The following is a 144,179-nucleotide window of genomic DNA, read 5'->3' on the forward strand; positions in this document are numbered from 1 at the left end:
TTCTGAGTTTCACGTTAAATCCTATAGAAGTATGATGTGTTCTTTGACGACAGAAAGATAAAATACTTCATAAAATGCTTTGTTTTTGATATAAATCATAGGATAAAACCATAGATGCGTTTCAATTATGGCCAAGAAATAGCAATAAAATTAAAAATGCATAAGAAAAGTTTTCTTGACGTTTTAGTTAGAAAACGCTTATTACATAAGAGTGCCGTTTGCCTCTATACCTATAGTTTTGAGCAGTAGCACGTAGCTATATACTGCCACCTAGTGGCAACATCTGTAAGTACAGTCTGGTTTTGGCAACTGCAAAGAAACTCTTCGTATTTAAGCCAAAAAAAGCTATATCCATCCTTCTATCCATCCGTCCGTCCAGCCCTTCTTTCTCAATTCATTAACTGAATCCTGAACAGGAGTATAAATACGGAGGAATAACAGGCAGTAAAGCTAAAGTATTTTATTAATAATTTATTGTCAGTAAGAAAGACTGGCTAATGGTAGTTTTCAGTAAAAACCTTTACAAGACCATTGCATCACAAATATACAGACACTATAAAAACTGTGTCATGGTGGTTTTGGTTCTAAACAGTCTGCAGAAGGTCCCCATTACACTTTCCAATAATGAAAAATCTTTATAATTCTAAAATACAGCAACCCATTTAAGACATGTCCATGTATGGGATCTGTCCTCATCCTATGTACAGATAGAAATGAATGACTATACTGAAATGTATTAACGAAACGTCATACTTCAGTTGAAAAGGATACAGAGTGAAACCCTGGTTATATTAAAAAATCAGGGTGCTAGGTAATGACACTAACACCACCAAAATTCGGTCAAAAACAAATGCACAAAGTATCTTGAAATTCTAGTTAAAACTGAAAAAAATCAAATCTGTACATAAAATTTACAAAAAAAGACAGGAAAATTAAAATAATCAAATCTATATAAATACATGAATCATGCTAACAAGATAGTAGGACTGATTTTCATTTTATTATTTTAACACAGACAAATGTAAATACAAAAAAGATGCTCAGAAATGGCACAGCCGACGTAAACCTCACCCAAAGACAGAAGGTTAGGACGCTGGAAATGGCTAACAGGTCACAAGGTGCGGGATTCAGTGCAGCCATGCCCGTTTCAGCTCACCGAAAAAAGCGCTTAAGCACTGCTGCAAAGATCAATGCAGGAGATCACTGACAGAATCTCTAGGTTCATTACGGTTCAGGCACTTTGCGGGGAGTCTGAGCGTCAGACCTCTGTATGCTGTTGAGAATCGAGTGGAGGGATCGTCACCTCTTCGAAGTGGCCATCATCTCCACTCTCGTAGTCACTCATCATGACCTCAGACTCGACTTCACAGCACGCAGACACGTCAGAGCAGGAAGCTGTGGAGGCGTACATGGACACGGGCATGTTCTCTACAGTGGAGGCTTCAAAGCTCCTTTGATACCCTGGAGGGTAAGGGGCGTAGGGTTCTCTGCGAGCACTGTTCTCACCAGGGCCTCCTTTCTGAGGTTCAGACATATCGGCAGGATAGAAACTGGGCAGATACTGATTCAAGTTGAACCTCTGCCGGCTTCTCGATGAAGAGCCCAGGCTCCCTGCAGCGGGCATGTCTCTGGGAGGGTGTATGGATTCAAACTGGTCACTGAATTCTGGAGGCAAGGGTGGCAGCTCGTCAGGCACGGGGAAGTCCTCTGGCGGGGGTGGAAAGTCACTCTCAATGTCGTAGCCTCCAGGGTAATAGTCTGTATCGATGGCGTTTGGATCTGCTGAGTACAGGGGCGTCTGCTCATCAATCACCTCATAATTGGGGAACTCTTGTATATCTGGCAGAGGAACACTTGGCATCCAATCTGATGTATCCCAGTGATACCCTTGGTAGAAAAGAAAACAGACTTCAACGTGTTTTCCTCCCAAGAGTGCGTACCACGGAAAAAGGGCTCAGTGTATGCAACACACACAGGTGCAAAGGCATTCCCACGCACAGAGGATCAACATTCTGGAAACCCTTGGTCTCTGCTTTGAAGACGTCCTCCCATCCCGAACCACTTTTGAGAACCTCTATGAATGAGGCTCTGGCTCCTAAAATGTGGACTTACAGTTTTATGTAAGCACCTAACACTCAAGTGTCAGGTGCTTACAGAAAGAAATGGAAGTTTTAACAGGAGCAGTATGCTAGCATCTAGATACATGCACTTTTCTTCAAATGATTCCAATCATCCTTTCAGCTTTCCTCTTGTAATTTAGAACCCACTGCTCTTTAGAAAGAAGAGTATTAGTTCAGTCTTAGGACATGGGTAAAGAAATTTTGTCCTTTCAGAAAGAAGTCTCTATTTAGTAAAATATTAAATGTCACTTGATCTGCACTACTTGTCGTTAAAAAAAAAAAAACAGTAATTAATGTGAGTCTTTAAATAAAAGCAATCTTTAGCATGCTAAAATTTAAAAAATAAATTTCCTTTATAACATTACAAGTTTAATATTAAAAATTGTACTACTTTTCATTAGCCCTAAGAAAAACAATGAACTGTATTAATACAGTGACATATCAAAGCATGCCTCCAAATCAAAAATGCAATTGAACATTGAAAACTGTAACGCAATCTTTGATAAACTACAATTTTTGTTACTTTAGAAAGGACTAAGGATCATTTTCAACTCTATATTATAAAAGTATAATTATTAAAAAAACCCTCCCCCCACCCCGGGATTTTTGAAACCCTTTGGCAGACGGGCGAAGGTGAGGCAGTCGCGTTTAGAATGCAGGGCACGAACAACTATGCACTAGTTACTGCGCAAACACATGAAGCAAGTCAGCACTGGGTAGAACCTCCGCCAATTTGTTTTAGTGAATTATCAGTGAACAACTGGCATGCATAAGTCACCTCTTGATTTGCTGAGGTCAGGAGCAGCAAAAGACTCTTTTGGTTGCAGAGTAGAGAGAAAAGAAAACATTTGTAATTAAAAGAGAAGGACGGCTGAAAAGGCAATAAAGATAAGTACATAACACAATATAAACTGTTTATAAAGGCCCAGTCAGCCATGTACTATGCCTCTAAGCCATTATCTATGAAAATTCCAAATGGTGAGAAATTTGTGTAGCACAAATAAAATGGGACGTGGGAGTGCAGGGAAAAGACGAGTGATGATGAAGTAGGGACTGTGTCTGGAAACTCAGGATTTTACTTTCTTTTCCTTGTTTCTGGCAAGCTAATCCTGAAAACACAAAATTTTGTTAGGAGTAACTGAAAGTCTATAGGCTCTAATAAAATGTAAACTGGTAAGGAATTTAAATGACACCCTCATGTTACTGAGAAATATTATGAAAGGCTCGGTCACATCAGGTCCCTTAGGTGATAACCCAAATACAAAAGCCACAGTGACACAAGAGACACATACTTTCCAGCACAGCAAGGCCTGCACATGGCCATTAAATTCAGAGAAACCATGAATGCACTTAGACACTTATGAACAGCCAAGAGAAAATCTCTCCAAACCTTGCCCGGTTTGAATACGATTTTATACCTACGTTGTCCACCTTTCCTTGGAGACACCATTAGCTGCCTGTAGCCCAGAGCCCACCCATCCACTTGCTCTTTCAGGGTCCTCGTTTTGCATGTGGAACTCCAGCATGGAGCAGAGACAGTCAGTGTGAATCACATGACCCTGGGCAGGTTGCTTACCCTGGCTAAGCTTCAGGCTCTTATCTTTGAAATGGGGGTGGAAATCCCTTAGTTATTTGGAGGATTAAATCAGATAATGTAGGTCAAGCACTAACTGTTGGCGACCATCATGATTCTTATTATTGTGGAAGTAAGAATCATGGTGATTAGTGACTTTCTCAACAAGGCCAATGCCTTCTGTGCATTCAATGATGTTCTTGAAAATCCTTGTGATGAAATAATTTGGAACAAAGAAGATTTGACGGTTCTCTTCTAGGAATTTAAATCAAAAACTGTGGTGATTCTAAAACATGAATAAGCCAGTATTTAGCTAACTGTATCTATAGAATTATTCTAAAAAGCCTGCTAAAAATGTGGTAGTTTCTTTTTAAAAAGAGGATTGACAATTTTTGTTACTAAATAGGCACTCAATAATTCTTAAATTTAAACTAGCTTTCAATTTTAAACTCAATAAATATTTAATATGCCGAAAATATTTTTCAATGAAAGAGACTGCAATGAAAGAACCACTCAAATTTTGCTTCTTTAAACTCTGTCAATATTTAAAACATTAGAATTTCATCACGGGAAAACTAAAATTCAGTCGACAAAATATAGATCACCTTCTGACTCACCAAGCAAAGACATGGTACTTCTTAGGAAAGTAAGTGTAAGGCTCATTGGTAACTGTAATTAGTAAACACGGAAACCTCACCCCTGCCCCATCCCATCAAACTTGGCCTGAAACCATCCTTCTCTCACCTAAATCTTGGTGACACATATGTCCTAGCAAAAAGGATCCCCTAAGCTTTATGTACTCTTGGTGGTCTACGCCAGTAGTTCTGAAAGTGCGATCCTTAGACCAGTAACACCAGAATTAACTGGGGGCTGGTTGGGAATGCAAATTCTCAGGGCCCCATCCAGACCTCCTCAATCCTTGAAACCTTGGTGCTGGGGCCTAACAATTAGGGTGTTCACAAGCTCTACGGTGATCTGACTTACAGTTTGAAAATGCCTGTGCAGTCTGCATGGGATTACTTGAATTTCAGTGTATAATAAAGGGCTAATTTAATTTAAGGCAGGTATTTCCTATAATTTTGACCAGATAAACCTTCCTATTCAATGATTTTCACTCAACCAAATATAAAAATATACCTTATCATGTTCTATAATTTTCCTTGACCATACCTCAGGGAAAATCCAAAAAGGAAGAGTCAGTTAGAGTTAATTATAAAAGCTGTGTGTTATTTAGTTTTACTCCTATTCATATGAAGATAATTTTTTATATTAAAATTTTTTTAGATAGAATTACTTCTAACTTCTTACTATTGTGCCATGTAAAGGCAGCTGTCAAGACCCTATAGGTGACTTCTGGCGTCTGTGTAAATTCACTGTGAACGGCAAAAAGTAACAGAGACTACAGACACACGTATATAACAATATTCTGCAATGTATCTGGATTATTAATGTACACGCCTGCACAAAATAAAAGTATTCAACCTCCTCAGAACCATAACATAAGGACTTTGTACAACACTACAGTAGGCAAAAGCACACAACTCCAGGGACAGTCACTGTGAACACAAACACAGAGCACAGGCATGACTATACCTTCTTTAGTCACCGTGTCAACTACAGCATTGACATGGTGTATTACAGTCACTATGGAAGCTTGTAAAAAGGTACAAAAGGAGTAAATTAGGAAAATCTTCAGTTAGTCAGGAGACAGTGCATTAAACAGCATTTCTTTATATAACTTCTACCTCATAATTTTAAAAACGTGACTACTTTAACATAGCTATATAATTATGTATGACCCTTGCACTCTCTTCCTTATATGTCTCAGAGATTTTTCTAATCAAGCTATATATTTGCATTATTAATCAAAGGAACAGAGTAACCACATGATACTGTAATTTAGGAAAAAAATTTTTAGCCATAAATTTGTGTCACAATGACAATTATGAATCAAGTCATGACGAAACAATCCTCATTTTAACATCCCATGGGCAAAAGATTTCATATTCGAAGAGTCAAATACTTGCTAAGCCAATTTTCTGGGACCATTTAATAAACTCATTCTTCCCAGGAAAAAAAATTAAGAGCTATACAATAAGGTAAACTATGCAACATAAAAATAAAAATGGCTTTGTCGCTGTTCTATGCACTCCCACCCCAATTTTCTTGTCTTTCTGCAGATGAGTTAACAGCTGGTGAGCTAACATCCAGCAGAGAAATGCAGACTGTCTGCCTGGCTGTTTCCTGTGTAAATTCCCTTTCATTTGTTTTCCCTTTCAGTTGTTTTAAAGCATCTATGCCAAAATAAATAAGTATGCATGTAATAGGCAGAAGGATGGCCCTCAAAGATGTACACAACCTAATCCTGGGAACCTGTGAATATGTTACTATCCTCGTCAAAAGGGACTTTGCTAATATGATTAAGTTAAAGGTCCTGAGATGAAGGGATTTTCCGCTATTATCTGTGCAGGCCCAATGTAATCACAAGGGTTCTTAAACGGGGAGCAACTTTCCCAGCCTTGGCTGGAGGGAGCTGTGACTAGAGCAGAACGGCCAGGAGGTGCACTGTTGCTGTCTTTGAGGGATGGAAGAGTAAGCCATGAGCCAAGGAGCGGGGCAGCCTCTAGAAGCTGGAAAAGGTGCAGGAAAGGGATTCTCCCCTGGAGTCTCCAGAAACAACCTTACTGACATCTTAAATTTAGCCTCCTGAGACAAGCATCAAATTTCTAAACTACAGAACTGTCACAAATTTATCTTGTCTCAAGCCACTATGTAATCTATTATAACAGCCTTAGAAAACTAAAAAATAGAATTTAAATACACTCTTAATACAGACTTTATGACTGATAATGATTAAAATTATGATAAAGATTAAAATAGACACTCCTGGAAAATGTATTTTTTCTCACATTGTATTATCTGGCAATTAATTTTCATAACTAATTTGACCATAGCTTATTAAAGCTATTTAAGAGTATTACGAATGATGTTTCAGTGAAAAAAACTAGGAAAAGAAAGAAAATGCTGACAAAATTCTGTGGTTTACGAAGAGCATTTAAGGACAAAGATATAAATTATTACATAAATCAGCAACTCTAATGTTTTAGAATTAAACCTACTGAAAGAAAAGAATTCTATTTTGTTGTTGGTTTAATAAGCAGTTATGTCCATATACTTCATCACTAGATAATAAACACAGGTGTACCTTGATATCATACAAAAACATGCTTAAAGTGATTCAGGAATGAATGGAACGTACTTATGGCCATCCTTAGTTTAGAAAGGTCTCTTCAGTGTATTATGGGCTATTTACTCTGGATTCACAAACAATTCAGTTTACACATGGCATTTTTACGCAAAAAATTTACTAATTCTGACATTCAAAAATTTCCATTAAAAACTCACTTTTTTGTATTTCTGAATATTGACAGTTTTCTCTACTGGTATGTGCTAATGTGGTAAAGCTGGTTATCAATGCGATTTACCCTCAGATAAACAAAACTGGCATCAATGATCCCACCGTCAAACCTTCTTCATTAGAAATATAATCAAACTTACTAGCAATCTCTTAAACTGTGCTCTCAGTCAGTATGCTCTGATCCAAATGGGAGCTGAGGCCGCAGGGGAGTTGGGGGAAGAGACAAATAAAACCTTGTAATACCGCAGGTGCCGCTGAGGTTGCATGTTTCAGACTATGGCTCCTCCTCTTAGGGCTGTGAGGGTGTAAGTGTGTGTGCGCGGGGTATGCTCAAGGAAGCTGTTACAAGGGTTTTTAAAAAATTCACGTAACTTCTATAATATTCACTGTTGTAGAAAAAAGGTCAAAGTGAAATTAACCAATCAGACAGACATTACCTTTCAATTAATTAGATTTTCTTCCTTATTACTGACCAGTTGCTACAGTTCCAATACCTAAGCACTAAGAACATTTTAAACATTTTCCCTCGTTGGAAGTTCATGCAAGGCTGTCCAAGGTATTGTCTAACTGTGGTCCGAAGTGAAACGTGAAGACCATGTGAAACCAAAACAGGGGCACCGGGCGCGTCTACCTGACTGCGCTGCATCACGTGCGCAGGGCTGTGGACAGCCAGCAGGGGACCAGGGCATTTCAGGTGTGCGTTTACTCACCGTTGTCGTCACACGGCTCCGACTGGAAGGAGCTCAGGGACTGCACTTCACACAGGCTCTCCCGGGCACTGTACGGCTGAGAAGGCTTTTCCTCCAGTGGCTTTTTGGAGAGACAAGGATCAAGATCCACTACTTTAGCTAAAAGGAGGAGATGACAGACAAACCAGTTACACTCCATGAAGGCAGAGACTCTGTTTTCTTCCCTGCTGTATCCTGACGCAGGGCAAGCGTGACCCACAGACTGCCTGGCATTTGTTTAGTGAAAGAACATCAAAGAAAAAAACCAGAAACACCTGAAAAACAAAACCAAAAACCTACAAATATGGCTTGCAGACTCACACAGAATAGAAATTCGCAATAAACCTGCCTGTGGACACCATTAGACAACCTGGGGAATTAATTTGAAAATGGTACCTATAGCTTTTTTCAAAGCATCAAATATATGTCAGGCCACTTAAATACCGCCACTTTCTCTGGCCACGTTAGGAAAAAAATCCTATTACGCAAATGCCCTCCCAACTGTTTTGTCATAAAAGTCCCTCCACATTATAGTTGAGAACCCACATCAATTACAAAGATAAAATGATCTTTCCAGATTAACTGGAACACGACTGGATTCAATTCGTAAATTAAAATAACATCGCAGCCACAGTGCTCAGCCAGGGCTGGGGCATCAGGAAAAGCTTTCCAGTCGTCCCAGAGCTCTACAGGGTCTGAGCACATTCACCACTCACAAAGACTCCACAGTTTGATCTGAACCACCAGAAGCTCTGGCAGAACTTGTCACCTCACTGTCCATTGCTCAGCGACATTGTATAAAGATTTAGAAAGTTGTTCTTACTATCATAGTCGAAGTCCCAGTTCGGCTTCTGGATTGAGTCACTGTCAGAAGGAGAGTTTGAAGGAGGCGGCGGAGGCAGGTTTGGGGCCACGCTGCAGACGGCCACGGCCTTCCGGTGTCCGTGCACAGACTCGGGGTTAAAGGTGCTGAATTCGGGGTGCTCGGGTATAGCCGATCCTTCGAAGGAGTTTCGGTCAAGGTTGTTTCTAGAGTCGCTTGGAATGCTTGGAGTGTAGGAGATAGGACGGACAGGCACCTGGGGTGGTACGTCGGAGTACATGTTCTTATTTAGCTTTGAGTCAAAATACGGTCTTTGCAAGAAAGCTGCGCTGGGTCCCAAGTGTTTGTCCTCAGCTTTGGGCTGGTGTTTCTTCTTTCGACTAATCATCTTGCGGCAGAAGATGAACAGCAGCACCAGTAGAAAGATGCCCGTTATGAAAACCACGATGCCGATGCCCTCAGCCAGGCCGATGTCCCAGGGGGTCGACACGTATTGGTTTGGGGTGACGTCCTCACAGTGTCTTCCTCTGTACTCATGGCTGCAGTTACAGTGGTAGGAGCCGTGTGTGTTCTCGCAAAGGGCTCCATTTCGGCAGGGGTTGCCAGCACATTCGTCAATGTCACTCTGACACCTGCCAAGACAGCCCAGATTGAGAAGAGAGGCCTTTGCAACATGAGCCAGAACGTGCCAGGCCTATGACTCTTAGAAACTAACGGCTAAGTCCTCCTGAATAAGATCCACCCGAAAATACACTACTGACAACAATAACTACACAAAAAACCTTCCGTGGAGTAATGAATCATTTGATTCCATACTCTGTACATTTGGGAGATAAACATTATGCCAAGTCAATCTTTAACTGCCACTTTTCTAAGGATTCAACAGATTACTAAATCAAACTCATAGGCTAAACCTCAGTTTGTCTTGATTTCTGATCCAGAAATTTAGAATGTGCATGATAAATGTACTTCAAGAGACTAGGTTAAATTTCTCAGAAAGTGTTCCTGTTTGGAAAAATGACAGTTCCATAAAGCATGTAAAAAGGCTAGAAAACTCTGTCTTCCGTTTTTATATGCTTCTCCCTGTTGAAAATCTCCCTCAGACCCTCACCCTTACGGACTCGTCCGCATGCGATCTCCTCACCCCCGCCGCCCAGCCTCCCGCCTTCCCAAATGGGCATATTTTGCACCTGCGCAGATCCACCTGACACTTGGAACCCTTCCTCCTTTAACAAAATGTATCTGCTTAACATCCCCTATACTCACCTAGCATTACAATTTTGATTACTGAGACATTTTTGTTAAATACATTGAGTATTGTCTAGAATTAAAGTAGACTCACAAATGAAAACCATGTGACTGATGACAAAGTTCAAGACCACAACCACTACTTAGAGCAAAACCTTATGTGAATCTCTGCAGGCAGGTCGCGCTTCAAGCCTTCTAACAAGACTGATATGATGGTGAAGGCTTTTCTAGATGTACAGCACTAGGCACTTACAAGTAACAAGCACCGAGTAAGACTTCACCTATTTGGTTTAAAAACTAAGGTGAAATGGCATCTGGAACTAAAAGCCACTTCTTTCAAGGTCAACAACAGGCACCTTAGTGCCTCATTTTCTTCACCTGGAAAATAATTATCACCTCTCAGGATTATGGAAGGCTCACAGAAGATACTGACAGAGTGGAAAAAGATTTTAGATGCTACATAAATGATGAAAAAATGTCATCACTCTCACAGACAGGTAACAACTCCTTGGGAGTCTGCTTTAAAAAACACAATCTTACTCTTCCTTTAACAGTTACTTCCTGCAAGCACCCATACATTCTTTGTTCATAAATAATGTTTTTAAAGTATAGAAGCATTATATATTGAAAGCATATAATATTTCAAGCACTATAATATTACATTCATTTGGCTCAGTATTTTTTTATTTTAAAGAATGAAAAGATAAATTATGCAAGGAGCCATTATGAGCTCGGAATTCCAATCCTGAAGCAACACAGTCCAAATTAATGAAGTTTTGTTGCATCTACTGATCACTGTGAAACTATAGAGAGGTGCAGATACAAATCTTGAAAGAAGCCAGTTACCTTTCTCCCCTAAAACCCGAGTCACACTGACAGACAGCACCATCCAAACTGTCAAAACATGTTCCACCATTTTTACAGGGTTCATCTTTGCAGTAGGGACTAAGCTGGCACCTAAAGAACAGGGAAAAAATAAACATAAACCGAATACTTAAATGGTAACAAGTGAATGTAGTTTACAAACATGATGACATTAGAAACGCTAATGTTAAAATTAACTATGAAAGCTAAGAAAACTCTACATACCTCTGACCAGTATATAATCCTCTACATTGACAAAGGAAGTCTCCATTGTCCAAAATGCAGGTGCCACCGTACAGGCAGGGGTTGGAGGAACACGGATTGATGCCCACCTCACAATAGGTCCCTATGTACAAGGCACTGCATTTGCAGTAATAACCTATATCAGCAAAAGGGAACAAAAAGTCCTATCATTCAGTAGCTCAAAAAATAAGTCTCAGTATATTCGTTTTTACTTTTAAGTTCAGGTGAAGATTTAGCTCTCCAAGACCTGTAAAAAACCTAGTAAAATTCCCATTCCCTCTGAGTAAAAAGTTGTCTAGTGCTGGTATCACCAAAACACAAAGAACTGAAGAGAAAACTCATAACCAGCTCTAGCTCACCATAATTTACGAGGGGTCCAAGGCCTTCTGGAAAACCACTTCTACTCCCACCTAGAGCGAGCAAGGCTAGCAGTCCCCTTGCTGGGCCACTGGATAAAAGGAGGCCTCAAGAAGAGCTACGTGGAACCAGTTCTAACCCCCAGGTCAGTGTCCGTGTGGCCGGAGAGGAGTTCAGGGTCAGCTGTGGTTTCCTGTGGCTGCTGGTGTAGAATGAGACGTGTTTGGAAACACGAAGCAGCGCGGCCGCAGCTCAGCGGGAGAGAAACTGTCCCCTCCAGCCTCTGCTGGGATGCATTCAAAATCTCACTCCGCTAGAGCATCATGTATGCTACTCAGATCCCATGCTGGCTGCAGGATCTGACAAAACTGATTGAATAAAAAGAGGAAGAGCAGAAATACAGGGGGAACTTCCCCTCAGGCGCATATGCGTGTAACGTTTAAAGAAGGCTCACGTGTGAAGCTTACCTCCAGTGGGTGAGGGGTGGCAGGCGCCTCCGTTCTGGCATGGGCTGCTCGAGCAGTCTTCCGTAGCTGTTAACAAGCACCCAGGAGACACGTCCACCGATTCTTCAATGTGTGCGTAGCTCCTTGGTTTGTTATTTAAAGGGAGTTCCTGCCCATTCAGATAAATGGAGTCCATACAACCCCTGAAACCACTGCCGATCTGGGGGCTTCTTCCATGCCGTGAGCCCTGCTGACGGATGTGGCCACCAAAAAACACATGGCTATCCAGGTTGAGGGTTTTCAGTGTCCCCGGGGCTGTGCCTGATGCGGTGTGGACTTGGTCTAGAACCAACCTGGCATAGTTTCCATTCACTTCAAGAGACACCGCGTGCCACAGCCCATCGTTGACCTGGATGCTCTGGACAGAGACGATGCCTGGGCCGCTTCCACAGTCGAATTTGTACTGCAGCCTTCCGTTGTGGATCTATGACAGAAACAATCACTGTTCACGTTACTCTCATGGAGTCTTCATGCACAGTCTCAGATCATGTTTGGTGACGGAAGGAAGAAAGTAAGCCCTCGCGTTTAAGTACTACAGAACACACTCTCATTCATCGTACAGATAATAAAAATGGACCTTTCAGGGATATCAAATTTCAACCACGTATCCTAAAGGCATCGTGTAATAATGAACTGTACCAAACAACAACCAAAAATAGCATCAGGTTTTATCAGAAGTCAAAAATGAATCATGCTAAAAAAAAAAAAGTAGGCAAGCTAATTATCACTTCAAGCATATGTACGACCTTTCTATAAACTCCCTATAATATTACTAAGGTGTAATATCACTTAGAGTTTGAATGTTAACAGTCACAGGTACCTAAATATGTTTGTAAAAAACAGAAGTAAATGTCTATGTCACCGCAGAGCAAAAAGAGCTTTTCATTCTACAAAACTTATGTGTAAGTATCAATGAACCATTTAAATGAATAACTCAACCATTTCATTTTGCTTATCTTATTCTTTTAAAAAAAATGGACAATCTGAACATAATATGGAATTTATATTTTTAAAGTCTCCCACAATCTGAGGTACAAATATGCAAAAACGCTCACCTCCAAGATGCTGTAGTCAGTCCCGCGAGCATACATGACAACTGCGTGGGTAGAGTATGTTCGCAGCCTCATGGTCAGTTTCATCTCTAACTTGTTTTCATTTTCCATTAGACGATATTTCACAAAGCTGTTTCCAGTAAATGTTACGGATGAACTCCCTGTGAATCACAAAGAGGAAAAAATAAATCAGAATCAAGTTTAAATATTTTTATAAGTGTGTCCCCACACTCCCGCCCTGACTAATTCAAGTTTTGGATCTATGATTATAACATTATAAAATGCAATGCAATGGGAAATGTCTACTTGTTTAATAAACAGCACAGCATAACTGGATTTCTATTTGGAGAGAATAAGTTAGACTACTGTATCACAGAGAAATGAATTCTAAGAGAATAAAAGACCTAAATATGAAATGTCCATTATAAAATTATTAGAAAGCAGTTTAGGAAAATAGCCTGAAGGTGGTTTGGGAAACCTTCTCAAGCAAGACATAAAACAATTCCCATTCTACAAAAATGATGAAAATAGTATCAATCCAGAGATGAAAATTGTTTTGTAAAATTATGCAGAAGTGACAAAATAAAAATTAGACAAATCAAAAGATCAATAACATACAGACAGCGTTATGCAGATGTTTTCTGATCAAAATACACAAAGAGCTCCAGAGCTCCAGACATGAAAGATAAGAAACAGACAAATAATCCAGATAATCACGCACATAATAGGAACGGGCCAGTCACAGAAGAGGAAGCGCTAACAGGCAATGAACAAATGAAAAGACTGCTTTCACAAGTAGCCAGAGAAATGGCAATTAAAATAATTAGATACCATTTCATGCTTATTAGATGGGGGCGATTTGTTTTTTAATTGAAAACCTTCAATATTAGCAAAAGAACGGGGAATGAGACCTTCACACATGACTGGAAGAAATAGGCACTGGCACAACTTTTGGGAAACTAACATAATGGTATACCTAAAAATTAAAAGTGTAGTTCACCTTTGACACAGGTAAGTCCCAGTTTTACAATCTACTGTACAGAAATGAAAGCACCAATATGTAAGGATACACGTTTAAGGATTCTTCTTGTAACACAGGAGAACATAAACTGAATCTCTACACGTAAGCACCATGTTGCATAAATGATGGTACAGCCGTGCTACAAAATGCTGTACAACTATTAACAAGCATTAGGACTTGGCAAGATGCTCATCACAGAGGAAAAGGGGACTGTGTTAGATGTAACCACTCCTCAGTTTCTTTAACAAAAAAAAGATGTGAAAGGAAAAGGAAAATAAATCTGTACGTATGGGACTGTACGTTCATATGAGCTCTGATGAGAGAGGAAGAGCATCCTTCCTCCTCAGGAGGAGTTCAAGAGGAAGGAAAAGCTACTACTTTATTCGCCTCTATGTCTGACCTGTTATAATAAACATACTTTACAATACTTTTCAACTCCAACAAAGAAGAAAATAAGAAACTCTGAAAGTTACTTTTTTAAATACAAGTACTCTTAATTATTGAACCTCTCACCTGGGCACTGGCCAAACTTGCCACCTGGACAGACGCAGCTGTATGTCTCCTCTCTGGGATCAGTGACACATTCAGATCCTTCAGGGCACGGACTGTCTTCACATCCATGATGGACAAGTGGGCATTTTCCCCCTTTGTTTAAAAAAAAAAAAAAAAAGGGCAGGGGGGACAGCTAATTAATAGGAATTTCAAGAGAACGATCTTTAACGTATAGCCTTCAAAGGTCGTACATGAAATGACCTGCACTGCCTACTTCCACGTGCGTATGTGTGTTACCTGTGCAGAGACACACAGCTGTCCTACGGTGGCGCGGGGTCACAAAGCTCAGTCTGGCCGTGCTATGCGTTGACATCGCACTTTCATCCACGGACACCTTTTCATCGCAGAATCTCCAGGGGCAATCCAGCCCTGCACAGAGCTTCTGGAACACATCCAATATCCTCACACCACTGATCTCCTCAATATCCGTCACGGAAGAATTAATCTTGTGCAGAAGTTGTTTTGGTGAGACCTGGGCACTACCTGATCTCTCTACAAAAAGCAAGATGTCCAGGTGCGGATGAGGCTCCGAGGGCTGCAAGCTAACGATCTGAATGTCACTCCTCCTCACACCCAGGATGTTCCGCAAAGCTCGCTGGAAGTTGCGCCAATAGTCCCCAACGAACTCTTCCGGGGTGAGGTTGGCAAAGCGGACGGCCACGGTCTGGTTCAACATCTCCTGCGTCACTTGTCTGATGTGCACCGTGACATCAGCCGCGGTGGTAAATTTCCCATCCGTTACGCTGACGTTGAGGAGGTACTGCCCTACGTCCAGCTTCTTGTGGGCTATCAGCTTGCCCCCTGTGCTGGAGACAGAGAAGAGGCTGCCCATTTGGGGATCGAGGCTGTAGGTTAACGTGTCATACACGTCTTGGTCCGTCGCGTGGATCTTCCCGATGACACCACCTGAGTACTCCTCTCCAAAAGCAGTAATGAAAATCTCTAGCGGCAAAATTGCAGGAGGATAGATGCTCTCTTCAATGACTCTGATGTCAATGTATGTCAAAGATGACAACTGAGGCTTTCCGTTATCTGCCACCTACGAGAAAAGGGAAAAAAAAAAAAATCACCTTCATCTATGTCGTCGTTTACAACTTAATAAAAATATATTTACATTGTTCAAGTTCTAAAATATTACCGATTGTTAGATATTAGTTCTCCACATGAGAAGTATTATCAAGGGACAGGATAAATACTTCTTTCTAGCCCTTTCACTAATTTACGTTGAAATTTAGCTCTACCAACGTCTATGACAAAGTAACCAAATGAATAAACAAGCCCCCACGAAGTGCCATGGGATAAAAATGAAATAAAAATTAAATAAATAATTTAAATAAATAAATTAAATAAAATAAATAAATAAAATAAATTAGATAAATAAAATAATAAATTAAATAAAATTTATTTAATAAATTAAATAAATAAAATTAAAATTAAATAAATAAATAATAAAAATGAAATAAAAATTCTAATTCAGTTTTGTCTTCTCATGCAATGTAAGCTGTTTACACAGGACAAGATAACCACCAAAGCAGCTCTTCTCCATGAGTCCACAACAAAATCAGAAAGACAGACTTCAATACCTTAATGTGCAGTAAGTAATGATCGTTCACTTTCCTATTTATGGCAGCTGCCGTCAGGAGGGCTCCCTGCTGGTTGACTTCAAATGCCCCCTCCTTGTTTCCACTCACAATGCTGAAGAAGAAGGGAGGGCCATTGTGGGAGGAGTCCCTGTCTGTCACTGCCAGCTGCAGCACGCTGAACCCCACGGGCTTATTTTCCTGCAAGAGTAAGAGAACCACACAACTTTCAACAAAACCCCGTATCATATGCATGTTTTCTATAATATGAAATTTACAGAAAAGAGAGACACTGCCGCTCCATTTGGAAGGAGGAGAGAGGAGGGGTGGTGGTGATGGGAAGGAGGGGGCTGGAGGGGAGGGGCACGTGAGGAGAAAGGTGTGGGGGGAGTGAGGGAGGGGTGCCGGGAGGGGTGAGGGAGGGGAGGCGTTTGGACGAGGAGTGGCAGGGAGGAGGGAGTGTAAGGGGCAAGGAGGAAACGCAAGGGCAGAAGGTAAGGTTAACAATCAAGCTAGCGAGAATATCTTAAAAATCAAAGCACAGGAAGAGATGACAGCATCTTGGAAATGCTCATCTTTTAGTATTGGTGGAGACCCCTGTAATGTCACTGTTCCCATTTTTCTCAAAAGTAGTCTTTGGAAAAGGAAGATATTTCAAACGAATCACTGAGGCCAGAAAAGAGCTTATTTCAACAGGGGTGCATTCAGTGAGGCTTGGGCCCGGGATCACCTGGATGATCAGGCTGTAGTTTCCCCTGGAGAAGACGGGAGCGTTGTCGTTGACATCAGACACGTCTATGTTCACAGTGGTCGTGGTGACTCTGGGTGGACTGCCGTTGTCCGAGGCCTGCACGGTGAGCGTGTAACCCGAAATCTTTTCGGGGAAAAGATAAAGAGAATCATGTCCATTTCCACAAGGCCCAAGCGCAGGGTTCAGCCTGAAGCGTACTTCTGATTACTGGAGGGGCGGATCCGAGGGCCTGCCATTCCCCGTGTCCTGCAGGCGGGCAGTTCCCTAGCTTACAAATAACTGATCTGAAAAATGTAATGTATCTGCTCGACAGAAAAAGTTACTAATAGGGATGAGAATCTCCAACGCTTCTCAGGAACGTACTTGTTCCGTTAAACTGTTCTAACTTTGAAAACCTGCAGATCTATTAACAGAAATTAAGACAGAAAAGTAATACAAATGATGAGAGAAAACATCACATATGTCGAAGGCTGTTGCTTTACTAGTGGCGGGGAAGGCAACTTTCCCTCCGGCCCCAGTGTGACTCTGAGCCAGAAGCAGGCAGACAGCAAGCTGCCTCCCACCCTCGAGGGCTCACTCGTTCTCAACACTCCGCTCACCCTCCCCGCATCCATGTCACTCTTGGATTGTAGTCAACTGTCTAAATCTCCCAAGATCCTCTCTTCGGGAACTTCCTACAAAAGAAGGTGAATTAAGTGAGGTGGCCTCCCTTCCAGGACAGTTTCTTTAAAGCTCTCTCTTCCAGAATGAGCAGTGAAGAGGCCAAGAAGCTGGCTAACCCCAGAGGACGTGCTGCAGAGTGTCAGTCCTGAAAGACGCTCCAACAAAAAGAGGACGACGTAGCTTGGGAGACTCTCTTTTGCCATCTCCCAATGGACATGAGTACACTAAAGGATCCGAGAAGTGTTTCAGTCAAAAATACTAAGTTTTGTTCTGCCCAGCAGTACTGCAATCCTAAGCATAACAGTCATGCGTCCTAAACTCTGGGAAAGTCCCCACTCAAAAATAACAGGTCAGAAAAGGAATTAAAGAATGGACTTTGATGAAATATCTCAGCACTATCTCCCCAAATTCCTCTAATCTTGGATTTACCCACTACTCTTCTGAAACTGCAGTCATTATTATCATCGATGCCCTTCCAATTCCCCAAACCAAGGCTCTTTCACTTCTCCTTCACTTCATTACCTCTGAGGCAGCTCCCCTCCTGTCTGTGAGAGCACATGACTAAGTGGATGGATGGATGGATGGACGGATGGATGAAGGGAGGGAGGGCTTGCCTCTCTCCTTATTCACTCACTTTTATCTCAATACCTCAGATCACTTCCATAATCATCTTCAGAGGCATGTACCATAGCTGTATTTCCAGCTTTCAAGTCTCTTAAGTTTGACTAAAATCTCTAAATGCTGGCTGAATAATTTTACTTGAATACGCCACTTTCCTCTACAAATCAGCATCTTGAAAACCACGTTCAAGCACCTCTCCCAGTGCTGAGTTTACGCCCTGTGACCTCCTACTCGCCTTTAATGGCACCACCCAGTCACAGCAAGACTGAAACGCATCGAGTCCTCTGCCACCTCTGCTTTCTCTGGAGGGCCATAGCTGAGCTCCGTGGACCCTAATTTTTCCTCTACAAAGTTTCTGCACTTGTCTCGTCATTGCTACTTTCCCAGTTTGGGCTCTTGTTGTTTCATAACTGATGAACTGTCACTGTCCCTCCCACCTCTGGGATAACACTTAGACCAGCTGTAGGACTGGTCTTCAGCAACCACCTCCTGTGCTGTTACACCTGCGCTCACAGCATCGGTAACCACCTAATGCCTGCAGTGCCAGCCTGAACCTACGATCCTGGTTTTGCCTGTGGCCTGTCATCTGTTCCTAAAACTCTTCATCTATCTCTCCTCCCTCACCTGTTTGTACGATCACTCTACTCCAACACAACTAAACAGAATCACCTAAAGACACCCCACGTCTCTTCCTTCCTCCATCCTTATTCCCCCCGGTTCCTCACAGGGAATTCCCTCCTCTCAACACTATGTTTTCCTGAATCTCTGCTATTATTTAAAACCCAGCTTCTAGCTCCATGAAGCGTCTCAAAACACTGGTGCCAACAGTAACTTGGTCCTGAATACAAACTCTTATTATCCAACCTTCACATTACTACGAAACACATCACATATTCTGGAGATCTTCATACCACAACTGCTTTTCAAGTATTTATATCTTGCTTGTCACTTACTGAGAACAAGGCTGGTTCTACCCTTTTAACACTTCCCAAAATGTCGGCAGAGGCGAACACAAGGCACTTCCATCTACCGATCTGATAATCTGTAAACAATCTACGTCAGATTTTTCCACTTACTGTTTCCCGGTCTAGAAGTTTGGTCACTTTCACTTCTCCCCTGGCAGGGTCGATTGTAAATGGACTTCCCTGATTGCCGTCTATAATTGAATAGCGGATGTGGCTGTTTGAAGGTCCGTCGGCATCATCTGCCATAACCTAGAAAATATCACACTCCGGTTTAGGAGACAGATGAGGGAGGGACAGAAGTCGACTAAGCAAATGTCTGATATCAACAGCTAGTTTGTGTTAAGGCAATCACTTATAATAGAGTCAGTAACTAAAGAGGCTAGCAAAAGACATTGCCCTATCTTCAAATTATCAATATTTTCAAGTAAGGCCACTACAAAAACTGGATCAATCTCACTAAAAATTCTTGCACAGACCCAGAAGAAGGCTGTAGGGGAAGAGGTACGCACTGTAATGACAGACTGTTCAAAAACAGCATCTTCACTGATCACTGCCGTGTAGGTGTCTTGGCTGAACACTGGGGTGTTGTCATTGATGTCTGTTACGTTGATGTTCACAGTGGCAACATCACTCAGTGAAGGTGTGCCCCCATCAGTGGCTTCTACCGTCAGGTAATACTCATGAGAGCTTTCATAGTCCAGATTCTCAATGATAAATATGGCCCCTGAACAGAAAATCAAAATTACTTTCCAGTGCTTTAAAATGCCACCACATTCTCCTCCTATGGCTAAAATTTTCAGTTCAATAGTTTACTTACCATTTATGTATGGTTTCTAATTTCTTAATTCAACAATTAAAACATGAATTTGCCCATCCTTGGAACCTTATTTATTTCTCTTAATTACTTTCCTGACACTCTTTGTGATATGTGAATTGCTTTCCTAGTCAGTACTCCTTATGTCTCCCTGCTATAAAAATGATAACATTTCTTATCTCTTTTCAATGATAGTTTACTACAGACTTTAATGAAACAGAAAACACAAAAATTCTGTTCTTTGGCTTTTCATTTCCTTTTCCTTCTCATACTTTTTCTTTTACAGAAATGTACATCCTTTTAAAAAATCTCCAGAATAACTATTTATATCCCGTCACTTTTTGATTTAATAATTCCTTTAACGTTTTTCCTTTTAACTTCCTTATAGTCTACCCTACATAAAGAGCCCTAAAAATAACAATTTTATGATATGCTAAAATTTTATGTATGCTAAAAATACATTTTAAAACAGCATCATCACACACCTACCCTTCAGTTGAAAGCCACATACAATTAAATACAGTTGGAATGGAGCAATTTTTTACAGAGCAATTTACTTACACCTATTTTAGATGACAGATTAACAAGACTACAAAAAGTATTTATGCAGCCAGAGTCAATAGCGCCAATGACTTCTGACCTTGTCGGCGGTCACTCAGTAAGTGACTCGGTCCAAGTACTTCGACGGTTGTCTGTAACTAGCGTAATGAAGAGATCAATTTAATGAATTATCAGATGTCCCCTACTGAAACTAAGGTCAAAGAGGTCGAAACTGCTGTTTCACCTGGGAAGCTACTTCGCATGAGATCTACGTGGGCCATAAAAAGGAGTCGTTCTGCAAAATCTTCTACCATCTTCAATTCTTTACCTTTACTGATTTATGACACCTTATATTTTTACTAAATTACTAGAGTATGATGTTTTAATTTTCTATTTAAAGTTAATTTGCTTATAGTTATAATGGATAAGCCAGAAATGTATTTTATTATGTAGAACTATAGTTTAAAGTCTTCTAAACCACTCTGAATCCCACTGATGATAACAATACAAAGAAAACTTGGGTCTTCTCTTTTAGAGTATCTATTGACAAGGTATGACCTGTTTTTGTACCAGGTGAAGTGCTGAGCAATCTAGCCGTTTTTTGCAGAATAAAGGGCTTCCTCTCATTTGCATGGTAGGTTACCTGATTTAGAATCTATGCTGAATTTCCCATGTTCGTTTCCACTTATTATCGAGTAGGTGATTTCTGCATTTGCTTCAATGTCCCTACTTGCTGCATACACTTGAAGAACTTCTGTTCCAATGAGAACATCCTCAGACACTGTGGCACCATATTCACGGTATTCAAACACGGGTGGGTTGTCATTTATATCCAAAACGGATACAACAACAGTGCCGGTAGCTGTCAACCTTCTTGGCAAACCATGATCTACAGCTTTCAAAGTTAGAGTGTATACTGCCTGTAGTTCTCTATCCAAAGGCTTTTCTAACTGAATGATTCCAGATAATTCATTAATGGAGAACTGTCCATCAGCAGAGTTAATCAGTGAGTAGGATACCTTCCGATTCAGTCCTGTCAAGACATGACATCACGTCAGAATGTTTTACTTCAAGAAACGTAAACAAATTATTTTTTTTTAAATCCAGCACACATATGAAAAAGGGAAAATGCCAATATACAGTATTTAAAAATTCTTATGACTATGACCTTAAAAATGTAAACTTTAAAATGAGCAATTTGTTGAGTTAAAACAAATATAATTTCATAGTCATCTGGCTTTTTCAGACTACGTTATACAGGAACTTATGCTCTAACAGCCAGCAGATCTTTAAAAATAAAGCCTATTTGTTATTTAGCTTCAGTAACAAAAATTTATTTGAAAAGTAACATTTTTGGTATTCTTCTGATTCTTCAGTGTTAGAATGACTGAAGAAGTTATTTTTATTCTCTGCTATCAAAATGCTATGAATATATACCTTAGAGTCTTATTTTCTCTATAAAAAATTGGAAAGGTCTGTAAAACTATAACAATATATCGTTTTCTTCTGTTATGTTCCTATGATACTAAATCTCTTTGTCACTAATGCTTTATTCACAAAAAATAACACTTCACTAATTAATTCAATGGGACATAAAGATCAGTTTATCTCATCACTAAGCAGAATTTTAGGGGTACCACAGATACTTTACAACAGTAAGTTCACCGGGCACAATTTTGAGACTTCAAATATTCATTAAAAATGAGTTCATTGGGCTTCCCTGGTGGCGCGGTGGTTGAGAGTCCGCCTGCCAATGCAGGGGACATGGGTTCGTGCCCCGGTCCGGGAGGATCCCACATGCCGCGGAGCGGCTGGGCCCGTGAGTCATGGCCGCTGGGCCTGCGCTCCGCAACGGGAGAGGCCACATCAGTGAAAGGCCCGCGTATCGCAAAAAAAAAAAAAAAAAAAAAAGAGTTTCTTATTCTGAAGATTTCATTCCATTTTTAATGCTAACACGATTTTTAACGGTAGCATGACAATGGTGAGTTATTCAACATGCATGAGGTAGGGGTCATCAGAGGGGCTGAATGTGGAACAGTGCTCTAAAATAGGCTCCTCCTCAGGTAACAGTGCACAGTTTGAAGGCAAAAGCATCACTTGGGCGATACCTGCATCCACATCCGTGGCCTGTACCCTTGTCAGGAGCGTGCCAGGCTCTGTGTTTTCAAACACGGTGATGGTGTAAGGATCGGCAGAGAATTCGGGGGCGTTATCATTCACATCCTCTAACGTGAGCACAATATCAGCTTGACAGAATCTTCCCCCTCCATCCGTGGCCTTGACCAGCAGATTATAGGTTGCCTGGTCCTCGCGGTCAAGGGGGGCTAATGTTTTCAGTTCACCTAAAAACAAAAATAAATGGGCTCACTTGAAATTTAAGATGTGACTGCAAGAGCACATCTTTCTTCCCCTTTTCTCTTACATTGAGAAAATCTGAATAACAGTCTTCCTCTGGAGAACAATTTTATTAGTGACAGAGTCAGCAGCTGTGGGAGCCCTCAGAGCTGGAGGGTTTCAAACCCTGCCAGGTGCTAGCTCTAAGCCTTAAAGCTCTCCAGGTCAGGACCTCTCGCATTATATATGATGCCCAAAAGCAAAAGAGCTGCCAATTTACCAAATTGAAAACATTTTAAAATTGACTCAAAAATTAGATTCACATGTTTATCATTAATTTGGGGGGAGCTTAATAGAAAACTGTTACTTGACCCCCAATTTTAACAAAATACAAATTGAAAGAGAAAGTCCTAGAGGTTTAAAGTAAAACACCACTCATCATTTTAATGAATACACTAAATTATAAATTTATGGTCACAAATTCAAGCAAACAAACTATATGTAAAATGGATAAAGCAGAAAGTTTGAGATACACTTTAACTTCTGAGTTTTTTTTTTTTAAAAAGGTGATATAAAAAAACATAAATTTTAAATCCTCGGTTCAAGTAGGTGATTGTTGCTGTTTTTTATCTCACCCCAAATTTTACACATTGAATTGCTGTTTGCATTTCTAAAAGATGCCATTTTTGTAGCAGGAGAGTAAATTTTACAAGAACAAACTGTCATTTCAAATTTTCCGTGTGATCCAAAACCACCCACGCGTGACTTTGCTGGAACACAATTAGTTTTGCCCCAAACTCTACCTTTACCTGTGTCTGGATTTAGTTTGAATTTTTCTGCACCTGGACCAAATAATGTGTAAGTAATTTCGGCATTGGAACGGATATCTGCATCTGTAGCAGAGACCTGCGTGATCAATTTCCCAGGAAAGGCATCTTCTGGAATCGTGTCGGAATATAAAGTCTACAAAGATTTTAAACAATACTGTTAACATAAAACATTAAAAGGTAACATGACTGCCAAGGGAGTAACAGAAATCATTTACCTTTGGTCACAGAACACATGGGAAATGACTAAAACTAAAATCCAAGGAGCTTTCAAAACTATTTTTCTTACAAAACATTTAAAACAGAGATGATTCATATAACAGTTAACAACCCCATATGCTGAAAGAGTCTGACCTGACATTTAACCTACAGAATTCTGAATACTTTGCCTTTGATTTGGTTTCATATTTAATTTAATTTAAATTCTTATGAGAAAATACACATAACACTCCATTTTTACCTAAAAATGAGAGAGAATACAAGCCTGATACATTACGTCTAATTTCCAACACAGGAATTTATTGTTTGCAATCACTGTTAAAACACCACCAAGTAACTGCATTTGGGAGAGAAGTGAGCCTCATGACACGGGAGAAAACAAAGGTTATCCAAGGCCTCCTGGGAGGGGGGCAAGTGATGCTCAGGCCAGGGCTCTCTTCTGCCCTGCTCCACCCCGTCTCTCTTCAAATCTGACCTGATTCTCAAACACAGTGAACGGTTGTTTTCCAGTTCCAAATATTTAGAAATCCATGTCGTACACCAAAACATAAGACAAACAGATAAGACGTTGTTAAATATATTTTCTTAATATGAGCTCAATTTTAGGTGAACTATGACTCATGAAACAGGATATTTTGTAATACTGATGATTCCGAATGATCTAGTGTCCTAATTAATACCAAAGGTGAAAGGAAAAGTGTTGAAAAACACACACATTTAGTTTCTATAAGATACATACACACGCACGCACACACAGAATCCTCCTTCCATAAACCACTGTCACCAAAACCATGGATTGGAATGAACTCCTCACCCCTCAGAAGTCCCGCTCTCCCCCCAGCTGAATTATTCGTATCCATTTCCCGGAGAGCTCTGCCCCTCTGCCCGTCCAGCTACACACAGCTCATGCCCACTGCGGCGCTCTCCACCTCCCCGCCCCCTTCCAAGTCACCTGCTCCCTGACCCAGCCTTCCCTTTACCTACCACACTCTTCTTCCTACTTTTTACTCCCAACTTTCGTCACTGGCCAGATCTATCTCCTTGTTAACACCCTTTAATCTCCTGAAACCAGGCGTCCACCCACATCACTGCACTGGGACCACCATCTCCAAGCCAGTCACAGAACCCAATGGTCTGTTTCACTCAGTCCGCTTTTTATCTCTGTCACACCTCTGCTGGCCATCCCGCCTCCTAAAAGTTCTCCCCTCCTTTGCTCTCAACTACACTGTGCTGGTATCTGCGCTCTCTTCCTTCCGCCTTCTTTCTCTCTAGGGGGATACCTGTCTCTACTCTTTCCCTCCTTGCTATTATCCTCTCAAGCGAATGCAGTCAGCAGTTATCCACCCAAGCTGCCAAGTTCACACACCCATCCTCCATCTCGCTAACTCTAAATGACTATAAAAACACATTCAACTGAACGTCCCGTGATCTTAAACTGAACAAATCTAAAGTGGAATTCAGCATGCTTCCTCTAAAACCAATTCCCGCTCCAGGCTCATCTGTGGTCTTTCTCCCAAACACTCCTGTAGGAAACCTAAAATCAACCTTGACTTAACTAACATGCTTGTCGCGATGTCACGGCCAGGCAGGACCAAGTGCCACTGCTTTTCCCGTCACAGCATCTTTCATCCTTCCGTTCCCTGTGCCTCAGTCCACTGCCTGTTATCCCCACTTTCACACTTCCTCAGCTAAATGGAAACAATGCTACCAGACTCAGCTTCTCTCAGGAACTCCTGGAGTACGCCATCTCCACCTTTCACGTAAGGAAGGATTCGTGGAGTCCCAGCTCCCTGGAACGCCCTCCATAGCCCCTCTCACCCAGTTTACCCTCCGGCCCCAATGCCCTTCCGTTTCCACTCTTGGTGATCTCATCACCACCTCCCAAAGGCTGAGCTTTTCCTCATCCTCCAGTTCCGGGGACAACTCCCGCCCTCACTGAGCAACCTCAGGTGGCGCAGCTCTTCCCTGGCGTGCATTTTGTCCTCCTGTTAAACGGTGGGCTCCACAGGGGCAGAAGCCACACGCTTCACCTCTGGGTTCCCCTAGCGTGTACAAGAGCAAGGGCCCAAAATACGGTCTCTTGGTGCAGAACAGAGCTACCTCACCCCCAAATGAAGGGAATCTTTCATGAAAACGTAACAGAGCAACGCTTATATACAACTGTAATCCTGTCAGCAATTCACAGTATTTTGAACTAGGTTTTTAAGCTATTTAGCATCCCCCAAAAGTAGTTCTGAAGCTAATGCAACTCTTGCCCCATTTAACCCTCACCTCGACTTAAACATTAAGAGATTACAACATGAAACACATTTGAACTACTCTACAGCACCACGTGACAGTCCTTCTGAAAGGTTTAAGAAAGAAATCTGAATTCATAATATATAGACTTAAAGAGCATCCTACCTTTTCACAAATGGGACTGTTGTCATTTGCATCAAGGACTTTGACTTCAACTATAGCTTTTGATGAGAAGGTCCCATCAGTTGCTGTGATAGTCAGAAGATAATTGTCCCTTTTTTCCCTATCTAGAGGTTTCTTCACATAGACCTTCCATTCATTCTGTATATTTTCAATAGCAAACTGCCCCAAAGGATCCCCTCCTATTAAATCAATGGAAGGAGATGACAGTCAAATTTGTTGAAATAATAAAAGGAATAACAGGAGAAATAAATTGTACAAAAGATATATAATACTATGATTCAAAAGAATTAAGTTTTAAAGAAAGTAATTACACTTAAATTAATTTTATTAGCTTTCCCATTCACTAACCCCTCCCACCCAAAACCCTCAAAAAACCCAAAAACCAAAGAAAGCAGCACTAAAATGTGTATTTAAACGCAGCATTAAGCCAAATAAAATTTCAAGACGATCAGTAAACATTTTAGCCTATACTGAAACTATAGATTTTTAAAATTATAATATCTTTTTTATACAGTGTATAAAGATCAACAGAATGAATCATCAAAATCAGCCTAATGAAACAACTACTGGCTTTGCTCAGGCAAAAAACTTGAAACATAGCTTAAGAGATGTTATTTCTACTTATTTTAGATATACTAAAATCGTCCCTTCAACTCTCAATTTCGATAAAATACATATCTCAGAATTTATACTTCTAATACAACTTAATTTTAAATTAAACCATTCACTTTAAACACGTTACCTGTTATGTAATATGTAACTTGTCTGTTGATCTCTTCAGAATCAGCATCCGTGGTACTCAGGATGGCAATTACGCCCCCTGGTGGATCATCTTCACTCACAGTCCCTTTATAAATCTCTGCTGTGAACCGTGGGGGACTATCGTTGACATCGGCGACAGTAACATCCACAATGGCTGTGGAGGAGAGCTGAACCTTTTCACCATGGTCTGATGCAACCACCTTAATCTGATAACTGTCTCTCTCTTCGTGGTCAAGTTCCTTTAGGGTTGTAATCCATCCTGTTTCCATGTTAATGGTGAAAGATTCGATGACTTCTACACTTTGTGACTGATCTAGACTATACATAACTTGGCCATTGGTTCCTGAATCTAGATCAGACGCCCTGATCTGGATGACTCTGCTTCCCCCTGGCAGGTTTTCAACAGTAAATGCCTCATATGGACTAGACTCCAAGACAGGGCTGTTATCATTTGCATCTTTCACTTGGATACTAACATCTACAGAAGCCACCACCTCATAGTCATCGTGAGTGCACCTGGCAAGTACGGAAAACTGGTACCACTTAGTTGTCTCATGGTCCAGACCCTTCTCCAGTTTCAGTCTCCCACTCTGTCTGTCGATCACAAAGAACTCATCTCTGTTGCTCTCTGGAGTATTCCCTTTGACTAGGCTGTAAAGGACAGTCTCGCTATGCTCTGCTCGAATGAGATCTATTTCTGTTCCAATAGGAACGTCTTCTGAAACTGTATAGGTGTAAAATGGTTCTGAAAACCTTGGAAGCCGCATTTCTGGTGGAAGTACTTTAACGTAGACGGGAACAACAGATTCTTTGGGTGGAGACCCATTATCCACAGCTCTGACAAAGAAAGTGAAGACCTCGTTTTCTAAGCCAATTAAGCTTTCTTTTGTAGTTATTATGCCAGACAGTCTGTTAATTTCCAAATTCTCTTTAACGCCTTCAGAATCTGCTTCAATGGCATAGGTGATGTCGGCATTGGATCCCTCATCAGCGTCACTGGCAAGGACTTTGATGACCGACGTCCCTTTGGGAGCATTGGATCCAATATTCACCTCAAACTTGGTTGCTCGAAACTGTGGTGCATTGTCGTTGTCATCTGTAAGGATGACGTTAATGGTGCAGAAAGCAACTTTTCCACCAGTGTCCTTGGCCATGAAACGGACTGGGATTACTTTTTCCACTGGGGTTTCTCGATCAAGTTTTTCTAAAGTAAAGATCTGTCCTCTCTCATTTGTGTAAAACCTGTCTTTGGCAAAGTCATTTACAATATGGTAGGTAACATGACCGTAAATACCCGAATCCCCATCAGTTGCTTTAACCTCGGTCACCAGGGTGTGCAAGGGAGCATTTTCAGCAAGCTCCACTTCATATTCGTTCTGAAGAAAAATGGGACTGTGCAAATTGCCTCCAATCACACTCACATGAACCTGAGCTGAACTCCTAAAAACTCCGTCAGACACAGAAACCTGAAGGGTGTACGATGGCTTCAGGGCGTGCCGGCGCAAGTTGGAGAGCGTGATGATCCCCGTCCTGCTGTCAATGACAAAATTCTTATGATCATTGCCAGACAGAATGGAATATTCCAACTTGTCTATGTCTGAACTGTCCGCATCATAGGCTTTGACACAGCTCACAAAATGCCCATGGGCAGCGTGCTCGCTAATTCTGGCTTCATAAACCTGTTGGTCAAATAGGGGTGGGTGATCGTTGAGGTCGGTGACATCCACTGTGACAACCACTTCGCTGCTCAGAGGAGGCATGCCGCCATCAACAGCCCTTACAAAAATCTTGTGCTGCTGGAACTGCTCAAAATCCAAAGTCCTAACCAGGGAAATGAGGCCAGTGCTGCTGTCTATGTGAAAATGATCATGACTCTTGCTATGATTCCCAAACATATGGTATGAAATCCCTCTGTTTGGTTCTGAGTCAGAATCTGTTGCTCTGACTTGAACCACGGATGTGCCAATTACAGATGCCTCGGACAGGGTGGTGGCATAGGACTGCTGGGCAAACACGGGAGGGTTGTCGTTGACGTCTTCCACGATTACGTCCACAAAGACCTCGGCGTGAGCACCGGTCAAGGAGTCAGTCGCTCGGATGCTCAGTTTATATGCTGGGTGGGACTCAAAGTCCAGAGGCGCTATGACATTGATAACTCCGGTGTTGAAGTTAATAGTAAACTGGCTGAAAGGATCGCCATCTGTGATGCTATAGAACACTTTCAAGCCCTCTGGACTGTTGGCTTGTACGTGGACAACGGGGCTGTGCACCTGGACGTTCTCTGGAATCTCGGTGCTGTAGAAAGGCTTTTCAAACACAGGCATGGCTTTGTTCATAACGGTGATGGGAACCATGACTTCAGCCGAAAAAGCCGGGTTTCCTCCATCTTTTGCAACCACCGTGACAAGATATTCTTTATTTAAGGTGTCAGGTTCAAACTGTTTTTTCAGTGAAATTTCCCCTGAGGCTCCAATTTGGAAGTGTTCGTGGTGTTCCTTGAGGTAGTAGTGCACTTCCCCGTTCCTGCCGCCATCTCTGTCGATGGCTGTCACGTAGCGAATAACATGGCCCACGGCGGTATCCACTTTAACGACGGCGTAGTAAGGCAGGTTGACAAACACCGGTGCATTATCATTCTGGTCTTCGACGATGACCTTTACAATGACACGGGCCACTGCTGAAGGCTTGCGTTCTTGTGTCACTTCCACTACCACGTCAAAGGTCTCCTGCTGTTCCCGATCAAACGGTATGCCAGTGGTCGACAGAACTCCAGACGTGCGGCTGATTTTGAATCTGCGATCTGGGTTGAGGATGTGATAAAACAGGGGCTCGTTGATTGGATTACCGATAGCAGTTATGACAGCTAATCTTCTGGCTTCAGTAGAATTCTCTTTCACTACCACAGAGTAGAAATCTTGGGTAAACTTCAGCTGACTTTCTTTGCTTTCTTTCACGTTAATTTTCACAGAGGTTAAGCTTGCAAATCTGCCATCAGAGGCCCTGACAGTTAACTCATAGCGGCTCCTCAACTGAGTTGTGTTTTGTACAGTTATAGTACCAGTCTTGTGGTCCATTAAGAACTTCTCCCCGATGTTGCCTTCGGTGATGGAGTACATTAACTGTGACAGTGCGCTTGAATCAGCATCTGTAGCATTTACTGTAATGACCTTGACTCCTTTGTATGTTGGCAACAAAAGAGATGCTTCATACAATGATGTGGAGAACACAGGAGGGCAGTCATTAATGTCAATAACATGGATAGTCACGTTGGCTGCATATTCAGCAAATAAACATGGTGTTCCCATGTCATGAACTTGTACAGTGAAGTGAAAAGTACTTGTTTGTTCATAGTCCAAACTTAGTACTGTGTGAATAGCACCAGTGCTGGAATCAACAGTAAAATATTTGTGTATAGCTGGTTCAACAATGTGATAAACAAGCAAAGCATTTGATTCTTTATCAGCATCAGTGGCTCGAATAACTAATGGGACATTCCTGTCTGTTAGGACCACACTGTGAATTGAAGCTGATTCGCTAATGAGCCCCGTATATTCTGCCTGCGTAAAAACTGGCAAGTTGTCATTTTCATCCTGCAGATGCACTAGAACGGTTGTATTCGTAGACAAACCAGCCATGTTAGTTCCTTGTATTGTCAATGTATAAATGGGCAAAGTTTCAAAATCCAAAGCTTTCTGAGTGATGATACTTCCGGAATGTGGATTAATATCAAAGGCATCAGCTATATTTCCATCTTTTATTTCATATACCACTGATGACTGACTATGGGCTGTAACCATTCCGACGAAACTCCCAATGCTGATAGTTTCACTAATTTCAACAGAATACTCTTTTGATGTAAACTTGGGAGAGGCGTTGTCAGCGATGGTGACAAAGATACACACAGAAGTGATTTCACTCATTGGTGGGCTGCCTTTATCTATAGCTTTTACCATTAAGTCATATTCCACTTGGTTACTTCGATCTAATTCTTTGGCAGTTTTTATACAGCCCAAGATGGGATCAATTGTAAAAGAATTTCCAATGTTTCCTGGGAGGAGAGAAAAAAGCATGTTAGAGAAAAATACAAGGGCCTATCAATATTCGAATGGAACTTGTTTTATTCAATTTGTCTCATTTTTTCGATTTGTTTCATTTTTATCTACTCTAAGGGCAAACTTTTCTGTTTTGTCTATAGATTATGAAAAGAAACAGAAGTAATATCACTCTGTACCTAAAGCCAAACGTCACTCTCTCTGGTTCAATCAGGAATGTGTTGTGGAAGGATCTGGTTATCCTTCCATAAAAGAGTTTAGTTAATCATCTCCAAGAGTCCCTCAAAACCCCTTTGGAATATATTTATTTATCACTTGCAAACTCTCAAGAATCTTACCCACTATGAAAAGGGAAGACTTCAATTAAATTTAACAATCTTAAATAGAGTTGGCCCTTATTTTACGCATTCGGGGACTTGATGAGTAAGCCTGTGTGTACTCTGCCCCACTTTATGGGTTTTTTCCAAGATTTCAGTAATATCCCCTGAATTTTTTCAGGTCAATTTAATTTCTAGGTGAGTGGTTCTCAACTGGAGGTGCTTTCACCCAGAGGGACATTCAGCCGTGTCTGGACCCCTTTTTGGTGACCACTACTTGTGGGGAGAGGGTGCTCCTAACCTCTAGTGAGTAGAGGCCAGGGATGCTGCTAAACATACTACACTGCACAGGACAGCCCCACAGCAAAGAACTTTCTGGTGCAAAATGTCAATATTGCTGAGGCTGAAAACTCTTAAGATTGTTTTACTTGCTTTTCTTTAGACATTTTCCAGCTACGTTATGTACATGTATTTAGCTGCAAATGCAACTCCACAATATTCCATAGTTTTGTGCCACTTGAGCTCTTCCTGAAACCAGGAGTTTACTACAGTTCTGCAGTTTACTCTCTTTCTGGGTAGATCAAGGCAGTGTGAGGGTCCTCAGATTCGATCCAACCACGAACCCTTCATCCCTTTTCTGTTTTATAAACAAAGAGTCCAGAATCATTTATTCTAGTCATAGAACTGAATTGATCTAGTCTGAGGAGCTGCCGCAGAACTTGCTGAGGCAGAAGATCATGAAGCTCCCCATGCCTGAGTCTTTAAAAGCTTACTTGACATATTTTAGGGGAAAACAACTTCGAACAAGAAAGAATGCCTACTGATAATTCCTTTAATCTTGAAAATGTAGCATCTGTTAGGAGTTAAAAATTCTTTCTTTCATCAGAGGGAATTTATAGTGGAAAAACGTATAACTTGTTTCTTAGTAATAAAAATGATGTATTCAGTGATTAAAAAGAATCCCTTTTATAAAATATACTTTTCTTTAAATCTTGGAAAATTTGAACTATTACACTTTACCCAAAACAAAGTCCACTGGCCACTTAACCGCCTTCTCAAATTCTGTGTTCCTCGAGGTCTGCAGTCGAGCACGGCCCTTCATAGACCAGAATTACTTGCTGTGACTTGCAAACCAGGGGTTCAACCAAGCACTCCTTCCTCCACATCATTGCTAGTAAACACTTCCTCTACAGCTTTCATTTCCTTCCTTTAATACATTTTCCAAAAATCCATGATAGTTCTTTCTGAGGCCAGACCCAGTCTGGTTTTCATTAAGTCTGCCTGGCTCTGCGTCCAGGCCCCAAGGCCGTGCCTCAACCTGCAACAGGACAGAGGTCCAGAATGTCTCCAGGCCACGAAGCTCTGAGCCGAACCCTGGCCCACGAACGAGGTCATGCTGCCTCTGCCAGGCCTCGCAGACACTAATTTCCGGCCTGTGTGTACCTACGAGCGCCAGTGACCCCAGTTCTCCCCCACTATGTTTTAGTTGGTTATTGGGATTCCAAGGTCCTTTCTCAGCTACCTTTGCATCATCCCCACTTCCAAAGCTGTGACTGGTTGACTGCTTGGGGGGCTGTGAAAACCTCTGGACAACTGTCTTCATCCCCACTCTTTACTACCCTATGTCTGTACTAATAAAGTAGCTGACCTACCGTATTTTATATTCAGTCATCTAGATGCATTTCTCTTTTACTTTGTACAGTGAAAATCTTAAAGCTTCAAATACACAAGGCCTCACATGGAGGAATAAATGGATTTTATCTGCAATGAGAAGGCTCCTCAATCAAGTGAGCACATCCTCATCTCGGAACCACTGGGCTTGGTGGGTCCCTGCCTGGAACAGTCTTCCGCCAGCTATTCTCACTGCCTCTCCATGCACGCGTTCATTCATTCAGGTTTTGCCCAAATGCCTCCTTCTTAGAGAATGTGGTGGTGAGGCCTTCCTTGACCTCCCCATTCAGCATGGCTGTTTCTGTCCCATTACTCTGTTTTTTCTTTACAGCACGTATTGTCACTTGTTCTCATCTGTTCTCCCACTAGGATGTAAGCTCCACTTAAGCATGGCTTGTTTGATTCATTATATTATCATCTCTGCCTAGAAAAATGCCTGACACATAGGAGACACTCAGCAAATGTTTGTTGAATGAAACAACTTTTACACATGTATGGAAAGAAAACAAATTAAATACCAAACAGGTTGATCAGCAGCTTGAAAAAAATTAATACATTCATTAAAGTACCATATTTATATTTCTACTTGGTTTTGTTTCCCTGCATTTATGCTATACTTCAATCACTACCAACAACCACTTGTTAGATGCGGCACTTCATTTAAAAGTATTAGCAAAAGGAACGTGTCATGACTATTTGGAAATCTCTGATAAAAAATTTTTATTAGCAATGTGACATTCAAAACATTCTTTATTACTTGCAGTATCTCGACTTTGATAAAGACAGCTCTGAGCTTGTCAACGGTAACAAGAAGGTTACACAGGAACACAGCTAGTTAATCAGTGTATGGATCCTACCTGTATCAATACATATACTACGGCAGAAACCATCCGATTTGCAGATGGAAAGCAACACCATATTTATGTGGCAACACTGAGGGCTGCTGAGTGGCTTGAATGTGTCCTTGTCTGATCTAGTAATAGCCACATTCACCAAATATTGAAATATACATATGGCATTTGTGAACAAACTAATAGGGCAGTGACAGAAGTCTGTACTAGGTTGGGGCCTTAGTCATTCACTGTAGGAGAGATACTGGTTATTTCTAAATAGTTTTAAATTGTTCTTTCCATATGAACAAGGCAGTTATCTGGACAAACATGCAAATGTGTGCTCGTCAGCTATGACTGTATTACACATGTACACCCCAAAGGGCACGTCAGAAAGCTGTGCGCAGGACCTGCCTCTTCCCACGGTGGACATGCCGTGGATGCTGACTGCCCCACAGAATGGCAACCTCTGTAAAGCTTCAACTGCAATTACATTTTACATAAGTTTGGGGAAGAAAACCAATTCTAATCAATAAGTATATTTACGGAGTGTCTTCTATTTCCAGAGGTTATGACAGTTTTGAATTAACAATCATCTACTTTAAAAAAATAAATAAAACGCTACAGCCCAGAGTATGGCACCGATGTGTCTCTTAACCCCTAACTCAATTATTACTGAAAATATTCTTTAATTACTTCCTTTTTTCCCTAAAGACTCCTCATCAGACCAAACCTTTTGCTCCATAAATTGCTGCTAATTAATCATGCAGTGTTATAGCCTGAATTTGTAACTACTCTTTTGAACTTTATTAGATGCAATCTGACACAAGTCAGAAGCAGGTGACTATGAATACACTGTTGAATGAAGGCTGTGTGACCATTTTATAGTGCCTACTATTCAACAGATTTACACACATACAATTCTACTGCATTTTAATGGTAGCTGTTTCCTATAAAGTAACCTGTATAGCATGATTTTTACATTACCAAATCTATGCAATTATCTTCTTTGAAGCCCAGAGTTTATATCAGAATAGGCCCTTGGTATTATCTATTCTTTGAGTGGAGACACAGTTCCATTCTTGGAATACCGAATTACTAATCCCATCAGTCATTACAAGCATTTAAAGAATGTGCATGCCTTCAGTCAGGCACCAACAATCATATTTTAAACGCCCAATTGCTGAAAACTATGTGAAAGCTAAGGGAAAGTTTAACATTTTCTCCTACACAAATCCAGTAAGTTTGTCTCAGGGGGGAAAACTATTTTACTGAAGTGCTCAGGCACGTACAAATGGAATGCGCTTTTTTAATGGTTAAATTTCTGAACCAGTGGAAAAATCAGTTTTATTCAGGGCACTAACTACACTATAACACATTTTAACACTGCAACCTCGGGCAGTATATGAGGTCTTATTTGTGAGGGATGGCTTACGCTTGGTCATTTTCAGGGAAATAAATGAAACTTCCAATATATTAAGATGAAAATAGTTTAACCACATAAAACACATTGATAAAGCAAAGAAGTACTCTCCACTTGCTCAGCTTTGGATTATATGATCTTCAGTTAATTGTACCTCTATCAATTCTAATGCCTAGAAAAGATACATAATTTCTAAATATGCAGCGGTATGGACTTACAGAAAAAAAGTTAAGTGTATGATCTCAATATTCTAAAATCACTATAGAGAAAGAATGAAAGAGTCTAACCTTTGTACTGACAATGGCACTGAGAAAGATGGAAAACTGGAAGCTGCCTTCTTGATATTTAATCACTTACTCACAGTATTTGGCACGAGTCGGGCAAGTCCCAAAGCTAGATGATTTCTGACTGAATAAATCACATGCTCTAAAGCAGATCCCTGTTTCAATCAGGGGCAGAATTCTTTTGCAAGCACATACATTTGTGGACCGATAGTAACCCCTACCTATCAAGCACAAGTACAAATGCTCCTAGCAGGGCACCGGGCATATAAAATGAGAGTCCACGGAATAAAGAAATGAATGAGTGAATAGCAGCATCAAACAGAAAACAGAACAACATTTCACTTTGTCACCACCGTTTCCTGGTGATCCTCCTTCTTGGAATCACCAGCAAGGCTCTGGACCTCTTGCCCTATCACACCCAGAGCTGTCCAGGCGCACAGTTCCAGCTGGTCTCCCTGCTTTGCTGTCTCCTGCCCAACTCCAGCAAGCCCCTTAGCCTTTTCAACATTTCTTCAAGCCCTCGTCCCAACCCTGGGACCTACTGTACCAACCCAATTCCACGAACGAAATGCAACTGTGAAAGATGCATGGGGGTGAAAGTGGCAGAAAAGCAAAGCCTGGAAGGGGTAGGAGAGGCATGGACACCCTTTATGAGACGTGACCCAATTAGAACTGGATGAGTTGGCACTCTGTCACAGAGTTTCCTGCTCTGCCCAAGAGAAGATATGCTCTGACTAAAAGAAAAATGTTAAATCACTAGGCCAGCCTTACCCTAACAGTACTTCATAGTTTATGGAGGAAAACGATTGTGTGGTTAAAACCATTTTGGAAATCCTGAATCGGTCAAATAAAGTTTTCTTTACTGCAGGACTTCTCAGAGCCTTGAATTATGCTAATATTATGAATCTCCAAGAACATTACCCAAACATAGTTAGGACTCTCTAGCTTTGCTTTCCAATGAATTAAAAGTTAATTTTTTTTCTTTCTCCTAACATGTAAAATGGTAGCTATCAATTTAAGCAGTTTTGATACACAGAAATGTTTCAACGTCTAGAACTAATTTTAGAAAAAACATACTTTCTAACAAGTGCAAAGTTATAAACCTATAAAAAAAGTACAGTTATAAAAAAAAAAGCAGTTATAAAAGCAGTGCTCCAAAAATACCTGATTCGATAGAGTACAGCACTTCAGCATTTTTCCCTTTGTCCTTGTCCAGAGCTGTAACCTGCAACACAACTGAGCCGACAGCTGCTGATTCATAAACCCGCCCTTTGTAGGAGGAGCTCGTGAACCAGGGGGCGTGGTCATTGGTGTCGCTGACATTGACAACAATCCGTGCAAAGTTGCGCTTTACAGGGACATCTTGATCTCGTACCTAAAAGAATCAGCATATTATTGATCCTGTTAAAGCTTTCCTTAAAATTGATTAAAGATCACTCTCAATCACATGGAACCCTGCAGGAACCACACAGTGTGTCAGAAGGATGAGCAGAAAGCCCTACCATGACTGTGAGAACATGCTGCTGAATGGCTTCATGATCAAGTTTTTCTGCCGTATAGAGAGAGCCAGTTGCAGGATCAAGGCGAAATTTCTTGAGACTCAAAGGATCGATACTGCTCTGCAGAGTGTAGATTAGTTTGTTTTTTTCATCTTTATCCACAGCACTGATTTGCAAAATTTCTGTTTCTGGTGCTGTGTCTTCAGGAATAACAACTTCATATTTTGATGTAGAAAACTGAGGACGATGGTCATTTGTGTCTATTACTTTGATGAATACCTGTGATGACAAAATTACTCACATAACAATAATATTCCTAATCATGATGTTTTAGTATTTAAAGAATCAGGGGAAAAAAAATCAAATGCACACTGAAAAAAAAACACCCTAATTTTTGAGCAAAATGAAATTCGAACATGAGAAATAAAAGCAACCAAAATCCAGAATAAAAAACATCTTTCAAATTTTTCATTGACATATTACCTATATAAATATGAATAAGATAATAAAAACATTTCTAAATTCCTGAGACTAATTTTCGAGAGAAAAATGTAACACACACACAAATGTAACACACATTTCTTTCTGAAATGCAGGCTTAATTTCTCTTAGGTCTCCACAGAAATTTCTAGATTGCTCATGTAAAGATAAAGAATTTACTTAACAGGATTCACAGAAGACTGATTTCCTATATCAGATTTGCACCTGTAACTACCAAGCTACTGAGGTGCGTGTGCTGCTTAATGGTCACAGTATCTGAAGTTCTTGTTCTAATCTTTGAGATTCCAAATCCCTACCAATATTATGAATAAAAAGGAAAATGAGAAATGTGCTTTAAAATCCTTATATTTTTGTGATCACAAAACTGCACAGATAGTAAATACATTTATTTCTTAAAAGCAATTTAAATACACTCAAGAGAGAGAATTCTCTTAAGTAGGTCATAAAATAAATATTAAATAAAAACCTTAAAGGAAAAAAAAAGATATTTAAAAACTCAGTCCCAAGTTAAATTAAAAAAAAAATTTAACTTGACAGTAAGAAGATTAATTTTCAGATTGAAAAGACACATGTGGATAAGGCATAATGGAAATCACTACAATTGTAAAAGATGGTCACAGTTATAAACAAGAAACATGAGCTTCACTAGCTCATATGGAACAAACCTCACTAGTCCGAATGGCACAGGAGGCCAAAGTCCTAGTACCGCATGGGGGAGGGTGGCGTGTTAACCACACGGGGCCAAGAACACGGACTAGAGGCCTTTCCATGAAGACAATACCACCGTTCTCCTAGAATACTGAGACCTCAGCGGTGGATCTGTAACATTAAACTATATGAACACTAAATGTATCCACCAAACCACAGAAAGGGTTTATGTGAAAGTTATGTAAACATTTAAAACTACAGATGCCTCACTTTGAAAGGTCAATGATGATCCAGAAGCAAAGGCTATAAAGATAATTTCTATAAATTAAATCACTACATATTCATTTCCACTACACAATTTTGTTTTTTTTAAATTTTTGTCTGCGTTTGGTCTCCATTGAGGTGCATGGGCTTCTCATTGCAGCGGCCTCCCCTGCTGCAGAGCACGGGCTCTAGGCGTGCGGGCTTCAGCAGTTGTGGCACGTGGGCTTCGCAGTTGTGGTGCACAGGCTCAGTTGCTCCGCAGCATGTGGGATCTTCCCAGACCAGGGCTCGAACACACGTCCCCTGCGTCGGCAGGCGGACTCCCAACCACTGTGCCACCAGGAAAGTCCCTCCACTACACATTTAAAATTTATTTTCTCATGGAAGGAGTGTTGGGCAAACGCAGTTTAATCCTGCTCCAAGATCAACTGACCCCACCTAAATGTGAACAGCTGAAGTAAGAACAACCCTCTTTGATAAAGCAGTTCAACTGACACATATTTCCCGGGCACGTCCATGCTCGGCACTTGCTGCATTTAAGGAGGGTGTAAAGAAGTATGGAGCACCCCTGCCCCCTGAAGCTTTCAACCTCACTGGGCAATGCCTTGTACATACAGGTTTCCTATGTTATCAAGGAAGTTTTCAGGAGTCCAGAGGTGGTGCAGGCCATTTAGGAAGCTTTCGAGGAGGAGACAAGCTCTGCTTGCACAGGTTTTAGGTTGGCAGATGAACGTATACTGGGGTAGGAGGAAAAGCTCAGTCAGAGATGTGAAGGCGAGGGTGGAAGGGAACATCCTGTCTCTCAGACACCTCAGAGGAGGACCCTAAACCGGGGGTGACAAAGAAAAGGAACAGGGAGAAGGTGGGGTCCGAGAGCAGAGCCTGGCTCCCAAGCAGAGGCTGAGAACTGTGTGGCCTGTGTGCTCTGAACTGTCTGATGGGAGCAAATCACCTTCCGTCCTCCTCCCAGTCAGGAAGACCGTGCTAGTTGGCAGGCAGTGCAGGATGAATCGCAGAGACAGAGAATGGAGACAGGAAGGTGACTCAGTGCCAAGCAGGGGGACAGGAGCCCAAACCAGTGCTGATGTGCAACGGGGAGCACGCAGGGAGCGCTCACGGGGGACGGGCCTGAGGGCCTGAGGGGCCAGCACCCGAGTGTCGTCTCACTTTGTCCTATGAGGGCCAAGTCGCTGTGCCCATTTTCCAGAGGAGAAATGGAAGCACAGAGGGCCATGGCCACCTGCCCATGCATAGGAGTAAGAGGCAGAGCCCCGATTCAAACAAAGTGGCCTGCTCCAGAGTATGCAATGCTGATGTTCCAGAGAAACTGAAAGAAAACAGGAAAGCAACGCTGTTTCAAAGAAAGGGAAAAAATGTGAACTGGATTTGGTAAGTTACCTTGAGATAACAGATAAAGCAAAGTGACGTGATTTAATATTGGGCAACATCCTCAGCGGAAACAGCAGGACAACAAAGCAAGGAAAGCTGCTTCAACAGAGCACTGGCAGTTACATCACCATCCTCCGCTACTACTCCCCTCTGGGAGGATGCTCTCTGGCTTAACGGAAAACACTCTCCAAACCTCAGATCTGACACCTGCTGCTACCGACCGTGATGCGGCAAAACCTGTTCCGCTGGTTCCTGAGTTTCACCTACAAACAGGAATCTACCTGCTGTGTTCCAGTGCCTGTCAGCTGGGTTCTGATCTCTGTGTCCCTCTTCAGCTGGTATTTGCTGCTCTCCTCCCACTCAGATTCCTATCTCCCTGTTCTCAGCCCCAGACTGGAAATCAAAACCTAATTACTGGTCATTGTTCCCTAATGACCCACACCTGGACAGGTCAGCCTGGGATCTGGACCGCTCTCTGATACTCTACCTCTCCCTGCCAGCAATTCACTAGGATATTATCAAGACCCTCTGAAAATGACTCAAACTAAGTTACAGAAGTATGCCCGAAGCATTGAAATTGAAGAAATTCTGTGTCCCTGAGAGAATATATTTACTGGGTTTTATGGGAATTTTAGTCACCGTATTTCATACTAAGCTCTTAACTATACTAATGAAAACTACACTTACTGTGAGTTATGTAGTAAGTGATAAATGCTACAGGTAGATATATCATCTTTAGTAATGAGAAGGCTTGGCACAGAGGGTCATTTCTACTGGTTATTAAGTTTCCTTTGCTAGACTTCTGGTTAGTCAATTACTTGAACTGATCTACATACAGTTACACTCTTTAACCTTTCAGAATTACCCTGTTCAATTTATTACAATTCTTGATGCTTTTCTTCTCATTTTCATGCTCTAAAGTCTAGTTTCTACAATGAGAACAGTTACTGACAAGGCTGAAATTTTAATACTGTGCTGGTACTTTTACGTGACAACCTCAAAATGACCCCAAAGCATGATTCATATTATCAATTTTAAATACATTAAAAATCACAAGCATTTGGACAAAGAAATAAGGTCATTTCACAACTGACTTTAAATTATCTATTCATTTATTAATTGAAAAGGCATCACAGACTAATTTTTATTCTTCAATGCAACTAAATGATTTAGTAAATGATCTGTCTTAAGATTTAAAATAGTATAATCTAAAGATAGGAAATTGGAATTCAGAAGCATTTTATCCTCTAACATTTAATTTCTTCCTTTTACTTTTCACACACAGCACATTAAACACAAGGCTTTGGCTTTATCATTGTAATGTAAACTCCAAGAGGGCAGGATTTTGTTTCTTACTACTCAGCTTCTAGAACAATACCTGGCACACAGCAAGTATTTAAGAAGTTCTCAAACAGCCCCCACTCTGAATCAGAGAAGCTGATAAGAAAGAACAGAACTTAAATGTAATTTATAGGGTTCTGACATTTCAATTTGAAATGCCAGTAATCGGACCATGTCTTAATCATCAGATAGGAATAAAGATATTTAAAGGAATAGAACAGTTTTATCAGTTATTTTACACAGCCTAAGGCAGTCAAGGGGGGAAAAAACCTGAAAAAGTGTTTTAAAAGATAATTAATCACTTTAACCAGTTTTAATGCAAATGACTTGGACAAGTCACCCTTGACAGTGATATACTTTATACTAGTACAATTCAAAATGAGCGTAAAAATAAACGATTTTGATGGCATAACGTGTTTTTTTTTTTTTGTCTTCTTTCAAAGTTTTCAAAACTGGTTAATTACATTCAAAACCTGAAACAGGATTTGCAGTGATATTTCATTCCCTAAATAAAAATCCTTGCTGTGTACATGTGCATAAACTATATCAAAATAGTAACTTCTGATCTGAGAACCTCAGAGGGCAGAATCAATTGCTCATATTGCCTGTGGACACTTAGATCAGAACACTGTATCATCAGCAATTTGCCTACCTGAGTCAGTATAGTGGTGGTTCCATCTGTAGCCTCGACTGTGAGATTGTAGTTTGATTTTTGTTCTGCATCAAGAGGTTTGGCAATAATGATGGTTCCAGTGCCCTTGTCCACATCAAAGTGACTATCATAGTTGCCACCTAGTTTAAGTTAGGACAAACGTTAAAGTAAAAACAGGTCACGGGATGAAAATTTGTCATTTATTTTGTGGCTTTCTAGTTTTTAATGGCAGTTTTAAAAATAAACGAAGAAAGAAAGAAAAATTTCTGATATATTGGTCAAAGTGATTCCAAAGAGCTTTCATTTTGAAAGACCAGAAAAGAAGGACCAACTGGAAAGACAATGCTGGCTTACTAGAAAGAAAAAAAAGCTGAGCCATAACTGCCGAGGAAGCTACTAAATGAGAGGAAGCAAGGAAGCAACTCTGCAAACAACAACAAAAACGTTTCTAATACTACCAATGAATTACTTTCAGTTTGTTTTTTCAAGGGTTCTGAATACCTCTTTAACTTATATCTCAGTAGCTACATTTCATATCATTTAGTAACCAAAAAGTTGGCCATTTAAAAATTTACTAAAAAAAAAATTGTGTGACGATTTGAGCATATTGCTCTAATGAAATAGCTATTAAAAACAAATGTTAACTCTGGAAAAAAAAAATTGTGGTAGTTATCACTGGTTAGTCCGGACTCTTACTAGTTGAGAATTTTCACTATTTGAAAATTTTTCCCATTGCTGTCATACACAAAGCTTAATGAAAAAAGGTTTCTGTGCTACTAACGTTATCCAAATGCATTCCCCATCATATTCCAGATAAACTCTCTTCAAAGCCACTGAATGTGAGATACTTATATCAATGAAATGGAATGGAATGAAAATAAAGTCTAAACATCATGATGAAGTTCTATTACTAAATCCAACCAAAAAGCAAAACAGCACACACACAAAACAGTCTTCAGTTAAATCTAAAAATAAGGATCTAGGGATATATGGAAAGTCAGAATGTTTGCAGTTGGAACAGACGACCATGGGCCCACTATGAAAAGAAAAAGCAATGAAAGATGGTCACTGGAAAGAAAAAAGTTTGAAAAATGGATGCTTTTCTTTAGATCTCATAATCTGAGGCAAATTATGTGATCTCAGCAGATACCTTCTGCTGTACAGTTCAGGTCACAAGTCATCTGAAAGACGTAAAACACTTCTCTAGCAAATGTGTCTCCTGGCACAGCCAAAAAGAAGCAAGCATGGAAGGCAAGCACAGAACAAGGAGAGCAATCAATCAAAGTGGTTCCAAAGGCAGTCAGTCTACACGTGAGGTTAGATGCTGCGCAGCCGCAGTCTGCCCATCTGGAAATGCGATAGGAGTTACTGGACAGCAAGCAAACTATTCTGACTGCAGTTAACTATGAAAAGAATCTTTTTTTGTTCATTTAAAACTAAACTGTAATGGTTTCGTAGGTGTTTATAACATAAACAATTTCATACAAAGACCAAAGTAGGGAAAACAGCCCAGCTGTCTAGAAAGTTCAAGAGGTAGAGCCCGAACCCCTGCGCCCTGTGGTCCCTGCGGCTTCAACCCGCTGAGACAGCAACTGGGGCAGGAGGGCTCCGGGGTGAAGAGGGAAAAGGGATATTGGGTTCCAACCAAAGATAACCCGAACACGTACTTTTGATTTTAAATATACTTGTAATTAAAATACTGTGAAGAAATAAGAATTATAAAACTAAGACGCCAAAGTCTAATGTGAAATTGTTTTAAGTACGTTGTATTACATTCAATATCTAGCTAAATTCAATGACAGAAAAAAAAGAATTGGCTTAGGCATATAATTTTTATCACAGGGTGATTTAATCTAGTGAAGCCTGCTTTCTACTGAAAATGAGGTAAATCAAACTTAAAAAGCCACAGTTGACACTATCCTTTATAACTTATAAATTTTAAGCATATTCCCTATAAAATACTGACATGCGACAATCACGTAGGCATAGTTATTTTAAACATTCAAATCATAATCACTAAAAATAGTTATGTGCTATATGTTATGTATCAAGAGGAAAAATTAAGAAGCTGTGCTTTTAGACCAAACATTCAGATTTCTCTGTATCTCTTTGGTACACTTTTAAAAACTTTATTTTTATATTAATAAGGTACATACAGAGCACCTATTTTAAACAAGTTTAATATATGTTGGATATAGTGAAAAATTATGCAAGCAAAATACTGCAGTTTAAAACAAATTCTCCACTTATAGGTCTTACTCCCAATTTTAAATTCTGAGATATGCCCCCAAATCAGAAAACCAGAGGCGGGTTCCCCTCAGTGTGATCTATACAAGGATGATGAAAACCGTCATGCAGCTTACCAATGATGTCAAACCAAAGAGGTATGCCTGGAGGCTCAACAGCTATTACTCCAATCATGTGAGCAACTGGATCGCTTTCCATTACAGTAAAGGTAAAAAATGATTCTTCAAATGAAATTGGCTCCAGGGACGGTTTGGGTTTGGAGATCCATTCAATATGGAGTCGAGTGGTTGATGACTTTTGGGGGCGACCATTATCAACTGCCTTAATCTATAAAATATGGGCAGAGGGGATAAAAAACAGCAAATGAAAAGTTGCATCCCATAAATGAAGCATTGATTGGTTTGGTCTGAAACTGAACCAATTTCAAACATTTAATATCTGTGCGGTATATATTCCATGTTAATTCCATATTCCATTTAATGCCTGATAAAAAGGGCAACCTTTTTATGCCATACTCAACATAGATAACGAGAATGACAACTAAAAAAGGGAAAAGCAAACCCATACTTCCCATTGTCAGGTACAGCACTGAGGCCATTTTACTGAATAGAGAGAAAGTTATGAGAGACATAAGACTAGATTAACGGTCAAATTATGGAAGAAATTCAAAGACTAGATCTTCACTCACTGAAAGAATATCATATTCTCCAGCTCCAGAAAACTTCTTGGACAAAACCACTCCAGTTTTTGGCTCAATAAAAAATTTGCCATGTTCATCTCCCTCTTCAATGCTATAGGAGATTTCTGCATTGGGACCTTCATCTTTGTCTGTAGCTATAACACGATATAAAGGCTCGCGCTTGGTATTTCTTTCTCGTTCTGGTTTTTCCCGCTCTGGGAGTCTGATTTTGTAGAACTTCTGCAGGAACTGAGGCTTGTTGTCATTTTCATCAAGGATCTTCACAATTACTCTTGCAATGGTTGACTTGGGGGGACTACCATTGTCTGTCACTGTAACCTGTTTTTTTTAAAAAAAAAAAAAATAACATCAAGAAATGTTTTTAAAATATACTGTATAAAAAGTGAATGTCTTCTTCCTAATGACAATCACCTTTTCTATAAACCTCTGCAATTCACACAGCACTATGGACACGTACCGATTCCTCACTCCGACCACAGCCCTGTGAGGGGGCAGGGCAACCTCTCCATTTTCACAAAGGGACTGGGGGCAGGCCGGGGGGAGGCCAGGGGCTAGGAAAGCACCGGCTCTGAGCCCTCGCTCTCTCCTTACCCGTCACCCCTCTTCCTCACACGCCCTAACTGTAAACGTTAAGCTCTCAAAAACTCAGTATTTTTAAGCGAAGGAAGAGATACATGAAGATTTTGCTTTTAAATATTTAGAGTCCTCTTGTACATGCTTAAAAATAAAATCTTCACATACTGCATTTAAAAACTGTCATTTTTAAGCTTCGTCAATAAAATAAGTTAAATCATCCGATTAAAATACATGCTAAGTAGCAGGCCTTTTAATACTAGCAATCATCATTTTATTTTGCCTGGCTCTCTCTTTTCTTGTACAGAAGATTCCCATGTTTGGTAGGGTGAACATAAACATTTAAATTTAAGACCAACTTATTAAATGAGATTTTCAGTAAAAGAAATGTAAAGTAACTTTTATTCTAAGTAGATTATTCATGTATTCATTTTAGGAATGAAGATCTGAGATTCTTGAGGGTTATGCTGGTGAATGCTTCTGAATGCATGAGAAACCATTTCACCCTCAGATCCAATGTTCATTTTCAGTTCAGTGTGCACATTAAAAGGGACGGCCAGAGTTACTCCCCTCACCACGTCATCCCAAGTGAATTAATGAAATGCTAAAAACATTAAAGTAGACTTAAGTTTTCTGTGGAACTATGTTCTTTCTGAAGCTTGGCAGGTGCAAATTCTGTTGTTTATAAAAGTGGGAATGAATGTATCTTCATGGTACTTGTCAAGAGTACTTAAGTAAAGTAGCCGCTTTAATTAAAGCACGTGATTTGCCTTCCCAAACTCTCAAAATTATAATTACTATTTTAATTTTAACCTCTCAAAACATTTCCTTTTGATCAGTTTTCATGTGATCGTTAGAAAAAAGAAAAATTAAAGAGAAATACAACCAAGTACTACGCTTTGTAGCATTCGTCAAATCGTTTCCTCCGTTTGGGTTCCATAAGTAGCAGCCGGGCGACAGAGCTTTTAACATTATACTAAAAATACTCTCTTCTTTAAGACAGTCAAATCAATGCCAACACGGGCCCTCAAATAAATTACCACAAAAGGGCTACAGAGAAACATACATGATATGTAAACGAATCTTATTTCCTATCAATATCTTAATATCATCTTCCAAGTCCTAAGTATCTTATACCTGCTCCCACCCAGCCTTTGATATTCATTGAGAAGAGAGGGCTCCGGAGTGAGGCGGACAATTAGCAGGTGTGTAGTAGTGCAGTTCTAATCACGGTGAGGGAGCCGCAGCAGGACGCCACTGTTCATAACCTGCTGCCTTGGATATTTTGGCATCTGTTTATCTTCTGGGGGTTGACAGGGGTGTAAAGCAGACCTGAACTACAGTCACAACGTTTTCTTTATTTTCCTTTTTATTAATGACCATAAGGTGATATAACAAAATAGCAGCAGCTCTGAATTACTAGATAATATGAGTAAGATTGCTCTTTCCCAAATTATTTATGATTACGAGATTTTTAAAATTATCAAAAATTAAGAAATGCTTACTTCTAATATGTGTTCACCTTGCTGCTCGCGGTCTAGTTTCCTGGATGTAGTCGTGATGAGACCTATAAAATGATAGCAGTTCATGAATCCTCAAAAAATAAAGGTAATTACAAACTACTGTAACTGAAACCACACACTGAGTGTAGAAGTTTGAGCAAATGCCTAACTTATTCTGAAGAGGAAAAAATTATTAATCCAGGTAGGGTTAATTATACCTTCTCATTTTAATGATGCTTAAAAACATTAGATAAATGACAGAAGTATTAAGAAAACGGAAAAACTCAAATCAGTTACATTTAAAAAATTTGTTTAGTAGTTTCAACATACATTTTGTCAGAAAAGATTTTTAAAAAGTGGGATGAAGTTATCCAAGATTTCAACCTCATCCATATCCGCTGTGACTGCTGCAGAGATGATTAAGAATTTTCAGAAAAAACTTCTGTAACTGTATTAAAAAGGACCACTGGAAAATATAATGTTGACTATGATTTATTATCTTTGGGTCGTCTACCCTCAAAAATAAAGAACTGTTATAAAAAGTATTGTGATTTTCCAGGTAATACTGCTCAAATAACAATCATTTAATTTCCCCAAAAAGGAAGAAATGATCCTCAAAGAAACCCCATATTCTTTATTTCCTTGATTTTTCTATCAAACTAGAATAGCTATAGTTTAAATCTCTCTCTAGAGCTTCAACAACTGCTAAACTACCAACATATGTTGGAACCCAGAAGGCCATTAAAACTGATGAAATATATTCTTGTACTTCACAGAAATTAAAAACAAAATTCCCCCAACCACTAAAATAACCTCTGCAACCTGTGTTGATAACGGACAGGTGCAAACTGAGTGATTCTGAGGCCTTTATGTGGCAAATCACCGCTAGGACTAATCCTTCTCCTGCCCAGCTTTCTGTGGTTTTCCACAGAGAAATACCTCAAATAACTCATATTTAAGAACAGATTTTATCATTCTAATTGATTTTCTATTAGCCTAACTAATTTCACAAAACTACCAATTAAAGGCTATTCAAAATGTTTCCCTAAATTTGGACATGAAAGACTTATGTTTTCATTTAATTCAAAGTTTTTCTTTTCTTAAATAGTCACTAAGAATCTACATTAACATTATCTTCCCCACCATTCAATGAAGCAACACTCTCTTTGTAATAAGGACAACAGAAGACTATATTGTAAGCTAGAATCTGGGGTTTTTCCAAAACCGTACTTATAGATTAAAAGAGGTTCAAGGAAAATGCTTCACAATGCTTAATGGTGTGAAAATGTGGCTTACTGTGGCACAAGCTTGATTTTCATTAGTCGAAAACCTTTTAAAGTTAATCTCTTTTTTTTTTTCCCTGTCAAAAGTTTACCACCCTTTCTGATTGTCGTTTTAAGCAGTTCAAGAATGACAGGAAATTGCTGTGATTAGTCCCATCTAATTGTCCTCATATACCCATCAAAAACTTGCTGTTAGGCCACAGCTTGGCATGTTCACAGCAAGATAGGGTTCTGCTCTGCAGAACATAATCATTCATTGCAGGGATATCTGTTAGCAAATAAGTATCTGTAGCAAATAAATAAATACCCGTTAGCAAATACAATTTCCTCACTTTACAGTTTCCTTATAGCACACCAGACTGCTAAAAAGGATGGACTTACATCTGTATTATCAATTCAATATAAAGACAAAAAGTAAACCTGACCATCTCCTAGGTTTGGAGTTATTTGCATGCTCTCTATACTTAAAATTAATTCTCTCTTAACTCAAATGGAATATTAATTCCATTCAAATGCAATGAATCCTAATGTTCCTTTTTATCCATTTTTTTTTTGTGCCCAGCTACTCCTACACACTCCTCCACCTCTCAGCTTAAACATCACTTCTGAGGGTTCCCATGACAGGCCTAGCCTGGGGTTCTGCTGCGGGGCCTCCCAAGCTCTTTCATTTGCTTTATCATAACATCACCCCACAGCACTCCTTTAAAAGTCTTTTTTTGTATCCTTCAAAGTCCATGAGACTCTGCCTTTCCTGTATATCTTGGTTATATTGTTATATCTCTGTTATCCTAAAGAAACACTTAAATGTGTGAACACATGAATTTCTTAAAACCATAAAAGAACAGAATTTTAAATATGCATTGGAGGAAGAGAGGCACGTAAACTACACTGAACTTGGAAATGATACAAATTTATAGCTTATATAGGAGCTAACAGAAAACCATTTAACATATATTTACAGGTAAGATGTGTCAAGCACTGTGACAGATGGTCCAGGTGATGGTGACGTCCAACAGACATTTAGAGGCACAGATGTGACGTGCAGGGAAGTCAACAGAGGCAGAGACAGACTTAGTTATACCCCAAGTACAGAAGAGAGTATGAAGAATGGTGAATGGTGGGCCTACCAAAAAATAAAGGGTGGGCCAATCTTATCAAAGTAGGGGCCATGAGTGTTTAGAAAGCCATGAGGAAGCCTAAGGAGCAAAGGCTGGAAGGGAAGCAGGTGTCCCAGAGGCCACAGGCAGAGAAATTTAAGGAGAAAGTCTCTCCTCCAAGTACTTCAGAGAAGCTTGGAAGAGAAGATCAAGTGAGAGCCAGGGGGGGCAGGAAGCAGACCAGGAAAGGAATTTCTTTTACGAGGAGGAGACCATTCCGCAGGCTAACAGGGTGTATGTAATGAGTGACTGTAACCACGAGGGAAGATAAAGATCCAGATGTGAACTAACCAGTACAGCAGCCACGAGCCTCACGTGGCTACTGCAATTTAAGTTACAGGTAAGATCTCATGAACATGAAAGATAATTCAGACTGAAAAAAAAAAAAGACCTTTCTTCCTAGATTCGCACACTTGTACCAAAAGGAATCCTGTCACAAGTGTCACAGTTTTCTGGTCCTGAACACCATCACCAGGGAGGGGCAGTGCACGTATGTCCTATGGGGATGGCGTGAGGTGGTACAGCTCCTAAGAGAAGGGGAAAACAAGTGCTTCCTGTGGAATTTCCATACAAAATGAACCCCAAAGAGAAAACAAAATGTCCTAATGAAGCAGGCACATACTAGGAAAACCGTGGATGTGCTCTGGAGGTACAGTCAACTGCACCGGGAGGGGAACACAGTGGAAATGCTACCCAAGTACCGCATAGTACAAGCTCTAGAATTCATGATGCATTTCACAGCCACTTTCACCTCTGTAATTTCTGCACATCTCCATCCTGCTAATCCTTCCACCGTGCCTGCCTCACAAACACCTATTTTCAAAAATGAATCCAAAGGGTACCTTTTCTATATACATGTTATTGACCCTGTAGGTACTGAATATCTAATTAGTGTATCCACTTCTTTCATTTTAAACACTGGTGCTCACCTGTAATGTTTATTACTAAGTTCCAGAAGGAGCTATACTTAACTGAAACAGCACAGTATTTCAGAAATGGAGAGAAACCTTTAAGATTACCAAACTCAGCTACCTGAGCCAAAGATAAATTAACTTGTTCCAATTCACCAGTAAGTCACTGTCCGAGCCAGGATTCGAATTTAGTTTTCCTGAGGCCCAGATGAGAGGACTGGGGAATTCTTCCCCACTCCCCATCACACCACACTGCATAATTTACTGCATCATGATATTTCAACTCTCCAAAAACTCTCCACTGTGACTTACACGAAGTTTAAGAAAAAAGAAAGCTGGCAATGTTCATCATTAGTCATTTAATAGGTCCAAAAAAGCAAGTTAGAGAGTAAAATAGAGTGGGCGAAGGCAGAAAAAAGCATATGCAAGTGCTGCCTCTTGTAACAACTTTATCTTTCTTTTCTCCTGAGCTCTGTTAAATTAAAAACAGAAATGAAGACAAAAAACTTCCTTGCCCTAAAAAAACAATCCTTTCTGTAGACCAATACCATTATAAATGTAAGTGGACTGAGTGAGCAAATACGGCTTCTTCTCACCAATTCACAATTACAAGTTTGCCCCATAAATGTATGTAGAACTAAGAAATCAAACTTTCCTGTTTTTATGAACATCATTAAAAAACTATTTACAGCTTTTCAATGCCACTATAGCACTTAGAGAAGACTCCATTTAAGACAGAATGTTAGATTAACTATAATGCTTTAATGTAAGATTTTAATATTCGACATTTCTTATAAATCAATACCAAAAACCACCTCCAAACTTCCCAAAGTTCAAGAGATCAAATGGACTTCACGAGGTAGGCGGCACGTAAAGGTGAACTTACGGGATTAGTAGGTGAAGATAACGAAATAGTCCACATCGGCAAAACTGTATTTATGCATTCATTCAACTATTTTGTGCTGTCCACTCAGAACGCAGAGATGATTAAGACTGACTCTTGTTTTCAAGAAACAAGGTCCAGAAGGCAAAGACTACATTCAAGAAACAGTGAGGTAGATGAGAATGTAGAGCACATATAGAAAAGAGCACAGGTCCTTGCTGAGGGCTCTGGATTCCAAGGAAGTTTGAACTTGCTTGGATGATGTCTGATCATCTCTGTTGTTCCAAGGGACAACCAACCCACCAGCCAATATGTGAGTGGGGCCACCCGGGACCAGCCAACCTCAAGCCAACCAGCCAAGTGAGACCAGCACTACATGAAAGGGCAGCCAAGCCTGGCCAAGATCAGAACTGCCCAGCAGAATCTTCAACTAAATCATGGTGGTTGCTTTAAGCCGCTGAGTATTAGGACGGTTTGCTCTAAAGCAAAAGTCAACTAATGCCTCAGATGAGCTCATCTCTAATTGTTATTTGGCTTACTAAATGCTCAGGTATTGTGCTATGAGATTTAAATGTATTATCTCATTCAATCCATATGTGTATATATATATATATATATATATATATGGCAATATCTGTACCATAATAAATGAATTAATATTTTTACAGGCTCAGAGATTAAGTTGCTTACTCAACGTCATCGAGCAAAGGGGTGAGACGGGAGTTCAGTAAACACAGAGCACGGGAGCCTGAAAGCCACATGAAGAATGAGAGAAGCCAAGGAGGGACGGAAGGCTTTGGTTCTGGAAGAAAGGGTTTGAAACGTCAGCACTATGAATGAAACTAGATGGCAGCTGGAGAAGAAAAAAAAAAAAAGGATTTCTGAGTAGGATTAAGGTCCAACTGCACTGAGAGAGAACATAACTTGCAATCTGCAGTTTCTGAAGAAACAAAACTGTGAAAGAAAAGGTCCTGGCTCTAAAAAAAAAAAAGTTGCGTGGTCATGTGTTCACCTTGCTTGGCAGGAAATTTACTTTGAATCATTTTCCAACTATTCTACTTGAAAATAAGCAGAGGAAGGGGAAAGATCAAGGAAGAAAACAAAAGTTTGCTCACCTAATTAACATTTCCCATTACTCTGATTATTTTTGTCTAATCCCTGCAACACCTTTGGCCTTCTTATCCTTTTGCTTATTTTATAGTAATGCATGAACTACAGCATCATATGTGCCAGAGAAGCACCATCCCACAGAGCTTTCTGTAATGATGGACAAGTTCTACAATTGGCACTGTCTGATATGGTAGCCCCCAGCATACGTGGCCACCGAGCACTGGAAATGTAGCTAGTGTGTCCGAAAGGCTGAATTTTTAAATTAATTTAAATAATTCAAATTGTCACAAATCATCTCTACTCCTTTGGAGAGTCTCCAATTTCAAATTATATATGTCAAACCCCCAAACTTTAACAACTACAATAGTCAAAATCTTTTCCTGTAGTTAAAATTTGAAGCAATATTTCAATAGCAAATGTATTTGTTACCAAAATCCAAATTTTGTAAGCATCTAACAATGAGAAAAGCAAAAATTTCCAAGATTTTGACACACTGATACTGCTCCAACAAAGCCCCCTTCCTCCTGCCCCCTCCCTCTTACTAGTCTCCTCACTGGGCTCAGCTGGTGATGAGGAAGCCTGGTTTGCTTTTATCAGTTTACAGATGCATGTGAACACCTAAAAATCAAGAGTCTCTGTGTTTAACAATGACTTTTCAAGAATCATGATTTTACCAATGTACATTTTTGCTTTTGGTGAACTCTTGCTAAAACCAAAAATTAATGAAATGTATGTTTATAAGCAATAATAATGTCATAAAGTTCGCTAGCTCAAAATCACCCACTTGTTCAGTCTGAACTATGCTATTCAACTTATTTTATAGAATGTCTTCCCCAAATATGTCCTTCTGAGACACACATATAAAAGCCAAGACAAGGCCCTTGTCCTCAAAAGCATACAATTTCCTTAAGGAAACAGCCCTTGTACCTCTGTATCTTTTTCACAATGTTTTATTAATCACAGCCCTATTCTGACTAAGCCTTGACTGTAAGCATGCACTTTGGGTGTATTATTTTCAACTGTTTTCCCCACTGATTTTTCTGAAACACTTGAATCTATTCTGTTCTTCACTAAGTTTAAGAACTTTCATGGTGGCACAGTTGGTGGTAAAGGGAGTATTTAAAGTCTTAGGTGTCTTCAGTGTGGACAGCGTAATTTCTTCAATAGTTGTTACTACCGTGATCTGGAAATTCCATTTCCATCTTTCTACGTTCAAGCCTTACTTTAGCAGGGCTTGTCCCCAGGACATTGAGTGTGCTTTAGTAATCAGCAACACCAAAGACCATTACAAAACACCTGTTAACATCCCAGTGAGGACACTGTGAAACATATTGCTCAAGCAACTTTTAGACAAGTACTATAAAACCCCCAAAGACTATACATACATACACATATATGATGTGTAGTATGCGTACACACCTTCATAAAAGGTTAAACCCCAAATTATTACCTGTAGTTACTCCTGGAAGCAGGTGGGCCAAAGAAGAAAGGTAAAGAGGAGGGCACCTTCACTTTTTATGTCATACACTTCTATATTAACAAGTATATTATTTAAAAAAATTTAAACATTAAAATATTTTAAAGGTCAGCGTGAAAGGATACAGAAACATTTACTGGTTGAACACTAATCTCAAGCTGGAAAGTCTCAAATGATTTTCTAAAAACTCTGAAGCATCCGGCCGTGTATGTAAAAAATAAAACTTCTTAGAAACGTTACAGTGGCATATCTCTTATAATTTTTTCTAAAATGTTTTTGAAACTAAATTTTAATGAAATGTACCATACATTCTAAAGTGTCCTCTCACTGTAAAAACTAAGTTTGCTAGAGCCAGAAGGTCTTTTAAAATCTTCTAGCCCAAAACCTGAACTTTTTTTTAAAAAACAAGGGGGGTTTCCTTGGTGGTGCAGTGGTTAAGAATCCACCTGCCAGTGCAGGGGACACGGGGTCAATTGGTCTGGGAAGATCCCATATGCCACGAAGCAACTAAGCCCGTGCACCACAACTACTGAGCCTGTGCTCTAGAGCCCATGAGCCACAACTACTGAGCCCACGTGCCACAACTACTGAAGCCCACATGCCTAGAGCCCATGCTCCGCAACAAGAGAAGCCCACGCACCGCAACGAAGAGTAGTCCCTCTCGCCACAACTAGAGAAAGCCCGCATGCAGCAACGAAGACCCAGCGCAGCCATACATACATACATACATAAATATTTTTTTAAAAACAAGGAAATATGGTCCAGGAATGTTAAATTAATTCCTGAAGGTCAGAGTCAGCCGCACAATTGGAACTAGAGTTGAATTCTTACCAAAGAAAGTGTTCAGAAGTCTCTGTGGCTGCAGCCATTTACAACCAGAAGTGAGCACCAGAATCACGAGGAATGATAGCTAAACCCACGTTCCCACCCCCACATTAGAGCCACTGCATCAGGACCTCCATCCGTGAGGACCCAGCTCACACAATTTCAGAGGTTTCCAGGTGATGTGGCAATCCATCCCACGCCAACCACCTTGGGCCAAGAGCTCACAAAAATAGAAAAAAAAAAAATCCATGCCCAATTAATTAATTAAATTTTAATTTAATTTAAATTACTAAATATTTTAATAATTTCCTAAACACAGAATTGCTTTTAGTCACTGTAATTATCACCACTGGCCATATTCTGGAACAAAGTATATTATTCATTTCTCAAAAACACCACTTGAGATACAGAAAAACGTTAACAAGACTAGGGATTTAGGAGAGAGAAACAGTACTTAAGAACCATAATTGACGTTGCAGAAATGCTACTTCAAAGAAATGGCCATGAGAGTCCACGTGAAGATTCCAACTGCTCTGAAGTTACTTAAGCCTAAAACATCTCCCAGAATTTTCCTGAAAAATCTGCAACTACTGACCCAAATCATTAAATCCCCCTAGACCGGAAGTGAAATGTAGCCTTTCCAACGTAAAACAAAATGATCTAAACGGCAGTTTCCATTTAACAGCATATTTCCCTTCTTTTTGGAAATGCCTTTTGTAGTATGTTGAATGGTGGCCTCTCTCTAAAAGATACGTCCAACCTGAAACCTGTGACTAGGACCTTATTTGGAAAAACAGCCTCTCAAGATCTCAAGATGAGATCACCCTAAATTTATGATGGGCCCTAAAATCAGTAAGTATCCTTTTAAGAGAAAAACACAGAGAGAGGTTTGAAATACCCAGAAGTAGGGAAGGTGGAGGCAGAGACTGGAGCAATGCTGCCACAAGCCAAGAAATGCCAGGAGGCACCAGAAGGATTCTTCATTAGAGACTCTAAAGGGATTGTGGCCCTGCCGACACTTTGATTTTGATCTTACGGCCTCTAGAACAGTGAGAGAATAAATTTCTTTTCTTTTTTTTTTAAGCCACCCAATGTGTGGAAATTTGTTACAATAGCCTTAGAAAATTAATACACCTTTTTATTTGAATAGCAAACAAAAGTACTGAAAAAATACCAAAAAAAGAAGAATTAGGTAAGAATGGCAAATAATTAATTACATAATCTAAAGATAACCACTCATCTTATTTTCTATGTTTTATTACTGTCTTCATTTGAAATGTCTTATGACTTTATATAGGGTATCATTCTATATACAAGACAAATTAAAAGGCAGAGGATTAAAAAAATGTCTGCCCAAAGATAATTTGGGGTAGGAAAGTGCCAAATGCTCCAGATTATCCAAGTTCATTATATGCTTTTCCTCAAAAGGAAGGAGAAACAGGCTGTCTCACCTCTGGGAGGACCTCTTGAACATCTCTGGCTGAGAACCACAAATGAACTAAATCTTATTTTTATATAATACATAAAATATGCCCCAAATTGTACCACAGTTGTATTTTTAAATATATTATCTCTCATACTCTTTCCTCTTCCATAATAGAATGAAGAAAAAATATTTTTAGTAATCTGATGAATAAGTATAAATACTAGTTTAATGTCTATAAAATACAAAGTCACAATTAGTCACAAGTTGTTTCCATAACAGAATGAAGTAAGAAAAAAATATTTTTTAGTAATCTGATGAACAATAAGTATAAATACTAGTTTAATACCTATAAAATACAAAGTCACAATTAGTCACAAGTTGTTTCAACTAATGACCAAGATAGAAAAGACCCTTCTATTCTGAACAAACCTAAACAATTTCTCTCTGTTCTTTTAAGAGTTTATTCAACAAGCAACATGGGCCTCAGGGTACAATAACAATAATTAAAAAAATAGTTTTCAAGAAATAATTTACTCAATAAAATATTCTCTTTAGTCAGAATAATTTACCTGTGTTCACCCTACACTGGCCAAAACAATCCTTTATTTTAGCCATGATAACCTCTCATTCCTCTTACATACAAGCTTAAAACAAAAAATAAACCAAAAAAAAGCAAAATGCCTACTATCAAAAATTAACATAAACTATATAAAATAAATATAAAAGCTGTAAGAGGTCAGAAGTTAAAAATGTTTTAGAGGGCTTCCCTGATGGCGCAGTGGTTGAGAGTCTGCCTACCGATGCAGGGGACACGGGTTTGTGCCCCGGGTCCGGGAAGATCCCACATGCCGCGGAGCGGCTGGGCCCGTGAGCCATGGCTGCTGAGCCTGCGTGTCCGGAGCCTGTGCTCCACAACGGGAGAGGCCACAACAGAGAGAGGCCCGCGTACCGCAAAAAAAAAAAAAGTTTTAGAAATTTATGGGATATGTATTCTAAACTTCAGACTCCTGAGTAATTTTTTTAAAAATTTCCATGATGCACTATTGAAATACAGCCTGCTTTGAGTTGGTGAAGCTATCACAGAACTACAGAGACTCATCAAATGTATGGAAAATAAAGGAGGCAATATATTAGTAATTATTAGTAGTAACTGTTAATTATTCTAATTTTTAAAATAAAGTATTAAAGCAAGCAAAAGACAGTGAGACAGGAAAGCAGGAGGCATTAACTGTTGAATTCCATGTAGCACATGACAAATACTTTTTCATGGGACATTCTATTCTACAGATCTGTACCTAACCGGCTTTAATAAAGTGAAAATGTTCTCAGAACAAGCCTGTTTACTGTAATTTACAAAGAGCACAGCTGAAGTCCTGAGGTCTGGACAGTGGCTAGATAGAGGATACCACAGGAGGAGGAGGGACAGAAACTAAACCAAGGACATTGTTTTCCTGTTCAAACTTCTAAGACTCCTCTTCCAACAGGTGAAACGGAAATCATATGAATTTCGCTGATTTTTAAAATCAGTCAACTGGAGAATACATATTAAGCAGTAATCACATACTCTGTATCATGCTTGGTTCTGTCCTGACCCTCCAGGACCTGAGCCAGGATTGAGCCAGGACTGAATGTCCACAGAACAGGCAAGACGAGCGCCGCAGTGAAAAGGCAGAGCAGACCTGGAAAGACAGGCAGGGAGGTGGGCCCTGCTACCCACCGGCTCGCATCTAAAAATACAGATTGCCTTGTAGGCCAAGAGCAAACTTCCAATTTTTCCTGTAGTTATCACTCAACGGCCATCCCCTTGGAGCTTTAGACCATGAGCTCAGCGATCCTCTGCAGTACTGCGCTGTCTTTATTTAGGTGGTGTTCCAAGACTGCATTTAACTACAGCCTGTCTGGAGTTCTCTGGGCAGCTGCCGCCATTTGAACAGCTATTGTTTGTCACTGCAGTCCTGGTGCCGGCAGGATTAGGCTTGGAGCCAAAAATGGAATTCTATTCATACACTGTCAAGGCTGGAAGGGCGCTCAGAACTCATTTAGTTCAAACTTTCAGAGTCCCACGGAAAACCCTAAAAGAATGAATCAAATGACCAGTCTAAAGTCACACAAGCAGTGGCTGAGAAAGAATCTGCACCCTGAAATCTCCAGACTTCTCTTCTGGTTTTAATTCTGTCTTAACTAGCTGTTTCTCATTGAAAATGGATGGCACTGAAACATAAGATAAACATAAGAGCAAAAGCCAAATGCAATTTACCAGGAATTGCCTTCAACAAAATTGCCTTCAACATTCCTATAAATGTCAGATATAGCAGAGATAGGGAGGGGAAGAAACCCAACCCATTTTATAAAGTTAACATCACGTTGACAAAAAAGGCTAATCTCACTTCGGCACTTAAATGCAAAATCTTAAAATACTGGTACTTAAAATAATTTTAGCAAATGATATTCAGCAACATTAAAAAAAACAGAATACCCCTTGAAAGAATTTAACCTAAGGATTCAAGGTTAACAGATTTTCGGAGAAAAAGCATATCATCTATTTTAACGTGTGCAGAAAAAGCAGTGCATAAAACTTGACTTCTTTTAGACTTTAAGGATAACATACTTCACGGTAAAATAAAAAATAAGCAGGAGGAACAGGTAGAAAGATCTATAGAGTCTTCCTTAATATTTGCATATATTTGGGAAAAGACTACAAATGAGTAAACTTTTTTTTTTTAAAATGAATTCCTGCCATTGTAAAGCGACTGGCCCTTCATTTCCTTCCTGTGCAGCTATCAAATGTTACCGGAAACCCTTGGAAGTTGTTTGCAGCTATAGCTATTTCCTATTGCACTTTGTTCAGCCTCCGTTCCAGCCACAATAAAATGCCATTTACTTTGATTGAGAAAAAAGTAGTTGTAATGTGATAGTGGACTAGAAGATGGATGGTTACCCAGTATACCTATTAGCTACTACAGCATTTTATGACTTTCCCATGCTTTAGGGATTACTACATACATATGTATATGTATGTATGTATGTATATATTTTATATATATATACACATATATATCACTCTATCTGCAATTAAAAAACATTTCTTATGCTGAACATAAAATAATCCTACATGTAAACAAATGAAAGAAAATAAATCTTTTCTCATATTTCAACCTTGGTAACTAATGTTCTACTACTATTCTTTAAAGAATAATTTTAATAACCTGGAGAAGCAAAACACAGCTCTCATCTTTTTTAAGTATTCACTGCTTAGAGCAATGGGAAATAAATTTAATTTTTACTTCAGGAATATTAAATAGTCTACCACCTCAGAAATAAATCAACAATTGAACCAGCCCAACTAGTAAATACATCACTATATCAGGGGTGAGAAAACTACTGCCAACCTGATTTTGTATGGCTTACAAGCTAAGAACAGCTTTTATATTCTTAAATGACCAGAAAAAAAACAAAATATATTGTGACACATGAAAAGTGTATGAAATTCAAATTACAACGTCCATAAATAAAGTTTTATTGGCACACAGCCATACTCATTCATTTCCATGTTGTCTAGGGCTGCTTTCGCTCTACAGTGACAGAGCTGAGTGGCTGTGACAGAGGCTGTATGACCTGCAAAGGCTAAAATATTTCATACCTGGCCCTTCACAGAAAACGTTTAATGATCCTTGCAGTACACGGTTAATAAGACTAAGTTTAAACACTTAGTGTTACTTACAAGCTTCGTGCTTTTTGGTCTGAAAATATCACTAGAAATAAGATTAGCCTAAAAAGCAACCATCATATAATTCAGAAATTCCTTAACACAAAAAACAGAGAAGGTAAGAAAAACCAGATCCCAAACCACATTTACATCACAAACCCAAAAGCAAATCAAGTGAATGTGGGATCCTGCACCCAGAAGTAGCAGTTATGAAACCCGCGTCCTTCTGGCTCTGACCTCGGGTGGCCTTCACCTCTCTCTGAAGTCATATAATTACTTGAAAAATGGGGAAGACAGCAGACTCTTGGCATTTGTAATCTCTACTCGTCTCACAGGGTTTCTTGTAAAGACTAAGTATGTGAGGTTGCTTTAATACATAAAGTGCAACGTGCATAATAAGCTAGATGTGTCACTGCCCTTCTGGCTCTGAGAGAAAGTTTTATTCCAACCTGATCTAAAAGTGAGGTCAAGACTGGAAGAGTGGTAAAAGAAAGACCAGAAATGGCACAGAAGAGTAGCAAAAGAGGGAAAGCCAAGGTTTGCTGGTTCCCTCTTTGGCTGTCTCCTTCAAACTCAACTCTCAAAGGTGACAGGCATGAGACAGCCTTTGGAAATCAGCCCAAAGAGAGAGAACCAGTGTGGCTTACAAGATTCCAACAGTGCAACATGCTCCAGATCCGATAACGAGAAGAGATTTAGAGTAAAGATCAGCCTCCAAAATATATGAAATTTTAACTCTACAGAATTGATAAAGGAAAAGCTAAGAAAACAGTAAGCTGAAACAGCCTCAATAAAGTTTTTAAACCATTTAAAATTTCAAGTAGATGGAAACAGATTCAACAGTTGTCGAAAGAAGCTAAACCCTTTGAAGATGCTCACGCAGACACACGGAAATCACATCCACAAACATACTCATATATTCAAAAAGCATGCCTCTACTTAATACACATTTCTGATGAATTTATTTTTACCCATAAAAATTTCTCAGAGTATTTGTTCCCACACAGGAAGATCTACCTCAATGAATGAGAAGATAAAAAAAAAAATTTACTAGACAATATAAAATCAGTGGATCGGTGAAATGGGTGGTGACAGGTACATGGATATGTACCTATATTCTTATAATAATGTGGTAATTTTTCTAAGGCACAGCCTCTAATACTAATAATACTGCTAAGGGAAAAACCCAAGATGTTTATCACTGTATACAGTATGCTACTACCCATGTAAAAAGAAAAAATAATGTATTCTTGTTTGGATATGAGTAAAAGAAATGACAAATAGTAGTTTCCCCAAAGTGTTTTAAAATGTAGGTTTTATTATTAAAGAATGGTGAGGCCACCAGATCAGGAGACCACTGTCACTGAAAAGACAGTTTCTTATTCACAACACCCGAGATAAGAGGGCATGCCACGCGCACCGCACAGGGCCACACGAGCCTGCACTGGGGTCGGTCAGGAGGCTGAAGGAGCAAGGAGAAAGCATGCACCAGAGCCTTTCCTGTGGTTTCCACAGAAAGGACAAGGTGACTCAGCACGAGCAGGTTTAGAATTGGCTGGTATGAATTATTTCAATGGGCTCTGGTACTCACTTCGTACATGAATCTCAGAGTAAATATGCTGAGTGTAAGAATCTTTACCAAAAAAAAAAAAATAGTATACACTCTGTGAGTCTAATTGTAGAAAATTTTAGGGAGCACAAACTAATACACAGTGACCGAAAGCAGATGCGTGGTTGCCTGGGGGTGGGAGCAGAGGGCAGTATCGGGGAGGGGATACAGAGAGGCATGGCAAAACTTTGGGGAGCAACAGGTAGGTTCACTGCTTGACTGTGGTGATGGTTTCAGTGTTGGATAGCTATGTGAAAACTCATTAAATTGCAGCCTTTAACTATGTGCAATTTATTATATGTCAATTACACTTCAATAAAACTTTTAAAATAAAGAGCAATACTTGCTTCGTGTCCAAAACCTGGAAAATACCAACACAGAGGTAAGGGAATAAAAGTGTGGTCTTTTCTAAAGCACATACAAGCCCCAAGTGAACACTTGAAAATTATATGCCAGTTTTAAGTTACATATCAGGCCTCAAAAGTTCAAATTGATAACAATGACTAAAAAGACACTTTGCTGAGGTTGCTCCACTTTGCTGAGGTTACTCGTGGAGAATGAAGCCTGTGAGTGCACACTGGTCCCCATTGTTTGGGGCCCTCCTTCTTCTCTGTCCTTGACACTCTGCAAAGGAAGCTGCGACGTATGTGTCTGCAGGAGCTGGGCAGTCAGGGCTCGGACAGCCCAACACTCTAGGCTCTTGTCTCTCTCCCACCTCGAGCAACCGCACAATTTTTGTTAAAAGAAGCAAATTTACCCTGATACTGAACATAATCAAACAAACGATGTTATAAGAATTTCTGGTGTCAACAAAAGTGTGTGTGTCAGGAAAGGAAAATGAATCAAGTCTCTTTTGCTTGTACCCTCTGTAAAAGGAAACACCCTGCCACCCACCACCCCTTAGAAACAACACCGGAGGAACCATCTGAGATGCAGACAGAAAGGCAGTTCCAGGCACAAAAACTTTGATCAGAACACAAAATACATTTAAAAATGTTCATCCAAACTTGTCGTTGAGAATCCCCCATTCAGATTATCAAACCCAGTCCTAGCAAGGTTTTCTGTTCTGTTTTTTAAATTACGCGTCATACTATGACAAAAGGAGAGAAAGGTCGGGAGGGATGTTTCCTCCTCTCCAAAAGGACTTAGTGAGGTCATCTGATTTAAGTTTATACAAAACATGCCAAGGGACTGTATGCAGACTCTCCAAATTAGGTCATTATTTATAAAAATAGTGTAAATATTATCCTTTAACCCTTCTTCTGGTATTTATGCTTTTCCACCAAGCATAGCCCTTCTCTCACACACTCATCTAACTCGATCTCTTGGCCTCACCACTCCTTCAAACTGTCCCAACTTGAAGAACATCCCCTACCCTCTTGTCCACCCATCCACTTTACTACTTTCAGAATCAGCACACTAACTTTTCCAGGGGGCCTCATCCTCCTAACTACACCACCACATGAGTCATCATCAGTTCCACAGTTCCTCCAGAGGCACTGACTAGCACCTGGGCACACATCTCACACCCACCTGTCTCTCTTTGCTATTTCACTTACGTAGACTACATACTCTCAAAGCATCTCTTAACATGCTGGATACACAGCAGAAGCTCAATAAACGCTCGATGTGTAAACAAACAATTTGAATGGCAATGAATTCCGGCTTTCTTCAGTCTGCTGGATGTTGTGATCATCACCAGGGTCCTAAATTTCTCTTTACCACTAAGGGGCAGGCAGATGCATTTTACCTTGTCAAATTTGTTTATCCAGAGGAGAGGCACAGATTTGTCAATCTACTAAGACCTTGGTTATCTCATGTAGAGTTAACAGAGCAAAGGTAACTAACACCTGCAAGTGGGAGAGGCCGTGGCATCCTTCCTGGAAGTGAGGCTGAGCACGCATGCACGCACTCGCCTTAACAGGCCTGCAGAAATGCTCAGCGCTAGTCACAAGATGTGAGGACCTGGGAGCCAGTTTTCTCCAAGATCCCAGAGGTAAAGCCTCACTACTGTCCACATCTCCTGATTTCCAGCCCAGTGATTTTCTCGCTCCGCCATTAATAATCAAGTAACATGATTTAGGGTCCGCAGGTGGTCTGATGGGTCAGCGCATCACAGGAACTTTCTTCCACCAGGCTGTCTTTCACCAGCTTTCACAGTCTGGCCCCCAATAATACTGAGGCTGTATTTACTATATTCTTTTATAATGCCCATGCTAAAATATGGTTATTTCTCAGTCTTTAGAGACTTCAGGTGACTTGTGGAATGATCAAATTTCTCTATTAAACACACAGTTTATTACATACTTCATAACAAATATTCCTGAGTGCTAACTATGGTTATTTTCCACTACTATCTGCCTTCAACTCATATAAAAATAAAACCTCTCTGTAGTCTCATGGCTTTTCCCCTGCTATCCTATCAGCAGGATGCATATGCTACCCACCCAGGGGTCTGGGAGCTAGCTATGGACTCCTGAAAGGGATTTCTACTCCCTGAAGATAAGGAAGAGCTTAGAAGTCTCGGCAGACATCTCTTTTAAAGAGTTGTCAGAATAGGGCTTCCCTGGTGGTGCAGTGGTTGAGAGTCCACCTGCCGATGCAGGGGACACAGGTTCGTGCCCCGGTCTGGGAAGATCCCACATGCTGCGGAACAGCTGGGCCCGTGAGCTATGGCCGCTGAGCCTGCGCGTCCGGAGCCTGTGCTCCGCAATGGGAGATGCCACAACAGTGAGAGGCCCACGTACCGAAAAAAAAAAAAAAAAAAAAAAAAAAAGAGTTGTCAGAATAGACATGAAGAGAGTAGCAATGCCACATTAATCCCATTTCTACAAGACATAACACAACAGCAGTGTCATCATCATTTCAGAGGCCTGAGATGACCAGGGTATCAAGGCTCCCCACAGTAGCTCTAACTTATATAATTATAATGGCATAATTATCTCAAGGAAAAAGTAAAGCCTAATACAGTCAAAATAAATCTTGTTGACTTGTAGCAATCAAGAAAGACAGTCTATATGATAGGTTGGAATATGGTGACAAGAGGTTTAAAAACTAACATTTTAATGTACTTTTTAAGACACAAAATATTACATACACACATGTTCCCTTATCAGGTTATCTTTCTACAGGCATTTTGGTACAGATATTGAACTCAAGCTTCCTTCCACCTCAAGAACTGCTTCCTCTTAAGTTCAACAAAGGAAATTATGAAATAAGAATTGCACCAAAAAAAAAAAAAAACTGGCAAGGAAGCTGAGAATGCCTCCTTAACTTTGGTTTTTGTATATTATTTCTTTGACATATCAAAAAGACAACCCAGTAACTGAACAGGCCAGCTCCCTCAGAATAAGACATAATGAGCAAAGACATGATAGAGGCATGCAAATTATAAATCTACCACTTTAGAATCTGTAACTGGATCCTATGAAAAAGTACTGAATCACTGAAAATCTGGGTTCAAAGGCCAGTGATCTACTTCATGAGAAGTTTTATGTTCCTACAAATAAATTGTCCTCTCAGTGTCATGCGGTGGTTCTTGGTTTAACTCTGATCAAGAAATCAGAGTGCAACCCTCCACTTGTAAAGTTTTCATGTATAAATGATAGCTAACTTTTCACTACACAAATGATAGCTATGTTGAACCTGTGTGTGTGTGTGTGTGTGTGTGTGTGTGTGTGTGTGTGTGTGTGTGTGTGAGAAATAGTAAAAAAGAGAACCAAGACTTCAGAAAAAAGTTGATGCATTATCAAATGTAAAAAAATAAATATTTGAAGTTTATAAGGATTTTGGAAGAGGATTTTGGAGTCAAGGAGCTACCTACTTAGAAAAAGGGTTCAGACACTGAGAGGAGAAAACAGTTAGAAGGAAAACTTGAGGTATGAGTTCAAGAAAGTAACTGCTCCCAAACTGAAAATTATTTAATCCGGATCCTCTACTGCCTAAAGAGACATAGCACTGCTCTAAGGAAAAATTCCAAAACAACATTAAAAAAAAAAAAAAAAAAACTACTGTGAATTGTGAAATAAACTCTTGATGTTTTTCATAAAAAGTAGAGTTTGGAAAATTTAGCAGCAGTAGAATTTGCGGTTAAGTTTAAAATGTATCACTAATTTAGGAACTATTAATGAAACTACAATATTTGCTTTTTAACCTGCAAGTGAAACTCTACTAATGAGAAAAATAGTTTTATAAAAACAAATTCAAAGGAAAAAAAAACTGGGGATAAAATTTTCATAAGGGAATAAAGGCTTGTCTTGAGTAACTCAAAAGGGAAACGATTTATCAAAAACTAAATAAAAGTGGCAAATAAAGAAACAATTCTTAAATTTCCCCATATCAAGAGCATATAAGCATGAATATTTCATACATAATATTAACACATACCTGTCTTAGGATTTATTGAAAAAAATCCTTGTGGATTTCCGCTTGTAATTTTGTATGTCAGCTTGTCATCAGAGCTAGAATCTGGATCAAATGCCTCAATCTGGACCACAGACACATCCTTGGGAGAGTTTTCCATTATTTCCGGATAATAAACAGGCTCTGAAGTCTGCGGCGCATTGTCGTTCACATCCTCCAGCTCTATATAGACCTCTACAAAGGAGGAAAGGGGCACGACGCCCTGATCAGATGCGTAGACCGTTAGCCAGTAATGGGAGGTGGATTCGCGGTCCAGTCGACCTGATGTCTCTATAACACCTAGAGGAGGAAGAAGAGAAGCATGAAGTAGCCTGTCAACCATCACCGCCAACAGTCACTCTGAGAAAGCATCAGCCTAAATGACAACTCTTATGCCTTAAGCCTTATGGAAGGCTTCTATGTCACAGCGGTGCGATCTTAAGCCAATTGTCTAATCTCTCTGTGCCTCAGTTTCCTTTCCTATAAAATGGAATAATAAGAGTAGTGTGTTCCTAGGTTGATGAAATGAACACATATAATGATTAGAATATAGCACTTGGCACGTAATATTGGTTATAAAATATTTGTCATTATTAGTATTAGGTGCCAGGCACTATGTGGGGCACTTTACAACTATTATCTTATTTAAGTCTCAAAACAACCCAAAGAAATGAATGGGCAAATATGGTCTCTTGTGTCCTGAAACCCGTCAGTTTCTTTTAATCACCTTAAGCTAATGGCAAGACAACCAGGATGCAAAAAATATAAATTTTCCTACCACATTATAAGCTCCACAGGAGCAGAGACCACATCCTTCTAAATGCCAGTTTACCCAGCACATTACCCAAAGCCCAATAATTATTTATTAAATGAATGAACAAAAATGAATGGATATATTAACTGGAGTTGATACAGAAAAGTCCTCAAATGGGATCCAAACTAGGACACATTTCTCATTAAGTCAACTAGTAAGAGATGGAATTATAAAATTACAAAAAAGTTAGAATGTCTGTAATGTTTTGGCCCAGCCACTGAAACCACGCGAAATCTTATTTAATCTCAAGATTAACCTATTCTCAGGATGATTAACAGCGGAAATATCCATTTCTCTTGGGCAAATCCCACCTTTTTATTCAATGGTGTAAACCTGTCCTTTGGCTCTCCCAGAATACATCACTGGATTTTTTTCTTGTGCAATAATCATTCTGAATTAACGCTATTTTTAGGGTTCAACATGATCCAGGTTGAACTATGGAAATCCTACAACTTTAAAATCACTGAAGCTTCCCATTTAACGCAAAATACTATGGGAAAAATAACAAATATCAATTTAACCTGTGCTCAAAAATGAAACAGTATTTATCTCAACTAAATATATACATCTATATTTCTTGATCATGTAAATTTAAATATTTGCTTATTTGAGGTTAATATCACAGAAAAACCTCATTTATTTTGAATGTTAGATAATTATATCTAACACTCCCCAAAAGGTTTACAACTTACAAACAGCAAACCTAAATATTATAATGTGAAATAGATTATCATAAAATGAATGTGTATTGCTATTCAGAAGCATTATAACTACTGCTTCACTATTTCTTTGCAAACCCTCAAAATGGATCTCCTCCTAGAAATATGGAACAAAGCCTCAGAACTCTTAAATAAAAAAGGAGCTAGCTGGTCTCTCTATGCAGCAGACAACTCAAACACGTTTTCCTTTTTCTCTGGTCCGAACATAAGTCTATGCATACTCAATCTGTTCACCAAATTATATTTGTTTTAGCCTGAAAGAAGAGTGTGCCCTTAGTAACCAAGTGAAAATAATCTTTTCCAGTTTTTCTTTGTCTCACTCCCATCAACCGATACAAAGGACGCCAGGGAACAGTTCTAAGAGGATTACATATTAATAAATGAATGTACATATGCTTCTCTTGTTTCTGCCATGTCATTAAAATGTAACATAATTCATCTGGCAGGTGAAGTATTATTAGAAAATTTAAAGACAGGTACGTGGTACTTGTATTCACCTCTTTTGAGTTCTAATCCTCCAACAGTTCATGCTGCTATCCACTTTTAAAAACTGTGTCCCTCTCAACATCACTTGTAGGCATTTAATAACAATAATTAGGAAAAATTTTGTCAGTCTTTATGATACGTCAGGTACTATAACTGTCTTACATGCATTATTTTATTCATTCCTTATATCCAACCTGCCCATATATGTGGTGTTATTATCCCCATTTCATGAATGAAAAACTCAGGTTAAGAGTCACGAGGAACTTTCCCAGGGTCATAGTAAACGGCAGAGCTGGAGCTCAAACACTAGGAATCTCTGACTGCAGGGCCACCAAAATTCCACCTGTCTTACTGTTAGTATGACAAAAGTTCAGTCAACAAAATTTAACATGAAAACTCTGAAAAGACAAGTCAAAGCTCATACTTTGTCCATTTTTTTGCATGTCAGTATTCAGAAGGAGTTTATTAAGTGAACATTCACATACAATAGCTTCTTTTAGTGTCAGGATGGAAGGAAAGAAAGAGGTAGAAAATGCAAATACATAATAAGAATTAAATCACAGACAAAAACAGTTATTTATTTTACATCAAGTTCCACTTGGAGTCTGGTCTGTGTCCTGACTAGTGTACAGTTATGGGCTGGATGTTTCTGCTGGGAAGAGCCCCTCTCCCCCAATCAACCTAGCAACTGAGGGGGTAGCCACACCCTTCTGTGCATGACCTCTGAGCCACAGTCAGGAGGGAAAGTTTCCAAGTCCCAGGTAATCTCCAGATACTACCAACAGTTCAAAGTGAGACTCCAAAGTAGCTCTACTCAAATATGGAAGAAACTAGAATTGTATTAATTAGTAATTAAATATACATAAGTGATGTTCACATTTCATGAATTCTTAAACTGTATATTTTTATATATATTTCATATAGTGATTGCTAAGATGTTCATGTTTTGATGTACTTTATTACGTTCTTATAAAAAGAACAAAATTACTACAGCTTATAGATAACTAAGAAATAAAGTGAATTTTTAACTGCCAAAGGGAAAGGAGGACATACTGAATAACTTCTTCTAACCAAAATGCTCAAATAATAATACAAATAAATTTACTGTATTTATATATAATAATTTAATAATACAAGGACTTACTGTATGTCAAGGACTTCACTAGGTGCTTTACATGCATTAAATCGTTTAAAGAACACTGGAATCACATGATTTTCATCGTGGCTTCACAAATGAGGAGACAGAAGCTTAGATAAAGTCAGCGAACGGCCCAAGCCTTACAGTGATGAGGAAGCACAGCCATGGTCAGTCAACAATAAAGTGGTGGAATCGAGATTTGAATCAGACAGTCTGACTCCAGAACTTAGGCTCTTCACCATCAGGCTACACTGTCATCATTAGCCACAGAATCATTGTCACACACTCCACAGCAGCAAGGATGCTGGAGACCAAGGAGCGGGGTGGGGGGCTGCCATGATGAGAGGCTACAAGCAGTTTTCCACTACTGAGATAAGGGTCTTCCCCACATTTAAAGGACAATAAAGAAGAAACGATTCCAGGGCTCTACTTCATAGTGGTTCAGGGGCTAGTGCCTAAGCACTATTTTAATTGCGGATTCTAATTCTAAGCACTATTCTAAAAGCATAAAGTAGGTGGGAAAAGACCATACTTATGCAAAGGGATTTTGTGTTCTGCTTTTTAATCTGTCTGCTCAGTCACAAGATACATCCCTGCGAGACCCCCAGGCAGAAACTTTTGCAACAGGCAGAACTGAGCTCCCATTTTGAATCTAGGAAGAACTGACCACAGGTCCAGGAACAGCTAGAAACAGTCTAGATAATCTGGGAAGACAGACTAGTAGATCTAAGCCTTAGCCATTTCAAAACCAAGAATTGGAGACTGACAACCCTTTAGAAATCCTCAAGTACAACTCACTTGTTTTTAAGAAGAGCTGAAATGATTTGCTCAACTTTAAGAAGCTAAACAGGCAGAACGTTGAGAATCTAGAGCAAGGCACCTCCTTAACCAAGGGCTCATCAGAATCCCGATCGTTCCTTACGGGGGGTCCCAGTTTCTGAGATGGCCAACATACCAACTACCGAGAAGCCTGGCCAGAGCAGTGTCTATTCTTTCAGTCCTTATTCCTACACCTGTCACTCTTCTTTTCCCAGTCCTTCCTAGAGCCACAACTAGCATGTACAGATGGATTTCTTCTGTACATTCCGTTACCTTAGTTCATTAAAAAGAAACAAATTTTCAAAATTCCATTATGAAGACTTCTAACTAGTACCTTTAACACAGGAAAACAACAACTAAGGACCCCTAGGCATCACTGGAAGTGAATCGACCTACTGTGTTCACTCGCAAAACTGCATCCCACTCCCATTTCTCTCAATCCATGATCTTCTACCAACCAACTTTCAGTAACTCCGACTTTTTTGCACACTTGTTATAAATTCACTTTTCCTGAAACAATTCTCTAAGGAACCAAACAAAACTATAAATACTTAAACTTCAGTTTTAAAGCTATTTCTCTTTAATACATATCCACAATAATACTGCATCTTATTCGGCACATATACACATCCATACGCTAACTTCCTGTGGTTCTCCTCCTGTCTTCAAATAGCTCCCCCTCTCTCAGCTCCCTTTCTTTCTCTGCCATCTCTGCTCCCATTTTTAATTTCCTCTTCCACTTTCTGGGAGAGCAACAATAGCATGCAAGCAACTAGATGATCCGTAAGCCCAGGCTGTGAGGGAGAAACAAGTGATAGCCCAGGGCTACCACGGTTCCCTCCAGCCAGATGAAAAGAGTCTCAATCAATGCTGTACAAGAAAAAGCCAGTGAGATGGCTAAAGCAGAAATAACACCTTTCTTGTCAAGAGGTTTTAGCGCACAAGCAGCAGACAAGGTAAGAATGCTGCTGTGTGATTCTACGCTGTATATTTTGAACACAGAAGACAAGTTTAGACAAGTCTGTTATATATGCACCACCCAGCAATGTTATAAGAGATCATTTCTTGGCTTTAATGAAACATGACGGAAGCGAAAAATGCCTAGCTTTCCAATCTCAGGAATACAATGAAGACATTTTCAGGAAAAGTTGTTAATAGAGCTGAAAAATTTGAAAGAAGCTAGAAATCTGGAGCTATTAAATAAAAATATTTATCATTCCAAACATACTCTCTAGGATTTCAAAACTACCACCAGATGTCACTATGGAAACTGATTTTAAATGTGCATACTGTGGAAAAACTGGACTGAAAAAAATAATGCAATGTAATTGTTAAAAGAGCTTGACCAATGTGGCTGAAAATACAGCTCACAGCAAAATTTCTTTCTAGAAGGATTCATTACTGTCCGTATAATTAAACAGGTACTGATGGTGTCTTCCTGTACACGCTGATTATTCAAAGGTTGCAGGATACAGTATTAGTTGCTCAAGTAGACCGTCCAAAAGTAAATAAAGGTTTCCAAGAATAACTAATTTCTACTATGTATCCCTGCTCGCTAATGGCCTGTTAACTTGAACACTGGCCTTGGACAGGAACAGCCAGCAGTCCCTCCAACTGCCACTGGCGGGGCAAGATGCTTTCAACAGAGTAATCTTTAAGGCAGAAATAAAAGTTTTATGTAGCCACTATACTGCCAGTGTAGTCACTATACTGCCAAAAATAATTCAACTGACTCAAATTTCCATGGTCACAGAACACCTTTCTTCCTGGAATTTTCCTGTTTTCTTTGTTTAACAGGTCTTGGCCCTCTATCAAGTCCTGGTACCAAAGCTTTCAACAAAACCTTGCTCTTTCAGATTCTTCAGCTACTCCAACTCAAAAATACTTATAATCAGCAACAATCTGGCACCATAAATTTGCAAACCCTACCCTCCTTTCTGATATACCATGTCACATACACTTTTTACTTTTCTGGAACCAAGCTTAAGGCAGCAACTGTATGAAAAGCTTCTTAGTCAATCATAAGAAAAACTAGCATATTGCACAGTTCAACACGTACCTCTCTGCCCTCTCACAGCTAAACACAGAGTAAGTCATATTGTAAAACTATCCCTCCAGGTTAAAGACATGGTACTGATGTCACCAACATCCAATCTTTCAAAAGCAATAACTTGCCATGAGTGTTATTTTGTGAGAAGCCATTTGTGGTTGGGAACACGGCAAACTCAAGTGAAATGGTAATGATGATGGTGATAATATAAAACAAGAGATACATATATAGAGCTCATGATACACCAGCTGCTATTTTAAATATGTCTCAAATCTTTTAATCTTTACAGAAATCCTAAGAAATGGGTAATATGATCATCCCTATTTCAGATGAGGAAACGATGGCAACAACCTGCCCAAAGTCACACAGTTAGTTCATTACTGGTGGAACTTGGATTCAATCCCAAAGAGACTGGCTCCAGACAGTCATGCTGTAACACTTCTGAGTCTCTGGCTGTGTCCTCTGATTGGAGAGAAGCATGAGAGCAACTGAACACAGCCTGCAGTTTCCAGAGAAAGTCCTGGCTTCAAAAGAATGTAAAAATGGAGTGACCAGATGGGAAAAATTGGTTTTGTTGTTTTCCCAACATTTGGGGATCTGGGTAAAGAATCTGATGATGCAAAAACCTTGCTGTTCTGTGCCATTAAAACATTAAGCACATTCCACAGCGTCAGGATAAAAGGGGGACTTGGTTAATTTATAATGGTACATATGACACAGCTTTAAAAAATGATATGTTTAGGGCTTCCCTGGTGGCGCAGTGGTTGAGAGTCTGCCTGCCGATGCAGGGGATTAAAAAAAAAATGATATGTTTATTAATTACAAGGAACAATGTAACAATATACAAATTGATCAAAAATATAAATCTTTATAAAACTGTACAGAGTACAGCCTTGGTTTTGTTTAGTTCTGTTTCAAAATTAAAAAACACACAAACACACAATTACATGCCCATCGGGGAAAAAGAAAGGTCTAGAATAAACAAAGTGATGGAGGGACAATAAAGAAAATCAACCAACCTAGTGAACTAAAATTTTTTTTTTTTTTTTTTTTTTTTGCGGTACGCGGGCCTCTCACTGTCGTGGCCTCTCCCGTTGAGGAACACAGGCTCCGGACGCGCAGGCTCAGCAGCCATGGCTCACGGGCCCAGCCGCTCCGCGGCATGTGGGATCTTCCCGGACCGGGGCACGAACCCGTGTCCCCTGCATCGGCAGGCGCACTCTCAACCACTGCGCCACCAGGGAAGCCCTAAAATATTTTTTAACTGTAAATTTCTATAACCATGAATTTTAAGTCATATTTAAAATGCATAAGTAAAAAGCCAAATGAAATTTAAGTACCAACAGTCTTTTAAAAGTTTTGCTAGTATAACCTTCTTGCCTCATTTTCCCTTTATATCTTAGATAACACTTTCATCTGTTTCATTTAATCTGAGTCAATGGATAACAATGGATAGCCTGACAGCTTCAACAATTTAATATTCAAAATTATTTATATATGAAACTACTTATAGTGCCAGACCAAAGTTCACCTTTATGAAATAAATTACAATGAGAGCTTAAAAAAAAGAATAAAGAAACTACTTACAAAGTTTTAGGTCTAGGAAATTCTATAATTATATTGTATAGAGTTAGGTCATAAGTTAATAATTAAAGGGAAAGCTTCTTATGTAGTAACTGTCAATCTGTTTTTTCATTATTTAGACTGTCTATTTAAATCACTTTAATTAAAATGTATATCTATCAACTCTTTCAATTAAAATTGCTGCAATGACTTTAAAATCAGCTGAGGAAGCTTTCTGACTTGCAAACTTACCAAAACATATTAATTAAGTTCATAATCAGATTTTAAGCATCATGTTTCAAGTCCAGGGATTTCTTTAGCTTTGCAAAGAGCCATTCCCACGTCAAGCTCTGCTAAACCATGTTTTTACGCTTTGTGGAGAACGATTCCAAGTTCAGATTTCCATGTCAGAATCATTAATACTGTTAATGAGGGCTTTCATGGATAAGCTCTCTTAAAAAGGATCATCCTTGGGTATCAAAAATATCATCTGAACACATATTAATTGGATAAAACTATGTACACCAGACAGCCTGTGGAGGCATTAAAATCCAAAGGATACATTTCACATACCAATGGCAATGCTTCTAGCAGTTTGTTTCATATTTTAAAAGCTATTCAAATTCAATGTAGATTACTTTTCCCACCTTACGTTTACTGGATGCAACTCAGCATATGCTTTATATATGCCATTTTTTTGAATCCTCACAATTATTCTGTAAGCTCGATGGTCTCTCCTCAATTTCCATATGCGGATGTAGAGGTTTAGAGTTGAAAAGTCACTGGTCTAAGGTCATTTATTCATCATCATCATAGGAACAGATTAATCAATGAATTAATTAATGAATTCCCTTACCAGTTAGCCATCTAAGCACTTACATTTACTAACTTGTGTAAGCCTCAAAAGTTAAGTAAGTTGCCTTAAGTTACCCAACTAGTTGCAGAGAAGCAAGAATCCAAACCTGGCTGACTAGTCCACAGGCAAAACTCATAACCACCAGGGTGTTCTCTTCTGCTTTTCCTGTTCTTATGGGGTGGCAGAGTTGTGATTCAAAAGACACATCTAACTCAAGCCCTGGCTCTTTCCTTATAAGCCTGGGTAGGCGATCTTCATAAATCTATCACTATTGATGGGGGGGGGAAAAATCAACACATCAACAAGTTTACCAGCACTTGCCCTGGTGGGAGGAATGACATAAATTCAAGTATAAGCCCAACTAAATGTGGGCCAAACAGATCTCTATATAAAGTTCAAGAATCCCATGTGATTAAGTTTAGGATAAAAAAAAGGAAAAAAGGATATAAAAAAGCAGCCACACTGTTCTATATTCAGGAAGCTAGTATATTTATCCTATCATCTTGTTAGGTAAAAATGCAGACTAAGTTTATATTAAATGAAGCATAACAGTTATAAGGCATTATAGAATACTGAATATCACTGTGAGAATATCATAACCAAGTTGTGAATGTGCTTCCCGTTACTAACTTTAAAATATTGAGTGGTAGGATCCAGAGTTCTAAGTCTTAAAAATCAGTTGTAAAAGTTTTGTGTCAGATAAAAACTGATGTTTTAAGGAAAACCCCCCTTTGGAAAAGAAATCTTGGTAACTTTAATCTAGTCTCCAATACTTAAATAAAGATAATAAATACAGATTTTAAAAAACTGTACCCTACAGTATCTGCTTCATCAAAAAGGAGTTAATGTTTATAGTGGCCTGGATCTTGCTAGAAATTAATCTGGAACCTGGTATTATTGATTTATACTTTCTTTCATTCACTCAACAAACACGTGGTTCCCACTATTTGCCAGGCCTGGTATGAAGTGCTAAAGAAACCAAGAAAAGTAAAACAACATATTACAGGAAAGACAGTTAAATAAAATAGTAATTTATTCCCTCGAACTGCTTTTTGAGAAGGGCAACATAGTATTTTAATGACTAGTTACTTGAATATTATTTTGCATTATTTTATTTCTTGCACAAAAGTCAAAGAAATCCTTTTATAGGTTATGAGTCCCTGACTGAATTTTAGGATGCAACATGTAATTATGCAATTTTTAAAACTATTATAACATTAATTCTATTTTGTGAGAAAAGATAGAGGGAAGATGTGTATATACACTAAAAATGGTGGATTATAGGGATAAGTGAATTTTTTCTTCTTTGTGTTCACATTTTCTAATTTTTCCACAAGAAGTACATATGTGTTGCATAAAAATATTTCTTTAAACCCTCATGTATAAAGGATTAATCCAAAGTATATCAACAGAACTTGAGAAATTTCAGAAATGTACAAACAACCTTTAAAAGTTAAGAGTGACTTCTAGGTTTCCATAAGCCGAGTAACAACTGCCTGAAACACTTGTATTGCAAAGTGTGCTCCAGCACAGAGAAGACAAGGCACTATTCAACGATTCAAATGTCAGTTGAAACAACTATGCCTCAAGCCAAACTCCTTAACGCACTCCCTTGCTAAAGAAGGAATGGAATGAGATTCCTCTGCTACAGTCAAGTATTACACTGGTCACTGTATAAACACAGCTCTTTCCGAAAGAGACAGTTGTCTCCAGAGTCCTAGAAGGCACCAGGCTGGGAAAAGAGCAAGTTTTCCTTCTTCTAAGGTCTGTTCAAGCTTCTGTAAAACAGATTCTAAACATAGAAAAGCGCAACTATTTATTTTTCTTAAAACCTAAGACCCACATGCAATTCAGCTATGCAGAAGGAAGGTTTGGTTTACATGAACTGAACACCAGTTGAAGCAAATAAAAATCCCTGTATAAATTCCCCCCTTTCCTATCTACTCCCAAGCAGCATTTTTCTTTACTTTTGATCAAATGAATGAAGCAAACCTGTTTCTCTATTAAATTCTATTTTAACCATAAAGCAGTTTTTAACTTAAAAAAATTCATATTAGTTTACAAATTGGTATAATTTAGAGGCAATATTCAGCTACTTTTAATATCCAATTTGCTGCCAAAGCCCAGTCTCTAAAAGAACTCAGTAACTCAGGTGAAGCTAATCTAGTTATGACCTGACCCACTGACACTGATAACTTAGGATAAACTTTGGGTAAACCATGTTTTATGCTAACAAATACTTCAAATTAAATCAAACACCTATAAATAGTGATCTAAATGTATTGCAAGACTTAATTAAACCTTACTAAAATCTTTATTAGGACAAAACATCAACTTGTAAATACATATAATCCCCTAGCTTCACCTGTTTTCTAAATTCAGATTTTTTTTTTTTTTTTTTATGAAGAAAGGTATGAGGGACAGACTTGAACGTACCAGAAGATTCCTAATTTGATATATTTTTAAAAATCACCAAGACAGGGCACACCTGTCTTTACCAGTGGTTTCTAAAACTGGAGGGGAACAACCAAGACTCAACAAATCTAGAATACGTAGTACACACTCACAAAGGGAACAACTGTGACCAAGATCTCTCAGTGGTAACCGTGAGGCATAGAGGAATTATACAATCTGCCCTATGCTAAGCAAACAGGAAGCAAACTTCATGAAGTACTCCAAAATACCGAGTGAACGTTAATTCATCATCTCAGAGATGGTGGAGACATAATTCTTAATTGAGACAATAAGAGACTATATAAGAGTAGATTGGTGGGTCTCAAATAGCTGTCATGTGTCTACATTTAAAAAACTAAAGCAGAGAACTGAATTTGAGAAAAATTAACTGTACAGAATAAATAACCACAGTAGTTCTTATATCATCCTGATTCTTAATTCCCTCTGAGGTCAAAGTTGTTCTTTAAAAAAGTAATAAACACTTCATTAAAAAGTGAAATATTTTCTTCTCTAATTCTCCTAACCATTAATAAGATGAAGTGATAACAGAAGACACAGACTATGAAAATAGAGACATCATGAAGCCACAGATATTAGAAAAGTGTATATAATCAAAATTAATCATTAGAAGAAATATATTCAAAAGTGCATAACAGTTAATTACAGGATACTAGTTGTAATTAACTAGTAAAACAGTTACTGAAATGTCTCAGAGATGATATAAAAATATAAATAAAAATAAAACCTTCTTAATTAAAGGTATAACTGACCAAAAGTACAAAACACTAAAAATGTATCTTCCTTAATAGTTAAGTAAATGGCAATTTAATAAAACGGAAGTTTTGGAAATTATCTGTACTTTCCAAAATACTTTTTTTTCATAAAGCTAAATACAAAGAAAAAAAAAAGCATGAGACTTAAACATTACTGGCATTTCTAAAGAAGCTCAAATATTTCTAGCTCATGACAGGCTATTAGATAGATAAGGTCAAAGGAAAGAGGCCAGATGTTCTCTTATCAACTCTTACTGTCTTTTTAAAAATGATTTTTAAGAAACGATTCAATCCTAAACTCCTGGATAGATCTGCCTCTTCATCCAACCATTTATGAAAGAGATGGTGAAGCAATCATATTTTTTCTAGTTATTTTACTTTGGTTGGTTTGCTGTAACAGGCTATTTGTTAAAATCTGAAAAAAAGTCATCTAAATGATCACTTTATAATCTGGTAACTTCTCAACCGTAACTTACAGATCCAGTAAGCTAATCCATTTACTGCTAAATCTACCCATTGATGGAAATAATACATACATATTTCCCAAACGATCTCAGTACCAAATCAGGAAAACGAAACAATTATGTTTGTAAATTTAGTCTCAATTTAACCAAATATTGAATGAATTTTAAAAATGTTCACTTTACTAGCATATTTTGAAATAATGCTGGCATAGCCATGGCTTTAATTATTGTCTTTAAAAGAGAAATTTAACCCAACAGACTAACCCAATTATTCAAAAGAAATTTGCAAGGGGTCAGAAGTAATAAGAGGAAAAGACTGAGATACCTTTAGCAGAACTGATGTTTTCTAATAGGGAAAACTAACTAATTCAAAAATTCAAAGACGAGAATACATAAAATCTGGAATACATGAAATCTGAAAATGACTGGACTTGTATTTGTGATTATTGATACTACCATAAAACACTTAACATGCTTCTATAATGCACTGTCATTTCTGCAATGTTTCTCTCCTTATCCACCACTTTCCCCCCACCCGCCCCTCAACCCCCAACCCTCTGGAAGAAAACATAATGGGGATCCACTCTCCCAAATATCTTTACCAAGACACAGGGAGGCAGCTGACCTCCTCCGCAAACAGCATTTTATGAGGTTCCAAACTCAAGAGAAGTAAAGCATGAGACTTAGTTATTTTAAATGATCAAACCAAAGAAATAGATAAAATTAAGAATGAAAAGAGTGATAAAAATCATCTAGTCCAGCCTCTAACTTTACAGATGAGGAAGCCAAGGTCTAGACAGTAAAGACTTGTCATTAGGCCACAGAGCTGGAGTCAAAGCCATAAAAGGAACCCCACGCATCCCCTGAAACCCCAACCTACCTTCAAGTGCAGTACCTGGAAGGAAAGTGAAGAGGCTGCCTTAAACCAAATTCCAGTAGGAGTGAAATATGGTTTCTGATTTGTGGGAGAGATGACCGATACCAGGAATAGCAAGAGTCAGAGTTAACCATTTGCCATAAATTCTAAGAAAGCTTAAAAAGTACTCCTGGCCCTACCTTACCTTGCTCTCCATGACTCTGACTTAATCACACATCCCAATCACTGATGAAGAATACTACTCATTTCAGAATTAGAGAGGGAAACAGGATTTCCAGACAATGTAGGTTCTATTCTCCAAATCTGTCACTTATAAGTACTAGTCTTCAAGCAATATAATCCATCATTCTTACAGTGTTTTTGTTAACTGTCCCAAGTCTGCATTTTAATAAATGTGTAACTGCTGGTGATTTATTATTGTCAATGCCTCAGTTTCCTTCTGTATAAAATGGGGAGGATAGATGTGTCGTAAGGATTAAGTGATTAGTATTAAAAATAAAGGTAATTACTACTACTAAGTCTATTTTGATGCTTGAGAAGCTAAAGCAAAGCCAAGATTTAGAAAGATTCTTAAAGAGGTATGACACCTGGGCTTCCCTGGTGGTGCAGTGGTTGAGAGTCCGCCTGCTGATGCAGGGGATGTGGGTTCCTGCCCCGGTCCGGGAATATCCCACATGCCGCGGAGCGGCTGGGCCCGTGAGCCATGGCCGCTGGGCCTGCGCGTCTGGAGCCTGTGCTCCGCAACGGGAGAGGCCACAACAGAGAGAGGCCCGCGTACCGCAAAAAAAAAAAAAAAGAGGTATGACACCTTAATCCTTAACCTTGTACTTTACAAGGAAGTTACTACTACTCCAAAGAGAAAACTAGCTAACAGAAACCACATTATGATGAAGTAGTGTTTGAAGCAGAATTATTAGAATCACTTAAAGACCAGGTGACTGACTAAACTAACCTAAGTGCTCTGAATGGAATGCTGCAGAGCAAAAGAAACGTAGACACTTTCCACTGTGGCCACACTTTCCAAAGGGGCACATAAATAAGCTGTTTCGACTAACAGTATAAAAAATATGTTAAAATGTGCACAGCATGCATCCAGACTGCTGAAGTGGTCACTGAGGTCTAAGCTATAAAGTCTCATTTCAAATATGACATGATAATCAAAACTAGGAAAAAATCAAATTAGAAATGTCTGGAGCAAAGACAGAAAACATTATGTCCATCGCTGCCCCTGATATTATCTCCTTCTCCATTTATGTGCATCAAATTTTGATCAAGTTTCATCAAATTTCCAAGAGTCATTACAGATTTACAAGTTAAAGCTAACCAAGTTCAATCGAAGTCATTCCTAGAATATACCATACTTACTAAAAAAAAATTTAAAGACTAAACTGTATACCTATATTACAGTTAATCCCTTTGTCTCCAAAGGTACAAAATTATCAGTATCATATGGAAATAAGGAACATTAGAGATTTCCTTATCTTAGACCTGGGTACAGGAAAATGAAGCATATACCTCCCAAGATTCTTTTCAAAATATCATTAATTTACCTTCTGAACTGCTAAAAATTGTAACTGTCTCTAATTCAAGACTTTTTATGATGTGCAAGTACAAAGAAAAACTTTTTTGAAATAAAAAACTTGCTTCTCAGAGAAAACAACTTACTTTTAATGATTTTTTAAAAGCAGTTAAAACAGCAACCTTATTTCAAGGGTTTATATCTAAAAGAAAGTCTATTACCAAAGAGGAAAATTGGGGTGGCAAACCATCAAAACAGAAAGAGCATTTTCCTTCTTTTTCTCCTTGTCACCAGTGATGACCTGCTATCACAGAGGTCCCCAAGGAGCTGGGCATAAAGCCTGGACTGGGATAAAAATTCACAGTGGGACTTTCGGGAGAGTAGGGCAGTCAGCAGCAGGGAAAAAGGAGCACCTGCACGGAACTGGGAGGGCAGGCAAGCTAGACCTCTCCTTGGGTAAGACAGGGCTACACCCTTCCCTGGGTCTGACTGTCCTGCATCCCCACCAGTCGCTTCTGGTCACCGACCACAAGCCTCCAGGTGACCTGGCCCCTGCTCTCTACCCCCTTCATCGCAGACGTCCAGCCACAAAGCCTGTTCGTATTTCGGAGCTGCTATTCCCTCTGACCAAAAGTTGCCTTCAAATGGCTGGCTCTGCTTTCCTGTCATTCAAGTCCCCGCTCACATCTCCTCAGAAGTCCTCCCCTGCCCACTCCATCTAAAGAAGACCATCTACACCCTGCAGAAAACCACCGACGCACTGCACTGTTTATTTTCTCTACAGCACTGCTAAGCAGAAAGTATGTGTTTATCTTCTTCTCAACTTGTCAACGGTCTTCTCTCTTCAGAAAGAGAGCTCCGGGAAGACCACAGCACTGTGTATCTCATACAATGCAGAATCCAGAGCACCAGGAATGGGTTCCGGTAGGTAGGGGGCTGTCAATAAATAGTAATTAGCGAATCAAAGAAGGAAGGAAGGAAGGAAGGAAGGAACTCTCCATGGAGGCCTTTTTTCATCTTCTGAATCGTGCCTCAGAGAAATTCTCCCAAGGATTCACCTTCAAAGGACACGGATGATTTCTCCAAAGTCCTCATCCTTCAGGGACCCACGCAGGATTTGAGAGCGCTGAAGTGCTTTCCACCTCCTTCCCCCTCCCCACATTCTCATTTCTCCACAACCTCCTTGAAGGGTTCTTTCTAGGATGGTCCAAGCAACTGGTTCTTCTCCTTAAGGTCAAAGATCCTTCAAGGGTCAGCAGGGCTTACTGTTCGATTTTTATTCCCTTCACTCATCTTCTGGACTTAACCTTCTAGGGATCAGAGATCCCTCTGAAAATATGAAAATGGTTCAATTCCCACAGGGACTTCCAAAGCCTTCACAGAAAATTTAAAAAATAAAATCACAAGATATTGCATATAAAATTTAATAAAACTGAGTTTTCCAGTTGTTTTCAAGGGTTACAGCACAGTAAGATTACTACTTCATTAACTCCACTGAGCCAACACATATCATATACTTATGTGACTTATGCAACTAACTGAATATGCAAATTAACAGTTTACATGGAACTTTAATAGATGCTTACCTACTTAAGAAAATAAGCTAGAACTTCTAATGTTTACCATATTTAAGAATGTATTAATCTGTAAGAAATTCTTTATTCCACAGGAGCCTCATCTACCCAATTAGGTCATTATGAATTATGTGTATCTGGCGATAATAAACTTTTCAAAGAGTTTTAAGATTATACATTTTTTTTAAAGAGCTAGACTGAACCTTCCTTGCAGACGTACTATATCCAATCCCAGACCGAGGATCCACTGCACAGCGCAGTTAGTGCTTCTGTGCTTAACACCATGAAATGAGTGCTTTAGGAAGGCCAGGCCTGTGGCTGTGAGAGGGAGAAAAAGTGCTTTTGTAAATCTCCTGTTGGCTCCCATACAGGACTCAGGAGCTACTGCAAACTGTGCTTCCCACCTAGAAGAATGTGCCTGCCTTCCACACCTGAACATTCTGAGGCACAGAAAGTGGAACTGACGCTTGGCCCACTTTCAATAGAATGAAATCACTAAGAAACTTCTGTAGGAAACTTTAAATAATTACCAAGCATTTTCCAAAGCAATCAACATTCTTTCACAAGTGAATGACCATATGTTAATCATTAACTTGGGTGTGTGGGGGGGTGAAACTGGAAAAGAAAAAAAAAATCACAGGTCCCTTCACCCCATTACTATTAATGGCAGCAGAGTGAAACACTTTCAGACAAATAATGTGTACACGGTAATAAAGCTAAACAAAAACTTAACAAATTAAAAAGGGTAACCTTTGGATAGAGTACCATATTTAATAAAAGAGGCGTGGTTTTCATTTACTATTCTGAGTTCAGTTTTGACTAAGCTGAAAACGTCAATCTCTTAGTATTTTTGGCAACTTCTTTTATGTCCAAAGTCAAGTCATGAATTTTGGGAAATCAGCAGGCGAGCCCCATTTGTGCGTGAAACACTGTACCTAAGAGGATGAAAGTCAACCAGTGCCCTAATCCCTTGGGCAAGAAAGGTAAGTATAGACCCGGAGTCTCAAAGCCAGAAATGATGGAGAAATCACCAAGAAGCACATTCCTGTCTTTTCTGGCTTGACTTTGATTCACCTCACCTTACTTTCATCACAGGAAGGACAGTCCAAGGGCATTACTCTCAGATCAAACAAAGCAATCCAAACAGGCAGAGGCAGACACATGAACTCTTCTCACAGGGAAAAGATGAACAAGCCTGACATTTCATGAATGAATAAGCTGTAATGAAGCATTTCATTCTGTGTCCTTAAATAAAATTTCAAAAAGCTGCTAGAATATGGGACTGCAATAGAGAGCGTTAACCACTGCAAGAGAGGGAATCAACCGCGAAGCCAAACATCCATATTTTTTAGTAAGAACATGAGATGCATGAAGGCCTACAATTTCCTATTTCAAAGGAAAAATCTTCATTCAAAGATTTTCTTAAAATCACAGCAGATTTTGCAACCAGCAAATAGTGGCCTGGGATTGCTTTAGTGCCTTCAGCTATTCCTTAGGTAAGGATTACGCAGTCAACATTTTTTTTCACTCCAGTTAACTTTTCATTTGAACACAACTCAGGTGTTCCTTTCTTTAACTTTTTGAGGCGTTTAGCTAGCATTTAGCTAGCAACTTTCAACTTTCAAGCCAGTAACGTTAGCCTGTATAACACTGGATTCTGCGATTGTAACAGAAGTCTGCTTTTCATAAAGCCAACACATATTTGGTTACTTAAAAAGCAGTGAAGACTTCTTTGTTAACTTTTACCACAGACTATTTTATTTCCTTCAAATTAGGTAAGAAACATTCTCTCTAATAAAAAAAAGAAAACACTGGCAGACCCTGAATTCTCTGGTCCATTTGGTAGGTTTCTTGGTAACATCCAAGTTTTGCTTCTGTATTTGTAAATAAGGGTCCATTTCGAAGCACCCAGATTGTGGGAATCTGCTATAAGGAAATCTACTTCCCCTAGTGAAACAGCCAAATTTCAATGTTAAAAAAAACCCACTATTCTAAATTCTTTGACTTTCTGACTCACTTATGACAATCCCTGAAGCTAGAATTCAAATGTGTACGGGAAGTTAGCGTTGGGAAATAAAGCCCCAAAGAGCTGTAATCAACCAACTATTCCACTAAAACAGACTACTGTCTGGTTTAGAAAAATAATGGAATTTTTACTTCCAGGTGATCAAAGATGTATCCATTCAGTACTGTCGCCTTTAGAATGAGTCCCCCACGGTGCATATGGCAGAAAGTTTGTGTACTATAATTATTTGTGAATTTTCTTCTCCACCCGAATTCTAAAGAAGCCATGTAGAGATTTTCTTTCTTGCATGCCTCCTCCCATCTTTATCATTTTATTGGTAAATTAGACTTTAAAATGCACTTTTTCAGTTAATGCAATTATAAGTATGCAATAGGAAGCTAACAAAAAATAAAATACTTGTGGATTTCCAAATGAGTGTTCTTTTTTCCAAGGGCTCAATAAAATCACCTCAGCACATTTAAATCAATATTAATCTCCTAACATCTGGGTCTAATCTGTTTAAATGCAGCACATCACTCTGTCTCAATTGCAAATCTAATTTTAATATTTAATTCCTAGATCTACTGCCTAAGTCATTATCTTAAAACTTCGGATTTTTAAAAAACTGTTCTTCACGCAATTCTCTTTGAATAGAAACCTATGTCTTTTATCAGCTTCACAGTCTCTCCCAGGTACTTAATTTGAGTTAATAGCTGTGAAGGAATTGCTTATTGCCTGATAACAGATCTTGCATAATCTGTTCTCAAATCATCCCATGAATAAGATAATTTGTTTTAATTCAATCACTATGCCCCTCAGTATATATAAACTATGGACGTGGGACTATGGATGTGGGATAGTGAATTAATCTACAAGGACCACTTAGGGAAGGAAGAGAGAAGAATTTGTATTCTTGGTTTTAACAGTAATATCACACTATTTGAAAAGCCTCACAGCAGCTAACCTTAGAAATTCATACTAAACATATGCTTTTATAGAGTAAACAGTATTTAACCAAGTGAAATAAAAAGTAAACTCCCATTTTAGAGTTATTTTTTTCCACAGGACCTTTAGCACATAAGAGATATCATACATTAAAAAAAAAAACAAAGAAGCATTAAGATGCCACTGGGGACAAAGATTAAAAAAGCTAAATTAAATCAAAGAGTACAGTCTCAAAAAGTTTGTTTACAAAAATTAGAATTTTCAAACACATAACCAGAAGTACAGCCACAAAATTAACAATCACCATTTCAATTATGATAGTTCCCTGATTGAAGTTTTTTCACTAACAATATTGGTACCTTTTTGGGTTTTGTTTTTAAATCCAGATAGTCAGGGGCAGCAAGAATGCAGAGAGATGAACTTTCTTAAACTGCTGACGAGGCTTTTATTTATGGGTAAAAATGTGGCAATTTGTTTTGTAGCAAAAACTTTAAAAATTTTTATTTCCTCTGACCTAGTAATTCCACTTCCTGGAATTTATGCTAGGGCAACAGAGAAGCAGTACACGTACAAGGAAATAATTTAAGTGTTCAAAAACTTGGTATTGTTATACATATTACAATTAATCTCTGTGATGGCATACTATATTACCAAGAATCATGTTCTCTAAGAATATTTTAAAAATCACAAAAGGTCCTGGATGTGTATATTGAAAGGAAGTCAACAAAGCAATACGCACAGTGTTAAGTTTACTTTTTAAAAAATCCAGCACTTGGAGCTGTATGGGTGTGTGTGTGTGTGTGGGGGTGGGTGGGTGTGGGTGTGGGTGTGTGTGTTGTGTGTACACAAGTTAGGAAAAAATTTCAGTGGTGCTCTAGGCAGTAGAACTTTAAGAAGTTTTTTTTTTTCCTTCTTCATAATAGTCTACATTTTCCCAGAGCTCTACAATGGTTATATAGTGTTTTTTTAATTGGAAAATAAAGTTCATTTTACAAATGCAAGTGGTTCCCTGCCAACTTTGCCCAAATGCTATGGAGAGTCAACTCTTCAAAGAAAAGAATCATTATTATGTAATCATTTTCAAACTCCCCTTTTAAGACCTTAAAAGGGGACTTCTAAAGCTAACAGAAGCCCCAAGCAGGAAATAAATTTGCAACTGAACAGATGCACTCCCAGAGAGGGGTGCGATGCACCTTCGGTGGCTTTGGCAACAATTTCCTTTTATTATTCCTTCGATTCCAAGTGCTTTTCAATCCAAGAAGCCTGAAAAAGTTAATAGGTCCTTAATAGGGACTCTGCTCCCTGAACTGACTCCTGTTCATAAGGTAATCTGGAGACCCCATGTGGGCCTTTCACACCGGCTTTAGCAAATTCCCTGCAGTGAGGTGGCCCCAAGGCAACTCTGTTTTCCAAAGACCAGGCTGTGACCTAATCAATAGGGCTCAGAGCAAGACAATCCCTACATTCTACAGTCCTGAAGGGGGGAGGGGCGGGCGGGAGGAGAGTTCAAGCTTTATTGAGGAATGCTATTTACCTGTCACCGTGATGGTTCACCCGGCAGGGGTTAAAAAAAAAAATCTCCAGCTGCTTTAGCAGACTCCCGGCCAGCAGCCAGCACAAAATAAACATATTTACTTAAGCTTCATTCACAAGTTCTGATGTAAAACTGTTAAAGCCCCAAAGCAGGTAGATCTGTGAGATACCAGGGCAGCAGTGGCAGCTTGCATGGTATAGCAAGTTTTAACCGCCTGTCCATTCAAATGCCATGAAGAGTGTCATTACCAGAACATGACAGGAAAAAAATCATCCTAGTGTGCACATCCCAAAATTTACACAGAGGAGTCCCAAAATATGAACTTTTTAACTCTGAAAAGAATTAAAACTGAAGCAACACAACGGCAAGTTTACAGAAGGACTACTTTTCATCATTGCCCTTAATCCCAAAGAGAAGTATGAAAAATATAGGTTTTGGGTTACAAAGGTTAACAATTTCCCAAGCCCATAGGAACTTGTCTTTTAATTACTACAGATTTTGCTTCATTTGGAAATGGAAGACCTGGTCTAATCACATCTTTTGGAAAAATCACTTGGTAAAAACTGTCTTAAGACAACAGATACATTTACATAAAGAAGATTTAGCCCTCGAAGGTCAAATCAAATTAGAATTATGCTACCAACCCCAAATACATACCCAAAAGGCAATGTGAATGGGACTAGTTTAAAAAGAGATGTTTATCCTGAAAAAAAAAGACACTTGATTCACTCAGAATTTTACAAAAGCTATCACTAGACAATTTTTAATTGAAAACAAAGCTCTAATTTGAAATTAACTATTAGGTTGCTTTCCTACATCCACTAACACAAAGCAAGAGACAGCCCAGGTCAAATGACTGCAAAATGAGTCTCCATCCAGCTTTAACACTAGCTTAACATCACAAGAATTGCTTCACTGTAATATTTTTACACACCAGGATCTAAGCCAGCAGCACCTTTGACAAAGAAATTTTCTGCAACACCAGCATAGTGAGTTTTTAACATCCTCACCGAATACCATCCCAAGAAGGTATCTGCTCCTAACAATACTAAACTCGTCACGCAGAACTACTTAACTCTTCCCACCACCCCTTCCCAGCAAGGGTGCACCAACCAATCATGGAAGAACAGACATGGGGCCATCACCTCACTGGGTGACTGAGCCTTGCTTTGAATTGACAAATATTCCTCAGAGTCGTTGAGCTCCACACAATTCTCTCAACCTGTGCTGCGCTGGAAGTGGGGCTAGTCCACACAGAGATGTGCTGTAAGTGCAAAATACACATCAATTCAAGACTTCATGTGAACCCCAAAACATAAAAGGTCTCATTAACACTCTTTTATGTTGATTACATGCTGAAATGTATGTTAAATATATTGTCAAAACTAATTTCACTTATTTAATGTGTGTGTGTGTGTGTGTGTGTGTGTGTGTGTGGCATTTAGAATATTTAAAATTATATACATGGACGGTCCTACTGAGTAATGCTGCCTTAACTTGTAAACTAACTCTTCTTTGAAGATTCGAAGAATAAAAAATAAAAGTAAACACTGGCAGAATTTATACAATTCTGCAAATATAAGTTGTGAATATAGGCTCACTTTTTTCATAGGGGCAATTGCATCAGAATAAAATGCTTAAACAATAGGGTACTTCTAATATAGTTTACTCTGGGGCACAAATTGTTTTGTTGTGCTTTGTTTTGGTTACACAGATTGTACTGATTAGGTGTCTATCATAATGCAGATTCACCTCTAATCCCAAAATAGAGAATTTAAGACTGCTATTCTCTTAGATAAAATGATCGTCCATATACTCTATTCAAGATTCATTATCTATTAAAATATCAAATTTTAGGTCAGCATCTCTAGACTAGGTTTCTAATGAAACCTAAATTAAACTTCTGTTATAGAATCTTAATTTCATCCTATGAAAGAATTTTATTAGAAACAAGAACATTCATTTTGATATTTAATGATCACTGTACAGCAATAAACAATGAACAAACATTTATTCTTTACTAAGGTCACTTATTCTTTTCTTCTCTAAGGAGGATTATTTTTCATTGCTTGTTTTTCTAATCTCTTTGAGGAAAATAATACTAACCAGGGTTTAATTATATTTTCTTTAAAAAAAAAAAAAAAGATAGCCACAAGTTTCCTTTTCCACAGATAAGTCAATGTGTTCAAAGACATTAACTCCCCAAATTTCCATTAACTCCCCCAAATTACAGAAACATCACAAGGCTTAGTCAGTCAGTACATTTATGAGTTTGTTTCAAATTCTGAGATTTGAAATGTCATAGGGCATTTTCCTATTTATTCTGTTGCATATTTGTCACGTAACTCTAATACAAGCTAACTTTAATACAATACTAAGTGGCATTAAAATACATCTTTAAACTATTTTTAATATGTTTCCATTTAAGCTGAAACGTGAGCAGAGGTATAAGGAACGTGTACGAAGCCAAGAGATAGCAAAGCACCCTCCTATGTTCCCTCCCTCTTTCGATGTCCCCTAAATTGTCCCTGTACTTCCCATTCCATTTCCCCCAAGTCTTCCTCTAAGAAAAAGCAATAAATGAAATAATTTGTGACAAATTAATTAGCAAGAAAAGTGGTGTAAAAAACACCATCCAGAAACCAAAGGCTGTTGTGAAGACCTCCTGGCTACCTTTACCAGACACTCAGTATCTCTGCCTTTGGCATTAAAATGCTGTTCAAAAATTGGGATCCTCAAGTTCCCTGGGGACAAGCCACTTCAGAAATCTTTGTGATAAAAACTGAGAAGGAGTAAAGACTATGATGTATAGCTGAATATGTAAGGTAGAAATTTTTCAAGAAACTATAGATATTTTTTACAGACAATTTTCAAATGCCTTTAAATTCTTATGTACATTTACTATTCAAATGGAATTTCCTCGAAGGGAAAAAACCAGCTAAAGTGGCTGTGGTAGACTGAAAAATGAACACAATACTTTGCAACGCCTCCCGAGAGGTGGAGTCTATTTTTCTACCCACTGAGTCACCCTGCTCAGCCAGGAATGTGGGAGAAGTGACAACATAAGAGTTCTGAGTACAGGCCTCAAGAAGTCTTGCTGCTTCTGTTCTCTAGCTCTTAGAACCCTGAGACTATTATGTGAACAAATTCAAGCTGGTCTGCTGGATGATGACACATGTAGGGCTGTACTCCCGGCCCGCAACCAAAATCTAGCCAACTCCCAGAGGCTGAGCCATCATGCTGACAGCAAATGACCCAACACATGAGCGAGCCCAGCTGAAACTAGCAAAGGAAAAACCCAGCTGAATCCAGCCACAACTACCAACCCACAGGATTGTAACCTAAATAAACTTAGGTGGTTGTTTGAAGCCACTAAGTTTAAGGTGGTTTATTTCCCAACAAAAGGCTAAATAACATGGTTCTCTGTGACTTGCTTCACGGTATTTCACGTCGGCCAAAGATAATGAAAGTTTCAATTTGGCTTTGGATTTCTCTGCATTTACTCCACTAAATCTTCTAATCGTTCTCATTAAACCTAACTTAAGCTAGACATCATCTCTCCATTTCTCGTAACTCTCAACTGGTTCTCAGGCACCAAAATGTGCCTCTCCGAACAGATCTCTACCCAAATACACAGAGAATAACTTCCACAAAGGTTTCCTGCCCTTCCTTTAATCATCCTAAAGCGTTAGGTATAAATTAGAAAAACGAAGTGAACTGAATTAGCTACTGCTAACCGTCTATTCATATGTATGAAAGGTTTAGAATTAGATGCCCTAAGCAAGAAAAGTAGACAAAGAGCAAATAAGAATTGTTTTTAAAATTTAGATGCAGTAACTTAGATGAGGAAAATATTTTTAGTTTTTACATATATTACTCTCCTTAACATAGTCAGTCTGCTCATTGAATTTCTCCTTAATTCTACTAGGCTTTAAAAGAAGGGTTTGCTATAAGTAAATAGCACCCCATTAACAGAAATAACCAAGAGATTTACAATAAACAACAAATGGCTTTTTAGAAGAGTACATCTATATGTGCTCAATTTATCGCAGAAAACTGACAGTTTCAAAAATACTCTAGGACTCTAGAAATAATTACTTCTTTTAAGCTTTAGGAAATTCATCAATAATGATACTAGCAAGTAAAAACAGGCTCTACTAATCTGAAAGTCTTTCAAGAGTTAAATGTTTGCAAAATAACATACAATATAAATGGATGTTCATCTTCTAGTACTTAAAACAGAAGAAATATGTTTCCCAGAGAATGACACAGGCTATTCTACAGCCCAAGAAAACAACAATCCCTAAGGCAGGTATACTCACCTAGAAAGCCACAGAATTTAGGATTTCTCATTCTAGGTGTTGGTAAACCCAATCTGACAACTGAAGTTGCTTCTCGAGCCGGCAAAGTATAAACAAAAGGAATCGGCAGTGCCACTGAAGTTTTGTTGTGGCTATTACTCTAATTCTTTTGTTTTGAGCTATTTCAGAAGTATGGGAAAAAGGGCATTTTAAATGGAAGATCAGTTTTAACTGCATTAAAAGAATAGGTGGACCTATAGCACATATGACACCTTTCTACCCCTTTATCATTTTCTCTATATATTCCCAGTAGAATAAATTTAAAAGGTCTTTCCCAATGATGGTTACTTAGATATGTGTTTCCTTTTATTATTTGGTAACAATCTATTTCAAGTTCAAACTGTACCGATCCACCAAGTGTTTGCTGTGTGCCTACTACGTTCCAGGCATAGTTCTAGGCACCAGCAATACAGGCAGGAACAACACAAAGGTCCCTGCCCTCATACAGCTCCTATTGTGAGACATAAAATGACAAAAGCAGATTTTTTTAAATGTTAGAATAGTTCTTAATATACACTATGCAAAACACAGTATTTGAAAAATCATGGGCCTTAAATTATAAAGCTTTATATTCTGTAGATGTGATACTTAGTTTGACTTCTTTCTAAAACCAACAACACTGAGCTAATTAAAAACAAACATGGATATTATTCATGTTCATGCTTTCCTAATCAGCTTTCATCTTCTACATGAAGTCATCACGCTGTTAAGAAAAAAATACTTTAAAAAATTGTTTTAGATCTATCCTTTAAAAGTAACGGGTTTCCATTCTGATGCCTCAACCAGCGAACTAACTTGGTTTTTACATGGCAAACTCGTCTTTTTTCATTTAAAAATGTACACACCTTCAGCTGAGGAAAAAATCAAAAGAAAAATAGCGTCATGTGACAAACATTTATTGGCTTTATCAAAAGATGACCATCACTGAACAAGTATTTACTGACTACCAGCTGTGTGCCAAGAACTGCAACAAGATAAAGATATTTGAGACAGCTTGATGTCAACCAGTTTTAAGACTAAACAGGCAAGTAAAACAGTTAACGATGACAAGCTAAAAGCAGGGAGCTCCCTGGTGGCCTAGTGATTAGGATTCGGTGCTTTCACTGCGCTGCCAGTGCCAGGCTCAGTGCCAGGTTCAATCGCTGCTCAGGGAAACTAGCCATGAGAGGTGTGGCCAAGATTTAAAAAACAAACAAACAAACAAACAAAAACTAAAAATAAATGGATCTTAGAGAATCTTTTAACTAAGAATTTATGGTTGAACTGTTTTAAAACACTTTAAAAGTTAATTCAAATGTAAAGTCCTTTTCCAAAAAGCTGTTTTAAACTAACAAAATGTCTTCAACTTGTGATAAAGAAAACATATTACTTCACGAAAGAGTCCAAAATCACTGTTTACAAAAACTGACATAACACACTGACTGCAACTGATATGAATATCAATACCTGTAAATCACAAATCAGAAAATGTTGCCACACACAGATTAATTTCATCTTTCACTGTAAAATTATTTAATGCTCCTTTTATAATAAACAGTAGCCTTAAAAATAAGCATTACTCATCAAATTTTTTCTTTTGTACTGAATAAGGGACTATTTACAGAACTAAAACAGTATATTAAATCCCAAATGCTCTGATTTTTAAGACCATTTAAATAAAAATCCAGTCTGTCAAGAAAGTTAAGTTCAGTATTAGAAGTCTGCGCTATCTCACATTATTTTACCTTAATAAAGGCATACTAGTAGTTTGAGCTATGGAGGATTTCCACGGTAAGCTGGCAATACTAAAGATCAAATCCTGGCCCAGACAGCTGCCTACCTTAAAAACGGATATATTTTTTATTATTTTATTATAATTGTTTGTCTTTTACACCTTAATGGGGAGACAGGTTTATCTGAAGATACAGGTTTGCAAAGAACTATAGGTTATTACTTCACTTGGAAATAGCCTTGGATGACAGATTCTCTTGAATCTGTACATTTTACCCACGTGTACAAATATATAGAAAAGTGACTTCTATTTGTCCATTGTAAAGGTTTACCTTCTTCATTTATAAAGTAGAAATAAAACCCACTGTATAAGCACATATTAGACTAAGTGCCATGTAATGTACGTAGAAATACTTGCAGGCTGTGGAGCATTATAAAAATGCCTGTCATCAACCACTGTCACCATCGTTATCACTGTTCTCCTTGCCCTCTGGTCCTCCCTTATGAGAGCTTGTGAGGATTGGCCACCCTGAAACCTCTAGAACAGAGGGACTTAAAACCAGAGGTCCCAGGACACTGAGGGTCCATGAACAGAGTTAGCATTTCATGAGCCCCTGGTATTGTAACCAAACTGCTGAATCTCTGAAGAGAGAATATACAGCTTTCAACAGATTCTCAAAAGTTTCTGTGGTTCTGAAAACATGAAGAACCACTGTTTTGAAGATCTGGATGCAGGTATCTGGGAGGGCAGTAGAAGAAAGGCCTGACACCCCTTTCATGACTACCATTATTATACGTTGCAATCTGTTTGTGGAACAAAGGCTATGCAGCGCTATGTCAGCCACCGTGCTTAGGAGCGGGCAGAAAAATAAGCAAGACTGTGCTCTGTCTTTGAGTTCTGGGTGACACACATGAAAAAGACCAATAAACCAAAAGACTCTGAGTCAGACATATACCGAAAGGGGAACAAAGAGAAGCAGGCTAACGACCTGGTCTCAGGAAAGGCTTCTCAGAAGAGGCAACACTGGCTCATTAGGCCAACCTAACAAATATTTACAGAGTGCCTATTACATGAACCCAGTAGTAAAAGATTTAGAATCTACCCACACAAGGAGCTGACAGTTGAGAAAAGGACTGTAAATAAACAATTACACTAGAGTGATACTTGAAGTGAAAAAAAAATACATACAAGAAAAGAATTAGCTCCATATGAAGGAGAAAGCTTGTCAAGAAAGATTTATTAAAGCAGAGTTAGAGAAAATAAGAGGCGATCAAGTGGTCAGTGTGTTACCCAAAGGCAGGGAGATAGGAAACAATGGGGCCCAGAGGCGTGAGAGGGTGACAGGGAAGGGACTGGCCCCAACTGGCTAAAGCACCTGGATGAACAGGAGCTGATGAGGGCAGCACAGGCAAAGGACATTGGAAAAGGGAGGCAAGTTTACTAGGGCATCACAGGCTATGCTGAAGAGCTGGGACTTCATGTAATAGGGACACTAAAAAGCTTTAAGGAGGAGTCCGTGGAGATGGAACGCCCCTGCTTAAGAACCATCTCTGTATTACCAGAACACCCTCAGTGTGTCACACCTTAAACCACATCAATTCCTATGACACTACTTAATTTAAAAATATGTATGTATGGGGACTTCCCTGGTGGTGCACTGGTTAAGACTCCGCCTTAGCTCCAGGGGATGCAGGTTCCCCGACCAGGGGAACTAAGATCCCACATGCTGCGGGGCAACTAAGCCCGCGCGCTGCAATGAAGAGCCCATGCAGCCAAGTAAATAAATATTAAAATATATACGCATACAAATATTTCAAAATTCAATGAACAGAATATATTACCATCTAATTCTACTCAAGAATTACTGTGATGATCTAATGAGATAATCAAAGAGCTTAAAATAGGGTTAGTACACAGTAAGCATTCAATAAATGTTAACTATAATTATATACTGATGGTGATAAATATGAAGAAAGTAAGATAAGCGCACAATATGGCTAAACCAGCACAAATTAGAAAGAAGTCTTAAGAAACTACAGAAATAGCTGGGTAACTTTTAACAAAAAAAAGGAAAAATCAACTGGACTAAATTAAAAAGACCATATTTGGTAGACTTTCTCCAGCATAAAATAAATAGACACGTCTAAAGGTTCTCTTTCAACAGGTCAGTTTACTCAGCTACTTGGAGGACTAGCAATGAAACAGGTTCAATATGATAGCAGATATTCTGAGGGGAGAAAGAGTACTTCAATTGCCAAGGCAAGTTAGTTGATAAGACTGGCCCTTGAAGTATATATGTGAATAGTTTTGACTTTTATCACTGCCGTTAAACTGGATGACTGCCAATTCAACACGTTCATCCATGTGCCCTTGAACAGCAATCTTCCCAAGTCCATTTATTCCCAGTAACGAACGAAGACATGAAAGACCGTGCTTTGTGGCACTGTGTCCTGTACGGTGAGAATGCACTATTTACAGCAACATGGTTTGGTTTTTTAAAAACTACGTACCATGAAGGTAGCTGCAAATAAAGGAGTACACAAAATACAAACTAACAGATAATAAATACTTGACAAACCCAGACTTATGAACTAAAACAATCCAGAGTCAAAACAACAGGAACTAAATGGTTAAGAAAAAAATCCAACATGGACAAACAACTAAAGTTTAAGATCTACTCAATTTTCATAATTGGGCAAGGCAGGCAATACAGAAAGAACAGACTAGAGGTTAATGGGGTATTAAATCTCTATACACATACGCCTCTCATCAAGGTATGAACACTCAACTCTTCAACACTCTTAGAACATAAAGATGGTTCCCTGCCAAGAGGGTTGAGAAGGAGAACAGGTTCACTAAGGCTTTCATGCCACACACCACATGGTGGCGAGGACAATGGCTGAGGCCAAGGCATTGAGGACGACAATGCAAGACAACAGCTACGAGGAACTCCATGCAAAGAAGAAGTGCGGGTTAAGCCGGCTTCAGCTACTGTGTGCATTAAATTGGTTTCAAAGGTTAGCCAGGACCCTAACAACCACCTAAAACAAGGTTTCCAGGAAAAGAGGCTTCAACTAACATCCAGTACAGTTCACACAGGCAGCATTTTTATTCATGAGAGGGTCATACTTTCACAACTGAAAACACAGGTGAGACACCTGTCCATCTCCACTAGACATGGAAGCTCACCATATTACTCAACATGATTCACCCGCTACTAATCAGTTCAGTGCAATAATCTTAAATTGTTTAAGTGCTACCACTCTGTAACGCTAAAATCCTGTTCTACTAAATGTGCCGAAGAGCAATCCATCGTTCTGAGGAAAAAATGAAGGAGGAAGATTCTCAGAGTCAATACTCCTTCAAGACCAAGCCTCAAGTTTAGGATTGAAGGGTCCAGCCCAGCCCAGCCCAGCCCACCCCCATTCAGCCCAGAATCCCACTCAACTTTAAATGGGCTCCCTTGGGGCATCGCAAGACCACTCACTCTTGAGTAAGAGGCAGTCCCATGCAGTGTCTGCATGCACACGCTCCCTAGTTCTGCCACTTAGTACTCAAGTGGTTTTAGGCAACTTATTTAACCTGTGAACGTTTCCTCATCGGTAACATAGGGACAACAGTAACTATCTGGTACTTGTGAGGATTAAATAAACTAATACATATAGAGTGCTTAGAACAGCACTGGTTGTGACACTCAATAAGTCTCTGTGGTTTGTTATTACAGTGACGCCCCTCATCGTTACTGTCATTATCGCCGAAAGCATGCAGTCAGAGAGCATACTTCAAGTTGTTTCCACCGCATCCCCCCCAGGTTCTGGCCCTCACACATCATTTAGGATTGTATCGGGGCACTGCACGCCTTCACCACATGCTGCTAAACAACGTAACACCACCTGGAATCACAGGGCTTTATATCCCCACCCCTCTTCCAGCCACACTCACTCGGTACTTTAAGCATCAACTCATTAAATATCATACAAATAACTAAAGAGAAGCTGATCCTCTGTTTCCTCTTAAAACAAAATGGAATTTCCTTAGGATTTCTAATAAGATCCTATTTTCACCTTAAAATCCTCCTGCTTCAAAGGAGGGTCCCTTCCCCAGTGGGATTATTACCACGCCCTCCCTGCCCTGACTCAGATTCACAGATTCTTTACTTCCAGACACAGCAACAGCACACTATCATCACATAATTTCTGCCAAAGCCAGATTTTTCAATCTCACTGTTGGCTAGGAAATCAGTTTCTTTTCTCTTCAACTTTCTGAGGAGGAGAGCAAAAAGAAAAGAACAGGACAGCAGCTGTGGCCACTTAAGGGAGGAGATGGCAACACAAAAGCTCTTTCATCAGCAAATTTCTTCACTCCCTAACGGGCCTCCCACCAGTATCTATTTAAGTTCCTGCTGCCCGGAATTCTAGACCCAGCTCCTGGTCCCACCACACTAGACTACACTTCTAGCGGCCACCCAGCTCTCAGCCACTCTTACAGACTTTTGGGTCATGATGCTTGAGCCCATTAAGAGCCTTTCTCTACATTCTACTTTCTGTCATGAGAGAAGTGGCCCTAGGAAAAAACATAGGTCCCTGGCTGTATGCAGAATATCCTACTTTAAGTTGGGAAAAGGTTTTTTAAACTCGAGTGAATAACCAAAATAATAATTAAATACTCAGAGTTCTGCCAAACCAGACAGAATCCCCAGAAACATTTTCCCTCTCACTGAAGTCAACAATAAGGTTAGTCTGGACTGGAATTCCCTTCTGTTCCCATTAAACAGACTCATTCCTCCTGCATCCCATAAGGCAGGCCAGGAGCCAGTCTCCAAACGGGTGATCCAGGAATGGTGCAATAATGCTCCCCTGTTATGAGAATGTAGCCAGGTTCTCTCAAGAAAAATGTAGTCCTTATTCTCCCTCCCATATTTCATGAACAGTGACTTATCTTGTTGCAACAGCTGTACTTCCATATTAATTCATTCCAAGTCTTTTCATCAAAATGTAAATTTCAATTCTGAAAGCAGGACTGGGAGTCTAAGAGTAACACAGCACTAATAAGTTCAGAAATTTGCTTTTATCTTAGTGAAATACTTGGTCTCCCCGAATATGTAGAGTCACAACGGGGAAACACTCCAGCTTGGCTGCACTACACTACAACAGCCAAACTGAACCAAAGTACTCCACGCAGAAGGGAAAACATACCTAAAAGACATCCCGTTACAATACAGACATGGGTGCAACAGAGCTCAACTAATAAACACTGCTTCAATACAAGGTCCTATTAACAAATGAAAAGAAACTTTTGGCCAAGCATTTTGCTGGGTTGTTTTTTTTTTTTTTGCGGTACACGGGCCTCTCCCATTGTGGAGCGCAGGCTCAGTGGCCATGGTTCACGTGCACAGCCGCTCCGCGGCATGTGGGATCTTCCCGGACCGGGGCACGAACCCATGTCCCCTGCATCGGCAGGCGGACTCTCAACCACTGAGCCACCAGGGAAGCCCAGCATTTTGCTAGTTTTAAAGATTATTTAGTTTTAAAAATTAGCAAAAACCCGCAACATTTTACTTGGTGCTCAAGTAATAATTAACTTGGATGGGTCCTCATCATTATTCCACAGTTCTCCAGGAGGAAGCCCCAAGATTCCACTCTGCTCAACTCTGAAGCTTACAACAAGGCAACCAGGAATGTATTGGAAGTGAGAATGGGGTGAACGCTGAGAAGTATAAAGTCAGGAAAATAAAAACCTAAATGTGAAATTACACATGCTTCCAAGATACGTACTCCGCTAACATTTCTGTTAAACCTGCTTTACAACCCTCACTGTAGATTTTAAGGAGACAAAAAGGGAAGAAGATTTAATTAGAGCACTGGACATTGGCTCTCTAACAAGACTGACTTTCCAAATAGTGTTTCACCTAACACTCAACCTTTCCAAACCTCAAATGGACAAGCAATCGTGTGGGCTTGGATTTATCAGAACAGTTAACTAACAGCCAGCAGCCTCTCCAGGAAAAGCATATGACACAGTGAGAGATTATCTGATGAGTCAAATGACTGTCACCCCCATACTGCAAGTACGTGTGGCCTCCCTGCAAAGCCAATTAGCAAAAGATGCACAGAATTCAGTTGACAGGGCTGTTCATCCAACTACATATTTTAGGTAGTCCATAGAATTTCCATTTCCAAAGAAAACAACTTGTCAGGGGGTGTTTCAAATTTAAGTAGGCTTTTTTTTTTTTAAAGAAAAAGGAGGATCTTAAAAATAATAAGAACTAAATTCAGATAGCTGAATATATCCTCTGTTCTATGAGAAGCATACAAATGATATGCGTATGTGACAATGTTGAAATAGGTAAAACACCACAAAAACTCGGTTATATTATTCAACCAACACTACAGAGTTTAAAGTTAAGTCAAAGGCAGGAAGCAAACAGACCATGAGATGGGCAGGTTCGTGGGCTCCACACCCACAGCAGCTCTGTACAGGCCCACAGACATCAACCCCATACGAAACGTATCCCTAGAGAAAGGAGGCTCAGCAGAAACGGGCAAGGAGCAGAGACTGAAGTTCTTGAAAGGTGCTAATGAATCCAAACTGGGCCAGGCCAACTCCAATTCACACCGGAGTTTTACTGCTGTGTCCTACGGCGTGCCCAATGGTGTCCCTGAACTGCCCCTACGTTTCTTCATCTGACAGGAACCTCTCCACACTTCCCACCTGCCTTCAAAATCAGTGAGACAAACCCCACGTGAAAAATTAGCACATCTAATTTTAGTATTTCTGCTGCACAAACATACCGACTTTTCATGAAAGAATTCTATACTATGATACCAAGTGCCTTGCCAGGGGTCTCTGGAAAATAACTTGGGCTGATAATTCTACTGCCAAAAAGAAAATATCTTGCAATGTATAAATATTATTACATCACCTTCATTCAATTTCAAAAAGCACACGAACATAAATCTGCTGCGTGCTATGTATTTTCCTCTGTAAAGCAAGGACTGCGCAATAGATGACACCTAGAAATTGCCAATTTTTCTCTCACCTTTAAATCTCAATCTTTATACCAATGCGTAACAGTTCCTACCCCACTGCCCATAATCCCAACTCATCCCCTGGCCTCTCACTAAGTTACCACTGGAAAAGTCTGGCACTGCCGTTCAGCTTGAAAACTACTATAAATTATATATTTCAGAATAAATACTGCCTTGTTCAGTTGGTTGGTTACCCCACCTCCCTTGATAGTAAGAATATCCCAGTCTCTTAAATTTATAGACGAAAAGTATTAGTTTCTAAATAGGTCTTTAAAAAGCAACAATAAAAATACTCTTCTCACTTGAAAGAAAAAAACCCAAAAGGCTGTGCTCATATAATTTAAGACATCAAGGAAATGTAAATTAAGATTTTGTTTCTATTTTCTGTCTGAACTTTAACTTCCAACAGTTCTCTTCACAGGCTTTCAAAGCCCACCTTGGAAAAGAAAAAAATAGGAAAAATTGTCCTTATGAAATTCACAAAAACACTTCATAGTTTCAGCTTCAGTTACTAAATCCTGGGTATTTTTCTATGTTGCCATTGTACCTGAAAACTAATTCATATCAGAGAGTATGAAAAGAAAAAAGATCCATTCTACTCTTCAGATGGGTGATTACTAACTGCTGCTGGTGATGCTATTTTCTCTTGAATTGAACCATTACAGGTGTTTCAGATTAGTAGCATGTAATCTGCAGATCTGTACCACATGCTAGTGGTATAAAATTCACTAGAAAAAGAACCCCCTGAATAAACAAAAACACATTAAAAATTGTATAGTCTCTAAAATCACTTATTTCTAGGACAATAATTATTTTTCATGTGCTATACACCTATTAGATACGGGAGTATTGACTGAAGAACTTATTTGTGGTTATTACTGAATAAAAACTTAAAGGTTTAATGTAATTAGAAAAATACCCCTTTTAGAATGCACATATTCATAAAGGAAACATCAATGAGATTAATAAACAAACTGAACCCCACCTATGGCTGATTACTGCTGCGATTACCCAGTTTCCTTCTATTTCCACTAGCATTCTCAGAAAGCAGAACATTCAAAGCGAAAATAATCATTAATTTACTCATTCAGCCTTTAACCATTTAATGAGCAGCTTCTACACGCCAGGCACTTTTTGCTAGGTGCTGAGGACAGAAAATACATGAGCTAAAAGCCCATCCTTAAAGGTGGTTCTGGGCTGAACTGTGTACCCCAAGATTCATGTGCTGAAGTTCTAAATTCCCAGTACCTCAAAACATGACCGTACTTGGAGACAGGGCCTTAAAAGAGATAAAGCAGTTAAAATGAGGTCATTAGGGAGTGGTCCCCTATGACTGGTATCCTTACAAGAAGAGATGAGGACACAAACATACAGAGGGAAGATCATGTGATGTCACAGGGGGAAGATGGCCAACTACAAGCCAAGGAGAGAGGACTCAGAAGAAACCTGCTCTGCCTTGATCTTTGACTTCTAACCTCCAGAAATGGGAGAAAATAAATTTCTCTTGTTTAAGCCACCCAGTCTGTGGCAGACCTTTGTTACAGCTGCCCCAGCAAACTAATACCACAGCTCACGCCCCATCAAAGGAGACTGATATATAACTATAAACTCTGTGAAAGGCAGCTAACTTTGAGATATGTACAAAATGTAAAAAAAAAAAATACACACTCTAGCATAAATTGGCTATCCTGGATGTTCTGGTTTTTAGGACCTTATTCTAGGGGAAAGAATATCATAACAGAGCATTGTTACCATTTCCAAGAGACATTAAATAGACTCTAACACATGTTATTTCACTTTATGCCCACATAAATCTTACAGTAATTTTGAGTGTCCCCATCTTAAAGATGGAGAAAGTCAGTTTTAAAAAGGTAATCAACTTGTCCAGACCACCAAATTAACAACTGAAAAAGCCACAATTCAAAGCCAGGTCCCCTCAGTTTGACATTCTACAGCCTACATCTGCCTTTCAAACAAAACCCCAAGAAGGTACTAAGTCAAGCAGATCACAGCATGAAGTTTTAGAACAGAGTCTTCTCTCTGTGCATTGCCTAATTTGCAGGTGTGCACGAATGTCTGAATAGCATGCTAGGTAGTGGAGTAGTCTTTTAAGTCTGCAACCTTACTAGCTGGAAAAACTCTGGAAGGGCCTCTCAAAGTTACAGCAAAACCATAAGCATGCTTCTGATAATATACAGAACAAACCTGTATATTATCAGTGGTAATGATTTCAATTTTTCTGATTTTTTTCCTACTCATTTTATGCCAACTCATTCAGGTTCCTCTAGTTCCATCCTCATGGCTTACTATACAAAGACATGTGCAACAGGACAAAAAGTATGGACATGCACTGCGCCCTACCAGAAGCCAACGGGGAATTGTGAAGGAGCCAGCACAGGGCATACTTACTTTAGAAAAAAATGAAAGGGAAGAGCAAACCACAGTAATAAAAACACACCTACCTGTTTCTTCATCTATTTTGAAAACACCAACACCAGAACCATCTCGAATGGAATAGTGGATCTCCCCATCTCTTCCTGTGTCCTCATCATGAGCTGATACCTTCATCACTGATGAACCAACAGGGACATTTTCTTTCACTACACCCTTTTCCACAAAGCTAGGAAACACTGGTGGGTGTAAGTTCTCATTCACATCGATGACTTCAACTTCAATGTAGCAAGTGGAAGACAGAGAAATGGGCTTCCCTTTGTCTTTGGCCCTCACAGTGAGATTATACACTTGCTTCTTCTCAAAGTCCAACTGCTGTACGATTCTAACTGCTCCACTGAGCTTATCCACATCAAAGTTTCCTTCTCCGTGGTCCATAAGACTGTATCTCACCTGACTAGACTGACTTAAATCAGGATCATAGGTCTCTAACCACATGATTATGGTTCCTTCTGGAAGGTCCTCTCGAACTTTCACACGGTAATTAGGGGGAATAAACTTGGGTGGGTTGTCATTAACATCCTCTAATGACACCTTCAGAAGCACCGTGGAAAGCAGCTGCGGTTCTTCTCTGGCTTGATCCCTGGCTTCAATCTTTACGTAATGCACGTGCTGTTCTTCACGATCCAAGGGGTTCACGATTTTAACCACTCCAGTCATGCTGTCAATTGAAAATTTATCTGTGTCTGTAAGAATAGAGTACGTCACATGTCCATTGGGCCCCAGATCTTTATCTGTGGCTTCAACCTGGATGATTTCACTATTTATCTCTTTGTCTTCACTCACTTCAACGAAATAGTTCTCCTGTAAAAACTCAGGTGGGTTATCATTGGCATCCAGAACTCTGATCTCCAGAAGACGCCAAGCAGCCTTCTGTGGCAGACCGAGGTCAGACACCGTAACATTCAGGGTATATCTGTCTGTTGTTTCACGGTCAAGCGGAGATAAAATTTTGAGCATTCCTGTTTCCATGTCAATAATGAAGCAACTATCCTCATTTCCTCCAGAAATAGCATAGACCAGTTTTCCGTTGAAGCCAGTGTCCAGGTCAGTAGCATTCATGAAAATTATGCTGGAACCCACAGGATGATTTTCCTTCACCTCAATACCAGCTGGAAGAGTACTTCTAAACTGTGGTGTGTGAGCATTGACAGAGTGAGAATCAAAGAAGACATCCTCAACCTCTCCCTGACTGTGTAACTTATTGGCCTGCAGGAGTTTCTCTGCCAGCATCCTGGCCACACCAGTCTCCTCGCAGTGCAAGTTTACTGGCTTGCGAAGGGCAGCCACAGTTATGTTGATATATAATGGTGTGGCAAAATTCTCTCCATCTGTAGCTGTAATTCTCAGACTGTGAAATGACACCTTTGCCCCTAAACCATTCATGAGCGACTGCTTTAATGACAATACCCCGGAGCTGGGGTTTAAGCTGAACAAATCCAGTTCATTCCCAGCTTCAGTCTGATACCGCACCAACTGCAGTTCATCTGCGTCAATGGCAGAAACAGTGGTTATCTGCTCCCCTACACCTAGGTCCCTGGGAATTGTTCCTTCACAGTTTATCTTCTCAAACAGGGGTGTGTTGTCATTCAAGTTATTGAGAGTGAGAGTAGCAAGGACTTCAACCTCCCGGCGGTACGGCAAGCCCCAGTCTGATGCCCGAATCCTTAGAGTATAAACCCGTGGCATCAGCTCGTAGTCCAAGTTCTCTGAAGTACTCACAGCACCGGTGAAATGGTTAATCACAAACGGCACGTGATTCAAATTTGCAATGCTGTAAGTCACATACCCGTTCTCACCCTCATCAGGGTCCACAGCACTCACACTCATCACCGTAGTACCAATGGGCACGTTCTCGTCAAAAGATGCTTTGTAGGCTGTCTGGGTAAATTCAGGGGGATGGCTATTTGCACTCAAGACTTTAACCAAGACTTTGGTCGAGGCTTTTCTGTCACTTGTTGTTACTTCAAGTTCAAAATGGGAGGCTTGCTGTCTTTTAATTGGTTCTAAAATGGAAATGAGACCAGTGTTGTGATTTAAACTGAATTTAGCTTTTCCAGGTGTACTTTTAAAAACATACTTCAAATGAGAATAGCTAGGTGTGGCTTTCACCATGACCACGGGTGTGCTGGGAGGAGCAAATTCACTTATTTCTGCTCTGTAAACCTCCTTTTCAAACTTGACTGGCCCAGCTTTGAACCGTGGTGAAGTCACCTGAATTACTTTTACAGAAGAGAACTGGGGAGGACTTCCTTTATCTTTCGCCTGTAGTGTCAGGTTGTAGCCGAAAGGATGACTGTCCCAATCAATGTCACCGACTGCTTTGAGTTTATACTCTTTGCTCCCTGGAGAGGTCCTCACTGTTCTAAACTGCTGAAGGAGGTCTCCTGCCACAATGCTTAAAGAAGCGACTTCCCCATTGGCACCCTGATCGCAGTCATCCACGGTTATGATGGCATACGTTGGGTCCTTCTCCAATTCCGATGGTGATAACGTCACTGCTGTTATCACAGGAGCACACTCGTTGGCCTGCTCTACGTGAACTGTCAGCTTAGCCATGCTGCTGATACCACTGCTCCCGTACAATTTCATGCCACGGTCCACAGCAAGAATTTCCATCTCATAGAACTTGGTCTCTGTGTAGTCAAGTCTACCAGTTAAAACTATGGTGCCACTGGTGGGGTGGATAGCAAACATGTCTGTTCGATCTTTAAAACTGTAGTAAAATTCTCCATTGGTGCCTATGTCTGCATCCGTGGCACTGACTCTTGCAATACTGGTCCTCAGGGCTGTGTTTTCAGGTAAAGAAACACTGTACGAGGTGGGTGAGAATAATGGCCTCAAGTCATTTGTATCCAGCACTTGTACCCTGACCTTTGTTCGTGCTTCCACATTAGTATTTTTTTCAACTGCTTTGACTATCAATGTGTAATGGTCTTTCACTTCTCTATTAAGAATAGCTGTATTTCCTCCTTTGGTCCTTATTCTCAGAAAGCAAAAGTCTCCAAGAATGTACTCTTCAGCTTTGAATAGGTTTTCATTGTCTCCTGAGACAATTTTGTACCTTAACTCCCACAATGGATTTGTAATGTAAATACCCATCTTTACGGGATGCCCAACATAGGTCTTCGCTGCAGAATTTTCATGCACTGTGACATTGTACTGGAAATGTGTGAACTGTACAGGAGTTTGTTCAAGTGCTTGGCTTCCATCACTGTCTCCAAAATGCTGGAGGAGGAGCAAAAGCAGAAGCGAGGCCAAATGCCTCCCCATCGCTTAACTCCCAGGAACCTGCAACGGAAGAAAATAAGAATCATTGCTTCAGGGAAATAAACAAAAAGTGTACTTTTCTTAAGGTTTTAGACCTTTTTTTTTTTTTTGCGGTACGCGGGCCTCTCACTGCTGTGGCCTCTCCCATTGCGGAGCACAGGCTCCGGACGCGCAGGCTCAGCGGCCATGGCTCATGGGCCCAGCCGATCCACGGCATGTGGGATCTTCCCGGACCGGGGCACGAACCTGTGTCCCCTGCATCGGCACGCGGACTCTCAACCACTGTGCCACCAGGGAAGCCCAGACCTCACATTTTAATAAAGTATTTTCCATCTATACAGAATATGAATAAATGCAATAGTTTTCCAATATAAGTATCAATACTGCTAATATTTCTAGAATTACTAAGTTTAAGAACAATTTTTTTTATTTTAATGACTCAAAGAATCTTAAAGAGCATCAGATGAAGGTCTTCCAGCTGCAACAACTACACTGTATTCCTGCACTTCAATCTTCAAGGCAAGTATAAGCCACTGCTAAAAAAGGGAGTGAACATTGTTTCCATTTACTTGTATATAATAAATGAAGTGCTCAAAAGCTCACAGACTTGATGCTACTACAGTATCCTGACCATGGGACGCTTCGGACAGCTAACAACCAAAAAAACTCTCAACAGTGGTTTTATATAACCTCTCATAATGATAGCTTGTAATCTCATCTAGAAATTTATCCTGAAATTATATTATTTCTTTATAAGAATGATTAAGTTGACTCCCTACATAATATAAGGGTTTACTGTCTCATTTAGCACTGTATTAACTATTTAAAGGTATTAAAATAAATGTATCACCAAGTTTAATACTGAAGTCATTTCTGAACCAACAATCTGAGCCCCAAACAGTCAGTTTACAAAAGGCAAGAGCTTGATGTCAAACAGAACTTGCCCTCCCTAAACCAGGGACACAAATCTTGGCAACATCACTGCTGCATCACCACTGCTGCCAACAGCCAGTGCACAGAGGGTCGGCACAAAGCTAAATCATCTAAGCAAACATGCGTAGAGGGGCCCAATCAACGCAGCAAGGTGGAAGGCACTGCAGGGAGGTCCAAGGGTGAGGTGGGCGGAAAGAGGACATGTGAGAAAGGGGTACCCTGAACCAGTGGGAAGGCAGGCAGTTCACTGGGCTGAGGCCTGGCGGGGGAGGACAATCGCTTTCAGAGCAGCTGTTCCCCTAAATGCCAACGTAATTCACCTCGTAAATGAACGGAGCTTCACAAACGTCCAAGAATGGTCAGAAGAGGACAGCGCTGCAGCCCTGGCAAAGGACCCCTCAGATGAATATTCGGGAAATGGGACTGCTCCCCAAGGTAAGAGAAACAGCAGACTGAAGGGCTGGCCAAACAGCCAGGGGAAATTAGCACGGCAACTTTAATTTACAGTATCTTAACTCAGCCAACTGCCAACTTTGCCCCATTAATCATTTCATTAAGGAAAAAAAGAAAAAACCTGATATGCTGAAGGCAATGAGAAGCTTAATTGGTACTGAATCCTGTCCAAGTCGGGCACCCTAACTTGTGCTTTAGCAACCATGATTTCTCAGCAGATAAAGTCAGAAAATGAGACAGAATTTTTGGCCTCTAGAACAACAATTAAGATTTAAACAGAATAAGAAGACAATCTTCTCCCAAAACTATCTCTTAATTTGGTCAACAGTTTTAATACTCAGGGAAATTTGAGGATTATGTAACAAACCGATAATTTTATCAAAACAAGTGAAAACTCTGATTCATGACTGAATTCAACCTACAGGTATTAAGAACCTGCTAGCAGACAGACTGTGCTAGGTACATGGAGTTAAAGACTATTTTAAAAGGCAAAGATCCTGGTACTGAAGCATTTACAAACCAGGGATAAAACGTAAAGAAAATGTCTTAAAGAAGCATTGAAAAGATGATGTTGCACAAGCACTTTCTGTTTTAGGAAACATAATGTTACTAGTATCCAGTTTACAACAAAGTATTAAACCAGGATTCTATTGCAAGCAATTAAAATATTTTTGCTTAATTCTACATATAAAATATTACGCAGTAATTAAAAAAATAAGACAGCACTCTATACACTGACATGTAAAGATGTCCAGATACATTAAGTGGAAAAACTAAACTGATCCCATTTATGTTTGCAAAAAGGGAGGGGAGATAAATTATATGCATAGTTCATGGATGTGCTTAAAAATGAACCAAAAAATTCTGGACAGATAAGAAGTAAACTGTTAATGGTGGTAACTTCTGAAGGACAGGCAGCTGGGGGAATGTTCACATTTTCACTTTTCTCTACTATTTGAATTTTTAGTATATATATATATATATATATATATATATGTTATCTTTATCATTAATTCACTTCTTTGGTCATTTGATTCATTCATCACCCATTTAATGAGAGCTTACCACAGGTCAGGAACAGTTCTACATGCTGGGAATACGAAAGTGAACCAAACTACTAACAAATCCTCACGGAAGATACATTTCCTGGTGAGAGACAAGGAAACAAAGAGTCTATCAGATGCTGATGATTAGTGCTAAGGAGAAAAATAAAGCAGAAAGAAATGAAGACTGCAGCCAGAAACATGGAGGGAAAGAGAGGCCCCGAAAAAGGACAAGAGTTTCTCAACGTCAAAACTATTGACATTTGGGGCAGATGATTCTTGGCCGGGGGACGGGGTGTGTAGGCTGGAGAGCTGTCCTAGGCATCATTTAGAATTATTCCTGGTCTCCACCCAACTAAAGGCCTGCAGCCTCTCTTCCCTCCAACCCCAACTAAAAATGTCTCCAGACAGTACAAATGGCCCCTGAAGCTCAGTCATCTCCAGTAGAGAAGTACTAGTTAGAGGCGCCACAAGGAGAAAGACCGTGGTGGCCTGGCACTGTGGGTGAGCGGAGAGCAATAAAGGAGATCCTTTTTTAGATAAGCTTTTCATTTTAAAATTATTCTAGAGTTTCAGAAAAATTACAAAGACAGTTTCCCCTACTGTTAACATCTCACCTTACTATGGTACATGTGTCACAACTAATGAAATAATATAGATACACTGTAATTCACTAAGTCCCAATGCCCTTTTCCCGTCCCAGGATACCAGCCAAGACAACCGCATTACATTCAGTCATCATATTCTCTTAGGCTCCTCTGGACTGTAACAGTTTCTCTGATTTGTCTTGTTTTCAATAACCCTGACAGTTTTGAGAAGTACTGATCAGGTATTTTGCAGAATGTCCCTCCACTGGAATTTGTCTGATGTTTTTCCGCATGATTAGACTGGGGCTATGCGTTGAGGGGAGGAAGAGAACAGGGTAAAGTGCCATTTTCATCACATCACATCGATGCTGATGCTGACCCTGTTCACTGGGTTGAAGCAGCGCTTGTCGGGTTTCTCCGCAGCGGGGTACTTGCTGCCCCCTTCCCCTACTGTGCCCTTTGGAAGGAAGTCGCTACGTGCAGTCCACACTTAGGGGTGGAGAGTTATGTTACATAAATCGTTTAGAGTTCTTCTGTAAGGGAGATTTGTCTATTCTCTCCTAATGTCTTTATCATTTGTTTTCATCAGTATGGCCTCATGGATGAAGGGTGCAGGACGTCGGATGTTCCTACAAATAAAACAAGAACAGGGGAGTGACATGCTCGAACCTAAAGTGAAAGAGCTGCTCTGGTACCTGGGTGGACAAGAGAAGGGAGGGCAGCCAGGGCAAAAGCTGGAGGGAGACCAGTTAGAAGGTACTGCAACAGCACGGGTGGGAGACTGCGGTGGCTCAGCCTCAATGGTCCTCGTGGGGGTGGGGAGAAGGGTGACATTTTGGATCTACTCCAGGACCAGCTGATGAACTGCAGGGCAGAGGCGGAAGGAGAGAAAGAGAGAGGCATCAAAGAAGATTCCAGAGGTCACGTACTGAGCAAGAACTGAGCAGTCAGGTACAAGAGAGGGAAGCCTGCACTGAGGGAGGAACGGATTTTAGGGAGTATGATCGAGGGTTCAGCTTTAGACATGTTAAGGTAGAAATGCCAAGTAATGACTTCAAGCGAGCAGTTAGATGTGTGGGAAAGGTTCACCGTGGAGTGAGAAACTTGAGAGTTGTGAGAATATGGAAGACGCTACATTTAAAACCACAGAACTAAATGATCACCCACAGAGAGAGCACAGAGACAAGAAACAAAAACCAAGGACAGAGACGTGCTACTCCCCAAGATCTAGAAGACAGAAGACGAGAGGAACCAGCAAGGGAGACAAAGCAGCCACTGGAGCAGAAGCAAGTAACAGTGGTGTGACAATGACAATGGTAAGCAAACCAATCTTTCTGAACATTTGAAGCCTAACATGAGACCTTGAAAATGACCCATTAATACTGGCTGGTGCCATGCTACTCCCACCACCGCTGGTGCCCTGGGCATGCCCTTCACCCCCAGGGCACAAGGAGAAGGCTCAACATGCCAAACCACTGCAGCTGTTCCCTCCCCACGGCATCTCGAGGATCCCTCAGCAGCACCTGCAGCCTTTGCCACCACCCACTTCTCTCTCACAGCTGGATTCCCAAACACCTGGCTCACCCTTCACAACTCACCCACCACGCACGGTTCTTCTCACGGGACACATCACAGCTGGAATAAACTTTTTCGACCACATTCATAACTGAGACCTCTTAAAACCCTGAATTTACTCTGCAAACTTGGCTAACAGAATGCCGTTGTAATTAAATTATTAAATGCAAGTCTTTTGATCAGAAAAAAATTCCACTTTCTAGGAGATCCTGTTAACTTTACAGTAATTTACCCGAGAACTGTGAACTCACGTTTCACCTTAGAATGCCAGAAAAATTATGGCTGTTACTCTATGCAAAACAAACAGTAAAGCAGGGGAAACACACACACACACACACACACACACACACACACAAATCCTAAAAAGGTACTAATACCATTTCATCTAAAAAAGTACATTATTACCTAGTGCTCACGCTTATGAAAACTAAACTCTAAAAACCATTTTACCCAAAGGCTACACTTTGATATTTAGAGGGCGATCACACTACTTGAACTTACAGTAATCCAGGATTTCTTCTGTGCATTTTCCAAAGTGAAAACAAAGAATGTTTACTTAGTTCAGTCTTTAGGGAAAAGGGCCTCAGGTCCAAAGCTTAAATATCTTTAGTACAGATTTCTGAAACTCCATAAATAAGAGAGAAAGATCATTTTTCTGGTAGAAGTCAGATATTAATATGCTCATGTTTCTTCATTTGCGAGACTTTCATGTAAAGTGTTCCAATCTGTGACCGCACAGGCTTCACACAACAGAACACAGCCCCGTGCTGAGAACACAGCTGCATAAGTTCAAACATTTAGATCTAAAGCTGAAGGTTCGGATGTTTCAGATGCTTGAGACAGGGCGTTAGGTGGGACACTGCGTTACACAATGCATACATTCTGTTAAATGTATGTTTATTATTTAGAGTCGCAACTCTTACACACGCCATTAGTCATTCCAGCTCTCTACCCAAGAGGGAAACAGTATCAGACTCTCCATGCCACATATGATAATAAAAATACACAAAAATATTCAAGTATTTTGTATTTTCCCTCACCATACTCCCATTTTGTATCCACATCAGTGAGAGCGTCACTAGAATTGAACTTATTACTGAAATTTAGAGCTTAATGTTCGGTTTGAATAGCGTCACATTTTAAAAGTACTTTCTAGAGATGTCTAAATCGTGAGGGAGATGACTATGTTTCCAAAGAGAATTGTCACAAAGTTGTTAAAAGACAATATGAAATGTAAATGGCTCCTGCTTTTTAAAAATATTGTATATTAAATAAACGTTTAATGACCTCTAAAATCACTTAACAGGAGTCAAAAAAGAGTACTGTGTCTGTCTTAGAAAGCCTGCTTGTTACTCAGCTATAACCAATTCACAGCTTCCAGGTGACATTTACAACAGAAAAAACCCCTGCATTTCTCTAATAAATTATAATAGCCATAGACAGTACTTTTAAAAGCGTTCATTCTTAACACTGAAAAATTAATGGGTAGATCTTGTTTATTTCTGGGTACATACTAAATCTCTTTAAGCCATCTTAATACATTTTTTCAGTAAAAATGGGGGTGGGTGGCACTATGAACCCAGAATTGAACAGCAGGCTCAGGCTTGGTATCTATCACTTAACTGCTTCTGCTAACTCTGTATGTTGTTAGCTTTGATTGGAGCTGCAGTAAGTCTGATTACTCCAGCAATGACTTAATTTAAATACTGCCTTCAAATGATCAACAACTGATTCCAATTTAACTGAGAACAGTCTTCAAGCTATTCATACTGACAGTACACACTGCAAATCCCTCTCCTCGGCACATAATTCTTTTCCAGAACCTAAAAGCTTCAGCATTAACATGATTTAATCAATTCGAAATAATTTTTTGGAAGTTTTCTTGCCCTTAACTTAAACAGACTTCCTAATTTTTAAATAGCCTCCGTATAAACTCTAGTATGTAATTTACCTACTCAATGAACCTATATAATTTACCTACTTCAGTGGGTAGTCTGAAGAGGACTGTTTCTAGTTGTTGTTTTATTGTGACAAAAAGACAAGACCAACAAACAAGGGCTATGTGTACATTTCTGGCTAGACTAGGCATCCCTGTGCTAGTCTCTCCTCTTTCAGCGCTCCAAAACATGACCACTCTCCGTTATTACCCATCCCGCCAACCACTTTCTCCTCACCCACACTCCAGGGCAAACTTTGCCCACAGAGAAGCTCAATAAACAGACTGTTTACCCTCTTGTGATATAAGAGCATTTCACCTAATATATTTTTCTCTGCAAATAGAAATCATTTAAATGATGTTTTGGCAGTCATTAATACTGGCCACTCTTCCACTCCCAAAGTAGTACAGTTTTCATTACGGATCAAATTATGATGCTCCCTTTTGTATTTAGGTACAAACCTCGGCCTTTCACTAAATACGGGATCAGGCAAGTGAACGTTCCATGTATAGTAAGTACGTGGAAGTCGTGGTAGAGACTCCCCCCACTTCCTCTCCTTAAAATGTTCTCTTCCCCTCCTCTCTCTTCCTCCCACATCTCCGAGGAGATGCGAACCACCCAAGCTACAAATAAAGACATCCTTGATGCCATAAAACTGTGCCTCTCCTGCAGCTCTTCCCTAAATTGTCCCTCACACTCAAGTGCCCCGCCGCTGCCGCCGCTGCAGCTGCCTTCAGCACTCCACAAATACACACAGGTTCTTTCCCCCTGAAAATAGCTTTCATTCAAACCTGCACTTCCTTCAAGCCAAGAGCCTATTTCTCACCTTCTTATGTTTGCAAAGAGTAGTTTCTCAGTGCTACCTTGACTTCCTTAGAACTCCCTCCACTAAAGACATTGTTGTTTCTACCCTCAACTGTTCCACGTGACCTCAGATCCACCCAGGCAACAGAAGCAGCTTCTTCTGGTGTCAAAGGCTAACGTCAAAATTAATGCCCTTTTCTCAGTACTCATCCTCCCTGACAATCTCCGATTTGACACTACTCACCCTCCTCCCCCGTATGTGTCCTTCATACTGTCACAAACTGCCTAAAACAAAGAGGTGATCCATACAGAACGCGTAAAGGATGGACAGCACTAAACTTTCCTGATTCTCTCCAATACCCTTTTATAAGCTACACCAACCCTTTCACTTTTCAGTTCGTCACTACAAATTTCTTTCAACTCTTTTCACACACACACATATTGTTACCCTTAAAGACATCATCCCCTCTGCCCTTATCACAAAGGATCACCGCAGAAGCCTGCATTCCACCCTAACCTCCAACAAGTGCCATGGAACAACTTCCCCCACCCTGGGGATACCTTCAGACTTAAGTTATACAGTGTCTTCAGCCACTTCCCACTGCAAAATAATAGCTATTCCACTGAAAATAGAGTAATTTCCTACGTCCTTGAAGAGTTTCACCACTTTCCAAATCACCAAGTTTGCAATCTAAGAAATCAAATTAAAAAAAGCAGCTGGAAGTCGTAAAACCTGTGATCTAGCCCAGGCTTTGTCACTAATCATCTGTGTGACTTCAAGGGAGTTAATTAATCCTTGGATTCCATTTCTTTATTTGAAAAACTAGAGACTGGACTAAAATCTTTACAGCTTTCTACCCTCCACAGGTACACATTCTTTCCCCACCTCCTTTTTCTCTCTTTGTACACACACACACACACACACTCCAGAAATTCAGGATTTCTATGACTTTTTATCTTAACTGTCAAACCTCCATATCTTAAGTCATCTAGACTTGACATTTTTTTATTTCTCAATTTCTCAAAACTGTGCTTCTTCCATTTCTGCTGCTGCCACTTGGTTCATATTTGTATTTGTTCAGGCACAGCATGTGAACCGCCTTTTGGTATTCCTGCTTTCTTGCCCCCATACTATTTAGCCCACATACTGCAATGAAATTAGTCTCATTAAAACTTCTTTGTAATGTCACTCCATAGTTTGAAATATTCAGTGTTTCCCCTTATCCTTCGGATTAAGTACATCCTTCTTAATCTTGTATTAAAGATCTCTGACAATCTGACCTCTACCTACTTTCCCAATTTAATCTCCCATATTACTTGTTTCAAACCAAAAAGGTGTCCTTCCCACAGTCTTGAAACCACCAAGCTGTCCTGAGCCCATGACACCACCTAGTGGCGGAGGCTCTAAACTTGCAGCATCGCCACCTTTCTCTTCGAAAAGACAACGCAAACATGGCAATTTTATTTTTTCCTGCCCTTTACTCATCACACACAGTTTCGTTATTTCCACCTTTCTCTTCAACATTTCTTTCTTTCCTCTCTTCTTAACCTCCATAAAAGTTATCTTCTCTATCTTTATAAGCCAAGGTGAGCCCAGGTCATAGATTTTCTGTTTTCCCTACGCAAAGAAAAAAAGGCAAGCCATAACAAACATGAAAGAAGGATTAAAGAAACACTGATGATAAACCAACCAACCCTTTTCCGAAAGATAACATGGTGTGCTCAGGTCTTTTTTCTCACCATTCATCAAACCACAAATCAAGTCACAACACCAAGGGTTTCTACAACTTGCTTTACGTGTATTTCCTCTCCGTGAATCACTGCCTCCAGATTCACTCTTCCCCCAGACCTCACCCTATCCTAATATCCACCTAGCTCACTGAGGTGCTATGATGAACTACCCTGACCCAGATGGGTCTCTCTTACCACACTGGAGATAATTGTTTATTTGTCCTTCTCCCCTGCTGGACTGTAAGCTTCTTGAGAGCAGGAAGCCTGCTTTGTTCACCACTGTTTATTGCATCTGACCCAGTGTTTGGCACAGAGGAGATCCACAGTTGTTGGGTGCATGAATGGACAGATAGCTGAGGATTAGCAATGGAGAACGGAAGGCAGGACTGATGGGTGGGAGGGGGTGGGGGATAAGGAGGGATAACATGGGAAAACAATACATCCATCGTTGTAAACTTAACAAAAAATCCAGGCGCAACCACTAGGCCAGTAACAACACTGCCGATGGGTGCCCTGCAGAAGGCTCTAATTTCCAGCAGCTCAAAAAGAGGTCATCAACCACCTCAAAATACTTCCAAAGTGGCTACAGGCGATGCCAGATCAGCGTCCCTACTACAGAGCTTACTATGAAGCTTTATGCTTGAATATTCTACAAAGATAAGAATTAAATAATTACCGATTTTCCTAAGTGGTCTATAGAAGACATTTAATTATAGATTTATCTCCACATAAATAATAAACCTTTGGAATTAAGCAAGAATTTTGGCAATATATTTAAATCTGGGACTTAAGGAAAAGAAAGATCATTTTTTAAAAAAACTTTATTATGTGAAATATACAGATTCCTCATCTGACTGAATACATTTTTGAAATAAAAAGTTCCTCCCAGACCTGAGGAGAGAAAAAAATGCAACTTTCTGATCTTGGTTAAATGAATTGCCTGCATCGCTCATTTCAAAAACTCCTTACCAGTGCCTAAGGACAAACTAACACTTGCAAATTAAACAATTAGGTGAGACAAAAAGACACAGTTTGGCTTCATCAACTATATAATTTGGTCAAAAGAAAGCTTACCTGCTGCAGTTTCCCACTCATAAAGATTAAGCAGACACCTGGCCTTATGGCTTCCTGCTATTAAATCAAGTCCTTTAGGCCACAAATTAGGCCATGGAGACAACATTTAATGCAACAATAATGCATTGAATTTGATTTAGTTTACTGAGTCTATGTAAAATCTGCAAAACTTGGGTGGAAAACAGGTGGCAGTAGACTTGTTAAAGGAGTTAAAATAATCTGTAACATCCCTTTCACTTCTAGCGTTCAAAGAAATGACTACTTCGGAGACAACTTGAGAGCTAAGCCTAAAGACATACACTAGGAAGGCATGGGATCAGGGGGAAGAAAACAGTAGTAGTTTGCATATAAGTTTTAGATTCCTCTTTTGGCACCTGACCATAACATGGATTTAAATGGTCTACTAACATTGTGCAAAACCACTAGGTGTACTTCTAGTGACTAATTAAAAGATACAAATGAATAGATATGCAGGTGGCCTGAAAGATTTTTATGAAGTCCTCTAAGAATTTCACTTCCTTTCAGAGTGACAAAGAATTTAGTTCATTTAAGACATTCATTTTTCAAGTAATGGGTACACAAATGCACACTTTATTCAAATCAAACCCTACTATGAACGTGTTAAATGCCATGTTTGACATAATTGAGTTATATTCATCGTTGTTTTTAAAAATTATGTAATGTTTTAAGCACTTTTACACCCATCTTAAAGCTTAAGTATATAGAAAAGAAAGGGGGATAATAATTCCACTTGTGGAACCAGAGAGCTGTCCTAAAACACAAAGCCAAACATCAGAATTAACCTATATACCTGGAGAAACACACTCTGAGTAACTGCAGTAACTCGATGTGCTGGATAACCACAACGCTAAGAGTAATATGAAAAAAACATCACCATCACCTAGTTTTAACACGTGCAGCTATCTTAAACTATTGAAACCGATCTCTGAATGTATGACGCCTCAAGAATCTGCTTTTGTGAAAGATACATAAATAACTGAAGATCATTTGCCTTTTAAATCTTCCGATTTCAGTCACTGTAAATAGGAGTTGCTTAACAAAAGCTATTTAATGAAATCATAGTTCAGACACATGAAGGAAAAAAAAAACCTCTAACTGCACAGAAAATATTTATGAGTTTACTTTCCTAACGCATACAATTGCGTCCTTGTTTTCAAAGTCCCGCAATTCACATCAGTGGGAACAAAAAAATTCTTAGAGACAACAGAAAGTTAACTTCCTAGAGGAAAGCACTTAGAGAAAGAAAAAGCACTGAAGAACCAGAATCTCTTAAAAAAAAAAAAAAGATCTTAGAAGTTTCTCTTCCAAAAAAGAAACAAACGGATAGCACAGTTGCAAGTGTTTAGCCCCGATATTTATCACTCACCTATGCTTAACTACATTCAACCAGTTACAACTCAAACCTCAGGACAGCACTCCTTCAGGGTACAAAACATCTAAAAGAACTCGGTGACTCCATTTCAAAGATCCCATCCCTTAGCAGCTGGCCTCTCCTTTCATCACACCAACGCTGTGAATATCTCACAAATCGCAAAAAATTAGCCGCGGAGCGAGATCAGATAAGTCTTTAACAGGCACGCGTGTTACCGGAGAGAAGAAAGTGGAACGCGCGTGTGAAGTTTCCGAGCTCCGGGCGAGGCGGAAGTTCTCGCCCAGAGGCCGCCGGGAACCCCGCGCCGCGGCTGCCGCTTTGATTTCCAGCAATGGCTCCGGGGCCAGAGCCGGTGCAGCCGGGGCCGCTGCCAGCTCGCAGCAGCAGTCGGGTAGGTAATTACCATTCGGGTCACGTCGCGCCTTAACCGCTCCCGCCCATCCGCCTCCGCCCACCCACCCGAATCCAGGGCCTGCCCTGAACTTTCCAAGTGGGCAGGGGCCTCGGCACCACCACCGTCCGGCGGGTCTCTTTCTTTCCATCCCGTCCCCAGAGCGCCGGGGGGCGCTCGGTCCTGGGCTGGACAGTGAGGGGCAAGCTCCCAACGAGCCGGAAGCCCGCCACCCGGCAGCAGCAAGTTGCTCGTCCCGCGGGCACATACGGCTTCGGCTCGGCCGCGCAATGGCACCGAGTGCGCCGCTGCGCCCCTCGCCCACCGCCCTCAAGCCCCAACTGGTTTCCTTCAAACTTACAGCAAAGTTAGCCCGAAGCGGCGGCGGCGGCGGCGGCGCTCTCGGGGGCGCGCACCTCGCCGCCTCAGCGCGCCCCCGAGCGGGGTCCGGGTCGGTCCGGGGCCTCACTGGCTCCGCAGGGCCGCATGGTATCTGCGGCCCGCCCTCGCTTTCCTTGCGCCCCGCTCTGAGGCAGAGCCCCGCCACCCGCGAGCCCCACTCCGAGCCCGGCCGGTGCAACCCCGGCGTCTCACGCACCCCGCGCTTCACGCACCCGGCGCGGGACATATCCCTCCGCTCGCAGCCACGCCCGCTCGCGCCGGCGCTCTTTTCTCCCGCGCAGAAACTCGACCCGACTTTTCCTGGCAGCCGGAATCCCAGTCCGCGGGGCCGGGTTACGACGCCCCGCCAAGGGTCAGGGATCTCCCAGCAGCTACAGCAGCCAACTCCTTTCTAGGAGACCAGCGAGTGCCCAGGATGACCTAGCGACACCGCGAGGAACAGATTGGGGCTCGCTCTAGTGCCGAGGTTAGTTATGGCCAGCACACAGATTTGTGCAGGTAATTAACAGGGAATGTTCCCTACTAGGAAAGGGGGAACATTAACTTAGCTTAAAAAAAAAAAGAAAAAAAAGAGTGAAGGACTAAAGAAAAAGCTTCCCACGCCTCCTACTTTAGATTCACGGGAACCTTCAGGGAATTCCTAAATCTGAATTTGAATGCCTTGGCTGTAGGTCTGCAATTGCTTGGTGGAATAAAATCTTCCAAAAGGTCTCAAAAGGAATGCAGTTAGATCGGAACCTACTTCCTTTTTCAATCTACAGTACACTAAAATCCCGGGAAAGTGAAAACGCTTCCTTCGCGACCTCTTTGCGCAGAGCTGGTTAGACCCCGGAACCTCTCCAGCCGTGGTTACGAACCCCAACGCCGGCCTCCGCCGGCGGACACCCCCGACTCCCAGGTCTGCGGGACAAAAGGCAGCGGTGCCGTCTCGTGCGCTTTCCCACGCGGTAAGTACACCCCGCAGGCTGTGAACGCAGTCTGACGTGAAACTACAAGTTCCGCAGGGAGAAGGGGAAACCCCGGGCGTCCAGACGGCCCATTCGGGGAACTCCCCCCACACCGGAGCGCGCAGTCCGGGCATCGCGGGGCTGTGAGCCGGTCCTCAGCGCGGGCAGAGCTCCAGGCGCCGGCTCAGCGCAGCCCGGAGTGCTCCCGGGCGCTGGGAAACAGCCGGGAGAAGAGGGCGGCCTTGACCTCGGAAAGTTTGTGCAGCTCGAATACGTTAACGCTGTGAGGACAAAGAGAGATGATTTCCCTGGAACCGGTGGAGGGGGCTGCTGGAAGAACTACGAGGCAGATGGGGGTAAGGGAGTCTAGGGTTAAGGAGAGAATTTCTCTATTTCAAAGTTAATGCAGTCTCCTCTTATGCCATCTCAAAGAAGGTGATGGGGGGGGGAATGTGTCTAGAAGGTCATGGCTGGGAAGGAAAAATAATGCCTGCAGAATGAGTGTGCTGATTCGTAGCACTAAGAGTATGTGGTGTATTCCCTGCGCGTTATTTAGAATACACAGAAATTCACACACCCAGCAAACATCATCATTTAAACACTTGGCCACGGCAAAGCGCTCCTGGAGTTACAGGTCAGTTTCATACATGGAACACCTCGAAAGTAGGTTACCTGGTCTCCAAGCTCAACTCGTTTGTGCCCGTTTTCGAATTCTAACTCTAAACAAAACACAATCACACACGAACGCCAACAGTTTGTTGGGGCGGGATGCGGGGGGCGGGGGAGGAGAAGAACAGTAAAAGGTAAAAAGACACCATCCCATAACGTAAAATCACAAGATTTTTAAAATGACACAAAAGAATTCCTGGAGAAAATTACCATTCACTAATAACTAATAACCCTTACTTGGACTAAAACATCTGTTTGGGAATCCCGGTTTGCCAGGTCCACTGAAAACCTAATTGCCTGAAAGAAGTTGCACTTCGTCGCCAGAGGAACAGCCGAGAGCCAGAGATCGAGATTTCAGAGTCCGGTGCTGCCACGTTTTTACTGATCCTTTAGCCTCAACGGAACGAAACAGAGGTGCCTTTTTGCTACCAGCTAATTACCTTCACATGAACAAGAAATGTAGTACAAGCTCCACGTTTGTCCTCTCAATAGTCGATCCTCCCTAACCCAGTACCCAAAGGCTCTAGAAAATGAGGGGGATGGGTTCCCGAAAACAAAAAAAGCTTTCCGCCAGCACTGCCTCTGCATCCAGTCCACCCAAGCTGGTATTTGTATATTAGCTATAGAATGGGCCGGAGTGGGTGGTAAGTGAAGGCTAGGGTGACGGCGACGGACCTCACGTCCACGTCCCAAGAGCGCCCGGCAGGTCCAAGTTCGCGGTCCGTGCGGAGAGCGCGCGCTTTGCCGGGTGCCCGGACTAGAGGGCGCTGCGCCACTGCAGATCACGCGGCACCCAATGCGCCCTCCCTGGGCACCATTTCTATAATAAGTTACATTTGAAATAATGCACAAACAGCATAGCTTTTCAAGTTCTTTTGAACAGTGCTTTGTAAGTATTTTATGAATTCCAAAACCTATGCATACTGATCTTTCATTCCCGAGTCAAGCACAGCCAGGGCGGGTGTGCAGCTCGCCGAGCGGAAAGCCGGTAGGATGCACACGCTTCCCTATACTAGTTAAACACCCCACGCAATTTCATTAACGTTTAAACTTAAATACGGAAAGACTTGCACTCAAGAAAGAACTCACCCGTCCAGCCGAGTCCTCGGTGTTCTGCTTTAAAGTCCCGGCAGGTCCGTAATCGCCACGCGATTTGGATATTTGTTACAAGCCGTGTATGAAGTACCAACTTTGCTTCCCTCGGATCTTCAGCATGTCGCCAACGAGAGTGCGATCCGCCCGCGCCGCCCAGGTGGCCGCATCTCCGGAGGCTTCCGTCCTGGGGGAAACTTGAGCAGCAAAAGGAGGCGAAATGAGAGTGCGCGAGGGCTAGAGAGAGGGCCGAAGAGAAACCAAGTTTGTCAGGACATGTCCGGGCAGCGAGCCGCCGAGTTTAGGAGTTGCGGCCGGGAGCTGCGGCGGATCACTGCCTCTTTCCCCACTCCCTCCCGCCTGGAGGAGGTGGGGGAGGGGAGGTGACGTCAGCGCCCCGCCTAGCCCCCGGCCCCGCCGCCTGGACGGGATTCTCCCGCGGGGTCCGCCTCCTGGACAGTAGCGGCCGCGAGCTCGGAAGCTCGGCCGGCTCTCCTGCCGCAGCGGTCTCTGCGGCCGCTGCGGTCCCGACAGTGAAGCGTCTGCCCCTCTCCACCCCGCCGCGTCTCCCGGGCTCCGCCAAGCGCCGGCGTTCCTCGCACTCGGCGCCGGGGCGGCCCCGCGGCGCGCACCTCTCCGGCTGGCTTTCTCGCAAGCCCCCCTCCGGCCGCGTTTCCCACGCCTCGAACTGCAGGTGATGCTCTTCCTCTTCTGCAGCTGAAATTCGTCGCGACGTGTCGCCTGCCGGGTTGTTGCAGGGCGGAAGCACGAACAGTCTCTGCGGACTAGCCTGGACGACTTGTACTTTGTAGCCCTCCAACTTTAGGATGTGATCTATTTTAAATACTTCTCGTGCTCTAGCGCTGTTTGCGGTCTTTGTGTTGAAAATCACGGAGCCATATTTTAATGTTCAAATCCTCTCCAAAAGCGCCTACGTTTTTAGACCGTACTCTGAAGCGTACAAGGATCCAAGGGGTGGAGGGAGAGGTGGAGGAGGAGCCAGTTTCTAATGTTTCCTACAAGTCATCCGTAGTGATGGGGGCCAGTACACAAATCAGTCGGCTACTCGTGCTGTAGACTAAGACAGATGCAAACGCTGTTGAAGTGGAATTTGTAAGTGAATACGTCCTTTCTACGTAAGCGTCCGGACTCCAGGAAAAAATCTGCTCTGGAATATATATATATTTTTAACGCCGCTAAAATACCAAAATAAAATCTCCTCAACAGCGTGAAATTCCCAGGGAGCCATTTCTGTGAGTTGACACTGTCCCCAGAAGGTTAGCATTAAAATTCCCTGGAAAAGGGCAGGGGGCTGGAGCGGGTTCTGTTAATACCTTTGCAGCCGTTGATGTAAATCTAGCGGTCAGTTTAGCTGGCTGTTATCTCTGGAAGGCAAAGAGCAAAACCCCTAGGACGCAGGAAACATGGCAAGGAGTTAAACAGTTAAGAGAAAAGAAGATTGTGTTGGAGCATTGGATGTGCTTAGCCTTAAGGAAGTCATATAACTTCTCTAAATTTCAGTTTCCTCGTCTGTTTCACCTTGTAAAAATGTGTGTGTATTTCCATTCAAAAATATTTATTTGCCAGGGAGGCAATGCTCAAGGAGACACTTTTCCCCAGCATCATATACAGTGTCTAGTAAGCACATAGGAGTTCATCAATAGTCCTTGTCTTACCCTCCCTGGTTCTTTGCAGTGTCTGTTTTCTCATCTATACAATTAGGAAGAGTTACAAGGAGGTTATCCCAAATAATTTTGTTATGGAAAGGAGAGGAGGGCACCCAGAAGGTGCCAGATTCCTGAGGGAGGAGGAAATAAAAGGACAGACTGACTTGAAAGGCCAGCCTGTTAGTGCAGAGGACAGACCTCTCATGCTTCACTATCTCATCTACACAGGCTCGCTCCTTTTATGTCAATAGTTGAAATTAGAAATTGACTGCAGATTGTAAGTTTTTTATAAATAATACACATAAGTTCCCCCAGATGCTGCCGTGCAAGTCAGTCTGGTTTGCTGTACTCACCTTTAGCGTTATCATAGGTAAGTCAAATTATTTCCAATAGAAAAAGAAAAAAATACAAACAAGAGGAACTTATATATAATAATTGATGGTATTAATAGAAATAGCTGCTTTAAAAAAAAACAAAGTGAAAGGGGCAGAAAATTTTTAATAAAACCTCTAGACCTGCACCGTCCAATACCATAGGTAGCCACTAGCCACAAGTGGCTAAGTAAATTAAAAGCCAGTTCCTTGGTCTTACTAGCTACATTTGAAGTACTCGGTATCCACTTGTGACTAGTGGCTGCTATATTGTTCAGGGCCGATGAAAGAACATTTTTATCATGACAGAGTTCTGTAGGACAATGCTGTTACAGACTTTGCTATTGTTTTTGGAAGGCTACATCAAGCATTATATTACAATTTCCATGCATCCAACACTGAGTCAATTCCAAAGTTAAAAAAAAAAAACAGAATCACAGAAGGATTCACTCATTTCACAAATATTTATCAAGTACCAACAACAATATGCCAAGTGAAACTATAAAGGACTCAAAATTTAATGAGTTAGGTGTGTTTGGTGATTAAGAAATATTAACATGGCTTAACATGGCCTTTCCGTTGTTTTCAATCATTGCTGACTACGAAAACCAGGGGGAATCACTCAATTTAAAGCAGAAGAGATTTCTAAAACATTTTTAAGAATAGTCCTAGGACTAAATAATTCTAAGTAGGCTGACTGACTTCTGTCATCCCACCCTCTCTGTTCCTTTTAACTGCTTTCTCATCTCCTACATCCCCTTTTCCCCTACACTTCCTGAAGATGAGGCACTGTTCAGCTGTCTCCACTTCTCCATACTTTGGAATTATTTTATCCTTTGCATTTAAATACAGCTCTCCTTCGGGATTGCTTGTACTCACCAAGAGAGCCATTAGAACAGACAACTAGTCAATCTGGTAAGAATCAGTAGTTGTTAACTATGGGTATGAATATGTTCATTTCCCTGGTCCCTTCCAAGTGCATTGTAACAAGGGCTTTCTTAAGGCTAAACCTTAATCATAAAATTTTATTCTAATGGTGAAATTTCAGATGCCAGTGCCAATCGGGAAAATATTTGGAGGCATTATGCGGAATGGCTAACTACTAAAAAAATAAATAAATAAAAAATAAAGTTTACCTTCATTTCTGGCATACATACATAGTGAAAAAGGCTGGTTTGGACCTTCTGTCCCTACAAATGTAACATCAACATCCCCATGTGGTTTGGAAACAGATTCTGCTGGATAAGTATCATGCTTGTGATGCTTTCCCAGCTCGGGGATTGAAGGATTCCACGTCTACCTTTCTGAGCAGTAAGCGATGAATCATGCAGAATCTGTTGAAATACTTTTTCAATAAATGCAGTAAAAAGAACATTAGACTCAAGGTCAATAAATCTGGTTTGACTCTTTGCCACATAAAATCTAATGTACTTGGTTATTACTGAATTTTGGGAGTCTCACTTTCCTTTATAAATGTGCATTTCTAAAGTGATCTCAAACAAACAAGCAAACAAACTGCCTCACCTGTTGTGAGAGATATAGTAAAGAATGAAGATAACAAATACAGTATCATTATTCTCCTCAAATTTACTCACTATTTCTCACCCTACCACTCCCTCTCAGTTATGAGGCTTTGTAGAACCAACAGTAATAAATAACATGGGTTTAATGCCAATTATAACCTAGCCTCGGTTCCAACTTCTTTATATGCATCATCTCATGGATTTCTTACTAAATTCTACAGGGTATTAGCAATTATACCCTACCTCCATGTTCTAGATGAAACAGTGAGGTTGAGGTAGATTAGATAACTCATGTTGGGTCACATTTTGGACTGAAACTCAGGGCTGACTGTCTTCATAGCCAACATGCTTGTCAATATAATACACCAGCTCCTTATACCCTATACCTCATTTGCACCCTTTATGAACCAAGGCCTTTGTCAGCAGTATTGTGGTTTAAGAAGCAACCTAAGAGGAGTAGGGTATCAAAAACTATCAACTGATGGCTGGAGAAAGATGGTCCTTTCTAGCAGCTTCACCAAATATGGATAAAAAATTGTTTAAAAGTGGGTCCTTTAATCACAGAGGGAGAACACCACTGATTGTGTCTTGTAATAGATATGTAATACATTCATTACTTGTTTGGCTTACCTATTTTCCTAGGTAGATATGCGTACTCCGAAACACATTTCTTTTCAATTTGAAATCATTGTCTGACTTTTAACTTGTTTAGTCTGAACAGCAGAAAAATACACACCAATGATTCTCACTGTATTCTGACAAGGACTATCTCATAGGATTTCATGATCAGCATTTCAATTTATACTCTGTTTCCTTTTCCTGGTCTGGAACCACTAGGGTTGCTTTATCTCTCCAATTCTCCTTTCTCTCTTTAATTTATACTTTTCCATATGACAAGATGGGAAATTCCCTCTATCTATACTTTTTTTACTGTTAAGATACTATCCCTTTTCCTGGTAGAATTTTTTTGGTCATAAAAACTAATCTGATATAGAGTCTAAGAGGACCCCATTCGGGAAACAAGAATTATGATAGTCCCCCAGCCTCCTTTCTCTAACAGATGATCTATTTAAGCCCATCATGGTAGTTCTGTACCCATTTGTCATGAACATGTGGGCCAATTGTAGCCAATGAGATATTAGAGGATGTTTACTGGAGGCCTCTGGAAAAAAATTTCCTGCCTCCTAAGGAAGATCCACAAGAGACATTATGTCTCCCTATGGACACTGTCAGGTCAGGAGGTCATGCCTGGGACTGTTACCACCATCTTACTTGCGGAGGATGAGGCCTAAACCTGGGAAGGCAGGTGAGGGTTCTCAATGAGGTTGAATCAACTATCTCTGAAGGCCATCCCAACTCAACCCTTCTTTTAATGGGAGAGCATAAGTTTTCATCTTACTTAAGCTGGATCGTGTCAGGATTTGGCTTATTTGTACCTGACATCATCTCCCACAGCTAGGTCATCCTTCTTTAAATGTACAAGGAATTATTTGAAAGAAAAGATAAATGGATGTACCTCCTCAACGTATTGGTCAATAGGAATTGAGACTGACTCTACTGACAAAATGGAAGGACTCTTGGAGTTTTCCTTTAATGGTGAAAAAGAAGTTTTTAGATGCAAAATGATTCAGTCTTGCAAACTGCCCATTTGTCTACCATAATGAAGACAAAAATAAAAATTTGAAATTTTATCTGTTCAACTAAAAGATTCTTCTTCATTCCTACTGTTCTTTCCTCTCCAGTGTCCAAAAATATTTCTAGATATTGAAACTTAAAATCTTTTGCACAGCAAAGGAAAACATAAGCAAGATGAAAAGGCAACCCTCAGAATGGGAAAAAATATTTGCAAATGAAGCAACTGACAGAGGATTAATCTCCAAAATTTACAACTGGCTCATGCAGCTCAATATCAAAAAAAACAAACAACCCAATGCAAAAATGGGCAGAAGACCTAAATAGACATTTCTCCAAAGAAGGTATACAGATTGCCAACAAACACTTTAAAGGATGCTCAACATCACTAATCATTAGAGAAATGCAGATCAAAACTACAATGAGGTATCACCTCACAACAGTCAGAATGGCCATCATCAAAAAATCTACAAACAATAAAAGCTGCAGATGGTGTGGAGAAAAGGGAGCCCTCTTGCACTGTTGGTAGGAATGTAAATTGATACAGCCACCATGGAGAACAATATGGATGTTCCTTAAAAAACTAAAAATAGAACTACCATACGACCCAGCAATCCCACTACTCGGCACATACCCTGAGAAAACCGTAATTCAAAAAGAGTCATGTACCACAATGTTCATTGCAGCTCTATTTACAACAGCCAGGACATGGAAGCAACCTAAGTGTCCATTGACAGATGAATCAATAAAGAAGATGTGGCACATATACACAATGGAATATTACTCAGCCATAAAAAGAAACGAAATTGAGTTATTTGTAGTGAGGTGGATGGACCTAGAGCCTGTCATACAGAGTGAAGTAAGTCAGAAAGAGACAAACAAATACCGTATGCTAACACATATATATGGAATCTAAAAAAAAAAAAAAAGAGATGGTTCTGAAGAACCTAGGGGCAGGACAGGAATAAAGACGCAGATGTAGAGAATAGATTTGAGGGCACAGGGAGGGGGAAGGATAAGCTGGGACGAAGTGAGAGAGTGGCATGGACATATATACACTACCAAATGTAAAACCGATAGCTAGAGGGAAGCAGCCACATAGCACAGGGAGATCAGCTCGGTGCTTTGTGACCACCTAGAGGGGTGGGATAGGGAGGGTGGGAGGGAGACACAAGAGGGAGGAGATATAGGGATATATGTACATGTATAGCTGATTCACTTTGTTATACAGCAGAAACTAACACAACATTGTAAAGCAATTATACTGCAAAAAAGATGTTAAAAAAAGTGAGGATGGATCTGTAAAAAAACAAAACCAAAAACGGATGTGCTATGGTTGAAGATAAGGTGCTGTATAAGTCAGCTTTGTTGTTTTGTATGTTTAGGAAGGAAGATAGTTTGCCCCTGGCGCTTTCCTGAGCAACAATTTGTAAAGTCTCTTCTGTGTGGTTAGGTGTAGGAGAGACAAAGAACGAAGGAATCTTCCTCTTATTTCTTCCCCTCCACTTGATGTTTATTCTGGAGTAGCATTGAAAAAAATTATTCATGACACTTGTTAAACACTAAGGCAGACTTTAATCAGGACCATTATGATAGGTGTAGGGTCTGCAGAGGTGGCATTTTTGCAGCAGGAAAGAGAGACAACTTCGAATGCAGCAAGGAACAGTGAGGATTTATACAAGGAGCAAGGTGAGCGTCAATGGATAGAAAAGTACTAAGAGGAGAACATCAGGGGCAAAAGGGGAATCTGGCTAAGCCGACCTGACGGGATTCTTGCTGAAGGCAGGCCAGGGTGATCAGATGTTACCTGAGGGATGCTGAGAGAAAAGGCATTTTGTCAGATATCCAGGGTGGGGAATCCTGGTGAAACCAGCTGAACAGGGTTCTTGCTACAATTGGGCGATGAGGCCCGACAAGGATGGACACCAAGATCAAGGTCAAGGGGCTTCAAGGAGCCTGTCTAGAGTTTGGTCAAGGAGAGAGTGCTTGTCAGTAGCAGGCTCCTGTTCTTTCTACTCTTCTGTAATTGTTTTTTTTTTTTTTTTTCCCTGAGAAAGCAAAGAAAAGAAGAGGAGCAAGTGTTAGTATTAATCAAGCATCTGAGACCCTCTGAATCTCAGCTGTTAACGTTAGTCGTCATCATTAGTCTGTGTCATTGGTTTATAAAAAAGCCGAACTGTTTAAGGAGGTTGAGGTGACACATAGATGGGTGAAGGCAGGGTACTGTGGAAGAAAGGAGTTAAAAGTCAGAGGGTTTAGACGAGCTTTCTACCTCTAATGTTCTCTAATGTTTACTGGCTGTGTGAGCTTGACGAGTTACTGAGCTTCTTAAACAGCAGTGTGATTGGCTGAATTCTAAGATGGGCCCAGTGATGGCCAACTCCTGCCATTCACACCTTTGTGTTATCTCCTCCCATAGCTTAAACCAACCAGTGTCAGTTTAACAGTAGGACGAGCCAGAAGTGGTGGTATGTCACCTCTGAGATTAGGTTATACAAGACAGTGATCTCCCTTCCTGACCTCCCCCTCTCTCTCCGTCTCTGTCTCTGTCTTTCCCATTACTTGCTCTGGGACAAGTCAAAAGCCCACATGAAGAAGGAACTGAAGGCTTCTTCTAACAGCCACCTGAGTGAGGCCTCCACAAGCCTTCAGCTGACTGCAGCCCCAGGACGCATCTCATTGCAGCCTCCTGAGGGACCCTGAGCCAGATCGACCAGCTAAGCTGCTTCTAGATTCCCCACCCTCAGAAACTCTTTGAGATAATTAATGTTATTGTAAGCTGCTAAGTTTTGGGGGGAATTGTTAACAGTAGATAAAGACCCTCTGAATAATGCCTTTCTACCAATAATACAGTGAGGACTCAGTAAAAGCATGGATCAGAAAACACTTGGTAAACCTTAAAGTACGACATTTAGAGCCAAATGAATAGAGTGGAAGAAAGTGTCTAGAAAAGCACTATCTAGAAGAACTTTATGTGCAGATGGAAGTGTTCTCTCCGCGCTTTCCTGTGTGGTGCTGTTGAGTGCTTGGCATGTAGCTAGTGCAAAATGAGGACCGGAATTTTATTTTAATTCATTTAAATGTATATAGTCATAGGTGGCTAATGGTACCGTTTTGGACACAACGGGTGTCCAAACGGGTGTCTAAACCCACAACGGGTGTCCAAACGGGTGTCTAAACCCACAAATGACTATTTCAAAACAGAGTCAAAAAGAGCGCAGTGCATAAATATCAGGATCATGTTTTCTTCTCCAATTGTGACTTTTTTAAAGGAAGACTTGTGTTATTTATGTGATCTGGAGATGATGGATTGAGTTAAATTAAGCAGTTATTTCCTTCCTTGTGTGAAAAAAGGGCAATACATTTTGTGAAACTGGGTTTTCTGAGACCTCAGGGAGATTTACTTTTGTGTGTACCTGTGAAATTTATTAGACATGAAATTACGGATTCAATTGACTGTCCCACACAGTTGGCTGATTTGTATGATTAATTGAAGGGGCATGCAATGAACCAACTGTGCCTGCGGTTACCCAGACTACACAGGGCACTGCTGATTCATCCACCTGGCGGGTGAGAGAGAGTTAATAACCTGGGTGTTTCTTGACACCACTTTATTCAGTGATGTCATTTGGTAAATATGTAACCCCAAATGCAAAGCAACTACTCTTAATTACTTGCAGTGACAGTTAAACCTGACTAAAGATATACTGCAGTGTATATACAATTGTATCAGTTAAGGTTTGTAGGATGTCATGTATATTACCCTGTTAAAGTAGGAATGTTGAACTGGATTTTCTTATTCTTTCTAAATGATATCCGTTGAATTGTGCTTTGCAATATAGCTGATTGTCACTTAAATGTTGGCAATATCATAAGTTCCTATGTCATGTCAGATTATGTCTTTCATCCACAATCTTGCAGTCACGTTATTGTAAGATAAATGTTGCGGCTGCGGATCAAAACAGGATGAAGGAGAGCTGGCTATCCCCCGGTCATGGAAAAAAGTAAAAGTGGATCCTTATCTCATACTAGACACAAAAAGTTTCTCTTGATGAATGAAAGATGTAAGGCTATAAGGCCAATGGTTTTTTTTTTGTTTTTTGGTTATCTTTGGCCTTGCCACGTGACATATGGGAGCTTAGTTCCCTGACCGGGGATCGAACCTGTGCCCCCTGCAGTGGGAGCTTGGAGTCTTAACCACTGGACTGCCAGGGAAGTCCCCCAGTGGTTAAAATATTTAGAAGAAAATATAATAAAATAATTTATCTGGGGCTATGGGAGGGTTTACTACATAAGACAAAATGTTCTAGCCATGAAAGAAAAGATTGACAAATTTAATTACATAAAAATTAAGAACCTCTGCTTATCAAAAGACACCATGTTGAGAAGTAAAAATGTAAGCCACAGACTGGGAGAATACTTATGTAACAAATATAATTGACAAAAAATGAGTATCTTTAATGTAAAGAAGTTCTACAAATCAATAAGAAAAAGGCTCAATAGAAAAATAGGAAACTTTCAATAAAAAAATGGAATAAAAGAAACCCATGCACCTGTGTTTCAGGCAAAGGAAGTATGAATGGTGATTATTTTTGTAATGGGTTAAATTGTGCCCCACCCCATGTCCTAATCCTTAAATGTCCATGTCCTAATCTTTAAAACCTGTGAATTTGACGTTTTTGGAAAAAAGGGTCTTTGCAGATGTAATTAAATTAAGAATCTCGAAATACGATCATCCTGGATTATTCAGGTAGGCCCTAAATCCAATGACAAGCATACTTGTGAGAGTCATTCAGGTGAGAGACCCGCAGAGCTAAAAGGCTATATGAAGGCAAAGGTAGAGATTGGAGTCATGCAGCCACAAGCCAAGGAATGCTTGTGCCACCAGAAATCAGAAGATGCACAGAAGGATTCTTCCTGAGGGCTTTCAGAAGGAGCACAGCTCTGCCAACACTTCGATTTGGGACTTCTGGCTTCCAGAACTGTGAGACAAAACATTTTTGCGGTTTCAAGCCACCCAGTGTGTGGTAATTTGTTACAGCAGCCCTAAGAAACTGATACAGTATATAAGAAGAGATACTTTCATTCGTTATTAGACAAACAAAAGTTAAAACCCCAATGTAACACCCGATACACAAACCATATTGGCAAAAATGAACATGTCCGATCATATGAGATGTGGTAAAGATATGGCTCAACAAGAACTCATACCATACTGGTAAGGCTGTAAATTGGTGCAACTACTTTGGAAAACAGTTAGGTATTACCTTGCGAAGATGGATCTGTACGTACTCAGCAATTCTACGACTAGGTTTCACATGCCCAAGAGGGAAACGTGTAGACCAGGAGATATGTATAAGAAAATTCACACCCACTTTGTTCATTGAAAACAAAACCTAGAAAACACACAAATGTCCAGCAAGAAGGGAATGAATAAATAAATTGCATCATCTTCACACTATAAATTTACACAGGGCCAGTGAATGTACCATTGTTACATGTAACAACATGAATGATCCCATGCAGCACAGCATGTGGGATCTTAGTTCCCCTACCAAGGATGGAACCTGGGCCCACTTCAGTGGAAGTGTGGAGTCCTAAGCACTGGACCACTAGGGTATTCCCCTGAGTGATTTTTAGAAATATAATATGGAGTAAGAAATAGAAATTGCAGAAAGTTTGCTCAAAGTCCAGCAACACTAAACAGTATGTTACTTATGGAAATATACATAAGATGTAGCATATTCATTTTTTAAAAAGGGATAGTGGTTACTTGGAGAGAGGAGGCTGGTGATGGGATAGGGAGATGTATGCTGGTACAAGAATATTCTGGTCCTGAGATGGGGAATTGGTCCCTAGTTGGTTGTATTCATTCGTGCTTATTAATTAAAAATATGTTACAGAAGTTCTTTTTTAATATACTACTATTAAAAATATTTAATATCAAAACAAAACTAAAAGTAAAAAGAATGCTATAATAATTAGGGCTACGCAGAGATCACCCATAACCTCAAGCTGTCAGCCTGTCTGTTGAATATCCTTGCGACAGGTATCTGAAGAGATGGAGGGTAGCAAGAATGGATATAACCTCACACACAGGAATAGAAAGAAATAAAATAACCCTCTGCATAGATGTGGAAGTGAGAATAGCTGTTATAGCAGGCAAAAGGGAAATGGGCCATAGATGAGAGGAAGGGAGATAAGACTGCTCGGATGAAAGTCTGATGCATCACCAAAGCTTTCCCAGATACTTAAAGTCCTGAGAGTCATGCTTTGAGTAAGGATGACTTAGTGGGATGAGCACGGCAAGGCAGCCAGGTGCTCTTAGAGAAAAAAAAAAAAATCGAAGTTTCAGAGTGTACACTAGGATACCTCCCCGGGCCTCAACACTAGTGTGCAACCTGAGCTTGTGTCAGCTGTTCTAAATGAGTGTGTGTGAATGTGGGCAGAGTTCAATCTTGTACATGTAGGCTTAGGACTTCACTGCAAAACCCCAGGGCCTAATAAGGTTTGCACAGTCGCTTCTTGGCTGTGGGGAATTATCCTATTTGAAGCCTGCCATCTGTTTCCAGTTGGGACCCTAACTGATACAAGCAGGCCTATTAATTATCTCTCTCAAACCAGCTGTTGGCAATCCTAGGCGTGGTTTCCTGGCAGCTATTACCCTACACTACTTGCCTATATTCCCTGTAAACAAAGGTGTCAGTATAGAGCAGTGATTCTCAAAGTGCCGTCTCAGACCAGCAGCTCCAGCCTTACCTGGGAACTTGTTAGAAATGCAAAGATCACCCACCCAAGGCCTACTGAGTCCAAAACTCTGGAGGTGGGCGGAGTAACCTGTTTCAAGAAGCCCTTCAGGTGATTCTATATGTGTTAAAGCATGAGAACCGTTAGCAAAAGGAACTCACAATGCAGCATCTTGAAGATCATATTTATGCTCCAAATAAAAATTTTAGCTCCTTAAGGTGTATAACATGATGCTTTGATATACATATATGTAGTAAAATGATTACTACGATCAAGCTAATTAACATCTCCATGTCTTCACAGAGTAATTATCTTTTCTTGTGTCTGGTGAGAGCACCTCCCAGGATCTAGGTTCTTAGCAAATTTCCAGTATTACAGTATTATTCGCTGTAGACACCATGCTGTACATAAGTTCTCTAGAACTTATTCATCCTACATAACTGAAACTTTGACCTTTATCTCCTTTGACAAATATCTCCCCATTTCCCCCACCTCCCCACTCCTGAGAGCCATCATTCTATTCTCTGCTTCCATAATTTTGACTTTTCTAGACTCCACATACAAGTGAGATCATGCAGTATTTTACTTTCTGTGCCAGGCTTATTTTGCTTACCATAATGTCCTCCAGGTTCATCCATTACAAATGGCAGGGTCTCTTTCTTGCTAAAGGCTGAGTAATATTCCATTATATGTACCACAATTTCTTTATCTGCTGAATTTGTTTTCATACCCTGGCTATGGTGAATAATGCTGTAATGAACATAGCTAAGGTACTGATTTCATTTCCCTTGAATATATACCCAGAAGAAGGATGACTGGATCATATGGTCATTCTATTTTTAATTTTTTGAGCAACCTCCATACTGTTTTTCATAATGACTGTACCAATTTACATTCCCACCAACAGTGCACACGGATTCCCTTTTCTCCACACCCTCTTCAGCATTTGTTATCTTTTGTCTTTTTGGTAATAGCGCTCCTAACAAGTGTGAGGTGATATTTCATTGCAGTTTTGATTTGCATTTCCCTGATGATTAGTGGTGCTGAGCATATTTTCATCTGTTGGCCATCTGTATGTCTTCTTTGGGAAAAAATGTCTGTTCAAGTCCTCTGTCCATTTTTTTCATCAGATTATTATTATTATTATGCTATTGAGTTTTATGAGTTCCTTATATGCCTTAGGTATTAACCCCTTATCAGATATACAGCTTGCAAATATTTTCTCCTATTCTGTAGGTTGCCTTTTCATTTTGTTGATTATTTCCCTTGATGAGCAGAAGCTTTTTAGTTTGATATAGTCCTTGTTCATTTTCACTTTTGTTGCCTATGCTTTTGGTGTCATAGCCAAAAAAATCATTGCCCTGATCAATGTCAAGGAACTTTTCCCTGTGTTTTCTTCTAGGAGTTTTACCTGTTTTAGTAAGAACTTATGTTTAAGACTTTACTCCATTTTGAGTTGATTTTTGTATTTAGCGTAAGGTAAGGGTTCAATTTCTTTCTTTGTATGTGTTTATCTAGTTTTCACAGCACCATTTATTGGAGAGACTCTCTTTTGTCTATCGTGTATGCCTGGTGCTCTTGTTGAAAATTAGTTGACCCTATATCCTTGGGTTTATTTCTGGGCTCTCTATTCTCTTCTGTTGGCCTATGTGTCTGTTTTTATGGTAGTGCCATACTGTTTCGACTACTATAGCTTTGTAATAAAACACAGCCTGAAGGGAGGAAGGAAGGAGTTATTAGAACCCAGAAAGAAAGAGTCAGGTTTGACCACCTTGAGACCACTACATGTCAGTGAAGAACACAGCCAGTCCAAGGTAAATGTACAGGGAGGGAAACGGGAGAATAAATGTCCTGACCTCAGTAGCCTCCCTCCCTCTATCTTCCACCTGAGCACCCAATGAGAACAAGAGAGCAAGGGAGGCCTTGACGCCATCCCCACAATTCCATCTCTGGGGCATAGAGCAGAGTGTAAAAGGGTAGAGAGGCAAGTGAAAGGTATTAGGCATCTTCCAATCCATGTCTTTTATTTAGCAGCCCTAACTGCAAATGCAAGTTGAGGGAGAGGTGATGGTACCAGAGACAGGTAACACACATTTCAAGTTCTTGTCTCATTTTCTGAAATCTTGTTTAGGACATAGCACAATCTGAGTTAAGATGACTGAGACTTATGGAATTCTCCCACACTGCAGAGTGGAAGAATTTAGGAGGGAAGCTTAAAAAGTAGGGGGGAAAATTTTCCTCTAGATGAATTTAATGTGGGGCCAGTCTCAGGGGGTCATTATACCATTACGTTAAGTGACTCAAGGCTATATCAACAATGCCCTAAATAGATTCCTTTATTGGAGATTAATGAACTGAGTGATCCTATTGAAGAAATTTTTGTTTGTGATCATCATCTAACTCTACAAGCCATACCCTTTCTAAATTTGGTAGTGAGAGAAAAAAACAAAAAAGGAAGAAACAATTTCAGCGTGTGATAATTACTCTAGTTGCAGTAACAGGGCAAAGGTAGACCAGGGTCTAGTAGCTTGAGTCCAAGAAAGAATTTGGTAGGTTACTGGGGAAATAGGGTTTACTATGTTAATTTTGTGGATTGGTTACCAAACCTAACTCTGTGACAGTGGGCAGAGAAATGCTAGTTATCTTCCAGCAGGATTTACTGTTTGAGGGGGTCCTTGAGAGGATCTCAGCTACTTCTACTACTTTCAGTGCTTTGTTGAGACCTGATAAGCCAACGTTGCAAGTGGATGACGTAACCGTGTTTGGGAGAATGTTAGAGCTCAAGGAACGGTTCTCTAAAATTCTCTACATCGCAGATAAGGACTAAAAATGATCCTATGAAAAACTACAGCTTTGTCATGACCTCGTAAATTATTTATAGCATTATATTCCAAGACTGCTACCACTACCACCTGGTCAGCTCCCAGGAATTAAGGTCTTCTTAGGCTTCAATATTTAATGCTTATTGCACAGAACATAGCACTTATCAAAAACTCATTGCTTAGTCTTTAGTTTAATAAAAATTACTATTTGTTCACTTTTAACATTTCTTGATTTTTTTTTTTTTGGAAAGCCTCCTTTATCCAGTCTCTTAATGACTCTCTGAGGTAAAGTGCGCTTTGATTAAATAGTCAGCCATTAAATGCATTTACACGTGCTTCATTTAGCACTGACTCCCTGGTATCATATTTGCTTGGATATGAAATGAAAGGTTCTGGAAATGAGTTGAATACTTTGACTACAGAAGCCTAAATAACTGGTTTATACCTCTGTTTTTTGGGTTTTCCTTTTTTGAACTTGTACTCGGTCATCTCTGCTCTGTTTATATTCACTCTGAAGAGGCAACAAAGAGATAAGCCTCTAAATTTTGTCTGAAATATAGGATAGATAGCTGAACATCCATTTCCCTAGAAATGTGCTAGTTCTGAGATGTCCTGGTGAAGTAAAATTATACATAATTTGCCTTTAGACTGTGTATATGTATTTTGAACAGGTTTAGCAATGGGAATGTATTCTGGATTCCCTTTAAGTCCAGATACTTCCAGTTGAATAGTTATTTATGAATAGTGGTTTTATTTTAGTGCGTGTTTTAAATACAATAAGTGATTCTGTGAAGAGGGCTAACTTTTCAGTAGATTTTACCAATTCGAGTCAACCCATTTCTGAAAATCTTCAGGATGCACTAAATTCTTTCTTTTTTAAGTTTAATGTTCTTCAGAGATGGATTAAAAAGTTAGCTTTTGAATTCTACTATATAGGCAACTTCTATTTGATATTGCATTCTATTTTAAATCTTGATTCTGTAAAGGTTAAGCAGCTTCACATCTAGCTCTGAGAAGGTTTCAAAGAGGAGCAAAAGTCTTATTAATATCAGAGTGTTTAGACCACTGAGTATCACCTTTACTTTGCTGCCCCACACAGGCTGCATACCTAGGACGCAGTGACTCAGATCCTGACGCTTCTTGAGAAGGAAGAAAGCAGGCACGGCCTCCAGGACAGCGACCACAAATACTTGCTGTGTTCATGAAGCAGCTTTTTCCCAGCTAATCATGCCGCTCTGACCATTATCTTGGCATGCGGCACTAATTCATTTTGGGATGAGATTACATAGTCGAATGTAGAAAGCTAATTTGAAATACCCACTTTAAAATGTGGTGAATGTTTCATGCATTCTATGAAATTACCTGCCAGTTGACTTTACTTTAGGCGCAGATATGCCCCCTTTGCACGTGCAGAGACTTCTTTTTCAATGCATCTACCCAGTATTCACGTGTAGAAAGTTTATGGAAAGATTGTTTTGCTGAAGCATACAAGTGATACAATGAAAAGCTCATGGGGTTTGCAGCCAGACAGACCTAGATAAGGCTGCTATTTTTGATGAGGGACAAATTTCTTAAGAGCTCAGAGCCTGAGTTTTCTTATCTAAAAATGTACATAATAATATTTCCCCAATAGGTTATTGAAATAACCTGTATAAGAATCTAACAAAGTCTGAAACTTAGCAAGTCCTAAAGTATAGGTTTCAACTTTCTCCCTTTTAAAAAATATATTTATCTATTAACTGAGGTAAAACATATTCAAATTCTATTTATTTGAGCAATAATCTAAAAGTCTGCTTTATATCTTTAAAAGGCATATATTAAAAAATTGTTATATAGGAAATTCGATCTCCTAGCATAATACAACTCTTCGAGCCGAACTCTAATAAGCTTTCTTCCAAAGATTTGGGTCTTTAAACAATCTTTAGCCCCATTATCAGTGTTTCAGATGGGGCCATTTGGATGCAAATTAGCCAGAAAATGAACTCCGATAGAAGTATTTATTTAGAGACCAATGTTGTAGTACTCTGACCCAAAGAACTTCCTCACAAAATGGGATCGCACAAAGGTCAGTGATAATAAAACAAAAACATGAATCAAAGTAGAATCTTCCAGTAAATTAACAGCAATATATTCAGTTATTACATCAGTCAGGATTATTTATAAATATGTCAATAAATAGTGTAGCATCTCGTGGTTTCTCTTCATGTTCCTCAGTTTATACAATTTGCAGTACTTTATAATCTACTTCTGTAATGTAAAAGAAACCCATTGTTTAAGAAATATCCAATTACCTAGCCTAAGAAGCACCTGTGTCCTCCCTTTACTTATCCTGGGATGTTTATTGCTGTAAACCCGTTATTCTTCTGTGCTGGTGGATCTCAAACTTTATCAGGTGTCGGAACCGCTAAGAGCTGGACCCTACCCTCAGAGTGTTGGATTCAGTAGATCTGGGTTGAAGCCTGAGAATCTGCATGTCTAACAAGTCCCCAGGTGACATGATGCTGTTCTTGCTTTGGCTGGAAGAGCAGGAAAGGAAATGCATAATGCTCAAGGCAATACAGACCCCCCACTGTTTTTCCCTCTGCTCTCTCATGCTCCAGTCTTAGAATAGAGCTGTAGCCAAACCACAGTCCCACTGAGAGAAAATTGTTGTGTGCTGTAAGCCTTTGAGATTTGGGGGTTGTTTGTTATCCCAGCAAAAGCTGACTAATGCATATCCGTTCACTGTGACATTATTTAAATAGTAACGATCTAAATATTTGAAAATGATCTAAATATTTGGAAATGATCTAAATATTCATTAAAAAGATTGAATGAATAAATTGTGGAATCTTCAGATAGTGGGATAAAATATAACAGTTAAATTGAGTGAACAAATGCCGTCTATGTCAATAAATAAATCTTAAAAACAATGATGAGGGTAAAAATACTGCAGCAGGCTACCTGCAGTCTAATGCAATTTACATAAATTTTAGAAAATGCCAAATACTCTCCTGTATTACTTATGGACATATACATAGTGAAATTGTTAAAATATGAATGAAATAATAAATTCTAAATTCAGAAGAGTGGTTACCTGTCAGAGGGGAGTGAAAAGAATGAGTATGGTGAGGAATGAAGAACCTGTATCTGTAAAGTTTTGTTTCTTCATGGAATGAGGAATAGATGTCAAGATTGGACAAAGCCAGATGATGGGGACACAGAAGTACTAGTCTGTATACTTTCCTTTATGCTTGGAGTAGATCACAACACAATAAAGCCTATCTTTTAAAGGAAGGAGCTTCCATTAGTAATGGGTTTTGACAACTCATGGGGTCCAGCAGCTTTAGGTGTGTGGCCGATGAGTGAAGCTGGCATTTTGAGATTCTCACAGGTTCAAAGAACAAAACAACAGAAATAAGTGGCTCAAAATATTTGTGGTTCAGTCTTATATTTTAAACATGGACACAGATATCAAGCCGTATAGTGTCAGTAAGCATGCATACCAGGTATTTCCTTTTTCCTGAATGCGGATTCACTTACTTGGCTGGAAAATTCGATTTGATTTGAATTCAGTAAAAATGCTTGGATAGGCTTTCAGAGGTTACACACAAAGCCCAATTTCCTCTCATTTTTTTTGTTTTGTTTTGTTTACTGGAGACAAGAAAAGAGGATAATTGAGGGTGGGTGTAATTGTCTCAAAACTTTACCCACTTCCTTCCTTTCCCTTCAGGAGGAAGGCGAAAATATAGTGTTGTTTCAAAACCTCTACAGCACATCGGAATAATCTGGAGAGCTTTCGAAAAGCACAATTTTCCAGGCCTCGCCTCACATCCTAGTAAATCTGGAGTTTCCACATATGAGGCAGAGAATCTATTTATTTATTCATTCATTCATTTATTTAAAATCTTTCTACAGTTACTGTTATCTTCATGAGACCGCAGCCCCCCCAAAGCCCCACCAGCTGAGAGTTTCTCTTGTAAATTTGCTGCTCACTGCGGGATATTGTCCGTTATGTCTATCTTATAAAGCAGTCAGCAAGTGCTAAAAACACAGCAAACCAATAAATAAATTAGGAACATTGTATATAAATTGATTTATAAAATTAGGTGGGTCCCTTAAAAGGAGAGCAGCCCAATTATAGTGTTACCCTACTGAGCCCTGGACATTGAGCTTCATTTAGAAGTTTGCGTGTATAGAAGGTTATCTTGTAGCTATGCTAAGCGTATTAGGGTTCCCTGGGAGTGTGAGCCTTCTGTTAAAAATATTGTTAGCTCTTCTATTCAAGGTGTAGGGTATGCAAACGCAAAGGTTGGGAGGACGCTGACTTTGAAACTGGTGTCTTTCAAACTGAAATTGTGGTAGTGATGACCTTTTGTAGGTTTTCTTTTAAAGAATATCTGTGTGTTCTTGAAAATTAATGTTTATTAAAATATTAATATATTTTTATGATTAAAACTTAAATGCTAACTTTTTATTGGTGTGTGTGTGTGTGTGTGTGTGTGTGTGTGTGTGTGTTGTAACCCAGGGAAGCAAGAATGAAGATAAAAGGGAAGAGAAGCAGAAAAGGAAAAAAGCAAATACAAGACAGAGTATCACCAGTTGCTGCCATTCTACTGGGAAATACAGCCGGTTGCCTGGACGTGAGGGGTTTCTTCTGAGAGGCTACACGGAGCCATTGCCTCTTGGAACCGTGTCAGCGAGAAGGTAGGGTAAAGAATCTGCCGGCCCCTTCCCTCTTCCATCTCTCATTGGTCAGAGTCGGCCTGGGTTGCCGGCTCTCTCACTGAGGCCCGTCAGGCAGCCTGGGTAACAGAGGCCCTGCGCGTGGAGCGCACTGGTGGGCAGAGGCAAGCTCTGGCGGCTCTGTCTGCAGCCCGCAGCCTGGAGGCTCACTAGCTGAGCAGCTGCCCTTTAGGGATGACCTCAGAAGTCCAGGTGGGATGGTGGACACGTGCAGTCTGAGGCGTGAGGTGAGGTGCCCGGGGGTCGTGCCAGCGGTGGCTCAGAGGGCAGGGAGCACCTGTGCAGGGAGCCCAGCGAGGGAGGGCACTACAGCGGCTGGCCTCCACCCCGAGGTGGTGATGCAGCGTAATGAGCCTTTCTTCACTGAAGTCTCTCTGTGTCTGTGCTTGGTGCCAGTCTGGCCTTCTTGCAGGGTCTTCAATAGCACTAAGCCAGAAACTGTAGCCAAGCAAATCCTGGGAGGCACATAACTGGGGCCGCTGCACCAAGTCTGCAGTACAGGCAACATAGAACATGGTCTGAGGCCTCTTGCTGTGCCAGAAAGTAAGGCGGCTGCCAATCTTGGGTTGTGTCAAAAGGACACACGTGCCAATTGGAGAGCACCTATCGCTCAAAACCATGACAATTTCAGGGGCAAAAAGAATAATGAGTGCAATGGGTGGCCACACAAGGACTCTATAGAATAAAAATTCATGGATGAATAGTGGTGGTCCGAAAGTGAATTGTGGCTGCCAGAGGCAGGGGTGGAGGCTGGGGAATTTGGGTGAAGGGGTCAAAGGACAAAATTCCAGTTATAAGACCAATAAGGCCCAGGGATGCCACGTCCAGCGTGGCGACTATAGTTAACACGGCTATATGGTACATTTAAGAGCTGCTTAGAGAGTAGATCCTAAAAGTTCTCGTCACAAGGAAAAAAAATCTTTTTTGTAACTCTATGAGGAAATGCATGTTAACTAAACTGATTGTGGTGATTATTTCATAATATGTGTAGGTCAAGTCATTATGTAGCACATTTTAAGGGTAGACAGTGTTGTATGTCAATTATATCTCAATGAACTGAAAATAAATAAATAAAATGCAGAAGGAAGGACAGAATTTGAGAATTTGCTTTTTGCAAACTTTAATGAAATAGTGTGTCTGGGCAGTGATAAACAGAGGCTCTTAAAACCATTAGATTAAAAAAAACAAAAACCGTTAGATAAAAAGTTAAGGGGAAAACTTTAACTGGAATGGAGCAGCCTGACGATGCCAGAAACCATTGATCAATATTATCACTAAAAGTGGAACAGGCAACCAGACACTAAGTACCTACTGTGAAGTACTCATGCCTCGAAAATTGAACCTGAATCTAATTCAGGTTGATCTACGAGTTCACAGGAAATATGAGGGACAGAAGAACATAGAAATTGATACCTTGAGGATGCAATCTGCCAAACTCAGAATAAGGAAATCTCAAAAGACAAAAGAACCCATTTTTCAGCAAATGGCATAGAAAAACTGAGAGTGAGGCACAAAAACAGTAAATGTTTAAACAGGGCTTGGAAAACATGTCAGCGAAATACAGTTCTAGGATCTTGTTTGGATTGTGATTCAAACAAACCAACTTTGAAATGCATTTTACAGAAAATCTGGTAAAATTGAACATAAACTGGGTGTTAGATGGTATTACAGATTTGTTGCGAATTTTGTCAAGTGTGATAATGTCATTGTGACTATGTTTTTTCTTTTAAAGTCCTTATCTGTTAGATATACTGAAGTATTTATGGGTGAAACCATGTGATGACCGGGATTTGCTTTTACAAATCCAGAAGAGGGTGAAAAAGTGGGGATGATTAGATGAGAAAGCAGGGACAAAATGTTGCCAGCTTGTTGAAGTTGGGTGGGAATACGTGGCTTTCATTGTACTGTTATCGTTACCTTTGTGTATGTTTGAAAATCTATAGTAGAAGGTTAGAAAATGAAAATACATGACCAAGTTCTTCTTAAACAAACACACAACCTCCCAATGGGTTCTGATGAATCAGCCAGCTTTGGGAATCATTTAGGTAGAGAGGACCTTGGAATGAAGGAGGGGTAAGTGTAGAGAGGCTGGAACAACCCTTCCCCCCAACCCTTCCCCCATCTCAACCCCCACTGTTCCCAGTTGCTTTCCCACCCCCAGTGGCTGCACTCTCAGCATTGGTTACTGGATTATGCTCAAGAGTTCACAATCTCGATGATAAGCAGACAGTGCAGAAGAACTCAGGATGCAGGAGTACCTGCTTGATGTTATAGCTGGTAGTTCTATTAAAATTCCTTCTCTGATCTAAGAAAAAGATTAATGGGTATTAATATTTAGCTTGTATTTCCATGAAAAAGCTTGTGGAAAAGCATTTTGCAAAGCACCTATGGTAACTAATTCAGAAAATAAATCAAATTAGTCACTGTTGAGGGCTTGCATTACAAACCAAAATAAGATACGTTTTTTGATGAGTGGCTAGCTTGAGGGTAGAACTTCATGGTTTTATGACACAACATTTACTATTAATTATTTCCCAGTTAGTTCAGCTCATAAGGTGCTATGGAAATAGCACTGAGCTGGATATCCTGAGACCAGGTTTTGATTTTGGATCTTTCAATGGCAAGCCGTGTGACTTTCTTCGAGTTACTCCCTCTGAGGTTCAATTTTTTCATTTCTAAACAGAAAAAAGAATAGGTGTCTGAGGTCCTTCCAGCTGTAAAATTCTATTTGTCTCTGAATTTAAAAAATGTTCTCGTTCCTTTGCCTGCACAATTTCATTTATTCCTAATAACAACCTTATGACATAGGAAGTTTTATTATTCACACATTGACAGTTGCAGAAACTGAGACCAGACAATAAATAATCTGATGAAGTCAATTCTCGATAGTTGTTGAACAGTGAAAGTTCAGGTGTGACCCAATTTTCATTCTCATAGAAATATCCAGTCACTGAGTTTTCCTATGTGTGCTGGTATTTACTATTAGTAGTTGAGGCTCCATGGATTTAGACATTTGCAATCATTGGAAACTCTGAAATATGAGAGAAGTTTGATATGTCTAACAATTATAAAAATTTTGCATCTCAATACAAACTATCATTTTTAAAATACAATGGTATTTCTGTAAAATAGGTTCCTTTCCAATTGGATTTGTTTGTGTACATGTGTGAAAGTAAGTTTCCTAAAATTTCAAGAGAATTAAAGAATCGATAGTATATATTATGTCTAAGATGTCTTGTAAAATAAACAAAAGGTCTCTAAATTTTAAAAGACAAAATGTATTCATCTAATAAGTATTTAGTGAGCATTCGCTATGGACCTCTTTGTTCTGAATGAATTTGAATCTTTAGTGTGGTTCAAAAACTATCTGGATGAGATTAGGGTCAGTTCCTGTCTAGGTTCCCTGGAATAGAGCCTGTTACCTACCTGATTTCCAGGGTCATTGCCCTGTTAGACCACACCAACGGTATTTTGGCCCTGTAATCAACATTCTGGCATCCATGAGAAAGTTCAAAATGCCACTACTTATGCTACATAACGGAACCTTGCATATAATCGAGGTACTCAGCGAGTAAATATTGAATTAAACCTAACATGAAGACATGTTCCTTTAGGAAAAAAAGTAGCCGTGGTTAAGGCCATTTGAGCATGTGAGATTTCAGGTGGCAATAAATCAGGTTACTGTTTTAAGGGCAGTAGATATTTGGTTCTTTGTGGATTTGCTTGTGCAAAACTAGATCCGTGTTGTTCTAAAGATTTGATATCCACTGTGACAATGAGAGTAAAGATACCTGTTTTTTCACTTTATACTTTTCAAAGCACTTTGATTATGTTACCTCATTTAATTTTTAGTATCAATTCTTGATGACACTTTCATGTAAACACTGGCTTTAATTTTACGTGGAAAACGGACAAACCTAGTCTTGTGAGGGGATAGTGTCCTCCTGCTAAAAATAATGTAATGAAAGAAATAGAAGTGTACTTTGGAGGCAACACTCTTGGCTAAAAATCTCCGACATCACTGGGGAAAACTTTCATGTTAATGCTACCTCTTTAGGTCTGAATGTTCTGGTGAAATGAAGGGGAAATATGAGGATAGGTAAATTAAAAGTCATGCTGCCCTGTTTTAAATTATATGACCATGAAAATTATGTCTTTACAAAACTTTTTTTCTAATTTATAGTGCATTTTAATAAACATAATTCAATTATTTAATTCCCAGTAGCAATGAACAGAAAGCAACACTGTAGGTGGCTGATTAATATTTTATGTTTATCTTTAGTAACTAACCATGTCAATATGTGAAGATGTTCTGAAAGCAACAACATATTCAAAACAAACTTCCTTTGCTATGTGATCTCCTTGAGATATTTCATTTTTAAAAGTGTTTATATTAAAGCTTTTCAAATGTACAGCGTAGCCAAATAGTATTTGTACTATACATTTAATAAAATTTAAATAAAAGTTTAAGGGTAGAAAATTTTTGGCTTAACAACAGTTTAAGGAAAATTTCTTTCCTATTATCACCTGCTATATATAAATCTTTATACCTTCATATGCTTTGGAA

The 144,179-nt window shown here is 40.0% G+C and overlaps 1 protein-coding gene across 4 annotated transcripts; it reads right to left on the reverse strand.

Moving 5' to 3' along the window:
• Positions 1-444: 444 nt before the first annotated feature.
• Positions 445-120,480, reverse strand: FAT1 (FAT atypical cadherin 1). 4 transcript variants are annotated; one of them, XM_019921435.3, is made up of 28 exons: positions 120,123-120,480; positions 101,836-105,115; positions 65,669-65,983; positions 46,899-46,960; positions 44,809-45,138; positions 44,237-44,447; positions 41,874-42,013; positions 37,082-37,357; positions 36,744-36,954; positions 26,983-31,050; positions 26,223-26,419; positions 23,583-23,736; positions 22,548-22,781; positions 21,083-21,472; positions 19,595-19,809; positions 19,197-19,334; positions 16,816-16,959; positions 16,089-16,286; positions 14,743-15,544; positions 14,467-14,598; positions 12,936-13,093; positions 11,842-12,304; positions 11,000-11,153; positions 10,757-10,867; positions 8,663-9,294; positions 7,822-7,959; positions 2,899-2,934; positions 445-1,887 (listed from the first exon to the last, which is right to left on the reverse strand). In XM_019921435.3, exons 2-28 carry the CDS (start codon positions 105,095-105,097, stop codon positions 1,259-1,261), a joined length of 13,800 nt encoding a protein of 4,599 aa, XP_019776994.2. In that variant the 5' UTR covers positions 105,098-105,115; positions 120,123-120,480; the 3' UTR covers positions 445-1,258. The 4 variants fall into 4 exon arrangements, with proteins under 4 accessions (XP_019776994.2, XP_033704835.1, XP_033704836.1 ...); XM_033848944.2 differs by lacking the exon at positions 120,123-120,480 and adding an exon at positions 117,377-117,492; XM_033848945.2 differs by lacking the exon at positions 120,123-120,480 and adding an exon at positions 116,619-116,744.
• Positions 120,481-144,179: the final 23,699 nt, after the last annotated feature.

This window comes from Tursiops truncatus, chromosome 21 (genome assembly GCF_011762595.2).
Source record: "Tursiops truncatus isolate mTurTru1 chromosome 21, mTurTru1.mat.Y, whole genome shotgun sequence".
NCBI lineage: Eukaryota > Metazoa > Chordata > Mammalia > Artiodactyla > Delphinidae > Tursiops > Tursiops truncatus.

Bases quoted from the DNA above. Each gene is read 5' to 3' on its own strand.
- FAT1 (XM_019921435.3), bottom strand. From the start codon at position 105,097: ATGGGGAGGCATTTGGCCTCGCTTCTGCTTTTGCTCCTCCTCCAGCAT. The intron at 23,737-26,222 runs GTAGGATGCTCT...AAATCTTTGTAG, and splicing joins ACAGTCCCATTTGTGAAAAG to ACTTTATATTCCGACACGAT. The intron at 9,295-10,756 runs GTAACTGGCTTC...CTGTCTTGGCAG, and splicing joins TCGGGTTTTAGGGGAGAAAG to GTGTCAGAGTGACATTGACG.